Genomic DNA, 144,179 nt, shown 5'->3' on the forward strand with positions numbered 1-144,179 from the left:
AAACACGCACGCACGCCAGGTCTACGCAAAGAGCCAATGAAGAAGAGCCATGGAACATTTGCATGCTTTTGTCTTAACCAATGACTGTAAAGAGCGCTTGTGCTTAAATAGTTAGCTAGCACAACATGCTAGCAGACGAACTTTGTAGCACAATGGCGTGTGATGTTTTTGTCTCCTTGTGGGCCGGCCGCAAGCTATAAACTTTCATAAACTTGTTCACCGACTGACTGTGCTGACTTGATAGATTAATATTTCTGACACTACTCTACTATTTAAAATTTTCACTCGTTCAAAGCTGGTGCTAGCTAGCTAGTTGTTTTCGTCAAAAAAATTACTATTTAGCATCAATTTTAACAGACCGGGAAGGCAACAGGTATAGTATTCTATCTGCACGCGTTGCTGTCTCGGTAATGTCGAACTAGTGAAAACTTTAAATAGTAGAGTAGAATAAACTGGTTTGAATAAGCCTAAATACAAAACTTCCTACCTAGAAACCAGTATAGCAACCATGACAGTTTCCTGCTAGCACGCGTAGATATCTCAGGAATTTAAGGTCAGCATAGCGACGGACGCGTCCTTGCTTAGGAACGGCATTGTGGCATCAGGTAGGACAGTATTTGGCCCTAGGACACTATTTGGCCTGACAGTTCCATTTGAGGGCACTAACGAGCGAGTGCATAATGAATGGAGGTCTATGGAGCTATACCCCTCAAAATACACTTCTCAGGATACAAATTTTTGTCTAGTAATTTGAATTATGAAATCAAAAGGGGAGGCAAAAAAGAATACACAATACTGGGTGTTAGATTTTTTTTTAAGTCGCCTTTCTGTTCTAAAAAGCCTTTGAACATGTCAATGACATCATACACATCGTACGACCAGAGATACTGCTTTACGGCAAGCTCTGGTCACTTCCTTTTTTCTCTCGAGGCATCGACAACACAGCTGACAGGTTACGCTCTCCCTGTCAATACACAGGCTAGAAGGAGTTTTGGCTTGCTAATGTTTTTACTAATGTTGCTAATGCTCTGACATTATGATTCCACTTTGGATGCCATTAAGCAGAATCTCTGGTCGTAGTCAGTCCTTCACTAACCAATCAGCATTCATTAGCAGAATGCTAGCGTTTTATGGGCAACAACGACTCACGCTGTAAGAAATCGAAAGGACATAAGTACTCGTTCATTCAACTTTCAACCTAGAATCCATGTTGAACATACAAAAACGACAATAAAATCTGAGATTTCTCAACAACAATCAGGCGTAAGAGAGAAATTTAGCCGTTTAGCTCCATAGACTCCCATTCATTTTGCACTCGCTCGCAATCACCCTCAGTGGAACTCTGGTGGAACTGCAACCAAATTCGGTACAATGACAGGTTCTCTGTAAACAGGCTCTGGCTAAAGGCCAAATTATACTACCCCGTTTTCACGGAGACGGACACAGGGAACGCCCTCTCCGATGTGGAACGCCCTATCCGAGCCCTCTCCGAGCCCCTCGAAGAGCTCTACGTGCACCTCCTGATTTTCCTGACTATCCGTCCACTGGTCCGTAATGTTAAGGATACCCCTTGGCTGTGATTGGTCAGTAATAATACAGCAATGGTATTACCGCCATTGCTGTAAGTTTTTACAATTCATATTTCAGGTAAACAGTACATGTAAATCAGCATCTGAATTCAAATGTGACGAGAAATGGGCAGTTTAGTTGCTGAAAATGTGCTTATTTTATTGATGAAACGGCTAATTTGTAAATTTGCTCCGACTTTTCGATAACCTAGCTAGCATCGCAGTGCAGCGCCACCTATTCTTCTGGCGGTGAATTGTTTTCAGCACCCACAGAGTTTGGAGTACTATAAATTCAACAAATCTGTCCAACTCCGTCCGTCTGTCTGTCCGTAACGGAGTTGGACTAGTAGAAATCGGCCTTAAGCAGGGCCACTTCAAGATGCACACACACACTGTTTAGCCTGTGTTCTGCACCTCTCTTTCACCAAGTCTCTGGAGGAGGGGATCCATAACTGAATTGCTCCTCCCAAGGTTTCTAAATGTTTTCCCTTCGAGTGAGTTTTTCTGGGAGTTTTTCCTTGTCTTCTTTGAGGGCTTAGGTTGGTTGAGGGGCAGTTCTATGGGCGTATGTGAAGTCCTTTGTGACATTGCTTGTAAAAAGGGCTATACAAATCAATTTTGATTTGATCTCCACTGTCTTAAGAGCATTGAGCTCGAAGTAGTTCTGGCTGCACCAGGGGTCTCATGTATAAAGGATTGCCTGGGGATGTTTTTTGAATTGTCAATGTCATAGAAGTATGACAACAACTGTAGTGGAAACTTCTTTTTGTATTGTTTAGTGAGTTTCTGCACTTTTCAGTTAGAATTCGCCATGTTACAGAGCCAGACAAAACTTTGCGCACATTCTCACGTCAAGTAAATCTTTATACATCACAAAGTGTGTGTGAAAACCAGCATTCGCAAGCTTTTTGTGCGTACGCAACGTTTATACATGAGGCCCCAGGTCACCAGATTGTCAGCTTCCCACCTATAATCAGACTCATCCCCTCCAGAGATTAGCCCAATGAGGGTGGTGTCGTCAGCGAACTTCAGGAGTTTGACGGACTGATGACTGGAGGTGCAGCTGTTGGTGTCGAAGGAAGAGCAGAGGGGAAAGAGCGCAGCCCTGAGGAGATCCGGTGCTGATGGACCAGGAGTCAGAGACGTGTGTTCCCAGCTTAGCGCACTGCTTCCTGTCAGACAAGAAGTCTGTGATCCACCTGCAGGTGGAGTCAGGCACATTCAGCTGGGAAAGCTTGTCCTGAAGCAGAGGGGAGATGATGGTATTGAAGGCAGAGCTGAAGTCCACTGTTAAGCTCCAACTTTGATGATGTAGCTCTCACGTAGAAGGAGACATAACTGCCCGTGACAGCGCGCGCACTGGTGTAAAAGCTGACGTGTGCAGAGATCTACTAAGATCAAACTACTAAGAACAATACCAGACCACGACACCAAGCAACAGTTTAACCCTTTTTTGGACGTTTTACTATACACATAACCCAACAGGGAACAGTAGGAGAATGGCTGGGTGAACGGGGTCCAATCAAAGAAACAAAAACAGAAAGCCCCTATGCTTCCCTACACACTTTAAATCCTAACAAGCTGACCGTTGACTACAGAAAAACTGTGACCCCGCTCGTGTCTAACCTACTTTCTATCAGAATCAGAAGGGATTTTATTCATAATGAATGTTTGCACAAACAAGGAATTTACTTTGGCAGGAAGGTGCATACATTAAACATATAGGAATTTTGAAACTTAAATATGTGGTCTAACTATACAAAAAGGAGCAAAGTCTAGCTATAACTAAAGGGATTTACAAAAAAAAATATATATATAAGTAGCCATTATTACAATCTAACCTAAAAATACAGATGGTGCAAAGAGAAGGGCAATTTTATTTACGGGCAAAAATGTACACCCCAGGGTATTTTACCTGTCCCTTCTCCTACCCCCTTAAACACACCACACATACAGGTGTATATATACACCGAGGGCTTGATTGGGAGCAACTGACACAAATCCAGAAACCAGGCCACGCACATCCTCATTAGCACAAACTCCACCCCTGTTAAAGACTCAAGAGCCAGACACGACAGAAACCACTCACAAACACCCCAATCTCTGGGCCTCATGTACTAACGCTTTTGCACCCACTTCAGGCATATTTTTTTCGCAATTTGCGTGTGAAAGCATGGCAAGATATGTACAATCATGCCGCACTGAGGTAAAAGTGCAGACTGCCTGTCGCAGGAACTGAAAATTGCGCTTTTCCGTGTCATGTATAAGCATTCATGGGAGGGTCAAGGGGAAAGTGGGAGTTTCCCATAAACCCGCGTAAACCAGGATGCACATATGCCTTCTGGTGAAATGGAAGCCGTTACCCGAGCAAGACGAAGACATACGGATTTAAGGATCACACTTTTTGAGTTGATTGAACACGAAATCATTCCACATTACAGATTAAGCAGCTATGCAGCAATGGCTTTATGGGCACAGGGATGATGTGGAGGACTTGAGACAGGCTGGCACATGGCATGTCTCCAGGGAGGTGTTGAAGATGTTGGTGAACACCGGAGACAGCTGGTCAGCACAGTGCTTGAGATGGAGAGACAGTCTGGCCCAGCTGCTTTGAGGGGGTTCTGGCTCTTGAACAGTCTGTTAACTCTCTCCATTCAGGAAAGAGAAGTTATCTCTGGGGAGTGGGGGGGGGGCTCTTGGGTGGGTAAGAGTTGTTCACGACAGTCCAATTGTCTTTCAAATTGACAGTAGAACCTATCGAACACCACAAGAAGGGAAAAACTTAAGGTGACGTTTAACTCATAGGGGTTAGGACCATTTTTAAAACCAGTTAATAAATAGACCCATCTGCAACCGACGCAAGCAAGCACACCCTTCAATTTCCCCAGAAATTGTTCCCTCTGTAGTTGTCAATAAATTGTATTAATATTAATAGGTTGTTCAAATGTGCCAAGAAACAGCGTGAACAGGGAAGCCTAGCCTATTGAAACATAATCAGTATGAAGAACCTTGTAATTCCCTTAATTTTCAAACTAATCATGTATATAATTTTAAGACTTTGAGCCTGGCTTATTTTACTTCTTGGAGTGTACAAAGGTTTCAGTCAGATTCTTCACATAAACGAACACAGGTAGGTCTGTCTACACAAATGCTTCACTCCTGATTACCTGTATAACATTTTACTGCACCCTAAGTTCTGTCCATCTACCTGAAGTAGAACAATAATTTGTGAGATGTGACGCTTCCCTCCAACTGTTCCGTTGTAGTTGGCCCCCAAAATTATAAATTATGTTTACATTCTGCAGAAACAACGTATGCACTCTTAACCTACTTAGTTTGAGAAAAATGCATCAGTTCTTAAGGCAAGCTGAAACATGTCAAGATGTCTTGAGTAAAAATTCCGGAGAGCGGAAATTTAGAAGAGGGAAAGTTCTTTTAGACAAATTCTATGAGAGAATGAAAGGATATAGGAGGATCAAATACAGCTTATTCGCCTGCTGTTACATGTTTTCGGTAAGACATTTAAACTGTATTTGTTCAATTGCTTATGAAAAATCAAAGTGTAGGCTTAGCAATTAATATTTTCCTGTCACACTTGTTAAATATAATTTATCTTTCTTTATAAACCCCAATACCAACTTAACCTTTTTTTTCTTGAGCATCAAAATACTTCAAATGCTACATGTATTCATAGAGGCCTTGAATTTGTATTACAACCATAGATGTCAGAAAAAGTTTGAATCAAACAAATCTCTCAAAACTTCAACATAAAAACATTTTACATCATTCTTCTAGGTAACCAGTACAGTTCTGATTGCTGTTGGAATCTATTCCAAGATTGCCAAAGAGAAAGGTTAGATAAATGATGAAAGGTGTATATTCTCACATAATTTTCATAGATAACACAATAGAAATGTAATGTAGTAGCGTTTGTGATATGGCTTCCTCATTGATCTTGATATGTGTGCTGTATGTTCATTGACACAGATGTTGTGGATACGTTGACAATTGACCCAGCTCTCTTGCTGATCATTGTTGGGTCTCTAATGTTAATGATCACCTTCTTTGGGTGCTTTGGGGCGCTACGTAATGGGACCTGGTTACTGAGAATGGTAAGTCTCCTTGCTGAATATGACTTATTTTTATTGCATATGTAGAATAGTATTTGAAGTACTTCTGCAGTGCACGTGATGCAGGTGATTAAAATGTTGGTTGGTTGATATGGTGTTAACTTAATTTGAGTTTGTGTGTATTCACAAAACATTGGTGCGTTTGGCAACGCAGGCAGTTTTTGCGTCATGATTCTTGCTCTGCATTTCACCACAGAAAAATGTACGCTGATAGTCAGGATATGAGTTAAAAGAAAGTTTAATAACCAGACCTAACATTGTGCTGGCCAACAAAGCCAGTGAAATAAGATGCACACCAACCTCCACACCCCCTGGACCCTCAACGCTCCAGGAAATAGTTATTACTTCACCTTATCCCCTGTCGCTTGCATTGTTTAATCTCTCTTTTACGATTTTCCAGAAAATGGATTGAAAATTATTTACAAAAATCAGTCTATTCCTTCCGATATTGACTATTTCCTAAAAGGAGTGAGATAAGATCAGTAATAGAACATAAGCCCTAAGCTTGTGAATATATTTGTTACCACAATAATGTATATAACTGGAACCACCAGGAGATAATGACATTTACATGTCAGTATTCTTAACTCGTGTGTTTTTTGTGTTGTTTACCAGAAAATTACACGAATAGCCCCTTTTTTATCCTGAGACTCCCAGGCCATGACTCTTTCTGTGAAGAACACTTTCATTTAGTTCACACCATGTACTTCCCCTACACATGTATATTACAAACATAGTCTTCAGTTACTCAGACATAATAAATAATGTAATAAAAGCCCATACCCTGTCTTCCTCTTCCCTGTGCAAGATGTTTCAACATAGCACCAGGAACCTGTTTGTGTCCATACCTGTCTAAATCTCACTTTAGTCTGGCTTTTGTCACTCTTAATTCTTGTAGTGTGCGAAACTACAAAATACACAAATGCTTGTAATTCAGTATCCTGACCAGTGGCTTCAGGGTGTGGCACAATACTCCACCGACCAGGATAGGAAGGCTCCAGAGGGTGTGAAAGGAGCACAGAGGATCATGGAGTACAGTTACCGGAAATCAGTTACCTCATAACCACACTCTGAAGCTACAAAGAGGGACGATTTTTAAGACTTTAAGACAAACCAACCCTAAAACACACATATTCTCAATACTACAGCATTGTCAACCCAGAGGGCTTGTTGGGAGTCAAGGACATGTAGAGTCATAGGTTTTGTTGAGGAGCAATCGAGGGTTTGAAAAGTCTGAAAGCAAACCCCTTGCAGGGAGGTTAAACATAACTTTTCATCTTAAGCAAATACTCAAAATACTAAATCTGATCAAAAGACACTCCCCCTTGAGCAGCAGGGTAGGTATCCAATAACAATGTTTTAGACATTCAGGGCCTCATTTACTAACATTGCGACCGCAGCTTAATCTGCGCCTTTGCCCAACTGCAAATGGCGGACGGTGTATTTCCGCATTTTGAGTGGTATTTATCAAACCAGATCGTCGTCGGGCAATCAGCGCCCATTAGTGTTAATTAGCATGCCGTTAATAGACGGGGAAAATCACCTGCATGTTACTGCCACCGTGGGTGATTCGAGGAAAAGAAAAAAAAGTTCAGCGAACAGGAGCTAGAAATATACACCCACTTTCCCTTATACCCTCCCAGCAGCGGTAATCTGCGTTTTTACTCAAGTGCGCTGCCTTTGTAAATACGGTGTTATGTCTTTACCCGCTATTTCTCGCCTGAAATGGGCGCAATCCTGTTAATAAATGAGGCCCTCAGACTCACACTGACTGATGTTTCCTGTCTTTTAAACCTGCCAATACAGTGGCAAAACAATGAAATGTTTTAACTCTGCTGGGAAAGATCATTAGTTTTTTTTATATGATACCTGATTCTAAAAGACCAAATGTATGTGATGATTGTCTTCCTCCCCTGGGGGACCTTACCAATTGCATGCATACATGGAGTAAGGAATCGGCCCATGATTGATTTGAATCACATCACCTCCTCGATATACCATCTCACCCAAGAGAGATATCAACATTTTGGCATATGAGTGGGTTGTTCTAACTAAATTATCTCAGGACCCAATATGATTGAGGTTCCGGTTAACATAAAACAGAGACTTTCTTAATTAGACTTAGGAGAGAGGGGAGGGTTTGAGTGGAATGTAACTACTGGAAAGTGTAGGGGAGCCAGTACACTAGATAGGAATGTGGTGACGTGACGGGTCAGTGTTGAGGGGAGGGGCTGAGGGGAGGATACTGTGTTTGATTGTGGGTGAGGTGTGTTGGTTCTTGTGGAGGAGGGGTTGGGAGAAGAGAGGTGATTTTGGAGATTTTGGACATTGATTACTGCACACTAGTCACTTATACACTGTCACTTTCAGCTACTGGTTGCACTATCAGTAACTTTGCACTACTGTACCTCACTGTACCTCGCCACCAGGCTCCTGTATGGTCATTGACATAGTCACTGATCTGCAAATTTGCACTATTGTACTGTACTCCACTTAGTTTAGAATAGGTAATAGGGTTGAAACAGGTTTTTTGTGCATTCAGGGTTAGTAAAGTGTACTATTTATTGTTATCTGTAATTTAGGAAGTTTTAGTATAAGGGTTAATATAGTCGATATTTATTGCTATCTGTATATTTAGGAAGTTTCACTTATTTTAGCTCAGCATTGATGTAAATTGTGTTCTGTGTACTTATATGTTATGTTATGCCAGGTGCTTGCGTTGTCTTGTCTTAAGAATTTCAGTGCCCAGTCTAACCTTGTGTTGTTCTGTGTACCTCACAATTACAGTTTTTTACAATCGCTATGACAGTTTTTTCAATACCTTTAACAAGTTTTCTAAACTCTTAACGCACCAACACACCTACCACACACAATTGGCAAAACTGTTAATTTCATGCTCAAAATCACACATTGTAAACTAAACTAAACTTTCACAGTAACATTTAGTCAATCATAGCACAATGTCATAAAAAACACTAACATCAGATGGAATTACAGAAACTGCATTCATTTATGCAGGTATGTGTCAGGTCTCACAGTATATGGATTATAGATTGTGTTTGAAATGCAGTTTCTTTTGAAGCCTCTACATTTTTGTTTTGTTGGGTTTAGAAAATGCATGCATTTTGTTTCTTTTGCTGTAGAAATTCAGAACAAAAAATGAATGACCGATGTCAGAATAGCTTTATAGAATGTATGGTTACTGTATTGAAAAAAAAGAAGACAGAAACATGATTGCTGCAGTAAAGGCTTCATTTGCAACAGGACATTACTGCAAGAAATATTCAATTTAGCTGCCAATTACAGTATTACCCTAGCTCTGGCCCTTCTCTGAGCGCCACCACACATTCTAACTCCTCTCCCTTGTCCCACTCCTCTCCCTTGTCCTGGTACTTGTCTTCCTCTCCTTCGTGTAGGTATTACTGTATTCTTACTTTCTTCATGTTGCTTTATATTGTTTTTTTTCCACACAAGATCAGCACAAAGAGCTCCACTTTGCAGTATATATACCATATAGTCATGCGATTGAAAGAACCTCAACACCATAGTGTTTCCCTAGTTGGGAATCAACTGTAATTTATAGTATTTGCATAACTTCAAACAACTTTTTCTCAGTAGCAATGGAATAAAATACAGGGGATATATTTGTGTTTCAATTCACAATATGAACAGCTGTTCACTTTGACTTTAGACAATAAATTAGGTTTTGAACATGATGTTATCTGTTCTGACATACAGTGTTAAAGCTTTGGTAAATTGGTCCGTAAAAATCGATTGTTTTGGTCTTGGTGGAGCTTGTGTGTAAAAGAAGTTCAAGCATTTAAGATTTGTGTTTACTCTATGCATTTTGTGTCAAAGCAACAAGAAATGTGTTAATTGTATAGCCAACACAGGCGGATGTTCTGCTAACTGTGTCAAGAGTTTAGAAAACTTGTTAAAGGTATTGAAAAAACTGTCATAGCGATTGAAAAAAACTGTAAAAGACTTGAACTTGACTTGAACTTGATTTGTTTATCATGAAGATGATTAAAAAATGAATAAAGCTAGGTTTATAGTGTGGGCCATTCTACCAGAAACCATTTTTCCCAAAAATCTTGGGGAAAAATGTGTTTTATTCTTGGATCTGAACATGGATTCATATGGAGGACACATAGAACTGTTAAAATTGCCTATTGTGCCATCTCAGCATGGTTTTAGACTCAAATTATATCAGGGTATATGCAGGAATCCTGAAGTTCATTTCAATACCTTTTTAAGAATTTTTGAAGACCTTCTCAAAATATTTTAAGACCTCATCGCTAACCCTAACCATCAAGTTCTAATCTGCAAAAAACCTTAAACTTAATAAACAGTTGTAGTTTGCAAATAAATCTATAGAGCACAACCATACAACAGAACTCAGATAAGCTCGGAAGAAACAAAGCTCAAAATAATAAATTAAAGAATAAAAGGCAAGGTTTATAGAAATATTTGAATGTTTGAGTTCAGTGAGTGGTGATTCACCGCAGTATTGAGACACCAGATAACCTCCGCCCGCATTGTTGATGTGCCACCCATAGCCACCCTGATGTCGGCAGACGATGGGACAGAGGTCGCTGTCGTAGCTGTTGACAAGTTCAGCAGTTTTGTTGGGTGGTGGTGTCGCTGGTGGAGCACAGAAACTGGCAATGGACAGCTGCGGCTGCTATTTGCGGCCAATGGCGGCCTTGACAGCGTTGATGCCCATCGAAGCTACGCTAATCTTCTTTTTACAATATGTACAGTAAGCCTGTTTTCAGGGACAGGCTTCAGCCATTGTATAAACTCATACTTCTCCGACCAGGAGTCCGCAAATGTACATTTCCCCATTTCGGAGTTTGTTTCGCGACATGTGGAGGGCGACACATCAACTAACCGTGCATTTTGCAAAATACGTGACTTGCTGACCGAGCACGTCGTTGTTTATAATCGTCATGGGGAGGAAAATAAATATATTCATGCATTCTTTTTGGAGTCAAACTCTTTTGACAAAGCGTGAACAAAATGTTATACCTTGTAAAATCGGGATTAAGACTTTTTAAATACCTTTTAAGGGCCTTAATTTTCCCTAAATGGATTCATCAACTTGTAATACTTTTTAACCCTTGTGTTCTCCTCGGGTCATTCTGACCCATCAGTCATTGTGACCCACCTTTGTTTGCGACAACTTTACCGCATACAAAAACAAAGTGAAGCATTTTCTTTTAACCGTTGGGCTGTCTCAGACCCCCCACATTGCGAAGGTTAAAAGAAAATTATTTTTATTTGCTTTTGTATTGGGTAAAATTGGGTAAACACAACGATGGTTCGTTATGAACCTTTTGGTCATGTGACCCGAAGGCAGCACAAGGGTTAAGACCCCGCGGATACCCTGTATATACATTTTTACGCATTTTCACTGCTAAAATGCCATTCCTGGTAACACAGATTGGTATATGGCAATGGGGCATCCTAGTGAGTTTATTTGTCAGAAATAACTTTTTCTTGTTTGTCATGTGTCCCTAATTATATTTAACATGATTTTCTACACCTTAATATAAATAAATTAAATGTTAGAGATAATTATAGTGAAGGATTATGACATCATACCTATCCGGCAGTCACATCATTGCAAAAAAACACTACATACTTGGGATATTTTTAAAACACATTCTTGAATCTTCAACCTGATTAACACACCTGAGGAGAGCACATATTTTGAAGAAAAAAAAGTCAAATAGCCATTTTTATTCATGATACCTTGTGTGACAGGGTGACCAGTGGCGTGACAGGACTGATGGTGTTGTGACAGGGCATGACTTTTTTGTTGTTGCTACATTTAAATGTGTGTTTTCACTTTTAAGCAAGTTTGAACGAATATTACTGACTAAATGTTATTCTGATTTTATTCCAAGTAGTTTTTGGCTAAACAACCAATGACTTAATTAGAAAACAAGTGATATTGTGACGGGCATCTGATTAGGATGCCTCCTGGACGCCTCCCTGGTGAGGTGTTCCGGGCACGTCCCACTGGGAAGAGGCCCCGGGGAAGACCCAGGACACGCTGGAGGGACTATGTCACTCGGCTGGCCTGGGAACGCCTCGGGGTCCCCCAGGAAGAGGTGGTGGAAGTGGCCGGGGAGAGGGAAGCCTGGGCCTCCCTGCTTAGGTCGTTGCCCCCGCGACCCGATCCCCGGACAAGCGGTAGATGACGACGACGACGTGATATTGTCCCAACACATCTTTAATTCACAAACATGTTATCAATATTACAGGGGAATAATAATTGTATCTTCTTTTAAGTTCATTAGTATGTTCAACATATTGCAAACAAATCAATATTTTATGGTCCATTAAAAAATCCATGTCTTTATTTGTGTCCACTTAACATTAAGGTGACCACATGAAAAAGCAAACAACAATAATCATGAAACGACAATGAAGGCAAAGAATCCTGCTTGAAGTACATATGAACACATAGCCACAAGTTTTTTTTCAGTCATCCCTGAGCTGGACAAGCTTTGCCCAAATGTCTTTTTGGACCCCAAGGTGGCAGCTGCTGACGGGCTGAGGAAGGGGGATAAAAGCAATCACATTTTCAAATGTATACCATATCAGATCATCTACGATGGGCCAGAAGCATTTGACTTGAGCCTCCAGCTCATCAGTGGCTTTTATTATGCCTGTGTTATGTTGTAGCATGTGCACTCAAGGTCTTGTTAACACTGCACATGCAGCTCACGTCTCGATAAACCATCTGTCCAGGAGAGGTAGTGATTACCTGATGTATCTTCATTGTTCCTGGCACTGGGGACAGATTGTCTGGCATTTCTTTCGCAGCCTCGTCAATGCATTCTTCGCTGACATAGAACAGCTTCAGAGTACTGTCTCTCTCCACCAAGGCCTCAAACAGATCAGTTGCGGAGTATATATCACGACCAAGGCTAACCAGACGATCAGCTGTTCTCTTTAAAGCACCACCAACTCCATCTGGCGCTCCCTTGCCATGACTTGCCTCAAGAAAGTTCCATGACCCTGCATGGAACCCCATCTTGTGAAGGAGAGTGGTTAGGGGGTAGAAATTACCTTTCTGGCGATACTGCAAACAGCGTCCATCGCTAAGAAAAGGTTTTTCTTGAGTTCTCGGCAATATCTAAATTGTTGTCTAATGTTGAATGTATGGCATTTGAACTTAACAAGCATGTCTTTAAAGAGATAGATCAGGTCATCTAGCTTGATGTCAATCTTCTTTTTGACTGTCTTCTTGTAGGTTGTCTCAGTGTCGTCCTTTGTTTGTCCCTTCGTGTCCTCCATGACCCATTGCATGTATTCCACTAGCATGCTGGCTTCAAACTCTCCGACTATTGGGAAGTCCTTGTCTTTACAGTTGTCACAGTTATTGTACATGCATTCTTTGTTGAGTGGGTCACAACAGATCTCCGCCATCAACTTCTCCAGCTCAGGGGTCTTACACAACTTCATGCTGAAAAGCTTTTGAACTACAAAGCCGAAGTTCTCATGTAATTTACACAAGCATGTGTCCCTATCAGAGATTGTTGGGTGCACTACACAGCACGGTCTCAGTCTGCAAAACAGAGAATAGGAAATAGATTTCCTCGGATTATCTGCCAAGAATTTCCTGTCCAGGTTCCTCAGGGTGTCCATTAGGAATGTCTTTTGCATCTTGACCTTGTTCCGTGTTACAGTCTGCCTTTTCCCTGTGGTGACACGGCTCACATCGTCTCTATTGTAAAAATCTTTCACACTATTTTTGAATTCCTCTCCCAAGCGAACACATTTTGGTGAAGGAGTATGGATTTCCCCCTATGGATTTCCATCATCTTTGGGTGAAGCCTTACAGTGCGTTCACACTGCAGCGGGGCGGGCAGAGCGGGGCGTTGGCTTCCAATTCATTTTCAATGAAACCAGGCATTGACTCCCGCGTAGGGCATTGTGGGAAGGCGAGCAGGACGTCGACGCTCGCGTAGGGTTTTGTGGGAAGGCGAGCGGGGCGGCAAAAGTTGGATTTTCTCAACTTCATGTAAATGAGGAGCGTGAAAAGTTAGCGTTGGCCAATCGGGTTGGTTTCTTGTAACGTAGCAACTGTTGGTCATGGTAAACATTTCTAGGTTTGACAATTTCAAGATGGAAGAGCAACTCATTGTATGTGTCTTCATACCCAGTATTGTATGATACGTCTATGTTCGATAACAGAGACGTAAACAAAAAAAATTATGCCTGGCGCAGGGTTGCTGAGGGCGTCCCTGGTGTGTGTTTTGTACTTTAATTCAGTTTCGTCACATTACGTAACTTTCTTCTGTGCTAGCTGCATAATCTAGCTAGCTCACCCGGCACACGATTGACGTTTAACGTTGAAATACTGGCTGGCAGCCCCTCGCTATCCATACAGTGAATGTGTAGCGAGTCATAATCTAGCGATTGATTTGCAGAGATTTTGAGTAATATAATGAAAGGTTACACATGTCAACGCTTATGTCTGATGCATCTTTTTTTTCCAGACGGCACAAGACCCGTTACATAGCATTTAATCTTTCACTCGACATACAAAAAATGTGGAAAAAGATAACCTATTGTGTGCTAAGATAAGATCATGTCAGATCTAGAAAGCTTGTTGTTTTTTTGCTTAATGTGTGTAAAAGTTGTATTTTGTCTGCACATTTGCCATGATATGTGTATAGAATGTATAGAATACATTTAGCGGAAATACAATCACATGACAATATGCTGCCAAGCTCTATGCTTGTGCTCTCACACTATAGTAATGATTTTGAAAACTGTAATGAGAGTGTTGGCATATCCTTTCTTAAAACATAGATGGTATTACTGTGCAGACAAGTTGTTTATAAATTAGCACTGTGATCATAGTCAGCTAACATTGAAGGCCCTGGTTCTGTGTTTGGCCCTGCCTGTGGAGCTGGCCCTGCCTTTGGATCTGTGGCCTTCCTCTTTTACTTTTTTGCTTCTGCTCTTTCCATAACTTGCGCCTGTGTCTTTGTGCTCTCTCGCTCAATTCATTAATGTTCTTCCTGTTAACCTTCCTCTCTTCCCATTTCTCCCTCTCTCTCTGAAGGTGCTGTTACTTAGTAGTAAAACTTTGAAATCAGCTCTGGCTTGGATAGGGAGCCAGTGTAAAGAGATAAGAGTAGAGGTTATATGATCAAACTTTCTTGTTTTTGTCAATAGTCTAGCAGCAGCATTTTGTACCCGCTGTACATTTTTCAAGTAGCTAATTGGGAGGCCAGAGAACAACACACTACAGTAGTCCAATCGGGACGTAACAAAAGCATGTATTAGTTTTTCAGCATCATCCTTTGAGAGGATTTTTTGTATTTTGGCAATATTACGTAGATGGAAAAATGCAGTTCTGGTGATTTGTTTAATATGGTACTCAAACGAAAGGTCTGGGTCCAATGTGACTCCTACATGTTTTACCAACTGGCTTTGAGATACTTTGACGCCATCTAAGTTTAAGGTCAGATTGGATAAATTATTTATGTATTTTTTAGGGCCGAAAATTTGAACCTCGGTTTTATCCGAATTAAGAAGAAGGAAATTTGCTGTCATCCAAGTTCTCAACACGGAAACACATTTTTCCATAGCATGTGGAAATTCTCCAGGCTTTATGGACATGTATAGCTGAGTATAATCTGCATAACAGTGAAAATTTACCCCAGAGCTTCTAATTATGTTTCCTAAAGGCAACATATAGAGTGAAAATAACAGAGGGCCTAGAACTGAACCCTGTGGTACTCCGTATTTTACAGTAGTGCTCCTGGATGAGCAACCATCATAGTGGACATATTGTGATCTATCAGATAGATACGATCTAAACCACTGAAGTGAAGTACCAGAGATCCCAACAAAGTTCTCCATACCCTCCAGGAGAATCTCATGATCCACAGTGTCAAATGCTGCACTTGATCTAGAAGAACCAGAACAGAGATAGAGCCCGCGTCAGAGGCTAATAATAGATCATTGACTACCTTGGCTAATGCAGTTTCAGTGCTGTGGTGAAGACGAAATCCAGATTGGAGAGGTTCATAAAGCTGATTTGAGGAGAGGTGCTCAGTGAGTTGTTGTGCCATAGCTTTTTTTTTTTTTTTTTTGAGAAATGGCAAATTTAAAATTGGCCTGTAGTTGCTAAGACAACCTGGATCCAGGTTTGTTTTTTTAAGAAGGGGCTTAATAATAGCTTGTTTGAAATCGTCAGGGACTTGTCCAGTTACAATAGATTCATTAATAATACTAAGCATGGGTGGTCCAATAATAGGGAAAAGTTCCCTACAAAGTTTAGCAGGGAGGGGATCAAGAAGGCAGCTGATGGGTTTCGAGGAATCTACCAGCTCGATGAACGCTTCCCTAGAAATAGGGTTAGAAATTGGTGGCGCTAGATGGTTGGAATGGGAGACATGAAACTTGGTGAAATTGATGAGGGGACTGGTCCCAAAGAGTGTGCCAAATTTCACAACTTCTGACCATGTGGTTCTAGTGGCTGCCATAGACTCCCATGACAGATGTGTAATATGATAACTCGAGAGGGTACAATTTCTGGGGAAATTGTAGGGTTTGCTTGCTTGCTTCAGATGCAGGTGGGTCCGTTTTCCCTTGTAGTGATATTTTCAAGCGTTTAGCCTACTCATTGCATAATTCATTAAGAACACCCTTTAAAACAAGGAACCCCCTTTGAAACAAGCTACTGTAACAACGTTGTCACTGGCAGTATTTCAGATGGAATTGCAATTCAAATAGTACCCTCTGCTAACTGAAAATAAGCCCCCTAAAACGTAAATAAGTTTGATATTAATTTAGTGGGACATGGCTCATTCAAAAGCAGTTTGCTAGAAGCAAGCTAGCTGCCGTTGCTATCCACACTGATTGTTTGAAAGCGCAGGAAATTAGAAAGTTTCTTTTGTCTTTTGCCCCAAGAGGCCGTGGTTTGCGCTGATTTTAGAACAGGTAAGGGGAGATTTTAGGCACGACGCGAAGCAGAGTTTTTGCCAGTTTTGTTTCGCCATGAAGGGGCTTATTTCCCCGCCAATGACCGGCGTTCTATACATTATACCGCTTATTACACGGCTACTTGCCAACAAAAATAACTTAACACTGTGTCTTTTTACAATGTGTTTGTTACCATTCGTATTGTTGATCAGCAGAGAAATAGTTTGCCAAAGACGTTGAACTTCATTGCCTGAGCATTATTTAGGCTTCAAATCAGCTGACATCGCTAAGCAACAGAGTACGCTGGGGTTGAAAAGTTACCGGACTACTTGCGGAGTGCAACGAAAGACGTAAATCCGAGGCAAAAAGGCCACTTCCTTTGACAGCGGTCAAATATGCATAGCAACGGTCAATGTGAGATAACAATGGTTTGTGCTCGCCGAGGACAAGCACACGCCAATAATAAGAATACGTAGAAACCCTTAAGGTGGCTTTGCCGCTTGGCCACCAATAACAGTCAATGACACTAAGAGTATATATAGTAGAGTAACAATTACAGAAGTGAATTAAAATATCTATAACATATGTAACTTAATGTTGGAGAGGGCTACATAAAAAACTGAGCATTAGCTTACAATTCACAATGTAATTGCTATTATAAGAGTAATTGTCAATGTGAAATGCTTTATAAACAGTCAAAATGTAAAATCATGCAATGCAGGCCTTAAACAAGGAATACAAGGAATGACAGGCCCTGTCAGCCATTTAAGCTGCCATTTTTCTGTCTGCTAATATGCTATCATCAAAACAGTTTTGCTTGTTCACAGGAATTGTAATAACCTTCTGAAAAGTGTTTTTACTATTTATCAATACCATTCTTTCTCAGAGAAATTACTATGACAGGGCCTGACCCTTAAGCTTGTCCCCTTTAAATTGAGCAACAGAAAAAAAATTAATTAGTCAAAGAATTCAATGAAAGGACTTACCCTTGATCAATGACACCTTCACCATAATCAGATGTTTCATATAGCTGTGACAGGGCATGACGAAAACTTGGACAGTTATAAAATACTATTTATTGTAAAAAATTATGCATACTTTTATGTTTTTAATGTACTTATCTGAATGAGAACATATTTACGTTTTTATTCAGCTATTTGTTTTCTAAAAAACTACCTTTTATTTTGACTGAACTAAGAGAGACGGTGCTTAATTTTGACGTAGGACAAATCATTTTCCAGGATATGAAAGCTAAAATTATTTTTTTTAAAGAAAAATACATCTGAGAACGTAATAACTGGTATATTCAAATACAGAAGAACTCAAAAAAAGTGGTCATCTAATCAGTTTTGGACATTATTGGATTGTTCTCATGCTATGTGTTGAAACAATCCTGGACAGGAGATACACGTTTCTGGTAGAATGGCCCGTGTGGTTAGAAAAACACAGAAAATGTGTCTGAAACTTGACACACTGAAGAAGGCAGTTGCATAAAAAGGAAGAAATTGGTCAATCCTGTATAAAAATGGTCTTAACCTATGTGACTTAAACTTCGCCTGAATTTTTCCCTTCTAGTGATATTTTTAAGCATTTACTCAAATTGCATTCTCATTAATTAACCTACTTAAAAAACAAACTGATTCTAACAACGTTTTCACTGGCAGTATCTCAGCTGGAATCCCTATCAAAATTACCATCTGCAAACTGAAAATATGCCTCCAAAAACGAAAATGAACTTGAAATTCCTTTTTGAATTTCATTAAAAACTTGCTGATATAACTGGAAGCGATACTTGACAGTAATAACATCCCTGGTCATAGGCAGAAATCCCGGGGGGGACACAACCCCCCCATCCTGGGAAAAATATGATTTGTTCCCCCCCAATAAATCACTGTAAACATAACTATATAATTTCAATAATATTAATAATATGCAATGAAAGTGCTTTGCTGACTATGCACACAATGGCGCTTTTTAATGTACTGTTTTACAGCAGTAATTTTGGTGTCCCCCTCAGATATTGCTCTTGAGAAAATGTAATATAATTCTCCCCCCCAAAGTTGATAGCAGATTTTTGCCACTGTCCCTGGTCTGAAGACTCGGCCCTCATGATACCGGCTAAAACACAGAACATGTGTCTGAAACTTTACACACTGAAAAATGCAGGGAGAAAAATGGCCTCCCTGAAGAAAACTGACTCCTTCTCTCAAAGTTTTCTCTAGTGACCACTGCTCAGACTGTTGATTGAAGAGGAGCGAGTGCCCCTGTATTTGCTCCAGGTAGAGGTGAAAAATGTGAAAAGATTAGACTCCTTCAGGAATTCTTCAAGGCAAAGGAAGCTTGAAAGTGTTGTGTTTTGGCAGAGGGATTGTCTTAAGGGGTTTGAGAGTCTGCCACAAATATTTTGTCCTATGTTTAGCCGATGGGAAGATCTATCTAGGTTTGTAAATGTGTATAATTTTGCAAGGTTACTTGTTTTGGTTGGGCACTTGTGGCTTGGTGAACTGTGTTGTGTTGCATTGTAGTAAGACAAACTATGAAGCTTCAGTCCTCAGCAGTAATTTAAATGTTTTACGAGTACCCAACAACTGTTAAAGGCAGGATAGGCAAGTTTTGCGAACCTTGCAATTGTAGGCCAAGTTCAAAAGGATTCAAACCAAAATATCCCACCCCCTCTTTTCAAACCCACACCTCCAAAACACATTAGGTGCGTTCGACATGGAATGTGGCTGCATGAAACAACTGGCGAGAGTAGCCGCTTGCAGTCGGGGAGGAGTTGAAAACGGCTCTGAAGTTGGACATTCCAGCTTCTCGTGGTTTGCTGCGTTGACGTCAGTCATGGCCGATCAAGCGCTGTTTGCTTACTTTACTTTATTTATAATTACACTTAGTCTTTTTATTAGTGAAGAGGCGGACTAAAACCCTTTCTTCAACACATTTTTAATTTAATTAAATAGTTTGGTCCGGATTTGAGCATTGGCAAAATTGAAGGTGTCAGAATAATAACAAAACATGCGTCAAAGTTGTCGTGTGTGAGTCTGGCCAATCATAAAATAGCTGTGTGAACCCGTGCAATTGCTCTTGAGAAAATGCGCTCGGCTACACAGCCAGCAGTTCTCGAATCAATGTCACGGTACTTTGATGGCTACGTCACAGTGACCTAGCCTCTAGTGATGGGTCGTTCGCGAACGATCCGGCTCTAAGAGCCGCCTCTTGACGGTAAACGTTGGGAGCTGGCTCGCATATCTGAAGAGCCGACTCTATTTTTAATAGATTAATACAGCCTATAAAAACTAAATGATTATGAAAGAATGAGTTTTAATTGTATTTAAAATAATTGACTAATTCAAAGAACAACAAAAAAATACTTGTAGGCTTAAAGGCGCACACGATCATCCTCACATTCTGTTCCTGTCAATCCTGCATGAGGGAGGGCCAAACCAACTTACACACAGTCAGAGAGTAGTCAAAACTTAGAAAAGAGCCATGACAAATCAATGCATTTTTAAAGATATGTGGTTACGGTTGAGTATGATTTCATTTCATAATTTAAATTGTTTTCACATCCATCATAGTCAAATTCATAGTTAAAACATGTATTTTTTTAAGAGCCGTTCGGTAGCCAAAAGAGCCGGCTGAGCTGAGCCATACGAGCCGGCGCACGAAAAAGAGCCGGAATGCCCATCACTACTAGCCTCGGCGCCATCTCAAGTCGGACAAAAAGTCTAACCAGAATTCACTGTTTCAAGTCAGCAGCCTACAGCCGGCTGCAGCGCCGCATGAAGTCAGTCCATGTCGAACGCACCTATTAATACGCTGTCTGCCTACTGCCAGGAGTAATTAACGCCGCCCTCAATTAAACCCTGCACCCCAAAAAATCTGAAAACTCACTCACGAGCGTTCCAAGGCCTTCAAAATAAAGGCACTGTACTCTTTTGTAGCGGGGTTTGCTCGTGTTAAGATAGAAACACAAAATCTATAATAAAGTCTATACCACCTTAATATTGGTTTTAGGACATTAAGGGATCCTATGTTTAATATATAATAATCAGTCTTATCTTTATGAATGAATTTGTTCTAAGTGTAGAGCCAATCGTAACATTTGTGAGCTTGCACAAGTCGCTAAAATATCTTTACAATGAATAAATTTAAGTAAGGTAATTATGGATCGTATGAACAAGTTAGATCATGAATTTGATATGAAAGATTGGTTTTAATGAACAGAATAAAATGGCCTAGCTCAAAGAAAGACAGAAATTGTATAGTCAATGATTACATCTTTACAAATCATAAACAGAGCTCACACCAATGCCATGTCGGGGAGGAAAGAGCGTTAGCCATAGTTACGTTTGATCAGGGTTGATCAATAAGGTTGAGGGCGGTTCGCGTTCAAGGCCCATTTGAAAAATCTGAAGTCAAAGCGCAGCTGCGCTGCAGGGTCATGTGACTGAGTCTGCAGGATCTCAGTCAGGTCGCAATTAGAATAGCATTTTAGCCATCCATCTGAATTGTCCAGAAAGTGTTACAATTACTATAATGTTGAATCTCTGGAGCTGGGCGACGTCCTTTGGAACGCCAATCCTGATGGCGCTCACGCCATGGTTGGTTTTGCTGGAGTCAGAGATTGATTTTGTAATCTCTGAGTTTTATACAGTTCAGAGTTAGAGGGAGGACCTGTCTGAGGTCAGACTTTGCCTGGGGGGAGCTGGGTTCTCAACTCCTCCCTCCTTCCTTCACACTTACCGAAGGTGTAAACTGGTCTCTGGCTGGTTCATAAGATTGTTCAAATATTGTTATGGACATCTTGGTACAGTTGATATAGTTGAATGATTGTTTTATTATGATAGCTTTGTGTAGATACCAAGGATGTTTTATTATGATAGCTTTGTGTAGATACCAAGGATGATTTAGTTATCTTTCAGGAAGAAGCAGTAGTTCAAGATTTCAGATCAAGATTTCATTAGTTCAAGTCTTTTTTGTGAGGTACACAGAACAACACAAGGTCAGACTGGGCACTGAAATTCTTAAGACAAGGCAACGCAAGCACCTGGCATAACACAACATATAAGTACACAGAACATAATTTACAACTATGCTAGGCTTAAATAAGTGAGGCTAAATATACAGATAGCAATAAATAAATCGACTATACTAACCCTAATACTAAAACTTCCTAAATATACAAGTAACAATAAATAATACACTATACTAACCCTAAATGCACATAAAAACCTATTACAACTCAATATCCTATTCTAACCTAGGTGGAGTACAATACAATAGTGCTAAAATTGCAGTTCAGTGACTAAGATTCAGATTCACTGTATTAGCCATTTGCAGTGTAACCTGCATTGGAAAAAAATGTGCAAGTAGTTCAAAGTGCAAAGTCAACACATCAGAGGACACAACATAAAAACAGACAAACAAAGCCACATGAAGCCTCAATATTAAAAATGTTCAATATAAAAATGCTGTACAATGAATCCATACATAGATACATTTAAAGTGCCTAGTTTAAGATGCTTTGTTCAAAGCAATCACAGCTTGTGGAAATAAACTATGTAAATGGCGATCAGTAGAACATTTGGCAGAACGATACCTTCTCCCTGAGGAAAACATCTCAAAGAAAGCCCCTGCTGGATGGCCTGAGGCATCATTAGCCAGTTGTAAAGCTCGATTCAATAGTCTAGCTTTATATGTGAACTCCAGGAGCGGAAAAGTGCAGCCAATAATTCTGCTGGCTGAGCGAACCACTCCATTCAAAGCCTTCTTCTGTCTTTGAGTGAGATTACCAAACCACACCGTAATACAACTGGTTATGACACTCTCAATTCCACAATAGTAAAAATGCAATAAAGTCTTGGTATTTTTAGTAAACTCTCGAAGCCTACGTAAAAAGAAAAGGCACTGTCTCGCTTTCTTAGCAATATTAGTCGTAGTAGAGCTCCAATTCAAATCATGAGTCACACCCAAAAATTTACATTTCTCAATAATCTGTACATCAGAATCATGAATAGTAATAGGCAACTGAATCCTATTATGACAAAAATCAATAACAAGTTCACACATTTTGAAGTGTTCAAAAGCAAGTTGTTTTCATTACTCCATTGAACAACATTCTCCACCTCCTCGCGATAATGAGATTCATCATTTGAGCTGATCGGCCCAATGATAGTTGTATCATCGGCGTATTTGATTATGACATCATTATCATGAGATGCTGTGAGGTCATGAGTATAAAATGTAAACAGCAGGGGGCTCAGAATACACCCCTGCGGTGAACCAGTGCTAACATACAGCTCATCTGAGATACAACCATTGATTTTGACCGTTTGTGGTCGACAAGTCAAAAAAATGTATATCAATTTACAGATGGCATCATCAAGTCCAAGACATTTCAATTTATGAATGAGCTTTGTTGGGACCATTGAGTTAAAAGCTGAACTGTAGTCTATAAATAGCATTCTAGCATATGATTTATGTGCATCTAGATGCTTATAGACAGAGTTTAAAGCTGGATTGGAATCACGATATGGTTTGGTTGCTAGTGGTCTAGCCTATTACTAATGCCTGTCTAGATTATTTATTGAAAAAACTGGAGAAGGTGCTCTTGCGTTAGCAAGCTAAACTAGTTTACAGGCTGTACAGTAGCTTAGGTAGTCCAGGTGTTTTCGTTATCTAACTAGCTGTTCTTGCATTCCTTGCAAATTAGCATTAATAAAGTTCTGTCTCCCTGTCCTTGGGAGACAGGTCTTGTACCCCCCACAGAGGGAGTGCCTTTGATGGGTGATTGGTCAGAAGACCATAGGGTGGGGATGTGATAGTCCAATTAAATGTCCAGGGCGTTCACGGTGGCACAAGTTGGGCAGTCCAAGGATCTGGTGATGTTGGAGAGGGAGGGGGGCGAAGAAGACCCACAGGTCTACTCAGGGAGGGGGGCAGACAAGACCCACAGGTCTGAGGTAATCCAAGGGAGGGGGGGGCTCCAGGGAAGGGAGTAGATCGCCCCAAGATTATTTCTTCACACTAGCAATCTTAAAAGGTACATTTAAGCGTAGTTGTGATGCCTGATGATTAATAGGGAAAAGTTTGCCCTTGTGCAAATTCAATTTGTATCCGGAGAATTGGCTAAATGTATTAAGCAAGGACATAGAAGCAGGTAATGGCACACGTGGATTAGAAACAAAGCAAGAGGTCATCTGCAAATAAAGATACCCTGTGCACAGATCCCCCCCGCACAACACCTGTGATTTGTTTGGAATAGCTAAGTGCTATTGCTAGTGGTTCAATAACAAGGGCAAAGAGTAGAGGACAGATAGGGCAGCCCTGTCGGGTACCACGGTGCAGAGAGAATGAAGTGGAGTACTGACTATTGGTTAGGACTAATGCAGAGGGTGCGCTGTACAGCAGTCTTATCCAGGAGATGAAAACTGGGCCAAAACCAAACTTCTCTAAAACAGTAAAGAGGTCATTCCATTCTACCTTATCAAATGCTTTTTCTGCATCCATAGAGATAATGCTTTCTGGAACAGATTCTGAAGGGGAGTATAACATATTGAAAAGACGACGAATATTAAAGAATGATTTTCGGTTTTTAATAAACCCAGTCTGGTCAGGGGATATCACAGAGGCAAGGACATCCTCAAGCCTTCTTGCCAACACATTTGCTAAAATCTTCACATCACTGTTTAACAGCGAGATGGGTCTGTATGAAGCACAGTCCATTGGGTCCTTCCCACCTTAAGCTAACAGTGAAATGCAGGCCTGAGCCTTTGTTGGGGGTAGAACCCCCTTCTCAAGGGATTCTGTGAGAACAAGGGTTAGATGACTCGAGAGCGGAATAGAAAATTTCTTATAGAGCTCTACAGGAAAACCATCTGGATTTTTGAGACTGAATAGAGAATATAGCTATTACCTCTTGCTGTGTAATGGTCTGATATATGCTTCTGCGTTTTTCGAAAAATTGAGACATGGGAACGCCCTCGTCTCCGTGGAACGCCCTCTACGGGCTCTCCGTCAGCCCTCGGAGAGCTTGACGTGCACTTCCTGAATTTTCTAACTATCCGTCGTAATTTCGGAGAGCTACGGAGAGCTACCGAGACCCCCTTGGCTGTGATTGGTCAGTATTAAGAACTGCTTGCATCAGGGGCGGGGGCGGGGTTGCCGTGATAAACAGGACAAACAGAATCCTTTGACCGCCATTGCTGTAAGTTTTTACAATTCATATTTCAGCTAAACAGTACATGTAAATCAGCATCTGAATTAAAATGTTACGAGAAGTGGGCAGTGTAGTTGCTGAAAATGTGCATATTTTATTTGACAAATTTGTAAATTTGCTCCGACTTCTCGGTAACCTAGGTAAATAAACATTCGACGACATCTTTCAAAAAAACGTTGCGCCACCTACTCTTCTGGCGCCCAAATGTGCCCCCAATAACGTAAATACTGTAAGATTGACAGTTATTTAGGGGGAAATGGCTAATTCAAAAGAAGTTTGCTGGAAGCGATCATTGTTAGTATATATTTCAAATATATTCCACAATATATTGAACACATATCTGTACATATATTTCATGTATATCTTTCCATATAATTAGGATTCCCTGTCAGGAATAGTTAAGGTGACTTTCCCCTGAAGTACCCTGCAAAGTTTCACCTTACTATGTGAAAATATGACTGAATTAGAGCTGTTTGAGCTTGGACCAAATGTGACTATGATTGCCATAAGAGACATGTCTTATTTTATATTGAGTAACTGAACCCTGCAAAGTTTAGATCTTGCAATGGCTCAATTGGATGAGAGGTTGTGCTGGTAAATGAAGGGTTCCAGGTTCAATTCCAGACAAAGCCATTTTTTTTTTTTTTGACAAAACAGTTTCTTGTTTTCTGGGTAATCCCGGTGTAACTATCTATTATGTCAATTTTACAATATTTTGCCATTTTGAAGGAGGAATTCGCCATTGCTGCTTGCTACATTTTTTACATACAATTAAAATATATTCTACCATATATTAAACATACATGTGACACTATATCATTACATATATTACCAATACATTATCCCATATAAATTGGAATACATTATGGTGGTATTTATAGATATAAAATTGCATATATTTTGGGATAAACACATATACTATATATTCATGTTGAATATGTTGCAATGTATTGAACAATATAAATATTAAATCCCATATATGGACATATATTGCCTAATATATCACATTATATTTTCTGATATACTGCGATATATTTTCCTTCCGTAAGGGAGGACCCTGTTTCTCTTCACTGGATGGTTTAAACCCTTTAAATTCCAACTCACAAACCTAAGGTTGCAGCTCATCAGAATTACTATCAAGGACATAAGAGCAGGGGTGAGTGTATTGTACCCACCAGTCGCCTAGTGCTTTGCAACCATTTATCGCATAAATAAAGTAGCTAGAAATCATGTGTAATATTTTTTAAGTAAGGTCAGTTAAGTTAAGGTCAGTAAAAAAATTCCCTCCCCTCTCCAAAAAAGTATCCCACCCCCCCATAGCACCCATAGTCTCTCCCTGTAACCCTCCCAGAATCCAAATAAACACCCCTAAAGCTGCTGATGTAAACAGCAGCAAGCTATCAAAGACATTCTTTTGTACACCTAAACTCATTCTGATTGTTATCACCTTTCAAACCTTACGTATATCCCTGAATTCTCCTTAATGAAGACAAAATATGCCAGGAAAAACACGCAATGTGCAAAGCTAACTTAACTCAGTAATTTTAATAGAAGGCAATTTGCTTTAAAACTAAAACAAGGGTGGAACAATTCCCTGTGAAAGCCTTTACCTTAGTAAAAGTAAAACACTGCATTTTTATATGCACAACCGACCATAGAATGCAGAGCTACCCAGGGCTATGAATCCTGGGTAGGTTATCAAACTTTCTGGGTCACTAACTATCATAGTAAAAGAAACATTAAACAATCTAAATATTATTGGTTTATTATTGGTACACATTTTCCAACATCATAGAAACACCCACAGCAACAAAAAGTTAGGCATTGAGGTGCCAGAATTATTCTCAGTTTTAACACAATTAAAATTGTAATTCAGGTTCTAGTATCATTGCCAAAGAGAAGAGTAAACGTCATCAGCAATATGAACATATTAATATTGGTCCAATACCATTTGAATAGGGACTATACACCCCTTTTATGCAAACAAAAAATGTACAGCAAATGCAGTAGCTGTTTCTACAAAGCTATGTTAACCCATGGCTAAATACTTGGCTAATATTAGCAATGGCTAGTTTGTGCTAAAGATTGGCTAATGGCTACATTTGCACACAAACTGCTCAAAGGAAAATGAAGTCATTAAGCACTTGGAACTGAAATCACATTGAATTGAGCTAAATCTGCATATTACTTATGTGTCACAAGCATTAAGGAGGTCTTCAAAGTAATCCTTCCACTGATCCAGGACGTCCCCCATCGAGGTAAGTAGCGCACTAGGCTGCTGGCTCTGGATGTTGTAGGGCTGTCTTGGTTGACACGACTCTGCAACACTGCGTGGACATCGGGGACAGTGCCTCTGGACTGGCAGACCGGAGACAGGAGGGTATGCTTCAACTTTAGGGGAATCACACTCCTCAGCCTCCCAGGGAAAGTCTCCTCAGGGGTTCTGGAGAGGAGGGTCCGTCGGATTCAACCGTGTCCCTCGGGGGCTCATGTGGGGTGTGCTCCAGGAGTACGGGGTACCGGATTCCCTGATCGGGGCTGTCCGGGCCCTGACCTTCAGCTCTCACTGGAGCTGTTCGCAACCGAATGCGAAGCGGCTGGGATGGGAATCAGCACCTCCAAATCTGAGGCCATGGTTATTGACCGGAAAAGGGTGGAGAGCAATCTCCGGGTCGGGAAGGAGATCTTGACCCAAGCGGAGGAGTTCAAGTATCTCGGGGTCTTGTTCACGAGTGAGGGAAGAATGGAGCGCAAGATCGACAGGCGCATCGGTGCGACGTCCGCAGTGATGCGGGCTCTGCATCGGTCCGTCGTGGTGAAGAAGGAGCTGAGTCAAAAGGCGAAGCTCTCTATTTACCAGTCGATCTACGTTTCTACCCTCACCTATGGTCATGAACTGTGGGTAGTGACCGTAAGAACGAGATTGCAAATACAAGCGGCCGAAATGAGTTTTCTCCTGCAGGGTGTCCGGGCTCTCCCTTAGAGACAGGGTGAGAAGCCTTGTCATCCGGGAGGGGCTCAGAGTAGAACCGCTGCTCCTCCGCACCGAGAGGGGCCAGTTGAGGTGGTTTGGGCATCTGATAAGGATGCCTCCTAGACGCCTCCCTATTGAGGCGTTCTGGGCACGTCCCACTGGGAAGAGGCCCCGGGGAAGACCCAGGATATGCTGGAGGGACTATGTCTCTCGGCTGGCCTGGGAACACCTTTCCCCCAGGAAGAGCTGGAGGAAGTGGCCGGGGAGAGAGAAGTCTGGGCCTCCCGACTTAGGTTGCTGCCCCTGCGACTTGACCTCCGGAAAAGCGGCAGATGATGGATGGATGGTCACAAGCATTGTAGATACCCCTCCAGGGCTCCAGACTAACTTTTTCCTTTGGTTGCACTGGTGCGCCTAACTTTTGTATTTAGGTGCACCAGCACAAAATGTAGGTGCACCCACATTTTTCCTTGCGTCGCCACAATTTCAAGGTCATCTTTTTATCACGCTCCATATACATTCATATATATTATGTATATTACCTTAAACAAGAATAAGGTGTAGGTAAATATTGGTTTTATTTGAAGCACAAATATTAAAATACAAATATTTTAAGTGCTTCACTGAGCTGCCAAACTAAAACATTGCAAGAAAAATAAAACATTTCAAAATAGAAAGTGCTACTGTTTAAAAGTGCTTCTCTGAACTGAGACCCAACATTTCATGGCTCAAAGTCTTATAGCGGGTCCCCACTGTGCTGTCGCATGCCCTTCAGGCGGCCAACACCTGTAATTTGGCTTTCTTGCCCTTTGGCCTTGGCTAAACCACCTCGCCACTCTCCTTAGCATTAAAATCCTATCTCCATGGGTTAGCTCCATGGCCCAGCTCCGTAACTCAGGGATGGGCAATTAATTTTGACAAGGTGCCACGTGAGAAACCTGAAATGTGTTGGAGGGCCGCATCAACAATAACTTGAACTTAATTCTGCTCACTATTCATTTTCCCCCATTGTAAAAAGCATTAAAGTATATATTTTGATTATCTGCTACTGGTTATCCGAAGAATAAGGATATTCTGTAAATATTTATATAAATATTTTACATGTTGGTCAACTGGGAAAAAACTATTGAAGTAACAGTAAAAACTAAAATAATCATTACATAATTGTTTCATTTTATTTGTAACTAGTTAATCTTAACAAACACTGAAAAGTTGTTTTTCATTATGTAAACAATATGCAATTGATCAACTTTATACAAAAAGCAAGAAGTTTTTTTTAGTTCATTTTGTTCTGTGAGAGGAATCCAGTGGGCTTGAACAAGTGCGTCGAAATCTGGCTTAATGTCTGAGGTGGATATGCGAAGGACAGCTGACAGGTGATGATCCGGGTCTGCAATTTAACTAGCAAACTATCCACTACTACCCACTGAAGTTGTCAAGTTCTTATTATGTCCGCGTTAGTTTTTTGCTTTTGTCCCTTAGTGCCAATTCAAATTGTAATCCTTCAACACAGCGACCTGTTCTCCAAAACTAAGAACACAGCTTTGACTTTGACCTCAGTAAAGAGATACTTAGAAGTCCATGTCTTGTTAAAAACTCTACATTCTGTATCAACCTTTAGTTTTTCATTTTAGAGGGCTAACCAACAGCTAATTCTCCTGTCGGTGAGGTTGCGCAAGCGCACATTTTTAAATTGCCTGATCACTAGTCTTTCATGACTACATATTTACTACCGCTCAACACATTTATTTATTTTAAATTTTTGATTTACCTCACGCGGGCCAGATTGGGACAGCCTGTGGGCCGTACAATGCCCAGGTCTGCCATAACTGATTCTCTGGTGCTCAGCTCGTAATTTCAATCACACAACACGGGGCAGTGTAAGCCTACAAGAATATCTGGACCACAGTCAATCAGAGGCAAAGACCCGCCCCATCTCTGTCTCTGATTAGTTTCGATCACAATATGATCCAACAATGAGTGCGAGTTCCGTCAAAGAAGAAACAAACGCTTAGTTCCTGGAGAGGCAGCGGAGGCGAGGTTAGGTGCACCGGTGCGACTTTTTTTAAAAACATTTTTAGTCGCACCCGTACAAATTTTGGTCGCATATGCGACCAAATTGGTCGCCCTCTAGAGCCCTGCCTTCCTTAAAAGATAGCTAGCAATACTCACTTAAGCAATAGGAGGGAGGCTGACGAAACACTGCCTAGCCTCGTCCACCGATTTTAACCATTGCCTCTCACCATCAGGCAACACAATGCGGAGACGTGATGGATATTAGAGTGATGGTTTAAGTCCTCGGTTGTAAAGATCAGACATGACCTGTCAATATTCCGCTCGTTGGTTTACCACATCAGCCGGATAGTCCTCATATATACGGATCTGCTAGCCACAACATTCAAGTGTCCCTCGCTTGCGTGCCTCTCGGATAATTAGCTCCTGAACATGATACTTGTGAAGGCGCATGATCACCGAACGTGTCTTCCTCCCTTCTTGGGCTTGGGTGTCAGACTGCGATGAGCCCTGTCGTGTTGGCAGCATCTGCTGCCCGAAGACTTCGCAGAGAAACGATGGAAAAAAATCCGAAAAAACGTGTAAAATGGGATGTAAAACAACAGAAATATTAACTCATAGGTAGGTTTTAGTCTAAAAGTGTGAACGGTTTCGTGGGAGGCTACCGTCCTTGTGACTACTCCATAAACCCGCCAACCGGAAGTCTGATTCCTAACATTATGGTTATGAAGCAATACAAACTTTTCAGTTGTCAAAATTTCCATTTAGTTATTATTGAGCATTTGTGAGTTTAAAGTGATTGGATGGGTTGGACCCAACTAAAAAACACAAAAAGCAATCAAGTTTTACACGTGACTATCTGCGCAATGTTCCAATGAAAACATGAATGCAACCTTACTCCTCCGCCTCTGGAAATGAAAATGAAAAGGTGCACCAATGGCCCAGGCAAAAATCATGTTCATGAGCAGATTAAAAAACATATGTGTGTTCAGTCAGCCATTTTATCAGATTATAGTTTAGTGTTGAACCATGTTCTGAGTTTTGCCAGCATGTTGAACAATGAGCCACTCAACAAATGGCTATTTCAATACATATATTTCTTTTCAGAAATGAACAGTTTTACAATTAGGAAAGCTTTTCATTCCAGTAAAAATGTACAGTAGAAAGCCTTTGATTCATAAGAATTATGAACATTTAAGAGTCAAAAGAAAATGTAAAAACAATTCTTACATTCAGCATGTACACTTGTGTTTCCAGTTTCTAGGAATCCTGGTGGCAATCCTATTGCTTCAGATAGTTGCTGCTGTGCTTGGACTTGTTTTCTCTGATATGGTAAATGATGACATGGTGGAACAGTTACGATATTATTTGTCATCTATTTCAGATGAGAAAACTTTTGCAGAGGATGATGGTATATTCAAGGTTCTTCTTGTGTTGCCTTTCATTTTTCAGGTCTTGGAGAGGACAGAGAAGCTGATGAGAAAAGCCATTGTACGTTATCGAGAAGATTTGGACTTGGAAAATGTCATTGACTTTGTTCAAAAAAAGGTGAATATTCCATTTAAGTTAAAAATAGTACGTGGTCTGGTAAGGAGTTAGAACCTATTATCTGCCACCAACAATACTTAGAACAGGTACTAAGAACAGTACTGGTGCAAAATTAGATACCCTAAATGTTCATTCAATAGTTTATTTTTTTACTGATTGGTTAAGGCCCCGTCACACCATAACGTTCTGGTTAACGTTCTATGACGTTAGAGGAAACGTTGGTAATCGTCCATGGTCGCTGGTATAGCACCAGAAAAGCGTTGTGTGGACGCTGGTAATCGTCTGTGATCGTTTTCAGTGTTTAATTTTAAATGCTGGATAAGGCTGAACGTTTGTGGGGTGTGTCTTACTTGGTCACTGTAACACGCTCCTCATGCGTCAGTCCTAGTCATGCGTTATAGTCACACGCCAGATGTGTCCACCTCGCCCTACAACGCTCGAAATTGAACTATTAGAAATTTCAGAGAACGTTAACCAGAACGTTATGGTGTGACAGAGCCTTTAGGAAGATAGCACATCTCAATAATTACTTATCCAGTATTTTTATGGCTGAATGAATTTAGAATAGTAATTGAATCTACACCCAACACTATTATTTATTTTTTATTGGAACTAGACGTACTGTGGCAACCACTGAGCGCAGCCAGGGGACAACAGCACTTTCCCAAAGGAACCATATAAACCATTCAGTTGGAGCATTCTATTCACCTTCACCCTGATGGCCTCTCTCCTGGCTTTGGGAATTCAGTAGGGCTTTCACCATACCTTTACTCCAGGCTGAGACTTGGTGTCATGTGTGGCAACTGTGGTTTTGACTGGCAGGTCTGAGAATACGTTGAGGTGCTGCACACTCACGTAGGTCTCGTCTCTCGCTGGGGCCTAGTTGGTCTCCCATGGGCGCTGTCAGGCCAAATAGTGTCCTAGGGCCAAATAGTGTCCTACCTGACATCACAAGGCCGTTCCGAAGCAAGGGCGCGTCCGTCGCTATGCCAACCTTAAATTCCTAAGATATCTATGCGTGCTAGCAGGAAACTGTCATTGTTGCTATACTGGTTACTTGGTAGGAAGTTTTGTATTTATGATTATTTTAACCAGTTTCTTCTACTCTACCATTGAAAGTTTTGGTAACACTTTACAATAAGGGTGCATGAATTATCATTAATTAATGCATTAACTAATGCATGAATCATCATCAGTTAATACATAACTCAGAAAGTACTTAATGATGCACTGATCATGAACACATCATTTGGTAATAGGGAGTCACATATGATTTACTATTAATTAAATCTGGAATCATGTATCAATTCCTATTGACATTAACACATTAACTGATAGGTGAGTTAACTACTTTAGTTAATCGTGCAAACTATGACTGTTAATTAACTGTGTGAACCAAGTTAACAGGGTAATTCATGTGTTAATTTCTACAATGGTGGTATCCATGGATTGAGACGGTAATTAATCATTTGTTAATAGTAATGTGCCTCCTCAAGTAAAGTCACAACATGAGTTACATTCACTAATCATTAACTAATTATTCACTCGACAAATACTGACTGTCTTTTCAGAGAGACAACTTTTAAATAACCTCTTATGAGTTGGAATCCTGCATTACAGTCAAAATAACTTTTTGACGAATGACTACTATGCCGTTTGCAAAACGTTTTATTTCATTCAAACAACACATGCAAGGCCACCTTTCTAAGAAGAAGTCCACTCGAAGTATCAATCAGATCTTCCAAATGCCTGGCTGCAACAGATCCTTGATTCTGGACCGATTCATGACGGTGAACTCCTATGTCAACTTTCCACCAGTGACAATTTCTTTAAGACTGAAAAGGAAGGTAAATGTGTTAGAACACGTTCATCTCGAAGACGAATTAGTTCAGCTGCGTATAGTAGCAGGTCGACTAACTAATTTCCTTCTCATACATTCCCGTAGCGTCACAGTGCATTTTCCTGTTGAAGCCCAGCTTCAATGGACATCATGAAGCTTCTCTGAAGAGATGTTTCAGTGTTTCAAAACTATACGCTCATTGGATAAATGCTGCGATTATGTCCCGCCATGGACGCTCAGCGTCTCTGGAGGTGAATAGAGGAGTGGGCTGGCCTGGACGCTGGGCTTCTGCGTGATGATTGGAGGGTGTGTCGAAAGACTGCATCTCCTTTCACCTCTCAGCTATTTTGTACTATAAAAAGTCGCCGAACCTACAAAGGGTTAAATTCAGTCCCATCGCGTTTTTTTAAACTGTGGTAGAGACAAACTGCTGCAACCTATTTCTGTTTTTTTGCTTGGCAAAATTGCTAGCCTCATTCATTTTAGTATATACTGTTTTTGATCATTTCGATAATCACCTCAGCGTCTCTAAATAGATAGGTTAGAGCCTGTCAGCTGGCAGACTAGCTAGCTAGTCTAGGTCTAACTATAATGGGTAAAAAAGCATTGTTAAGTTTGTATGAGTAAGGTCAGTCAGCTCCACGTAGTTTGCCTTTACCATTCAAATGCTTAATTATTCTCTGTTAGCTTTCACCCTTTTCAAGTTGATGTATAATGCTGAGCTTAGGGGATAGTGGAAAGTTAACAACGGAAGATAAAAGTTCACCATCATGAATCGGTCCAGAATCCAGGATCTATTGCAGCCAGGCATTTTCTATGGGAGATCTGGTCGATATTTCGAGTGGACATCTTCTTAGAAGGGTGGCCTTGCATGTGTTGTTCGAGTGAAATAAAATGTTTTGCAAACGGCATGGTAGTCATCAATTCGTCAAAAAGTTATTTTGACTGTAATGCAGGATTCCAATTCATAATACAGTTTATTTAAAAGTTGTCTCTCTGAAAAAACAGTAAGTATTTGTCGAGTGAATAATTAGTTAATGATTAGTGAATGTAACTCATGTTGTGACTTTACTTGAGGAGGCACATTACTATTAACAAATGATTAATTACCGTCTCAATCCATGGATACCGCCATTGTAGAAATTAAATCAAATCACATTTATTTGTATAGCCCTTTTTACACGCAAGCATGTCACAGAGGGCTTCACATACGCCCATAGAACTGCCCCTCAACCAACCTAAACCCTCAAATTAACACCTGAATTACCCTGTTAACTCAGGGTTTTGGTTCACACAGTTAACTAACAGTCATAGTTTGCACGATTAACTAAAGTAGTTAACTCACCTATCAGTAAATGTGTTAATGTCAATAGGAATTGATACATGATTCCAGATTTAATTAATAGTAAATCATATGTGACTCCCTATTACCAAATGATGTGTTCATGATCAGTGCATCATTAAGTACTTTGAGTTATGTATTAACTGATGATGATTCATGCATTAGTTAATGCATTAATGAATGATAATTCATGCACCCTTATTGTAAAGTGTTACCAAAGTTTTCACTAGTTCGATAGCTGGTGCTAGCTAGCTAGTTGTTTTCGGCAAAAAAATTGCTTATTTAGCATCAATTTTAACAGACCGGAAAGGCAACACGTATAGTATTCTACCTGCGCGCGTTGCTGTCCGGAAATGTCGAACGAGTGAAAACTTTAAATAGTAAAGTAGAATAAACTGGTTTAAATAAGCCTAAATACAAAACTTCCTACCTCGTAACCAGTTTAGTAACCATGACAGTTTCCTGCTAGCAAGTGTAGATATCTTAGGAATTTAAGGTTGGCATAGCGACGGACGCGTCCTTGCTTCGAAACTGCATTGTGACGTCAGGTAGGACACTATTTGGCCCTAGGACACTATTTGGCCTGACAGCACCTCGGGTAAAGGGGTCCGGGCTATCAGGGATGTCAGGGCAAGGGTGGACGGTGCCTGCAGATCAGGGAGTCTTAGCCATTTCTTAGCGTTCCACGGCCCGCCGGCAGGCCGTAGGATTGTTAAGTACTAAACTACACAACACACAAAACTTCTCTTTTCATATTGGTACACTTGCCATATATCTTTGGAAAGCTAAAGTTCTTGTGATTCTATTGATTCACAAGAACCATATCAAGCTCAAGTTTCAACAGCAGGTAAAATCAACATCTTTGTCAAACCAGCAACATATAAACAAACCGAAGCAAAACAGAGAAGAGTCATCTTTCAGGCCTCACAGCTGTCCACTTATTACATTTACATTTTTACATTTACTTATACATAACATCCCAACAAAAATGGTCTGGTTACATTGTCAAACGTCCAAACGATACAATCTTGTTGCATCATTCTAAAGTCAAGTCATTCATGTAAACTTCATGAAGTTGACTTCATGACTTCGTCATAACTTTGATAAGCTTTGGTCAGAGCTCCACCTCAGGTACATCACTGCTCCATAGGTATGCTCGCTCCCATCCGAGAATGTAATTGCCCACGGCTCACCGATATAGCATGAAGGAGTTAGAATTTAACTTCGCTGAGCTGGACATATTGTTCAAAAATCTCAATTACATTTTCCCTGAGCCCCTCTGAGAGCGCTGTGTCCAATGTGTCTTTAGCTGGGCAACTTTTGCTTTTGGCTTCTTGGAACGCTCGCGCACCAGGATAGCTCCCTTCTACTTTGCAGGCGTCACCAGGCCACTTGGGTCATACAATCCAGCCACCTGACTGAGCAACTCACTTTTTGTCAGGGGATTGGGAGTCATGACATGAAGCCTGTCTTCCCCGACAATGTAGCCAAGGCCAAGTGCCTTATTGTCGTCATCACCCATCTGATTTGGGAGGACCAAGGTTCCCTCTTTGGCTCTAGCTCTGTCATCTGGCTTGTCATAAGACTCCTGCCTCCCACTTTGCCCAGAAAACACCCACAGCTTGAGCTGAAATCCTCCACCCTTCAGGATGCTCTCCACATTTGCTGTGATGGCTCTCAGGCGGCCAGGGTCATTCTGCGATGTCAGGACATCATCGACATAGGTGTCCTACTGGATTACCCGGCGGTCCTCCTCAAGGTGCATGAACTGAGGGAGGTTGGAGGTCTCTCGCATTGCAAGCTGTGCGATGCATTCAGCTGGCTTATCTCCAATGTTCACCGTGGTGATAGCAGGGTGTTCCTCATCCCCAGAGTCTCGCCACAGGAATCTGCAAACATCGCAAGCAATCTTCCGCATCCTCAATCCCAATATTGCGCAGGTGATGTAGAGCATAATCTTCGGGCTTCAACGTTCAGTTTTATATGACACAACTTTATTTGTATAATTTACAGACTTAAACGTCAAAAATGCAGCATGGAAGAGTGTAGCAATGCAATGATGCCAGGTTGGTTAAAATTGTGAAATGTTTGTTGTAGGTCAACTGAATCAAGTATTCAGCCATGTAATAATTTCAATCAGGAGAGACATGGAATGAGTAAAGTGAATTTATTTTACAAAGATGCTGGATTTGTAAACAGGTGTTGCGCTTACACACCCGTGGGGAATTCCATGATCAATGGGCTTCAGTCCTGCAGCCAAAGAAGAGATAACACTGCGACGGTTGGACAGGAACGACACGTCCATTGTATTGGCTTTTAGAGAGCCACGCTCCAGGACCAGCCAGCGTCATGAGCTTGATGGCATGGTACACAGTGACATAATGGAGAGAAAAAGGCTTGGAGGTGACAAGCCTGTTAATGCTCGGAACCGGCCCTGAGTGCGGGGTGCCTGATCCACATCCAGGATCAGGCACTTCCTGCTGGAATATTGTTAATATCGTTAATACTGTAGGGCAATCACTTTTATTTCATTGGGCCTAATGTGGTAAAAACAAAGACACTGTTAAATGACTGAGACACTTATTTGGTATTAAGGTAAGTATTAAAATTGACTTTTGTACAACTGCAAAAAAAACATTAACTTCGATTCTTTCTCTATTGAGGGTTTAGGGTTGCTTTGTCAGGTCTTGTCGTTCAGATTCCACTCCTCACTAACAAGACAGTGCATACAGGTTTAGGCACAGATATTTGCTCAACTGGTCAGAGACCAACTTTTACTCACATTTGCTGGGGTCTGCGCCCTGAGCCCTGTCCGGATAGTTACTCCAATCAGCTCATGAGTTGCAGCTGTGTCGCTTGTTGTCTCCCTCGAGTGCTGGAAACGGGAATACCTGTTCCCGTTCACCTGACCCAGGCCTGCCAGTGCTACCACCCAAGGTGCTGACTGGAGCTCTTCCCAAGTTGCTGAATGGAGTGCTGTCCAGGGTGCTGCGCTCCCGGGTTGCCACAGTACACTATGCAGTTTTAGCTAATACACAAATTAATGTGTATGTTAATGTCAAAAGTGCTACTTGCGGCTGTTGTGATTACAGTTGCAATGCTGTGGAGTACATTCATACAAGGACTGGTCATACAACATATACTTTGAATGCCTGGATGGCAATCCTAGTCAAGAGGCCTGTGGAGTGCCCTTCTCCTGCTGTCTGCAACTGCGCAATGAGGTCAGAAACACAAACAAGTTATAACCATAATAAAAAATAAAGAGAACAATGCATATTCCTAAATTATCAAGACAATTTTTAAATGTATTTACAGTACTTTTTGATTAAAGTTATGTTTAATTGTTCAGTTTATGATTGTGAAACGTCAAGAGGTCCATAAAAGAATGTGGTGAAACATGACACTGTTTGTTCTCTACACTGATGAGCCAAAACATTTATGACCATCTGCCTCATGTTGGTAATTTGGTGGAAGTTATTCTGAGGATCAATTGTTAAACTGGTTACATGTCCTTCAAACTCATATTTATTAAACAGAACATCCCTTACACCAATATAACCATCTTTTTCTTTCCCATCTGCAATACTAAAAAGAAAGATGAGGGAAAATTGTGCCTCATTTTCACTCATTTAATCCGATCTACCTCATAATCTGTTTCCATTAAGTTTAAACGTAGGTTTACATCTACGAATGTGTGGACTCAAATACGAACATTTTTCATTTCCGGCGCATTTTAAACAATACCCTCAGTGTTTAGCTAGGAACAGCAGTAGTGACTGACTTTAGTGACAGGTGGGGGGAGTTGTAGGGTTTATTAGTTGTAGGCTATTTATCTTGCTTCCAACTTTTGTTTTCACAACCCAGTCATTTGGAGCTAGCCTGACGTTGTCATTCTCATAATTCTTGTCAGAATATGAGTCTGAACTCTCCGTTGGGCTGTGACTATGGGGTGTGTTTCAACCGAACTCGTAAAACAAATGCCTCCTCGCTCAATTGGATAGACCTACAACCAATCAGAGCAACGTAATATGTTGTTCGTTGAAAACGAATTCAATCGGGCTAGTAATCAGAAGGTTGCCAGTTTGATTCCCGGCTGTGCCAAATGACGTTGTGTCCTTGAGCAAGGCACTTCACCCTACTTGCCTCGAGGAAAATGACCCTGTACTTACTGTAAGTCACTCTGGATAAGAGCGTCTGCTAAATGACTAAATTGTAAATGTAAATTTAAAAATGTAGGGGTAAAACGGTAGGTTTTGAAAAAGCCACCAAACTGACGTCAGTTCGGTGTCTCCACGATTTTTGGCTCTGGTTTGTACCTTGGTCACTCCCCAAAATTTGCTGCACGCTGTTCTGTGTACACAGAATTACAAAGAAGAACGATTTCCTAGCACATTGAAAATGGACTACGGTGGTAAATGCAGTATTCCAGGCTGTACAGGGAATGCTGACACTTCTCATAATCTTCCCAAGGAACCAGACACTTGATGAGCATGGCTGATGTTTTTCTATGAGAAGATCCCTGTGAAGTTTGACACTCATTTATTAATTTGCTCGAAATATTTCACCAAAGACATGGTGCACATGCAAAACATACGGAAGATCTGAGGCCTGTTCCATAAAGCGTGTATACCGAATAAGCCTGACTGACTTCTGTCAGTTAGTCGGGCTCATTTCTAGTTCATTCGGTTCCATAAAGCTAGATCAACGTAGGTCAAACTCGGTTACTATGGCAACTTAGGCTGCGAAACTAGTCTGGTCAGGGTCAGACTGTCAGGCTTAGCGTGACTTGATGTTTAACCAGACCTTTCTGTAACACTGACCCAACGGGAAAACGATGATTTACCACGAATATTCTCATTTTCATGTTCAACATTGATAGAAAATCAACTTAAATAGCCTACATAGGCTACAACATTTAGCCTATTGCATTAAACGATGATTAACAATGATTTGATAGCCTACACGCCACGTTACGTAGCCTAGTTTGTGATTTCAAATGTTTAGGCATCAGGCTTAGGCCTATCTCAATCTAAATTATCAGAGTATAATTATCATATCCATATAGTTGTTAACAGTAGTTTTCAATTGTAAAACAAACCTAAATCCACAGGCTACATCCTCCATTTTCCCGACACAACCATGTTAAAAAGTTAGACTACTGGGTTATGTATTGATTAATAGTAGGCTATTTATTTAAAACAATGTCAAAAAAGTACATTTACATGTGTTTACGAGGGTGTCGGTTTTTTTTATCAACAAAGCAACTAAAGGCCAAAAAAAGGACCTTGACCTACGTAGTCTATTGTTCACGTCAATCATGGCACGTCGTTTCATTTTGATGAAGTGGCGGATGAGGGAGCTGTCATAGTACAAGGCTTTAAAGGAACGTTCTTTCTGGAAGAAGTCACATGGCCGTGTGCATTGCTTTTGCCGTGCTGGATTGTATGATCCATGTTTTACCTCTGGAGCGCAATTAGCTTGACTACTTAAATCTGACTTGAATTAGTAGGACTACGTGAGCTGAAATTGGCCTTTATGGAACCGCTTTAGCCCCACTTGACTTGTTAAGCTAATTCAAGTCTGGTTTGTGACTTGAAGTCCAAATTATTTGAGCGGCCTTTATGGAACAGGCCCCAGGAGATACCTGTCTGAGCATTCCACCCAGCTGCTAGTCCAAGCATTTGTCCTCTCAAAGTTGGACTACTGCAACTCGCTGCTCGCTGCTTCGTTGTAACTATCTTAAAATGATTGTACTCGCTGTGAAATATATTATTGTTGCTTGCTTTTTGCACAAGTACAATCTTGCACTTTTGAGGTTCTTGCTGTTTAATTATAACTTGTCTAACTACATGCTCTTATCGTTCTTCTCTTTGGGTCTTATTTGGTTTCACAATGTATGCTTCATGTTTGGCTACCCACAATGTTTGGGGATATCTCGTTGTTATTATCAGAGACTCTCTCTTGGAAGTCACTTTGGATAAAAGCGTCTGCTAAATACATAAATGTAAATTGGGGTGTGGCCTGTAGCGCCACCTTCTGTCTAAAGTGGCCTTAAAGTGGATGTTTGGTATGGTAGTTACAAATGTGCTGCAGGTTCACCATGCCAAGTTTCACAACTTTTTAAATTACTGGTCAAGGGGCTGCCATTGACTCCCATGGAACTACCACAAGGTCCTCTGCTTCAAGCCAAGGAGCGGGGGCTTGGTCATCCCACACTTTCCTGAAATGTTGTGTGTGCGTCTCACCAAGCTTGCGCAAGGGAGGGGTGTCAAGGGAAAGGCTGAGTGTGTGAGGCTGGGGAGCAAGGGGAGACTTTTCATTGGAAATATCCCTAGCAATTAGCCAAGCATGCATATTTGAAATATTCACATAAATATATTTTTATCTTACAGTCAACCTTTTCTCAGATTTGTGTACTAAACATTCTCAAGAGTCTTCATATGAACTTGTGATTGAATCAGATTATAATTTTTTGAGCGGTGGATGTGTAAACATTATTTTAGCATGAGCCATAAATTTGATTTGCTTTATAACAAAAACATTTGGAGATATGAAGTTGCCTTTGCACATGGTAACATGATGTAGTGTCTTCCCTGTGACTACCAAGTTTGGTGTTGATATCTCAAAGATTTGCTGAGAAATTACTTTACTTCATGTTTGGCGGCTTTTCTGCTGAATTTGAGTGGCTGTACCGGTTGTGAGGATCAACATAGATTTTCGAAAACTTTTGTGAGGCTTGTTCTGAAGATCGTCTCTGGTAATTTTGAAGAAGATTTGACTAAAATTGTAGGAGGAGTAGGCTTTCAAAAGCTTTTGTTCAAACCGGAAATTGTGGAAAATCTATAAAACCGGAAATTGACGCCATAGGGTGTGTTGAAATCGTCTTAATCCAGGGAATCCAATAGAACCTAATTTTTGAAAATCAGTCATATGGTTCAAAAGTTGCGTGTGTAAACACAAGTGCAACTTTGACCCATTGGTAGCGCTAGAATGGTCTAATGGGAGACATGGAACTTGGTGTGAATGAAGAAGGGACTGTCCTTAATGAGTATGACAAATTTCACAAAAGGTTACCATATTTCCTCCTTACGGAGGTATCCTAAATATAGCTGCAAGCAGCGATGGCAAAACATTATAAACATGTACACTAAAACAGAGGTGTTCAATCCTGTTCCTCGAGAGCCCCTGTGCTGCATGTTTTAGATGTTTCCCTGCTCCAGCACACCTGAGTGGGTTGTTATTAAGCTCTGTGGAAGCGGGGTAATGACCATTAATTTGTTGCTGTAAAGAATAATTTAAAGTTTTTTAACCCTTGTGCTGCCTTCGGGTCACATGACCCAAAGGTACGAACCATTGTTGCATTTACCCTATTTTACCCAATACAAAAACAAATTGAATAATTTTCTTTAACCTTCGCAATGTGGGGGGTCTGAAACAGCCCAATGGTTAAAATAAAATGCTTAACTTTGTTTTTGTATGCGCAATACGATGGTGTGTCACAATGACTGATGGGTCAGAATGAACCGAAAAGAACACAAGGGTTAAAAAGGTTCTTTGGAGGGCCATAACTTGGGAATTTCGAATCATGCCGAGCATCAGTGGGCATGTGTCCTGGCTTAGGTTACTGGAATGAATTTGTGCAACAGGCAAGGGATCCACCTGAATCAATTTACTTCATAAGACATAACCATTAGTTATCTCTACCATGCATAGACTACAAGTAGCTAGCTACTGTGGTGAACCTGGCTTGTTTTGCAGTGGTTTACACAGTCTCGCTAAACAGATGATCAGAGTGCTGTGATGGGCTCAAATGAACACGCATTTCTATGTTTTACAACCGGAGGATTGATCGGAAAACTAGAAACCGTTTTGTCAGAATAAAAAATAAAAAACTATGCCTTTGTCTGATTTTGAACCTACAACCCTTTGCTTACCAGCACAACATCTCAAGCAATAGAGCCATTCCCAGACAAGGATCATGCAAAGTTGGGGTGGAAATGCCATCACTTTGAAAATGTGACTTTTGGGCGCGGCTTGTGGCTTCCCCAATGGTCCGATGTGGCCCATATTTGGTGTGGGGGTACCCACTTGGATGCAGTATCAATCCGCCAAATTAGAAAATTTATGACCAGGGACTTTGAGATATACCCTTTTCCCCGAGTTTGCATATATTTGGCATCTCCAGTGATTTCTACATCTTCTATTTTACAACATGTAAAACAATTACCCATGGTTATTTTTAAGTGCCCAGGACTTTTTCTCTATTTTAACGTGCGCAAAGATTTATTTATTCCTGTTGTCTTCTCACAGACTATGGTCTTTTTTTATCTCTATTTACTTCACTGATATTTCACAGGTCTTAGTAAAACGAATGTTATTCTTACCTTAAGTACAACGAAACTGTGACACTAGTCACTCTAGGATCTCGTCACCTTTCAGTCCCCCAGGGGAATTGGCCTCAAGGTGACAGCAATTCAGCTGGAGGTCTTCTAGTCAGGTATCCCAGACTCCCCCCTGCACGGTTTCAGTCCCTGTTCTGGATGACGGAAAGGCTGTTGAGTTCTGGCTCGAAGGACCAAGTTGTTAGTGTAAATCTTTAAAAAAAGAGTTGTCGGGTTCAAAGAAAGTCCAATAGTTTTATTCTTGCCAGCAAGGAAACAACTCAGTTCAGAGTTGTCTAAAATCTAATCTTCATGCATAATTATTTATACAACATTGGTGAGAATTCTCCTCCCCTGCATAGCAGCTGTTTAGCTGATGATAGTATTCTTCCTACGGGTGCTATTTAGCTCAAGGAACTAACATTCTTTATCACGGGTTGCGGATTAAACTGGGAGAAAAACCTGGAGTGTTTCATATCTATCTTGCACGCCAGAGCAGTTTTCATAACACATTTTTAGGTAGGAAATATGTCCACACAGTGTTCTTTTCATGCAGTATAAAGGTTACATCTTTAATTCATCTTTAACATCCTCAGGAACTCTAAGTTACACGCAAAGATTGTTATTTCAGTGTTACCATAAAAAAATCTACTGGTCTTGGTCATGACAGTAAAGGTTTAGGTGGTCTTCACTGATACTGACAAGTAAGTCTCGAAAACCAGACAAAAGGATAGTCATTTTCAAATGGTAACGTTTTCAAATAATGATTTTCAATATATTAATAAAAACATTCAGTGCCGGCCTATACCCATTTTAAATAATTCATTTGAAAAAAAATATGTTTGACTTTATTTAGTTTGTAAGGTTGAAAAGGTCCTTTCCATAAACAACAACCTACACATTCTACCAGATCTTGATAATCATTCACATACTATTGTGAAGCACACGATACTCAAAAGTAATACTGAGATTGGGTGTACAGTCTATCCTAATATCAATGTGACTGTGTCATTTACTTTTGCATGTGTTCACTACCAGACCATTTTCAACACCATGTGTGGCTACAAGGTCCAGGATTTGGAGGAGACCACTGCACAGGGGAGAGTGTACACCACAGGCTGTCTTGACAGGATTGTATGGTGGGGGAAAAGAAACCTTTTCCTTGTGGGTGGGCTGACTGGGGGGCTGCTCCTTCTTGAGGTAAGACAAAGTATTAACTTTTTACATTTTTTTTTTTTTTTATCACATATTCTTTGATAATGGTTACCCTTTATTTTATGGTCTGTGTAAAATAAAACCAAACATTTAGCAGGTTTTACTTATGTAGTAGGTTTCCAGTGCAGTAGTAACTCATAGATGAATGATTCATTCATTTATATGCTTCAATTCTCCTATTTGTTGTGACTGACTTACAAACTTTAAATTCTCAATTGTTTGAGGCTCCATGCAACAATACTTTTCCACATACAGATGGGCTACTATTCTTGTAGCTGCCCTGGTGCAGCATAACAGGGCAGCTTGTTATGCTGACCTTAATTCAAAATTCATTATGTTACTTTGTTAAACATTAGTAAAACATTTACCTCCATAGTTTTTGCAAAAAGACCATGGCAAGCATGATAGTTTTATGCCACATTCTTCTCCATAGTGGATTGTATATAACAAAAGGTCTCAACAGCAAAAGTCAAACAACTGCTTCATTAGCGCCTTACTCTAAAGTCTCCAACTGACCTTTTCAAGAATTTCCTACTAGGTCAAACTAATCCCCATTGTATCAAGAATCTTAGATAGAAGGACTATAATTCATCATTTGAACTGCAAAAGATTTTTCCATTGCACCCTGCACTATTTTCCTTACACAGGGAATTAAACAACAACCCCAAAATGCTAATCCCATGAAGATAACCATTAACCCACACAATACAGAAACCAATATAGCCATTCATTTACTAAATATTACCCAAATCCCTTCTAACCAGGACCAATTATTTAGCCAAAGGACAGATGGTTGATAATGCTCTAGCCATAGTCCCATCACTTGCCGTATTATTGGGAATATATGTGCAACATACATCACCAAAAAGTACAAAAACTTCCGCTACTTCTGCTAACAACATCTAACGCAATTCCATTTTGCCATTTCATCCCCAAAGTCCTCGCTAATTGCTATGATAACCCATAAACGGCATCAACCGTATAATAATAAATATAATTAATCCAATCAGTATTCTTGTTAATCGCACACCACCAACAGTGACGTGCGGTGAGCAGGGCCGCCCATCAGGGGGGAAAGGGGGGAAAAGTTTCTGGGGCCCAGCCGTGGTGGGGCCCAGCCGCGGTGCCAGCAATAATCATGTTCGCCCTAAATATTTTAAGAAATTATAACCAATTTTATTTTTAAATGATATACTCACCATTACTTAAGATAAAGATAAACATTTGTGACGCCCACCTGTGGCCCTTCAGGCTTCACCCGGCCAGTGCACGGGCAGAGGCGGAGCCTGAGCCTAAGTGCTTTATTGTCTGCACCTGTATCCAGGGTGGGGCTATAAAAGGGTTCTTTCTTTCTCTCACTCGCTCTCTGTCATTAGGCATTATGGTTTGATATTCTCCCTCACACTCACACTTTGACATCCTAACATATTGATGCATTCATTCACCCACTCATGCACAACATCAAACATTATCTTTTTCATACCCCTGTTTTGTTGCTTGTCGTTGTTGGTGTAAATAAATACTTATCATTTGACTTGAGGCTACCTTGTGTCTTGTCCCTCATTATGCAATGGTAACCCTTCACGAGTCTGCCGTTACACATTGTATAGTTGCTTTAGTAAAATGTAACCTGTTTTCATAATGAATATATTCTGCACTTTACCATAACCACTTAATTGTGGTTAACTGTAAACTCAATCATAAAAATGACTTGCGCTCTACAATGAGCCAGGAGAGGCTCAATCACAATATTTGCCATTGAGTGTGAAATGGCAAAACAAATTGACTTCAAATACATTATAAAAGACTTTGCATCCAGAAAGACAAGGAAGATGACTGTATAATAGTCAAAGATGAAGGCAGGTAAATTGCATTTTATACTAGAAAATTTGGTGAGTGCAGTAGATCTCAGTGTGTCAAATTGTTTTGTGTGTGTGTGTGTCTGGTCCAGCGCCACACAAGTTGTTAAGGCCTCTCAGTTATATTTATTAAACTTCATGTTTAAGTTTTATGTATAAAGATGTATTTGTTTTGCTATAATGTAGCTCCCATCACTGAGTAAGTCTCTCTCAGTTTACATATGTTTTATGTAGGAGAGAGAGCACACGTGCATGCGTTAATATAAGTAAAAACCTATTAGGGGGGGCCCATTCACTGTACCTTTTCAGGGGCCCAGCCATTTCTATGGGCGGCACTAGCGGTGATGTTCGTGGCTGGGGAGGCACTGACTCTTTCAAACTCTTTGTCAGATTTACAAATATATGAATTCAACAGAGCAGCATCCATTCACCATTCAACTGGTTGCCTGCACATTGACTAATGTTTATGTTTCATATACCATAGCAGCATTCTTTACACACATATATTTGGTCAAAGAAAAGCATTACATTTATAGAGGCTCAGAAAGAGCGCTCCGCCATCAATTTGCCATCACAATTCCACAATTCATACTCATTCAATAGAAATTAAAGTATATACAGTCCATAACAAAAAGACAAATGTTGTTTTATTCTTTAAAATAACTAAATGTTTTCTCATTTGGTTTTATATAATTTTGTTACCTTCTTTCCCGTCATTTCAAGCAAATCTTTTAGCTCTGGGCATCGATATTCCAGTTTTGATTGAAAATCCAGTTTTAAGAAATGTTAAGCTTATGCAACATATGCAAGATTATAAAAATGCAAGATAATATATATATAATCTTATAATCAGTCAGGGCAAAAAAATACAAATAAACGATAGGGTGCACTTTTTCAATTTGACTTTTTAGCTAGCAACAACCATACAATGGCATTTGTCTGTAATACATGAAAAACAACAATAGCAGAACAAGCCCGTGTTGCTAGCTAAAAAGTCAAATTGAAAAAGTGCACCCTATCGTTTATTTGTATTTTTTTGCCCTGACTGATTATAAGATTATATATATATTATCTAAAAACCAAGGAGTGAGAGAAGGGGCTTGGTCCGGACACCCTTTTCAAAAAACCTTGGATGTGTGTGCGTCTCCCTAAGCTCACATGTGTGTGTCAGGAGCCAAGATGTGTCTGTGAGAATTTGGAGCGCACACTGTGGAGCGAGGGAGAGAGTTCATTGGGAAAAGCCCTAGCAATTAGCCAAGCATGCATATTTCAAATATTCATAACACATTTACTTTTCATCTTACATGCAACCTTTTCTCAGATTTGTGTACTAAACATTGTCAAGAGTCTTCATATGAACTTGTGATTGAATCAGAGTATCAGTTTTTGACCAGTGAATGTGTGAAGCATTATTTTAGCGTTAGCAATAAATTAGATTTCCTTTATTTCAATCTTTTTTTAAAATATTAAGTTGCCTTTGCACATGATAACATATGGTAGTGTCTTCCTTGTGACATACCAAGTTTGGTGTTGATATCTCAAAGATTTGCTGAGATATGACCCAACTTCCTGTTTGGTTGCTTTACTGCCGATTTTGATTGTCTGTACCGGTGTAAACGGTTTTAAAAATCGAAAATCGTTTGATAATTGAATGTGAATGTTGCTCTGACAATGATCTGTGCCAATTCTGGGGGGAGGAGTAGCGAAAAAACGTGTTTCCTTCTATATTGTACAGAAAAATCCAATATGGCGGCCGTTATAGGTTCTTGAGGCTTTTTTGTTCCTCATGAGTTGCAAAGCATACAGTACCAGTCAAAAGTTTGGACACATTTTCCCAAATTTCGGAATTTTGGAACAAATAAAAATTGACATATTGGGGCGTGTTTGGTATGATAGTTAATAATGCTCTGCAGTTTCAACATGTTTTTACACTTCTGGTCTAGGGGCTGCCATTGACTCCCATTGCAGTAGAATAATAATACCACCAAATATAGCTGAAAACAACAATGAGGTGGCCAAGCAGGTCAGATGACCCAGAAAAAAACTTGTGCTGTCCTCAGAAGAGGTTTACGAGTACACGCAGCAAGATTTGCTGAGATACGAAACAACTTTCTGTTTGGCAGCCGATTTCGATCGGCAGTACCAGACAAATGGTTTCGAAAACCTAAAATCATTTTGAAGGTTGTGTGAGGATTGCTTTGATTATATACAGCTAGATTACAGGTAGCTAGCAACTGCGGTGTACCTGGCTTCCTTTGCAGTGACTTACAGACTCGCTAAACAGATAATCAGAGACATGACAGGTTCGTCGGTTTTGGTTGGATTCGAACCTCATACGTTGCCCTTGCCAGGACACAAACTTATCCTAGTGACATATTATCAGTGCTGGAAATCACTGTGTTCAGTGACTGTGTAAAAATCTAAGCAGTTTTTCCTGTGGCAATCGGTTGTCAGATATGGCCCAAGTTTAAACATCTGTCATTCAGTTCTAAATTTGGTGAATATTGGATACGTTTCATTCATTAGAAATGGTGGCCGCATCAATTTGGCTGGTATCACAAGTTAACGTGTCAGACACAGGATCTCCTAAGATATCACGAGGAAAGATATCAGATATCAAAGGAATCACAGTCAAATAAGACAAATCAATCAAGTTATTGGTCAAAACAAAATTAGGCCTATTATAGCGCCCCTAGAGGTCAAATGACACTACCTGTTTCGGACCTCTTAATAACAGGGTCCTGAGTCCATACACCAAGTGTGGAGTCAATAGGTGCGTTCGACATGGACTGACTTCATGCAGCGCTGCAGGCGGCTGACCTGAAACAGTGAATTCTGGTTAGTCTTGAGACGGTGCTGAGGATAGGTCACTGTGACGTCGCCATCAAAGTACCGTGAGATCGATTTGAGAACTGCCGGCTGTGTAGCCGAGCGGATTTTCTCAAGAGCAACTGCAAGGGTTCTGGTGACGACACAGCTATTTCATGATTGGCCAGACTCACACACAACAACTTTAACGCAAGTTTTGTAATTATTCTGACACCTTCGGTTTCGCCAATGCTCAAATCCGGACCAAACTGTTTAATTGAATTTAAAAAGTATTTTTTTGTTTTACTCCGCCTCTTCACTAACAGAAAGATTATGTTTAATTATAAATAAACTAAAGTAAGCAAACAGCGCTTAATCGTCCGTGACTGACGTCAATGCAGCAAACCATGAGAAGCTGAAATGTCCAACTTCACAGAGTCGTTTTCAACTCCTCCCCGACTGCAAGCGGCTACTCTTGCCGGTTGTTTCATGCAGCCGCAGTCCATATCGAATGCACCTATTGCATCAAAGATTGGCTAAGATAGGACCTCACTTCCCTTTTGCCGGCTCAGTTGCTAAATTTGATTGGCTGTTACTGACAAACTGTTGCGAAAATCAAAAATACATAACTTTTGTGAGGCTTGGTCAGAAGATCATCTCTGGCAATTTTGAGGAAGATTTGACAAAAATTGTAGGAGGAGTAGCGAAAAAACTTTCAGGTGTGGGTAATACCAATTTGGTTGGTATGAAAAGTTATCAATGGTCAGGCTTGGGATCTCACAAGCAGGGCATTACAGTAGCACCCGCCCACCCGCCAAATGCGGGTACAATTCGGCTGTGGCGGGTAAAGCAGTCACTCTTAATAGTGACTTTGGCAGGTGGAATTATACATATCTCTCGCTTTATGATTTTTTTATTGTATTCTTCTCAAAACACTTCTAATAATAAACTCATTGCAGGGTTCTCAAGCCTCACACATTGAAAGTGAGACACATGCATTTTAACCAGCACGTATCGTTTCCCCCTTTGTTAAACAGTCTCAGCCATCGTACCTTCGTTAATAAGCAACATAGACGCCCGAACACACGCGAAAGCTTGTCTCATGGGGCTTTTAATAAAACTTGAGAAACCTGCTCAGTGCAAGGCAAGGATATGGTGGTAACATAACAGGTGTTGGAAAACCTGAAGGGCAGACAAAAAGGAGAGAAACTGGTGATGAAAGTGAAACCGAAAATAAAGAGACTAAAATAATTGTGTTGTTTATAAATCATCCCCTCCCATGGCTTCTCCTACCACTGCTACGCTGACGACACGCAGCTGTACCTGTCGTTCCCCCCGACCGATCCGGGGATTTCAGCTAGGATTGAGGCCTGCCTCGCAGACATCTCCGCCTGGATGACCGAGCACCACTTCCAGCTGAACCTCGCCAAAACAGAACTTCTCATCATCCTGGCCAAACCCTCCATCTCCCATGACCTCTCAATCACCCTGGGATCTGCGAGGGTGACCCCCTCATCCTCTGTCAGGAACATTGGGGTTACCATGGCTCTCCCTCACGGCCCACATTGCTGCCGTCTCCCGGTTGTGTAGATTCACCCTCTACAACATCCGGAAGATCAGGAGATACCTGTCTGAGCACTCCACCCAGCTGCTTGTCCAAGCACTTGTCCTCTCCAAGTTGGACTAGAACGCAGCAGCCCGCCTCGTTTTTAGTTATGGAGAGCCATCGCACTAGCTCGATTCTGAGAAATGTAGCTAGAATCCACACCTCAAACAAGTTAATCTAGACGCAAAACTCAATCACAAAAATAAGGATATTTTCCGGGAACCAAGACTCTGCCGAAACCATGGATATCCTTTGTGTCTGTGCGGTGAAGGATTCAAATTTATGTGTCTATTCCATTATGTAATGATGGTATACAGAGCTCTGGGGCTGGTCACGCTTCCCTACCCGCAACAGAGTTTGGGCTGGTTCACAAAGTCCAACTGGCTATCTGTCCCTGCCCCAGCATATATATTTTACAGTGCAATTGAAACAGAAATATCAAAAAAGGGTTGAGCTTGTTCTCTCGTGTATCAGGGAGTTTGTTCTTCCCCATCCATCCCACCTGCTCGGGTGCTGTCTCAGCCCGGATTCAAGGTTGCTTCTGAAATGGAGAGATAACAACACAAAATACAGCCTGTTTCCCACACCCTGCTTGAGACACAATGTTTTAAGCCTGAGCACACTTCTAAGTTCATAAGACATACATTTAATAAGCATAATACATAATTTTAATACATGCATCCTTTATAAAGTCTTATGAGCACTGTTCCCGTTGCTATATAGTGCACAGTGCCCGTGATGCATTTGGTGATTAAGTTGACACAAATATTAATAACTGGGATTATAGATAGTGCCATGCCCGTGATATAGCTAATGATTATAGTTCTAGAATTGTACTGTAATGTATTATAAATTCTTTAGCGGTCAGAAGTACAACTCTTTTGGCAGTTTCCAAAACAGTACCCAATTCTGCTTTCATGGTGCATGTTTGTTTGGTTGCCACGGTGACGGCACAGCTGTGATCGCTAACGAGCTGGGCAGAGAGAATAACAAATTTAGCTGGAATCCACACCTCAAACAAGTTAACCTAGACGCAAAACTATACGTCCAATCCCAAAAATTTGGATATTTGCCGAGACCCAAGACTCTGCCGAAACCAGAGATGTCCTTTATATGTCTGTGCAGAAATGCGACTCTACCAGCAGTTCTAAATCGTCTTCCTTTCTGCCTTCTCTGACGAATTTTACCCACCTCTCCACTGAAGTTAGTGAGAGAATTTGAAAGGCTGCTCTCGCTTCAAGGCTCAAAGCTGAACATCTGTAAATGTGCGATCCTTAGTAGTAACATTGGCTGAAAGAGGACAAGTTTTCCTACATTTTAAGGTATAACTTGTTTCTGTAAGTTAAACTATATGAACGTCAGAGGAATTTGTTTGACAATTTAGTTGAATATCAACTGCTCAATCATAAAAATCAAGAAGGAGCTAATTTTTTTGTGTATTTAAAACTGTCACAATTCAAAATTGACTGAATATATTTGAAAAAAGCTGCATAATTTGGAAATAGCTGAATGTCTTGTGAACATTTTAAAGGTTGAATGGTGTCTTTAGCTGAAAGTATGCTGAAGTAGTTAAAGGACAAAAAATGGCAGAAGAACAAAGAATATGGAATAATAATAAGAACAAAGAGAAACAGGAAAACAATAGTGAATGCTTACCAGCATTCTCACAATAATAATAATAATAATAATAATATATATGTGAGTTAACAAAGGTTGTGCCCTTGCCGAAGGCAAAGCACACCCAATTAGCGTTGCCTGTTAGTGGAACGGCTTGTGGCTTAAATCTAAATTTACGTTTACCTAAGCAAGACTTTTTAGTGTAAGCACAGCTTTCGTTAGCAACGTTGATGAAAACCCCCAGGTCAAACTAAGAAAAATGAATCCTGTGTACAATGCAATGCCCAAAATTAGCATAATTGGAATTTAGTCCGTGGATGTAGGCTAAAACTAATGTATGACAAAAATGAAACATTTAAGGGTACTTGACTCAAGACCAAATCTGCCGATTCACTACTTGATTAGGAGGGGAGATGGGATCATACTTTGTACAAACACAGCCTACATAGGGCTGCACCGGGATGCTAATAAAATCCCATCACGCATGACGTGCCCACAACTCAACTGGAAGCTTATGTAAACATTAACACATTTAGTAGTGTAGAGTATTTAGTGAGACTAAATGTGTTGTTTATTATATTGAGTGGCTTCTTCAACACTTTAACTTTTGTAATATACAAGAAAATGAAAACTCATATAATTTGTTTTGAAAAGGTAAATTTTACTAGTTGAAGTTGAAATGATTTTGTTTTGATGGCTTGCATAGTGAAGAAGGTTTAAAAAATATATTAAAAGAAGTATGTGCAATTAACAGTGTGAGTATGTTGTGAAATAATTTAGTTGAGAAAAAGGGTTGAAAGTATTTAATGACCTCAACAAAAGTATGTCGGCAGCGTTATGTTGGAACGGTGTTTTTAGCTTAAACAATGTGAGAGTATGTAAACATTGTGAAAGTTTTAAGGTGTTGCTTTAAAAACGAAATTGTCCCCAAAAAAATGTTATCTTTCTTTGTAATGCATTGCAATATTTTCTTACAAATGATAAAGGAGAAAAAACTGTGATGAAAGGAGTATCGTATTTACTTTCATACATTTTAAAGTATTAAAGGGGTCATTGACTGGTTGTATAGGGTATTTCACACTGTTCCTTAAGGTTTCTGAATAGGGTACCGTATTTTCTGGACTATAAGTCGCACTTTTGGGCAAAAAATGGCCTGGGTGCTGTTCTGTGCACCCTAATGCAACCCTGTGAAATAGCCCTAAAATGAAACAAGGTTGGAACAGTTCTCTAGTTAGAAAAATGAGCAGATATAGTGATGAAAAGAGTATATTGCAGAACAGTTATCAATATCATAGCAGACAAAAGTATGCCAGCAATAACTGCAATAACAATAAACTGTTTGTTAAAAAACAAATCTTTTTTCGAGTCATTTGTTCATTTCAACATATAGCCAATTCCCTGGCAAACACGTATATCAAATTCTCATGTAGGTTAGTGCATGTAAACCAGCAGATACTATTTTAAAATAAATTCCTGCATTTAAATAATGTATCATGACAGTTTGTATGATTTGAAATGGTCATTTATTGTCACACTAACATTTACCAATTATCACGGCAAACTATTACGTTGCACTGAACTGTAAATAAAGTACAAAAAAGTAACAAAACTGTAATTATTACTTGTGAACGAATATCAGTCACGTCTTACTAAACCTAGTCACACGAAAGTGAACGAGGTAAACAAATCAATTTCTGTTTCCTCTTCTGAGCCTATGCAGGTCACGTGAAAAATTATCCAAAGATCCGTATCCGAAGACCCAGTCAAAAGGAACAAATCATTTCTGTTTTATTTAGCTACCAGTACTGAGCCTATGCAGGTCACGTGAAAAAGGATTCAAAGACTCGTACCTATGGCGTGAAATTAGTGCCAGGAGGGCGAGCTCTGTAAAAACTATTTGTAACTTGTAAAAAAGATTTGTGTCTCTGTAGAAAATGATTTGTGTACTTGCAAAAAAAAAAGATTTTTTGTCTCTCTATTTGTGTATAGCCATTCAAATATAGCCATTTCTGTGTCTAGTATCATTGGACATTTTTGTCTGTCTATCACACTAAAAACGTCTGCGAATAAGAACAAAACTAGAATGCTGATGATTTCAATGGCGAGTCATTTGGTAATGTTTAATAGTTCAAAATATCCATGGGCATGTATCTTTAATGCCACATTTAAATATTATTCAGTTAACACACTCTTAATGGTATAAACTAATGGCTAAGGGTCGTAGTAAGTTGAATAGTTTTTTTATGTAAATATGTATACAGATATTTAATTAGACAACCAGACCATGTTGTGTCAGTCCCTGAAGATGCTTGGAAACTATGACAATTATGCCATGTTCAGCTTGTCACTGGAGTCCTGCATATCAACCTGTGACACAGGTGTTGGTCTCGTCTAAGGCCAGGAATACACCAGGCTTGTTCAATTTGCATTATATATTGTCCAGACAAATGTACCATTTCATTGAACGTTTTGTTATTGTACTGTAAGGTTTTATTCACAAATTCAGCAGGCAGAATTGTGTGTCCAACGAACAATTTTAAATTTTTTGACCTAACAACTGGGTCAACCTTTAAATACTGTTCACGGTATTTACATTATATTGTCCTCCACAAGCATTCACTACATGTTACCTTTCTGAAAATCCTCCGTTGCTATGAGGAATTAAATGCGACTCTACAGCTACTGAGCAGGTACACATTTGAACAGCAGGTGGCGTAGTTCTGCCAATTTAGTGGAATTTAATCTGAACCCAGATAACTATGTTACACTGGCAGTATATAATACATTTCGAATGAAAACCACTATATTTTGCGCCAGTTCCCTGCCATTTAGCTGCACATTGTCCAACTAATGGTAGGTTTAATGGCTGGTTGTCTAATTAAATATCCGTATACATATTTATATTAAAAACTATTAAATTTACTACTACCGAGGTCATGTGTGATAGACAGACGAAAATGTCCAATGATACTAGACACAGAAATGGCTATATTTGATGGGCTTTGATGGTTTTTGGAGCAGTGTTCCCGCCTTCTTCTGCGGCGACACAAAACTTTTTTTTACAAGTACACCAATCTTTTTTGCAAGTTACAAATCTTTTTTGCAAGTACACAAATCTTGCATTCTTCTACGGAGACACAAAACTAACAAGTACACAAATCATTTTCTACAGAGACACATCTTTTTTGCAAGTTACAAATTGTTTTTACAGAGCTCGCTCTCCTGGCACTAATTTCACGCCATACGTACCCGGCAGATCAGGGACGGCCCAAGGCATAAGCAAACTAAGCGGCTGCTTAGGGCCCCCGTAGCTGCCAAAGGGCCCCCAAGAGCACATGAAATTACAGTTTAATGTACCGTGTTTCTTCGATTAAACGCTGCCCTCGATTAAACGCCACACCAAAAATGAACATTGTGTAATAAACGCTGCCCCAGAAATACGGTAGGAGCAGCATGTCATTAAATAAACATTTTTTTGTGTGGCACTCGGGGTGTATTGCTTGCTATGCGTTTCAAATATCTAAACATACCTACCTCACTTAGAAAATGACTCTAGCTAGAAGGGAATAGACATTAGAAAGGAAGCTTACGAAAAAAAATGCCAGAAAACGAATAGCAGTCTAGCCTATTGCTAACGCCTGTCTAGATTATCTATTGAAAGAACTGGAGAAGCAGGTGCTCTTGCGTTAGCAAGCTAAACTAGTTTACATTGCTAAAGTAGGTAGTCTAGGTATTTTCGCTATCTAGCTGTTCTTGCATTCCTTGCAAATCACAATAACACAACGCAGATGAGATAGAGCTAGCTAGTCTAACATTGACATTTGATTGTTGCTTAATAGGTGATTTTAATAGGTGAAGACCATACTGTTAAAACTATCTCTACAAACATTTAATGTAGCAAACTAACACGTTTGCTTGCTAGCGCAGACAGCCTAGAATACCACAATTTCTTTAATTAAACGCCGCCTTCAAATAAATGCCACCATCGAATAAACAGGGCACCAAAAATGAACAATGTGTAATAAATCAAAGTTTAATCGAATAAATACGGTAAATAAGTTCAAATAATAATAATTGGCGATGCCGAGGGGCCCCCAAATCAATTCTGCTGAAGGCCCCATAAAGGCTTGGGCCGGCCCTGCGGCAGATGAACAAATTGTTCACCTCATGCCACGGCGGTTGCCACTCTGGTCTCGCCGGACCGAGAACGGCCCCGACGACGGAAGCCAAAAGGAAACGCCAACGCCACAGAGGAAGAAGAAGAAGCGGCGGCGGCGACCGAGAAGACAGCAGCTAAAAGCAAAGGCCAAGCGGGCCACGGAAGAAGCAGGGACCAAGAGGCCCAGCGGGCCACGGAAGAAGCAGGGACCAAGAGGCCCAGCGGGCCACGGAAGAAGCAGGGACCAAGAGGCCCAGCGGGCCACGGAAGAAGCAGGGACCAAGAGGCCCAGCGGGCCACGGAAGAAGCAGGGACCAAGAGGCCCAGCGGGCCACGGAAGAAGCAGGGACCAAGAGGCCCAGCGGGCCACGGAAGAAGCAGGGACCAAGAGGCCAAGGGATCGGGATTAATCAGGGACCAAATGCAGAGGAAAAAGGAAGACAAAAAGACTTGCACGCACGCACGCACCCAACGCTAACCTTAGCCTGCTTTTTTTCCTCACAAATCCATCAGGCTCTGCCCTCCCTCAGGCAAAGCCGACCAAAAATACCACGTCCCGCTCGTCGGCGCTCCCCTCCACGGATGTCTTTAGTAAAAGGCGAAAGGCTTGTGCGTGCTGAAGGGGAGCCAGAGTGACCATTTTTGAAACCGCCCAAACGGCCTGCTCCCGACCCCTCCGTTGGCCCTGGCTCGCTCGTCCGCGGCGACATCCTTCCTTTCCGGGAAAAGGCGTGGAAACGCCACCGGCCCGCAAAGGGGCTTTCACTCACTCTCTCTCTTTCACTCTCTCTCACTCTCTCTCTCTTTCACTCTCTCTCTTTCTCTCTCTCTCTCTCACTCACTCACTCACTCACTCACTGTCTCCCCCATTTCAAGTCACTCACCTCACCTCAGGTTTTTTATTTTTATTTATTTTTTATCTAAAAGGGCGGGAAAACGCCGCCGGCCGCCGGGGCTCCGCCGCCGCGTGCCAAACCCCTTTTTTCACCTCATCGCCACTAAAACCCAAGCCCCAACCCCAAAAACCCAAGCCCCGACCCCAATCGCTCACTCCCTCGTTTTTTCCCTTTGACACGCTTAGAAAGAGTGCACCCATGTCTTCGGATCAATGTTTCGTTCTTCGACCAACCGAGTCCTCGGATCAATGTTTCGTTCCTCTGCCGGGTACGAGTCTTTGGATCCAAATGAGTTTGACACCTCTGGTTTAGGAGGTTGTTCTTGCGGCAAAAAGTGCCTTGTGTGCACAAAGGGAACTCATGGGAACAAAGTGCTAGCCTACGTCACAATGTCAGCACATGTTAGCAACAACGCATAGATATGACGTGCATAGATGTGCTATTAAGACTGTTGCACAGCAAGTATCCTATCGTGCCGTGGTTTACCAGCAGCATTGTACATTTAAGCAATTCAAAACTTGCATGTACAGTAAGTAACGATCGCCTCAAGCAAACTTCTTTTGAAGTTTCCCCTAAATAAATATCAAGCGTATTTACGTGTTTGGGGGCATATTTTCAGTTAGCAGGTGGTACTGTTTGAATCGCGATTCCATCTGAAAAATACTGCCGGTAACAACGTTGTTAGAATAGCTTGTTTCAAATGGGATTCAGCTTGTTTCATGATAAACTGACCCATCTGCAACCGACGCAAGCAAGCACACCCGACAATTTCCCCAGAAATGGTACCCTCTCTAGTTATAATAAATTGTTTGATTTGGGGAGTCCTAAAATATATATATTTTTAATCACTACTGTGATGGCTTAACATAGTCTTGCTGTACCAAGAACATCCCCATGCCTCTCTCTCCAGACATTTGTAAACCAACACCAAATCACAACCATAGCTTTGATCTGGCTGAGGCTAGAAAAATCTAACTGGAAACCACAGGAAGTGGGTCCTTGTGCCAGAAGTGGGAAAAAGGGAGGTTGACTGCCTCAGAATTCGGCAAAATAATGAAGAGAAAAGTTTCAGATGCGTTCATACAGTCCACATACTATTCTAAACCCGTCACTGCTGTGGCAACAAGCTATGGCTTTGCCATTGAGCCAAAGGCTAAGCAGCTGTACCAGGAGTCATTTCCAGAAAGGCATGTACACATACCTGTGGCCTCCTGCTACAACCAGATCTTCTACACCTTGGCGCGAGACCTGACGCCATAGTATGTGACATGACAGTAGCTAGAATCTGAATTAGCTTTATTCGCAATGTAAGTTCACACAAACAAGACATTAACTGTGGCAGAAAGGTGCATACGATAAACAATCTTAATGAATCTTAAATATGAAAGTTTAAAGTCTAAATAATTTTTAAACAATACTGTACAATGTAAGATATAAAGTATAAGATCAAATAAGATGCAACTGTGAAATGCAATATGACTGTAGGCCATTGTGAAGTCAAACTGAAGTGGAGACAATTGGTAGTCGAACTGAAGTGGAGAAAATTGGTAGTCAAACAATTAGTGAGACAATTAGTAAAGTGGGCGAAGACAAAATGCGCCCCGGGCTCTAAAAAGGAGACGTCGGGAGCAAACATTAGTTGACGAACTGCATGAGTTGAGAGGAAGAGAGAGACTAGTCTGCTGGTCACCAGCAAGTGATGCCCTACAAATGCCCGAATGACAGCCGGTAAGGAAACTAAACTCTGAAACCTCCTCGCTGATGTAGCCACATAGTTGGCAGACGATCAACTGACGTCACTGAACCCTGTGTTGCCGGGGAAATTCATCCGCTTACCGCTGTTTAAGGAATGATTGTTCGGTACATTTTAAGAGTACTAAGATGAGCGAGCCTGTAATGCTTTTGATGCCCTTGACCTATGGTGTTAGTGTAATTAACTGTTTTAAATATTATATTGGGTTTAAAAACAGGAAAAATCTTATAAAAATGTGTATTTAAATATGTGTATTTGTGTTAAAAGGTTTTTCACCTGAACTGAACTGAAAACCAAATTAAAAACAAAAAGGAAAGTGATGTCCAGTCCTTTATTTCGGGGTAGAGGCATCGGATCCCTTTCAAGTGGGGTGGCACGAAACATCAGGAGGAACTTGACAGCCATAGCCATCAAAGACTTGTATGTGTTAAAGATGAAGAAATTTGCCTCAAAGAGGCACATCAGCTGTTATCAAATTTAAGGGCACCTACTACTTAGCGGACTCGACTTCTGTGACTTTATGCTTTTTACAAAGATGTTCAGTTCATCAATGACATGATTATAAAGATGCACACATTCCATGCTCACTTTACTCCCAAAATATAAACCAGACCAAAACTCCATTTGTACTGCCATCCCACCAATGTAATTGTGCCATATAGAAAACAAATTATTTATATGTGACTGTAGTGTTTAGACGGTGCCCAGGAGCATTTGTGAAAAGATAAACACAAACACAATTTGTATGTTGACTTTGATGTTGAATTTAGCAGGCATTCCAGTCTGGATAATATGGGTCATACATCTTTTCTCATTAGCTTATGACCTCAGGAGGATGACATGGATAGGGGGGATTGATCAGATAGTAACAAATTACATTATTATTATTTATTTATTCATGCATGGAATAATGTTATGGTGCCTGTTTACAACAAATGTAAGGATATATAACATATTCCTGTGTGATGTTATAAAATATCTACAAAATCGGCTAAAAATACTTTATTTATATGAACAATTTTCAGACTAAACAAGTTTTCACCAATTGTTCAGTCATCAGTCATGTAGTCAAAACAATTACTGCACGTTAGAAACAGGGTTACTGATTGATGTTCCTAGAAAATAAGTAGCAGGCTAAACTTCCAGCACCGCTTTACTTCAATAGTGGTGTTTTGCCATACATAAAGACAGATTTTTTGTTATCCTTTTGGAGTTATTAATAAGAGAAAACAATTACATAAAATGAATCGGTCTGACAATGTTTACGGTTCCTTACCTTGTTTTCTGTTTTTATTTCAGATTTGCATGCTTTCATTGGCTGCTGCACAGGTGTATATAATAAAGCATGTGCAAATGAAGAAGACAAGAATTTGCAGTCTGGACCCTTCATTCTCAAGATAGAGACAAAGTACGTTTTTTGCAATTCTTTTTAAGACATTCTGTTAAAATTCAGGGGTGCCAATCATTTTGACCAGGAGTGCATTTAATTGTTTCTTGTTGCAAACCATATCAAATGTTAAAGTCCCTGTAAAGTGACAAAAAAATGTGTCCCTAACCACCCAGCCAAATTTGAATGCTTAAAACAATTCTGAAGTAACGAAAATAAGTTATCAAAATCTTATCAATTTTAGTTATCTGATCTCAAATGCTGGGGGTATTTCCGCTGAGGTTGCTGAAACCATGCCCTCTTGCGTTAAAGTCAAACTGACTTTCCTCTCAACTGATAAATAACGCTTCAACAAAAGGGTTAGACTCTACAACAAAAACTCTACAACAAAAATGGATGCTCCTAGCAGGATTGGCTTTACACAGCCATATAAGAGGCCTTCCACACCTATAGTTTGTTTGCTTTGGTCCGAATCAGTGGATGAGTTGGTACTTTGTGGCATTTTTCATTTGGTCCGGTTAGTATTCACACGGTCCTGTGTTAAGCGAACCAACGTTTGTAAAAAAAATTAAAAAATAACTGACAAGCAGTCGTACAGCTCGTTTATCTATTAGGCAGAAAATGTTTGAGCGAAAATCACTGTCATTCACATTGTCACAAACAACAATGGAGCAACAGCAGCTCATTGCGATACTATCTTTAATTATGATTTGGTGTTGCACAACCATGTTTTTTGGGTTGCTCATTGGTCTTGTACCCAGGATTATATCCAGGTCATCAAACCATGGGAATATATTTTTTTTAATTGGAGAGATGCCGCTTGCAGTCGGGGAAGGAGTCGAAAATGGAACCGTCAAGTCGGACGTTCTTTGCTTCTGGTAGTTTGCTGCTTTTACGTCAGTTATATGGGTTTAAATAAAATGTCCTACTTATATAATGTATTTAAATGATTTAGTATACTTGGAAACACGTTGTACCTTTTTTTAATTAGGCCAATTCATGTGTTTTTGTATTAGGGTAATCTGAGATGTATTGTTTAAAAATATATATTTTTTACATTCTGTAAAGCGGTGGCGGCTGCTGGTGTTTCAAATAGGGGAAGCTCATTTTCAGCCTACATCATATACATTTTCCATTTATTTTGCTAGGTCACTGGCTACAACCCCCCTACAACACTAGCCTAGCCTACTGTATGATTGAATGAATGAACGAACAATATAACAAACCAATATTAAACATTAAGGAAATGTGGGAATTGGGTTCAACTGAAAGGAATGTGGTGTGTAATTGTAAGAAATGTTTGATGGAAATTGGCTAGCAATTTGGCCAAGCAAATACCAACAAAAAGGTTGCTGCAGTTTGTCTTTCGACTACGCTTGCAAAATCTGCAATGGGACTGAGCTTCAATAGCTTCAGCGACTTTTTATAGTACAAAATCGCTGTCAATCAAAAGGAAATGCAGTCTTTCGACAGACCCTGCAATCATCACTCAGAAGCCCAGCGTCCAGACCAGCCCACTCCTCCATTCACTCCCAAATCTTTGTAATATGCAGATTTTCTGTGTACATAGAAGCTTGTGTCTCTGTAAAGTCAAGGTCATACAGTGAGGCCTCCCTCTGAGCAGAATATAGCACACAGCACAAACAGTTTGGAGACAGTAAGGCAAATCATGTACAAACTGGGACTTGTGTGATTAACGACCACTTCAGCTGCTGAACGTCCTAGTGTATCAGTGTACTGACCACTAAAGACCCGTTAAGGAAGCGATTCTGTGCATTCTGTTTGAATGTCCAGATACTGTATTTAAGCTCTCTGAAAATAGATGTTTCTCACTCATGCTAGTCACTCTGTTGTGGATTGGTGGCATGATCCGACGTCGAGCTAATAAAACCGAGTCAACTCTTTTTTATAATTGTTGTGACTCTTTCCGGCCTGCCTGCTGAGAGATCTCATCCTTATATTATGATTGCATGCTCAACCCTGATCTTGCCCATGCAACTTAATCTTGCACATGCACTCACATGTTCATTGCTCTTTTCATGTCTTTTATATGCTATGTCAAAGTTAGGTAGATTTCCAAACCCCACCTTTGACCAAAGAACACATCCGTGAGATGGTTTCATCAAGAATCAGAATCAGAAAGGGATTTATTCGCCATGAAAGTTTGCACAGACAAGGAATTTGCTTTGGCAGGAAGGTGCATACAATAAACACATAGGAATCTTACATTTAATGTGTATGTGGTCTAATTATACTAAGGATGCATAAACTAGCAATACTAAGTGGAATAAAATAAAAATAATTAAATAAAATATACAATAAAATTTAAATATAAGTTGCCATAAAATAGAAAATAGAAATATTACAGGAATTGTAATGTATTGCAAAATGCAAATTGTTTTAAGACACAAAGTGATTAAAGTCAGTGTGAACTCTTGGCTTTGTTGAGGAGGCCAACAGCAGAAGGGAAGAAACTGTTTTTGTGTCGTGAGGTTTTGGTCCTGATGGACTGCAGCCTTCTACTGGAGGGGAGTGACTGAAACAGGGAGTGTCCAGGGTGGGAGGAGTCAGCCACAATCTTCTTCGCTCGCCTCAGGGTCCTCGAGGTGTGCAGGTCCTCGAGGGAAGGCAGATTGCATCCAATCACCTTCTCCGCAGTGCGGATGATACGCTGCAGCCTGCTCTTGTCCTTGGCAGGGGCAGCAGAGTACCAGATGGTGATGGAGGAGGTGAGGATGGACTCAATGATGGATGTGTAGAAGTGCACCATCATTGTCTTTGGCAGATGTACATCCTGTGGCAGATGTACATCCTCTGTTGTGCTTTCTTGGTGAGGGAGCTAATGTATAGTTCCCACTTGAAGTCCTGGGAGAGGATAGTGCCCAGGAAGCAGAAGGACTCCACAGTGTTGACTGGGGAGTCACACAGGGTGATGGGGGTGAGTGGGGCTGTGTTCTTCCTGAAGTCCACAACCATCTCCACCGTCTTGAGAGCATTGAGCTCTAGGTTGTTCTGGCTGCACCAGGTTACCAGGTTGTCCGCTTCCCACCTATAATCAGACTCGTCTCCATCAGAGATGAGACCAAAGAGGGTGGTGTCGTCCGCAAACTTCAGGAGTTTGACGGACGGATGACTGTAGGTGCAGCTATTGGTGTACAGGGAGAAGAGCAGAGGAGAAAGGACGAAGCCCTGGGGAGATCCGGTGCTGATGGACCGGGAGTCAGAGACCTGTGTTCCCAGCTTAATGCACTGCTTCCTGTCAGACAGGAAGTCTGTGATCCACCTGCAGGTGGAATCAGGCACGTTCAGCTGGGAGAGCTTGTCCTGAAGCAGGGCAGGGATGATGGTATTAAAGGTAGGGATGTAACGATATCAAAATCTCACGGTACGATACAATTTCGATATTGACCTCACGGTACAATATTTATTGCGATATTGTGGAAAAGCTCACGGTATTGTTAAATAGCTCACGATAGTGTTTGTGATGATAATAGCAAAAAAAATACTGACATTTAAAAAAAGTGTGAAGCGCGTGTCCTTGCTATTCTCCGACATGCACTCTAACAATCACTGCTGAAAGACGGCCTATTTTTGTCCTATTTTCCGTAAAGCAATACAGTTAGGCTACTTAAAGTATGTTCTATTAATGGCAGAAATATGCCAATTAATAATTGACATAACAACTTATTGTAAATGGTCAGTAGCCTAGCCTATCGATCAAGGTACTCGAAAGCATGTACACTGTCGGCTTCATTTGATCTTGATAGGCTAAGCATTCTTTAGCAAATAATAACAGTATACCCACTGTTAACTAAAACTACTTCAGCATAATAATCCACCTAAAATACAAACGTGAGCAAGGGCAGCAATCGCTATCGAATCAACAGGCATGCAATTCTGCTAGCAGGGGAAGAATACAAACAACGAAAATCACCAGTTTAAATTAGCAATAACTGTAGACTAATACAATAACAGGCTTTAATGAACTGAAAACACAAGTTATACGACTTACAGTTCTCAAAGACGCACACACGCAATCTCAACTGCGCTGTGAAGCGCGTGTCCTTGCTATTCTCCGACATGCACTCTAACAATCACTGCTGATAGACGGCCTAAAATCTTGTACAGCCCTATTTCTGATACCGTGGCGGCAGAAATGTAGCCGTGGCGGGCCGCCACGACAAAATCAACATAGGGGAAACACTGATGGTTGTTGTGACGACGCAGCGCAAAGGATCATGGTCTATGTAGTTAACAATGATTTGTTCCGCGGGACTGTGTTTATTCCTCTTGCTTTTTGACGGACACCTGTCCTTTTAATATTGTAACCCAACCACGACGATATCGAGACACGTTTACCACCGCGATAGCGCAATATCGTCAATATCGTTACATCCCTAATTAAAGGCAGAGCTGAAGTCCACAAACAGGATCCTGGCGTAGGATGCTGGGGAGTCCAGATGCTGTAGGGTGAAGTGGAGGGCCATATTAACTGCATCATCCACAGACCTGTTGGCTCTGTAGGCAAACTGCAGGAGGTAGAGAGTCTGTGATGGATTTAAGGTGTGCCAGCACCAGGCGCTCAAAATACTTAATTACCACAGAGGCTGGGTCATTAAGTCCTGTTGGCCTTGGCTTTTTGGGCACCAGGATGATGGTGGAGGAATTAAGACATGCTGGCAACTGGCATGTTTCCAGGGAGGTGTTAAAGATGTAGGTAAACACCGGAGGCAGCTGGTCAGCGTAGTTCTTGAGGGTGGCTGGAGAGACCGAGTCCGGCCCAGCTGCTTTGTGGGGGTTCTGTCTCTTGAACAGTTTGTTCACTTCTCTCTCCTGAATGAAGAGGGCCGTCACTGTAGAAGGGGGGAGGCCTCACGGGTGGAAAGGGGTTGTTCAGAACTGTCCAATTGCCTTTCAAATCTACAGTAGAACTCATTCAGGTCGTTGACCAGGCAGGAGTTGTTAGTGGAGTGAGGGGCTCTGGGCTTGAAGTTGGTGATCTGTCTGAGCCCACTCCAGACAGCAGCAGAGTCGTTACATTTACATTACATTTAGTCATTTAGCAAACGCTCTTATCCAGAGTGACTTAAAGTGAGTACAGGGACATTCCCCCGAGGCAAGTAGGGTGAAGTGCCTTGCCCAAGGACACATCATCATTTGACACGGCCGGGAATCGAACTGGCAACCTTCAGATTACTAGGCCGACTCCCTAACTGCTCAGCCACCTGACTCCCTGCCTCCACCTGCTCGTTAGCAGAGAATTTATGTTATAGTCTCTCCGAGTACAGTTGTTTAGCCTCTCACAACGCCTTGCTAAACCTGTTCTTCGACTCCTTGAATCTGTCCCTGTCCCCACTCCTAAACGCGGCCTCTTTGTCCAGCCTCAGCCTTCTGAGTTTAGCTATAAACCAGGGTTTGTCGTTGTTGTAGCTCACCCTGGTGCGTGTTGGTATACAGCAGTCCTTACAGAAGCTGATGTATGATGTCACAGGAATCAGGTGGACCATGGCGTGGTCTGAGTGACCCAGTGCTGCTCGGGGAACTGCATGGTAGGCTTTACTGATAATAGAGTAGCAGTGATCCAAAGTGTTCTCTTCTCTGGTAGGGCATTTGATGAATTGTCTGTATTTGGGGAGTTCTTGAGTGAGATTGCCTTTGTTAAAGTCGCCTAGCACAATAACCAAGGAATCTGGATTTTCATGCTCCACACACAATATCTGGTTGGCGAGCACACGTTGAGCCTCTCTTGTTAGAGAACCCTGGAAATCTTGGCAGAACACTGAATTAGCAGACAAAACAGCGCACCTAGCTACCGCGGCTGCCTTCGTCGGTGCCATCTTGATCTCAAGAGGCATGACCAGCAATACATTTTCTTTGTCACAGCCCTTCCAGTCAGCCAGCTAACTTTGTCATACCAGGAGAGCTGAAAAGACCTGTAACTTTGCCCTATCTTACGCACTAAATCAATATTAGGTGTTGATCAGGCCTGCAGTTTAATTCTAAGTTTCTCCCCGTAAGGAAAACTTTCAAATGGCTTCGCCAAAATCAGGTCGACAATAATAGCATTGTCTGCCATCGTGTGAAGCTGGGTAGTTCACCCCGACGACACTACTAATAATTTTATGAAATAGCAATAGCTAGCAAGAAAGCAAATACAAAGAAATAGTTGCAGCTGTTTGTCTTTCAACTACAGTTGCAAAATCCGCCATGGGACTGAGCTTGATTACTTTCGACGACTGTTTATAGTACAAAATCGCTGTCAATCAAAAGGAGATGCAGTCTTTCGACAGATCCTCCAATCATCACACAGAAGACCTGCATCCAGGCCAGCCCACTCATTCATTCACCCCCAGAGAAGCTGAGCGTCCGTGAGCGGGACATAATCGCAGCATTTATCCAATGACGGTATAGTTTCAAAGCACTGTAAAAACTGTTCAAAGCAGCCCCATTGAAGTCCATGGAAGCTGGGCTTCAACAGGGAAATGCACTGTGACGCTACGGGAATGTATGAGAAGGAAATCAGTCAGTCGACCTGTAGTATGTAGCTGTTGTGACTCTTTCCATATGTATCTGATTTTGAACGAACCCGTCTTCGATATGAACATGTTCTAACGCATTTAAAATGTTAACACAATCGTAAATATTTGACCATAAATATTTTGACATTTTAGGGGAAGCTGAGCTTCCCTTGCAGTCTTAAAGGAATCCCACTGCTGTAAAGGGTCTACAGATGAAAAATAGCCATATTGGGTAATTCTGGCACATTTACAGTCATATTCATTAATGTGCACGGCCCTTGTAAATAAATACAATTCTAATTCATCATAGCTGATTAAGCCCCGTTTGCTTAGTTTATCGCTGATGAACTGCATGGTCACAAGTGTAATTGTTTTCGCATTAGAACTTGCACAAATGTTAAACTCTCTCCAATCTGCAGATTGATAATACAACTCAACTAAATTTAGTCTTTCCCTTAATGAACACTAAAACACTTTCTTCAACGACAGTATTAGGTGGTGGGCCGAGCCCGTGTATTTGCTTTAGATTTTTAAATGACCTGTCCCCGTCAATGGAAGAGCTGGTTTTTGGATATTGTCAACGTTGTTTTCTTCATTTGTTGGCACTTCCAGTTCTTGCAAAAAATGTTGTAGCTTAGTTCAAAATTAGCAACTTTACCAGGCAATCGTCTCATCTACCTAAACTCTCCAACCAACCAGAACCCGTGTATCATCTTGTTAGCTAATCGAATTGTTAATAACGGGATCAGCTGATAGTAAAAAGAACTTAGGTGACCATGCGTCAAGAAGCTAGCCTAGTAAGCCTTCAAGTATCAACACCACAATGGTAGGTTGGTTGAGCTTTAATTAGGGTTCCTCCTGTTGGAGGGAACCTATTGTATTTGTTAGTTTTATTAGGGTTCCTCCGGTAGGAGGGAACCTATTGTTTTTGTTAGTATTCTTATTATAATTTTTCTTCTCCATAAGCCCTATTATCTCAAAAAGTCCCTGGTACATTGATACTACATCCAAGTGGGTACCCCCACACTAATTATGGGCCACATCAGACCATAGCGATACAACATGCCACAACTACGGCCCAAACACAGTGTTATTAGTCAAAATGCCAAGGAAATCTGTGGTGTGGCAGCATTTCATTAAAGTACATTTAGAAAGTACCGGTTGACTCGAAAAACAATGAATGCAAACTCTGCCAACAACTGTTTATTTTTCATAGTTCTACGTCGAATATGATGTAGCTTACCACCTGAAAAAGGTAAGTTGGCCTATCCCTACTTTGCTCATGCTAACGCGCTGGGTTGAAAAATGAATATACCTATTATAGGAACCACATCCAAATCGGACAACATTATCTTCTCCGGCCAAGACAATATAATCTTTCCCTGTTGCACCGTTCCCCACTCAGCTTCTACGTAAATTGGAGTCAGGTGGCTGAGTGGGTAGAGCATCGGGCTAGTAATCTGAAGGTTGCCAGTTCAATTCCTGGCCGGTGCACATGACGTTGTGTCCTTGGGCAAGGCACTTCACCCTACTTGCCTCGGGGAGAATGTCCCTGTACTTACTGTAATTCGCTTTGGATAAGAGCGTCTGAGTTTGCATGCTGCAAGTTTTCAGGCAGTGATAAGCGCGCTCTGATGATTTCCATGTTAAACAAACAATATTTTTAATTTGTAGTACATTGTTAGAGATACTAAATACCATTTGGTTACAACAGGACTGGTGATACGTGTCTTATTATTAGTAGGCTATTAGCGGCTGAATCTGCAATGTCCAGCAGCCATTGAGTCAGATTGGGAAAATGTTTGTACGTTTTTTTTTGTTTTTTTTTTTAATAAAGGTTCAAATTTCGATTAGTTGATTTTCAGACGTTTCAGTCGAGTTTTGGTCGACCAAAGAAAATCTTAGTCGGGGACAGCCCTAATTTATACAATCTCAACAGTTGGTGTGTAGCAGAGAGGATAGAGAGACTGACTTGTAACCTTATGCTCATGAGTTCAAATCCCCATTCAGCCTGTTGTTATAGATGTAAATTATCTTCTGTGTACTTATATGTATGCCAGGTGCTTGCGTTGTCTTGTCTTAAGAATTTCAGTGCCCAGTCTGACCTTGTGTTGTTCTGTGTACCTGACAAATAAAAGATTTGAACTTGTTGTTGGCCAAACATGAAGTAGTTTTGCTCTCTTGTTGTCCAACTCTTGACCTTCTACAATGTACATTTTTATAATATTTTGCCATTTTGCGGAGGAACCGGCATCGCTGCTTGCAGCTATATTTATTATTATTCCTTTTCTCCTTGCGCCACGATAACTCAACATGGTATTGGTAACTAATTTTCTAATTTGGCACAGTGATATTACATCCGAGTGGGTACCCCCACACCAACTATTGGCCACATCAGACCATAGGGGGCGCCACAGGAAACGCCCAAATCATGAGGTGCTTTGCATTGACTTTATGGTTAAAAATGGGCGTGTTCAGGGCGGGGTACAATGCTGATTCACGTACGCACACTTGTGGGTAATCTGTGATTTATAAAGGGAACATTGCGTACAGGTGTGCGTACGCACGGTTTTATAAATCTGAATTTTTGTGTGCGTATGCCATTTTAGGCTTTTGGGCGTACGTACACTTTTAGTAAGAATCCTAATCACAGTTTTATATATGAGATCCCATATCTGGCAATGGCTCAATTGGCTGAGATGTTGTACTGATAAACAGAAGATTGTAGGTTCAAAACCAGTCAGAGGCTAAAACATTTTTGATAGGACGGTTTCTAGTGTTCCGGTCAATCCTCCGGTTGTAAAACATAGCAATGAGTGTTTATTTGAGCCCATAACAACACTCCGATCATCTGTTAAGCGAGACTGTGTAAACCACTGCAAAACAAGCCAGGTTCACCACAGTAGCTAGCTACTTGTAGTCTCTGCATGGTAAGGATAACGCTAATGGTTATCTCAAATGAAGTAAATTGGTTGTTCAGGTGGATCCCTTGTCTGTTGCACAAATGTATTTCAGTAAATTAAGCCGGACACATCCCCACTGATGCTAGGCATGATTTGAAATTCCCCTCCATGACAAATTATGGCACTCCAAACAGCCTTTTTTTAAACTATAAGTAAGCTATTCTTTACAGCAGCAACCCAGTCATCCCGTTGTCCCATTTTCATAGGAAATGTACAAGTAGTTTCAACTTTGGCTGAATCTAACAACGCTTACCACAGGAGAAACTTACTTTTTAATACAGTTACTGAACATGACACTATTCAACACTGAGAATAGTTCAATGGGCTGGGATGGTGACCTGCAAAGTATAAGGTCGTAGGTTGGAATCCAACCAGTGTTTGAGCCTGTCTTAAATTTGAATATCTGTTTAGATAAACAGGATCACATCGTTCTGAAGTACCATGCGCAATTTCACCTTGATATGTCAAAAGATCATTGAATTACAGCTGTTTAAACTTTGGCCGAATCGAACAATCCGTGCAGGAGAAACGGCTTCCTTTTTTTGTACATTACAGTTTTTCTCGATTGCTAACACACAAAAATTGTATGTGTAAGCCATCCTCACAAAACCATTTTGCCAAATCCCAGCAGAAAGACCATGTACCCCAATCTTTTAACACAATTTACCCTTTTTGACACATTTCTCAGGTTCATTCACACTTCTTTGCAAAAGTCTAAACACACCTCTCACTTTAAGACACAATTATCACCATTATGTCATTCAGAAAACACTGCCGTTTGATAAGTAAACCCAAACCAGCACAATTCAAACACCCATAACAACCTATTATCCATGTGTTAGCACTAACAAGCAAATATACTCAACAAGCAATCAAGGGTTTGTAATGAATACAAAGGTAACTCATCTGTACTTTTAAAACATGGATGCAAATATCAGAGGAAGAGGCAGAATTGTCAGAATGAGAGGAGGTGGACAGGGAGATGAAGAGGAATAATAATCTCAAATGAGATCCATGTCACACTATAACAGAAATCCCTATGACAGAACAACCTTCTCCAAGCCATGGAAGAAGCTTGTGGGACATTGCTATGGAGTCTTGTCAGGGATGGCTCAGGCATTCAAGGGCATTTTCCCTGCTGTTTGGCTTGAGAAAACATTGCCTGTGATTTTGAGGAAAATCTCTGGCCCGACCCTTGTCAGAGATAGGATGCTGACCCAGAAAGAACAGTACTGTTGCATACTCAAGCTCTGTAACCCATGTAAAAATTATTTGTTTCTTTCCTGTTTTCTTAGCCTTTGTTCCCCAAATTACAATTTACAGCAATACATTTGTGCAGCACTACTATTTGCATCCTGTGACCACTACAGTAACAAGAGCTCAAAATGCAATTGCTGTATAATGTAAATATAAAATAAACAGCCTGTAAGAAGGACAATTGCAGTAATTGTGAGTTTTATGATTTACATCATGTCAAACTCATGAGGTGAAACATATCTAAAATTCAAGTACATGTTATAGTCAATGGGTCTTGAAAACCTACTTATAATAGTGGTTTCAATCCCTCCCAGCACCATGTAAAGGGTATTCAGAAGGTTGAATTTTTTTTAGGGCTTTGTGTGTATTTTGAATGCAAAGTTAGGTTTATACGACAGATTATATGGTTTTGACTACAGTGTTTGATTTTGGGTCAAAGGTCAAGGGTTTGGCCAAAACAGTGTAGGTATGAAGATGTGTGTTAAGAGTTTGGGGAAAACAAAGTACACATTCAAGAAATGTGTCTTAGCAATTGAGAAAAACTGTAACTGACCACGTATTCTCATCCTTGAAGGTAGCTCCAATGGATTAAAACGGCCGTGCGAGGGATTTCAGTTGTTGTGTTCGTTCAGTTAGATGTTTGTAATGTTATTGTTGGTTAGTTAGTATAATCTTGTTGGTCACCCTGATTGTGCATATTGTGTAGTTTAATGGGACCAGAGAGTCGGCTGCTGTACACTGCCGTGCAAAGGCAAAAGACCGTAACTTAAATTTTGTCGAAAATATATTTTTTTCATTTTCGGAACAGTTAAGGTCTGCTTTATCATGTGGCCAAATATCTTAAATTAACTTGTCAGTTTTTCAGAGAAAATTGGTTTTTGTCTTAACCGTAACTTCCAAAAGCCTGCTTTGGCTTTAGAAAGCCAATGCAGAATGCCGTAACATCAGTTAAGGTTCTTTGCCTTTGTTTTGCGTCACTCAAAAACGTTCAAATGGAGTTACGATTTCACTATAACTAATACGTAACCTAGCAACAACAAACACATCTAGCATTAGCCTAGCCTACTCGCTGGCATTCAACACAAAACATCACAAACATGAGTCGTTTGTAAGTATCCTACCCTGGCAGTTAAATCAAAAACACTCTTGTCTTGTGACAGGTATCCACGTGTATGTTACATTGGCTTATAATATACAGAGTTTATATCGTGATAAGCAACTAAGTGAGCAAAGAAACGGAAGTTACTGTATTTTGCCTTGGCATGACCACTTACTATAGACTATAGCAGAGGTCTTCAACCCTGGTCCTCAGGGACCCCTGTCCTACACGTTTTAGATGTTTCCCTGCTCCAACACACCTGATTCAAATGAATGGGTCGTTATCCAGCTCTGCAGAAGCCTGTTAACGACCATTCATTTGAATCAGGTGTGTTGGAGCAGGGAAACATCTAAAACGTGGGACCAGGGTTGAAGACCTCTGGACTATAGTATACTACTGTAACTTCAAAATAGGGGTCAAAAGTGCAGTTTAAGATAAACATTTTTAAACATTTCTAATTTAGATAATGTGTAATCACTAAAACATCAAACTGTTTGATTTCCAGTGTCCAACCCAAAATACTTTTGGCAGGACAACTACTTTGAAAGTGCAAAAACTTTGAAGTTGTTTTTCTCAGTTCTACACTTCGGCGAGTTACGGTCTTTTGCCTTTGTAGGGCAGTACTGTCACAGGCTATTCTCGCAAGGAGCTGAATAGGAGCTCTGCCCTAGCCCAGTTTCCCACATAATTATTGTTAATTGTGCATTGACTGAGAGTCTGGAAAGAGATCAACTCAAGAAGAGTTTCAATATCCTATAAAAAGTTAATACTCAGCCCTTACTAATCATAAAATCTCAGCAGTTGGTGTGTAGCAGAGAGGCTAGAGAGACCAAATTGTAACCTTATGCTCATGAGTTCAAATCCCCGTTCAGCCTATTGTTGTTGGCCAAACATGAAGTAGTTTTGTTCTCTTGTTGTTCAAGTCTCAATCGTTTACGGTGTACATGTTTATAATATTTTGCCATTTTGCGGAGGAATCCACGTCGCTACTTGCGGCTATATTACAGTTTTTCACAATTGCTAAAACACTAAACCCCTTTTGAATGAAATGTTCAGTGAACTAGACCAATTTGTCAAATCAGACACTCTTGGCAAAACTCTAAACAAATTCTCATTCACTAAACACATTTTGCACTGTGATGCACTTGTGCTGCAAAATGGTAAACACAAGTGGCAAACAGTAAACACAACTACAACACAGTTGTCATCTGTAAAACACAATGACTCAAAATTGTTCACACTTGTTTCTAATGCTGGTTTGGGACAATGTCAGTTTTCACCGTGGTGTCCAAATACAAGAATAGTTAAACATCAACCAGCATTTTTTACTGTAAATGGTTGCCTTCCATCATACAGCCCTTTTCTCAACCCAAATGAAGAGTTTTTCTCTGTGTGGCGGTGGAAGTTGTATGACTAAAACCCATATACCAGGGTAAATCTCCTACAGTCAATGGAATTGGCCTGTGGTGACATGGGTGTGGAGTGTTTTCAAGGCTGGATCCAGCACACCAGAGGGTTTTTCTTTGTTCTTTGTTGACAGAACTAAGTTGTGATGGTTACTGTAATATTTTCAAATCAAACCAAATGTACAGTATTTGTATAGCCCTTAATGTCACAGAGGGCTTCACATACGCCGATAGAACTGCCCCTCAGCCAACCTCAACTCTCAAGGAAAACTCTCAAAACAACTCAATAGAGGAGAAAAAAATGCAAGAAACCTTGGGAGGAGCAATTCAGTGTGGGATCCCCTCCTCCAGAGATGGTTGGCAAAAGAGAGGTGCAAAACACAGGCTAAACATAGTCATACGTCAGGAAAGTGTCAATGAGTGTTGAAACACCAAAATTCAGTGTTTCAAAAATCCAAAATGCATTTTCTTTATTGCTTCGTAAATGCATTTACTGTTTATACATAAACAAATGTGTCTTTTGTCTTGATTTTGAACACAGGTTACATGGTTTAGGAGCGAGTGTTTGATTTAGCCAGAAGAGTCAGAGATTTAGGAAATTGAGTTTGAATATTTGGCTTTGTGTTTACAGTTTTGAGAAATGTATTGACTGTTTCAAGAAATGTGTTTTAGCAATCGTGAAAAACTGTAAATAATTGCTTTTCATGTCACTGTCCGTTTTTAATTTACCTAGTTTTCTTCATTCTTTTAATCAGTGGCGGTGATTAAAACTGTTGGGCACTCACTGACACTGGAGATTTAGCATGCTGTGCTCAGGATAGACAAAAAAAACACAAAGAAATATGAGAACAGTAATGAGACGTTTTTTATACAAAGAATACCATAACATGTAGCATGTTTAAAGTGTTTGTGTAGTCATGGGTTTTTCCTCTTGTTGTGTTTTGTGGAGACATAATTGACACTGGCTGGCCCTGAATGGTGACGTAGCCCTTGCAAGTGATCCCCCAAAAACCCTGTAAAAAGTAATACACAACATCTGAGTTGGACTGTGTTTTTAAACATCTGATGCTGTATTGTGTTCCGAGGGAGGGTGTAAGGTGTCTTGTGTCTACGTCTTGTTGAGTGTACTGTAGATTGAGCTGGCTGGTGAAGGGATCCTGAGCTGACTGGAGATAGTAGACTGAGCTGACGAGATGGTAGACTGAGCTGGCTGGTGAAGGGATCCTGAGCTGACTGGAGATAGTAGACTGAGCTGTGTCAACATAATCAAACGAGCAGATAGGTCTCAGTCTGCTCAAAAAGTTATTTCCTGATCTTTAACCTTCGTCATTGTCTTTCTTGCTCTGTCCTTAAAAATCTAACGATTTTTTTTTCTATTCACTCTATAGCCTTCATTGTACAAACTCTACAAAGGCATTGTCTCCTCTCTCTTCAGTCTCAACAAAGTCTCTGACAACAGCATATGAAGCTAGTTTTCATGATGTTATGTGACTTACTGCTTCTCCCTCCAAGGTCTGGTCAAATGGGTTGATCATACTTGGTATTGTTGACATTAAGTTTTGAATATCCTTTTCATGATTAACGCAGTTCACCGTGTTGGAGTGATGTGGTGCACCTATGCACTGCATCTTTGTTTAGGGAGAATCCATTCAGTCCAACTTTATTTTTTGAGTCTCTGTTGGCTGTTTGCTCCAAGACGTGATCCCAGGCAGTGTTTGCAAAACCGTGCTCCTGTTGTCTCTGAGCAACAAAATTCCCTATAGGTATATGCAAAATGTGTGTCCTCCAGATTGTTCATCTCCAGCCAGTAAGAAGAGAGGTATCTTGCATAGTTTACCTTATCGTATGAAAAAGAAAACATGGTAGCAGACACTCCGACGACCAGAGGGGCATGGTATTCCATATCGGATTATTTAAAATACATAATGAGCAACATTACTTGGTAATGTATTATATATACAATACATTAATGTATTATATATGTATATACAATAATATATACAATAATGGAATGTACACTGGTACATTTAGTTTAATCTACTTAACTACTTTCTCTGTCCTGCTACAGGTCTTCTTTGCCCGTCCAGTCTGTGCTTTTAATAAGCATGCAATGTATGTCAACTCATCTTCAAATAAAATGTGGTGCACTTAAATTGTAACAACAAAATGTATTTTGCAGTAGGTTATTTGTATACACTGACCCCACTGTACATCTTACCATACAAAATACAGAATTTCATACACACCTTCTGTTTGGAAAACCTTCTCCAGATCTGCATAATCACTCCTCCCTTACAAAAAATAAGTATACTTCAAGTTTATTTTGTTAGTATACTTAGTATAAAAAGTATACTATTATCATGTTACTTAGTTTAAGTATACTAGCAGTGTACTTATTAATATACTTTTTTTGTACTAAGTAAACTAAATTGTCCCACTTTTTAGGTCATTTAGTACACTTTAAAGTACACTTAAAGTGTATTTCAAAGTTTACTTTTGAATACTCTAAGTAACCTGTGTAGTGCACTTTCAGTTCATCAAAAGTGCACTTTCATTTATTGTAAGTACTTCAAGAAGTAAACTTCTAAATTAAAATTTTACTATTACTTACTAATGTATTAAAATGTTTAGGGGCCCCTCAAACGCCTCCGATTTTAAGTTGATTGGCGAGAACGGGGCCCTTGCAACATTTCACTGCAGATTCATAGCTGAAAGAAGCTATTCACTGCATAAGCGTTTACTTTGCAAGAATCCAGCTGTTCTTATGAAATGTAACAGTCATTTAACTCATGGTTACAATGGTAAACCAGCACAACAATGACAATTACCACGCAACAAAACACTACATTTAAAAGCTAACACATACATGCCTTGAATACACTGCTATCAATACAATTAATTGTGCACATGCGTGTATTATGCTAATGAGGTTCGCTTTCCAACTTGCCAAGTGTGCAGAGATATTGATACATATTGATAAATGTTTCTGACTGTTAACTGGCTCTGATGACCAATAGCAGCACAATAATATAACAACTATGCTTGTTTAAGTGGAATGTTGCAATGTTTCTTTAGAGAAGGGTTAGGGTTAGAAGAGAAGACCTGAATTACCCATTTGTTTTCCTTTTTTCCATACATTACAGAAAAATCTAACTGGGTCCGAAAAAATTAATGCTGCAAAATTGCTCAGAGAAATAATGCCGCGGATATGGGCATATTTTGTGAATAAACAAATAGATGAATAAGCTTACTCAAGAACTGTACATTATACGTGTCGCCCACGCAAACAAACCACAATTAATTTCTATAACAAAACAACACACAACAAAATGTTGTCTAAAGAACTAAATAATTTAGTAACAGCGAAATGTAGGCTAAATTGATTACGAAGTGAAAAGTAAACTCCACAAACAAGCGAGTACAGCAACAGTGTGCGCGCATTCATGAGCAGTGGAGTTACATTTAGGCAGGGAGTGTATTTTCAGCACAACACCGGCTACCCAGGAATCAATCTCATCCTTCTTGGTCTTCAACCGAATGGAAATATTTTATCTCCCTTTTATGCAAGTTAGTAAGCTAGAGTAGCATGTTATCAATATGTACCTAGCATGACTTAGCCAAATAAGTCTATCAATACATTTTATAAAAAAAAATATATTTTTAACTGTTTATTAGTTTTAATAACTTTTAATAATCGTATACACTCTCTAGTTACTAGAGTGTTAGGGAAGGGGCTATTCTCAGTTCCTCCATTGCATCATTGAGGCATGATTTCAGCCCCACCAAAAAAATAATGAACACTAAAATGTTGATTCAGCACTACATAGTTCACAGACTTTGTAATGTGTTTAAGCAATACATTTCAATTTTTGGGGGTGTTAAAAAAAAATAATCGAAATTAACTTAACTGGGACTATATTTTTCTATAATTATCTTTATAGAAAAGGTATAACATAACATTCATGACATCTAATTATTTATTACACATCTTACAACTTTTGTATTAATATTTAACGTGCAATAGTTACAGTCTGCATATACAAGCGACAGCTGGCAAATAAATAATAAATATTAAGTAGGTCTATTCAGGGCCGTACGCAGGGTCCCAAAAATACTGAGGTCACGAGTCAGAACTAGGCGGGTTCGGGGGCATGCTCACCCGGAATGTTTTTAAATCTGGCCATTTTCTTAAACATAGTCTTAAGGAGCCAAAACATCATCATTATGACTTTTGAATAGGTTTATTTGTTTGTTATCAGAGAACATCACCCAATTATCATGCATTAAACATCTGACTTTTAAAACGTATACAGTTCTGGTATAGTCTCTTCCTTTTACAGTACCTGCTCTCCCTCTATCTCTCTCTTCACTGCTCCTCTTCTTGCTGCTTGGCCCAAAGATGAGCTTGGTTTGACACAACCTTTTCCTCCCTATCCTGTTTTCCCTTTAGTGAAGAATATAAACACAGTCAAATCCTAAACTGATAGAAATGAAAACAGTATGCCATTTCAACATCATGTATTCAGATGTGTCAGAAATCTTAAAAAACCTTGAGGGCGGCAGGGATGGATTAACCAACGGGGCTACCGGGCCCAGGCCCAGGGGCCCATGAGCTCAGGGGGCCCCTAACCCGGAGCCTCTGTGTATCGTCGCTGTTATTAACTTGATATGTATTGATATGATGATATGACACGATGCGGCATAGCCGGTATATGCTAGGCTTAAGTCATTAATGTCTTAAACAGGGCCCCAAAGTCCTACTGATTCCACAAAAAATTAGCCTAAACATTCACTTTGAAGATGTCACAAGAAAGAAACCATCATGACACCTTTCAAGTGAGTGTTTATCCCCTCAGTTTATCTATAGGACTTTAGAGGGACTGAGTACTCCATGCAATAGAGTACTGTAGAAATCCAAAAAGCAAGTGCAAAACAATAGCATTAGAGCTGTGTCTAAGCACCCCCAACACACACTATTTATTGAAGATATAATATTGTTAAGCCTATGATGGTAACTTTTCAAGAAAAAGAGAGGGTTGTGTGGGCTACAAATGTACACTGTAGGGTTACAACTATCAAATATTTTTGGAATATAAACATTGTTTATTTTGTTGATTACTCAAGTACTTTTGCGTTTTTAAACAAAAATATCACTATTTTTATTTGTTTTCCGGGGAGGGGGGGGGTCCAGGCCCAGGGGCCCATGGTTTCTTAATCTGTCCATGGAGGGCGATGTGGAGCTTTTGACATTTTGAGGTAAAAATGGGGCATTCTGAGGCTTTTTGAAGGACCATTATGGTGACTCGTGAAGTAAGGGCAAGTTACCATAAAAAATATTTATTATTATTATTTTGAAAATTAACCGGATGTTTTATTTTGTATCTGCCATGTTGCTGCGTTGTGCTCCGGCATCCGGAGGAAATATATAACAGGTTCAACATTCTACATTGAGAAATCAACACTGAATCAACGTTTCATTTTCAATCAATCATATCAATGACATATCAATCGCAAAATGAATGTTGATTCAACATTCATTTTGTGGAAATTGATTGACGACCGGTACTGATGGAGTTAACCAAACTTTGATTCGAAGTTTCCTTGTCTGAGTAGTATGCTGGGCTGCAATAAAAATATTTCCACATGAAAATGAATTTTCTTCTCACAGTCATCTGCCACTTCTATCAACCTACATGTTTAGTTTGATGCGCGCTCCTCTTCCAGTGACTGTAACTAACTGACTCACTAACGGTACCGGTATGTCTATTAAGGTAACAACATCAGCGTCCGACTTGTGTGTGGTGGTTACCATAGCGACAGTGCGTTTTGTTGATGACGCGCAGCACGTATGTCCAAACTCTCGAGCTACTGTTGGCTCTTCAAGTAAAAAATCACATTACGGTTTATGAGAGACTAAAATCATTGTCCTGCAGTCAGTTTCACGTGTACTTTATTTTGAGTTTATATACCACAATTTAAGCAAAAAAAAAACATTGTGTCCTACCATTGAGGACACAACCTCCGTGTCCTCAATGGTAGTTACGGCCATGGGTCTATTAATCTATGGAGTTATTGTGGATGAGCTAGTTTTGCTATGAAATATGTTATCTGAATTCCAAAACATTGGGCCTCATTCTCGAACGCAGTTAAGAAAAATTTGAGAAGGAATTTCTTCTGAATTGGATTTAGGAAGACATTTTATAACTTGCGTTCCTGTTGCTTTCCTAATTGTGTCGATTCTGACTGCACACATCACTGCTGTTGCGTGCCCTTATAAGGAACTGTTGGAGCGGGTATGTATGCAAATTCAGGAGCACGAGGATGCACTTTCAACTTGAGAAAACTCTTCCGGGGAGCACAGCTCAGAAAACATCTGCTGCGTAGGAACACATTTTCAAGCGTTCATGACTTTGGCGGATGGCTTTTTCTTACGTTGTTTTTCCGAAGCCCGTAAGAAACATTTTCGAAATTTCGGAAAATATTTGAGAATGAGGACCAATGTGAGTGTGATTGAATGATTTATCACTTAAGTCACCTTGTAACAAGTCAATCCTAGTTAATTGCAGAATTCCACAATTCATAAAGCAAGCAATCTACTGTCAATGGGGGGGTGGGATCTTTATAAAACAGACCAATGCACAGCTTTCACATGTAACCCCATCATTCATTCGCTTGCCCTACTTTTACAATGCTACCACAACTCATTGACAATGCATATTTGTACTGGGTACAGTGTCAGGGTGTCGAGAGTTGTCCTGTCGCCCTGACTGCTAACCTGTGCAAGAGGAACTTTAGAGTTTTATGGGTGATAGTGCACAACATTTGGGAGTTACTAAACACCCCCATTTCAGTGTCAGTCCACCCGTCATGTTTTAATGGATATTGTGTCTTCAGAGGGTATTCTAATCCCTTCACTTGTATCTTTTTATTGTGATGTAGATTGTAAAGAATTGTAAATAAAATTCCCCCTAACTTCAATTTAAGCCTTTCTGGCTTATTGCAGGCTCTAATAAAAAATAACCATCACTAATGCCAGTTAAACGCTCCCGCAGTCCTTCTTCTTAATGGGGCAGGCCCCCTTTTCAACAACAAGGGTTACCAGGGTTGAGCCTGGAAGTGAGAGAAAAATCCCGGCAAACCCGCCTCATGAGACAGGAAAGAAGAATAGTAAACAAACATTCATGCATGGAAGGAGCAACCAACCCTGACGTAAACATGGTTAGAAATAAAAGTTAACATGTAAGTTTAAACACTAAGCTCACTTATGGTTCATATAGCCAAAATTGTGTTTAGTTTGTCCTTTAATGATCAATTCCAAATATGCTTTCATCAAATTTGATCCAAAACATAACTTTTTTGCAGATAATGCAGCAAAGTGCTGTCCCATTCTTATTTATAGCATTGTGAGCCCTTGCAGCCTTCACGTCACTTACCATGTGATGTCAAGTAAGTCAATGAGGGTCCAGGGCTTAGGGTGTAGGGGGGACATTGGGATTTGGACAATCACTGTCTCCTATTAGCTACCCATCAGAACTTCGCTTGGGAAGACATGAAGTAAGGAATTTTGAAATTGATGAGAATTGTGCTAAGCGGGGACAAGCGTTGGTCAACCATCCATACATTTTGTTAAGGCACAGGCAAGGGTAGGATTCCCAGGGCAGAGCAGGTAATCCAAAAATGTGGTAAGGCAGGCAAATGGTCACGGAAGGACTAGACTCTACAATATAAAGTGCTCGGACTAAACTATGAAAAGTTCAAGACTCCATAAAGCAGCCGAGGAAACACAGGGACTAACTAAATAACTAATCCATTACCAAGACACAGGTCTAGACAATATAACCAATGAACTATCTGACCAATAAACAACCAGCTAACACTGGCTAAATTAGGATGAAAGCTGCAAGTCCCAGAACCAAATGAGAACATAACCATAGTTGTACACATGCCATGCTTTACCTTTGGTGTTACAATCTGGAAATTCACATTACAACCAACACCTCATAGCAGCTGGCATGTGGTTGAGGTTTTAGATTTAAGCATTTCCATGAAGTCGAATTGGGCTGGATTGTAACCAAGGACTTTTGAGATGACAATGTCTCTGTTTTCCAGATTCTTCTCCCGAGAAGTAACTCTGTACTGGGCCTTGATGTTCCGGAGTGGATTGTATTCTGGACGGATCTTATAAGGACAGTGGAAACCTGCTTTGATAATGTAGCCGAGCTGGGATATTGCTACAAAGCCACTTCTATGCGACAGCAATTTGATGATGGGAGCATAAACGTACTGGACATATAAAAGATTTCCTATAAAAAAAAGGTTGAAAAGATTTAACACCCTGTTTGGATTATAATCTGATAATAAATTATTGTCATTAATTAAATAAATGTCAAATAGGATAGGACATCAGAAATGTAAATATAATTTGTCTGAGACAATATGAATTCACAGCAGTGTTGTAAACAGTAAGTTACAAACCGTAAAGATTTGTGGTATACAGAAAATACACTGTTCTATAAAAATATAAACCATACATTTTACGTGTCACACCATGTTAGAATGTTCTGAGGACAGATGAAGGTCTTCATGATTTCAGGGTGTCTAATATATTTTCATGTAATCAAGACTTTCTAGGCATAAAGCTAAATACATTTCTACAGGCACTGTACATTACTGTCATTTATAACTGATGGCAGTGGATTGAAGTACCCACCAATTGACAGTCTACATGTGAAACATATTGTAATTGTATCATTTGAAATATAATGCTATATAATAATATATATATATATGCATTTAGATACGTACCAGACGCCACATCCCAAATATTGATGGTTCGATCTTGTGTTCCTGTAAAGATGTACTGATCACACTTAGAGAAAGTAGCACAGAGAACCCCTTCAAAGAAGAACCCCTGTACATAAGGGAAAAAAAAGGAAATAATTTGTTAACAGAATAAGGCTATGAAGTTTGTTAACGGTTGATTGAAATTGTCAGGAGTTTTAAGATTAGTTTAAGAAGGGATGTAGGAAGAGGCTGACAGTATATATTAACCTTTAGTGCATTACAGATTTCCGTCTAAAGGCCTCGGTATACTTCAACGCTAAGTACGTGTATGTATATGCTGAAGGGCTGCCGCACATAACCAACGCTTGTTTGGTGTGTACTTGGTGCATGTCTCCCTGACCCTTAAATGTACACATACACAAGGTGCAATACCAACAGAAATCATGGGGCAGTTTACAAAAGATCCTCTGATGTGCTAAAAGATCAAAAATAGGAAAGAGCGAAGATGTAGAAGTATACACCTGCGGTCAATTGTTTCCATCAAATATGTGAGCTGGCTAGCAATTAGACATACATTAGCAATACCTCCACCTATGTAGCCATGGGTATTGCTGTTGTGGCCTACAAAACCTGACGTAGTTAGTTGTCAACGTATTTAGTCACAAAATGTTGTGTCGCTGACCTGCCTCCTAGTGGACTTTTAAACATCAATGCTGACATGAAGAACGCAGTCGAGTATGTGAACAATGCTGCATGTGTAGCTTTCGCGTAAGTACATACACGTACAAAACTTAAGTATACTGAGGAATTTAGAAATTGTGGTATGTTGGAGTGGATACACTAGCTACTCAAGCCTATTGCCTATTTGACTGTACTGTGCTTAACTGTTAGTCCTAAAGTCACACTTGTCCTCATTGTATAGTATGTACATTATGATTGAATATAAATGTGTAACATACATCAACGTTTTGTTATCATCAACACACTGGTTGATGGTAAGGACTACGTTACAATAATACAAATCCCCGCATCAGGGGAAATCATGCGTCACTCTTAACTGAATAGTTAGTCAGCCATGCCGTCATAGCAGTCATGGCTTTCAGATATACTAGTTCAGATGAAAAGATTGAAGAGTCTGTCCCAAAAATATTTGGGGTAACTCATTTGAATCGGCTGCCATGGTGCCCAATTCTGAGACTTAGACTGCTGTCATCAACATTGCATGGCTGGGTGTCAAGCTGCCCCCACCTCTCATATGCTAAAATATGGAGTTGCTGGACGGACTCTCTACTTGATGGCTCTCACACCACATTGTGTAACTTACTGTAGCATTGCTAGTCATTTGTTGATAAGTAAGGGTCAAAAAGTGGTCTGATTGGTTGTTCTTATGTATAAAGGAAATTGTGCAGCATTACTCTGTGGATTCTTGATCTCCTAAGTTCTTCTCCCCAGCTCTGGCTACTTATTTTCCTTGCTCAATTCTTGCTTTCTATCTCTTGTTTACAACAATCATGATAGAATAAGTAAGACATAACCTTCATTTTGTAACATGTTTGCCTTGTAGTTGATTTATTTCATTTGCAATGTTATTAAAGGTCACATGATATGCTGTTTTTGGATGCTTTTATATAGGCCTTAGTGGTCCCTTAATACTGTGTCTGAAGTCTCTTTCCCGAAATTCAGCCTTGGTGAATAATTACAGCCACTACGAGCAGTCCCACACTGAGCTTTCCTCAAGACGCGCTGTTTCTGTGTCTGTAGCTTTAAATGCTAATGAGGAGGAGCGAGGCAGCACCAAATGCTAATGTTTACAATGGATGTATCGCAATGGCTCGTAGCCCCGTTGCTGTAAGATGCAGTATAGTGTATTATTTATTGTTATCTGTATATTTAGGAAGTTTTAGTATTAGGGTTAGTATAGTGGATTATTTATTGCTATCTGTATATTTAGGAAGTTTCACTTATTTAAGCTCAGCATAAATGTTAATTATGTTCTGTGTACATTTTGTTGTGCCAGGTGCTTGCATTGTCTTGTCTTAATAATTTCAGTGCCCAGTCTGGTCTTATGTTGTTCTGTGTACCGGACAAATAAAAGACTTGAGATGTCTCGAATTTTCCCAATTCTCATCTGATCACCCTCTCATGACTCATAGTCATTTCAATGAGGGGAAAGGCGGATATTGCGCCGCCATAACAACCGCAGAATGGCCATCCAAATAACGTATATATCCAAAGCTAATGGTAGCAAGCTCAGTAGATTAGATTTAGTCATTTAGCAGACGCTCTTGTCCAGAGCGACTTACAGTAAGTGCAGGGACATTCTCCCCAAGGCAAGTAGGGTGAAGTGCCTTGCCCAAGGACACAACATCATTTTCACCGGCCGGGAATCGAACTGGCAACCTTCAGATTACTAGCCCGATGTTCTACTCGCTCAGCCACCTGACTCCTAGTAACCCTATACAGTAAAAGCAAGAAAATTATGTAGCGTTAGTTAACTTGTTTGTCTGAGGTTTGTAGCTGGACCAAGGACAGTTCTGATCCAGAATTTTATTTCAGCAAGGCCAGCTTTGTATTAGCTGAAGTTGAGGAAACAGTCGTGGCTGAAATGTTTGGCGCAGACATACAAAACTTTGGGAAGTTGTGTCGGCACATTTCCAGAGAAAATAAAATTAAGACACTGGGTCTTCAGAGGCTCGGATGAAGGAACTGTAAAAATACTTTTGTTTTGATTTGTACATCCAAACTGTGCAAATGTAATGGTTCGTTCGTTTGCAAGCCAAGTCTCTCGAGGATAAAAACACTTGCACGGTCATAGCTTGGTTTCTCATGGCGGGCCAGATTATATGGGCGGGCAAAGCAGAGAGAGGGGAGGTAACCTTCCTCCTTGTGACGTCACAAGGAGGATATTTTCAAACCGAGCGTTTCAGCTTTAATTTTCTCAAAGGCGGAGAAGAATACCCAGGGCTTGGTTTACATCTATTGAAATTTCTAGCCACTGGGGGACCAAAGACAAGCTAGGGGAACTCATTTTAATGTTAAATAATCTCCTAAAGTGAAGTTTTCATGTCATGTGACCTTTAAATGTTAAATTTAATTTGTCCTTACTACACAAGGGTCTAAAGGCCACAATCCTGAAATTGCATTCCAGTTTACACTTTACTGTGAACCACCTCGGACCACCCCAACCAAAGGAACTGACAAATGGAACTGTTTTACCTGCATGAAGACACTCCCCTTTATTCAGAGTATAAATACCAACAGTAAATAATCTCTCGCTGAGTCCATTGATACAGCAAATCCAGAAAACGGATAGGCATTCAAAAAGGATCTTGCCAAACTCCTGAGATTCAACATTAGTGATTGCAACACTTGCACAACTACTCTTAGTGGTCCCTTAATACTGTGTCTGAAGTCTCTTTCCCGAAATTCAGCCTGGGTGAATAATTACAGCCACTACGAGCAGTCCCACAATGAGCTTTCCTCAAGACGCGCTGTTTCTGTGTCTGTAGCTTTAAATGCTAATGAGGAGGAGTCCATTGATACAGTAAATCCCAAAAACGGATAGGCATTCAAAAAGGATCTAGCCAAACTCCTGAGATTCAACATTAGTGATTGCAACACTTACACAACTACTGTTCATTCACCAATCAGAGGCTTTAACCCGCCCCCTGACTTGGTGACGGCGAACAGGCGAGCGAAAAGGGTAGAGCTAAATCAAACACGAGAGGTTTCTGGCACAATTGGTAAAACTACAACAAAAAGGCCACGAGTAAAGATGCGCTGTGTTGTATTTTAGGTTGTTTTTGAGCTGTAATGAATCTATTGTAGAATTGTCAAATGTTTGGCATTATTCAGAATTAAGTGACGGGGTAGCATTTTGAGTCATTTCAGCCAACTTGGGCCAGTGTGCTTCTTTCTTTTTATATTTCTGTGATTACACTGTGCTTACTGAACATTTTGATGTATAAAACATCACAGTTTTGCTAAATTTACAATGTGTATGTTTAATTTTGTTTGGTGCCAATTCATAAAGTATAAGCATATTTTCTACAAATTTACCATATTTCATGGTCTACAGTCACACTTGAGTATAGTAATGCACCAATACCTGTCTCAAATGTTTAGGTACATGTATAAATGACAGTTTGAGAACTATTTTGTGTTGCTAAAATGAATACAAATAAAGTTACAAGCAAAACCAGCAAAACCAGCAGCATAAGAATTTCGTTTTTTTAAATGTACAATCATATACATGTATGGATCGTAACAAAAAACTGCAGGATATTTTGCGGATAACTTTTAACATAGTCAATAAGGGTGTTGTCTATGCAAAAATGCATTTAAAAAGTAGTGCCCAGGTGTGGGAACGAAAATCACTTTCTAGCCACTTTTTCCGAGCTCACCTTATGGCCTACTGCTCCCACAGTATTGGAAGTAAATATATAAAAAAATGAATCATGTTTCTGATTGTGTTAATGTAACAAATAAAACAGTTGCAACAGGTATAAACAGGCTTAGATTAAGCAATTGCATGCAAGCCAAGCACAAACATTGTCTGAAACCCAAACCAACGAACCTAGTATAAAACAGTATAACGGCTGCATAGAAGGCTACGCAAATCAAAGCTAGCCTCGTTGTTAATAGAGCAGGAACTTCAAGCTAGTGCTAGCCTGTTAGCCTGGCTAACGAGACAAATAAAACGCATTGTGCTGGTTGACGCCGCCAAATACACACACACAAAAAAAGGGCACTTACGCTCAGTGAATGCAAAGAATAGCGAATACAAAGTTCAGTCCCTTACGTGTTATTTATCCACCTGCAAACCAGGGGCGCAGATGGAATTTTTGAACTGGGGGGGACCAAGCTGTCAGCAAATGATTCCAACTCCACTTGTTATTTTGTGTAATATATATGTACATATATGCAATGTTTATTGCAGCTTCAGTATATATAGGCCTACTGAAGTGCAATACTGAGGTAACAAAAGTGAGAACGATACTGAAATCCTCCGACCCTGTAGGGGGGTCCGGGGCCATGCTCCCCCAGAAGAAAATTTCTTAAAATGTAAAGTTAAACACATCAATCAAGTGCACTTTGAGAGCAAAATTAAGAGGCTAGATCAATGTAGAATCTGTGCTCTTCTAAACAATATAATCTTATTTTAACCAGCCCCTGATTGGCTGTGAGGTTTAGGCATTAGGTGAGGAGTTTGCATGCATGCAACATATTATTGATATATAGTATAGAAATAGTCCATATTTCATTTCAATTTCGCAAAACAAAGAAGACATTCTCAATTTAAAAATGAAATATGATGTAACTCATTTGAACCAGACCAGCAATATTTACCTTCATAAATTATTCTTCACGTCCTCTGCCTCGGTAGAGCTAGTCGCCTGGCTAGAACTAGCTGTTGCTAGTGCCATATTTTCTGATTCTAAATCTGAATCTAGTACGTCCCGTAGTAGCCTATAATTTAATTTAACGTCTTTAATGGTAAGAGACCGCGGTGCACAGGGATGGGTAATGAGCGTTGTTTAAGATCAAAATTACAATGCAACATACGGCAGACACCTTAGATATGAGAGACCCCCTCAGATTTTTGACTTTTTTGCTTTCATGGGAGCCAGTCCTCACTCTATGGGAGCTCGGCTCCCTCTGGCTACCACGTAATTCGAGCACTGAATGAAAAGGAGCGAGCCAAACATCACAATTTTAAGCAGCCAAAAGAATGGGCCTACTAACGTCATCTCCTTGACAAAAAGCACAAGTGCCGGCTCCAAACATACTTTAAAATAAGCATAATACACTTTTTCTTTTCAAGTGTTGTAGTACTTTTGTGTGGCCAACGTTACACACGCTAACATCGCCTTATCAGCTGTGCAGTTATAACTGATGCTTGTCGCCTTACGTAGGGAGAGTGGTGGGGACGGATCGGGGTCGCTAGGAATCTGGGGGGGACATGTCCCCCCCGTCCCCAGTGCCATCTGCGCGCATGCTGCAAACCATGGACAAATTTGGTAGCATCTGCGACAGTAGGCAGCCATGCTCTTTCTCCATTAGGCAGGGTCACGCGTAGCTTGGCAGGATAAAGAAGAGCAGGCTTGTAGCCCCGCTGGTAGAGCTCAGATATGCAGGTTTTGAACTTGGCGCGCTGTTTCAACAGGTCCGGGCTGTAGTCATCATAAAGGCGAATCTTGTGGCCATTGTAGAGCAGGTTGCCTCCTTTACGTGCCTCGCGAATAACCAGGTCCTTGATTTGGAAACGGTGGAACCGTATGATGACGGTTCCACACCCTTTACTTTTTCAATAAAACTTTTTTTTAAATGATAGAAAATTGCTAATCTGAAAATAGCATGAAATCCTTGCAAATCTCAATAACCTTTCCAGACTTGTTGAGAAAAATCTCAAATACACACCCGATTATTCTAATAATGTCTGGCCTACTTCCACACTCTTTACACTTTCAATAAAGTTTTGAAAAGAATGATAGAAAATCACTAATCTCTGAAAATACCATGAAATCCTTGCTAATCTCAAAATCTTTTCCAGACTTGGGTCAAAAAATCTCGAATATACACCAAATTATTCTAATAGTGTCTGGCCTACTTCCACACCCTTTACCTTTTCAATAATGTTTTTAGAAAATGATAGAAAATCGCTAATCTCTGTAAATAGCATGAAATCTTCACTAATCTCAATAATTTTTCCAGACTTTTGTCATGAAATCTCAAATACACACCAGATTATTTTAATAGTGTCTGGCCTACTTCCACACACTTTATTTTTTCAATAATGTTTTTTTTTAAATGATAGAAAATTGCTAATCTCTGAAAATAGCATGAAATCTTCACTAATCTCAATAATTTTTCCCGACTTGTGTCAAAGAATCTCAAATATACACCAGATTATTCTAATAGTGTCTGTTCTACTTCCACACCCTTTACTTTTTCAATAAAACCTTTTAAAAAATGATAGAAAATCGCTAATCTCGCTAACAATTTGAAACAAGTCTGGAAATATTATTGAGATTAGCAAGGATTTCATGCTATTTTCAGAGATTAGCGATTTTCTATCATTTAAAAAAAACATTATTGAAAAAGTAAAGGGTGTGGAAGTAGGACAGACACTATTAGAATAAGATGGTGTGTATTTTAGATTTTTTGACCCAAGTCTGGAAAGGTTATTGAGATTAGCAAGGATTTCATGCTATTTTCAGAGATTAGCGATTTTCTATCATTTTTTAAAAGGTTTAATTGAAAAAGTAAGGGGCGTGGAAGTAGGACAGACACTATTAGAATAATCTGGTGTATATTTGAGATTTTTTGTCACAAGTCTGAAAAAGTTATTGAGATTAGTGAAGATTTCATGCTATTTTCAGAGATTAGTGATTTTCTATCATAAAAAAAAAACATCATTGAAAAAGTAAAGGGTGTGGAAGTAGGCCAGACACTATTAGAATAATCTGGTGTGTATTTGAGATTTTTTGACACAAGTCTGGAAAAGTTATTGAAATTATCAATGATTTTATGCTATTTTCAGAGATTGGCAATTTTCTATCATTTTTTAAAAAGTTTTATTGAAAAAGTAAAGGGTGTGGAAGTAGGCCAGACATTATTAGAATAGTCTGTTGTGTATTTGAGATTTTTCTCAACAAGTCTGGAAAAGTTATTGAGATTTGCAGGGATTTCATGCTATTTTCAGAGATTAGCGATTTTCTATCATTTAAAAAAAAGTTTTATTGAAAAGGTAAAGGGTGTGGAAGTAGGTCAGTCATTGTTGGAATGCTCTGCTGTTTGTTTGAGGTTTTATAGTCTATAATATTATAAATGTCATCATTTTTCAAAATTGTATGGGTAATTTTCACCCGGACCCTAACTCGATGCTGCAAAGTAGCGTCTTCCAAATGTGAGACGAATGTCGAATATGAAACTAACTTCACCTCGGTTGTTCTCAGGTAGGCCGATTATCCTTATGTTCTGTCGTCTGCTACGACCCTCAAGGTCAGCCACTTTGGTTCTAAGAGTCTCGTTGTTACGATGCATAGCAGAGCACACTGTCTCCAGTTGTTGGATGCGGTGATCAGTGTCGGTGGCATTGTCTTCCAAAGAGGATATTCGTTGCCCATGGTAAGTGACCTTTGTGTGCAGGGTTTCCAGTGTTGAGGTCAACGAATTGAAATATGTTTTGAAGTCATCAGCAAGCGCAAGCCTGTGTTCCTCCAGTAGGGCGCTAATCTCTGCCACGCTGATGCTAGCGCTAGCAGACGCAGAAGACGGTTCAGGATGGCTTTTATCTACTTTGCCCTTAGGTTTGGACATTATGAGGTGTCTGTATGGTTAACACTTTTTCTAAAACGTTTTGCAAAAGAATATAAAAAAAGGCTAGCATAAACAGGTAGATGAAAAGTGTAATTGATCAATTAAAGTTGTGAAGAGCATTGTATGGTACCATACACATTGTTCTTTTTGGTTTGAAATGTTTTGGTTGAACGAAACCAAAATTTCTGTTATGGAAATAATTAGAAAATGGGTCAAAGCAACCCAACGACAACAGAAGGGGTTAAGGGGAGACACCCCAGTGAATAGGAATAACATATCAACATGACACTACATAAAATTACCCGTACCGGAATAATGCAACGCTAAATGTTCTGGCTCTTCTGAGCGCACCTCTCACTATCCGCGCACCAAGCTCCACAGGATCTTCTATGAGTATGAACGGTGACGACATCATCCTCAAGAATGAGTTAGCAGGCGGGGCTTTAATACCGGTTGATCTATGATCTCCAACATAACCTGCTCCCGACCTGGTTAGGCATTCAGCATGTGTTACCATGGCGATCTACCCAGGTAACAAGTGATCCACCGTCGTAGTACAGAAAACCCTGGGTTGAACCTGAAGTTACTTCGCTAATGCCAAATCTTGATTCGTAGTACAGGCCCCTGGTATAGTTGGTATTGTTTTTCTTGACTGGTCTTTGTTTTCATGTATATGTCTTTACTGTTTACTGTAGTTAGTGGCCTACTAACTAGGTGGATAGGTAAGATTCCTCGGGGTCTACATATTACATCCACGTAGTTAGTTAGCAGTGAGCACAACCCACTGTCTTTTTAGGTGCGTAGCACCAGTCCAAGGGGTGGGAGGGTTTGTTTATGTTATTTTCTTTGGTGCCACTGTAGTCCTCTTTGATGCCGGTGTTGCTGTTAGTAAATTAATACATTATTTCCTTATATTGAGTACCTGGTTTGTGTGACTGCACCCTCACTGGCTTTACCTGTAGCCCTATGTCCCTTACGGAAATAAAATATATTTACCAATATATGATTTGAAATACATTTAATATATTGTAATTAGTGCTGTCAAACGATTAAAATATTTAATCGCGATTAATCGCATTAATGTCATAGTTAACTCGCGATTAATCACAATTAATCGCACATTTTTATCTATTCTAAATGTCCCTGATTTCTTTTTGTCCCAATCTTTTTTCGTGCTTTCGTGCTTTTTAATGCTCTTATCAACATAGAAAAGTGGTTCGGATTGCTTTGTGCAAATATTTTTTTTATTGAAAACAACATTGCAATCGCCTGGCTTTGACGAGGGGGCAGAGAATTCGCATCAGCTGTGTGCTTGGCCATCAAGTGGTATTTCAGACTGGACGTGCTGCGATGATAGCTCAGTTTACAACGACAAAACACACAGATCACTGGTCTTGTCAATAGAACCATTTGGCAACTTTTTAAAAGCAAACTTTCCATTCAGAATCTTATTGGCATCCATTTCGGCATCTCGCGCTCGTCATCCACTCAAAACGTAACGTTAACCTACTACCAGAGAATGTCTAATATCCGTAAACAGGCTCTGCTACTACTCTTTAGCCAGCTCGCAAGCCAAACGAGTGTTTGGCGTGCCTGTTGTTTTGTTTCCGGTCTAGCTAGATCCGGTGTGGTGTTGTAGTTTTTCTAACGTCGGTAGTTGTTGCAACAGCATGTGAAAAAAACTACAAAGTTTGCTAGGCCAAAAAGAGCGTTAATCGCGCGATAAAATAATTGACGCCGTTAATTTGGGTTTGCGTTAACGCCGTTAATAACGCGTTAAACTGACAGCACTAATTGTAATATATTATTTTCCATTACATCGACCAATATTTTATATATGGAAATACATGGAATAATATATTGATGATAACTATATTACTAATATATTATAAACTATAATATATATTCAAGTAATATATTGCAATATGTTGCAGAATACAGTAATGATTGCCGTTTTCCATATATTGCAATATATGGAACATTAATATATAATATGTGGTTATATATCCCAAAATATATTGAATTATGTATTAATAAATAACCACTATAATGTATGCTGCTTTATATGGGAAAATGTATGGGTAATATATGTAAAGATATAGTGTCACATGTATGCTTCATATATGGTAGAATATATTCTAAATATAGGTAAAATTATATGGAAATATATATTGTACAATGCATGTGTACATATATGAGAACATGGCCATACAATGTACAGACATATATGGTGATATTTACATTGTCATTTAGCAGACGATCTTATCCAGAGTGACTTACAGTAAGTTACAGTAAGTACAGGGACATACCCCGATGCAAGTAGGGTGAATTGCCTTGCCCAAGGACTCAGCTTCATTTTTGCGCTTCCGGGAATCAAACCGGCTACCTTCTGATTAATAGCCTGATTCCCTAACCGCTCAGCCATCTAGAAGGTATTCTAATAAGGTTGTCAACAGCATTATTTCAAATGGAATTGATATTCAAACAGTACCACCTGCTAACTGAAAATGTGCCCCCAAAAACGTAAATACCGTAAGATTGACATTTATTTAGGGGGAAATGGCTAATTCAAAAGAAGTTTTCTGGAAGCGATTGTCAAATATTTTTCCATGTAATTTTACCTATATTTAAAATATATTCCACAATATATTTAACACATATCTGTACATTTATTTTATGTATATCTTTCCATATAATTAGGATTCTACTGTCAGGAATAGGCTTTAAGGTGACTTCCCCCTAAAGTATCCTACAAAGTTTCACCTTAATATGTGAAATTATGACTGAATTAGAGCTGTTTGAGTTTGGACAAAATGTGACTATGATTGCCATAGGAGAAACGTCTTATTTTATTATTAAGTAACTGAACACTGCAAAATCTAGATTTTGGAATGGTTCAATTGGATGAGAGGTTGTGCTGGTAAATGAAGGGTTCCAGGTTCAATTCCAGACATAGGATTGTTGTTAGGAGAGGTGTTACGTTTCTGCTAGGGAATGACTTTGCTGTTGGCAAAGTAATACCAGTTTTAGAGGTCCTAGAACGACCTGAGATTTTGCAGCCTGATGTGTTGGCACAGGACTTCCCTGAAGTGGTTCCCGTGTGTGCAGTCACCCGTGCTCAAGCACATAGTTTGGATGAAGCAGTTGATTTGTCAGACACCCTGTTCGCGACTGCATTGACTGGCCAGCCTGCGTCACCACCAGTGTTTTCTCAGTCTACTGCTAAGCCGTGTGTCCAGTTTAAGGTTCACGATACTCCCACCTCAGAGTCAATCAGGTTACCTATGTTGTGATAGCCTTATTGCTGCTCAGAAGGAAGATGTTACTCTAGCCAAGTGTTTTGCTGCTGCTCTTGCTCCAGAGAGAGCTAAAAACACAGCAGCAACGTATTTTGTGGAGCATGGTCTCCTGATGCGGCGGTGGAAATCGCATGTTGATTCTGATAATGAGTGGAGTGATGTTTTTCAGCTTGTTGTGAACGGACTGCCTGGAACGCATTGGTCAGAGGCAAAATGTAAATACACTTTTCAACTCATATTACGTCTCTATTATATAAAAATGCTGAGAATTGAAAAGGAAACATTTATCGACCCAAATTACAGCAAGAGACAGGGCCAGGGAGTTTTCAACCGATCTTTATGAGGATGGATCAATACTTTTTAGCAAAGTCTGTCAACATTCAATTGACCATATTTGCCGTCAAACTGTTGTGGAACTTATTCGGTCGCTCCGACATAAGAACAGGAAGGCCAGCGGAATTCCGCCGATTTCCGCCGATTTTCATTCTGAATAACCGCAGAAAATGTGAAAAGAATCTGCGTATTCTGTTTGGGCCTGCGTATGACAGAGTGTTAAAACATCTCTTCTGGACAGGTTTGAAACAAGATCTGTCTAGGTTTTGCCGTGTCATGTATGTCAAATCACAGGGAAACCTAACCAGATTATCAAGCCTGCCCCTCTTCGCCCGATCCTGGCTATAGAACCATTCGAACACGTATTGGTCGATTGTGTTGGTCCTCTGCCAAAGTCGAAATCCGGCAACCAGTTCCTCTTAACAATAATGTGTCTTGCTACCGGCACCCTGAAGTGATCCCTCTTAGGAGTATAACAGCCCAGTCAGTAGTAAGGGCCCTGATCAAGTTATTTTCTACTTTCAGCCTCCCTAAGATCGTATAAACCAATCAAGGTACCAATTTCCTCTCTGGTATATTCAAACAGGTATTAACTTCACTGTCTATAACACACCGGACCTCCAGTGCTTATCACCCGGAGTCGCAGAGGGCACTTGAAAGATGGCATCAGACGTTTAAGTCAGTGTTGTGCAAATACGTCATGGGGAGCGGTAGGGAATGGGATGAAGGCGTTCCCCTGGCTCTGTTTGCAGTAAGGGACTTGGTGTAAGAGTCCCTGGGTTTTAGTCCAGCAGAGCTGGTATTTGGTCACACCGTGAGATGTCCTTTTGGGAGTTTTGAAGGACCGAGAGTTCGCCCACCCAGCAAAACGTATTGACCTACGTGAGTCGTTTTCGGGAACGACTGCACGGGTATTGCAGTATCGCTAAGGAGAATCTTTCTATTGCACAACAGGGTATGAAGCGGCAGTTTGATAGGAAAGCACGTCCATGTTCTCTGCAGTCGGGTGGCCTGGTTTTAGTGTTACTGCCAATCCCTTGGAATTCTATGAGTGCCTGTTTTTCAGGACCGTACACCGTCGAAAGGAGGTTGAGCGACACTGACTATGTAATCCAAACCCCTGATATGAGACGGAAAACCAGAGTTTCTCATATCAACATGCTGAAGACTTACCACCCAAGAGACAACGTCCAGACTGAGGCCACGTTTACACATAGCCGGCTATTTACAGAAACAAATATTTCTGCCCCTGCGTTTTCAAAAATAATGTCGTACACACAAGTACGAGCGCCATCATAACTATGCCAAACCTGTAGGCGGCAGTGTAATGTGAAGGATAAAGCCATGCAAACCAATCAGAATTTTCAAAATCAACAACAACTACGAATAACACGATCAACTTCCTATACCTTTCAGGCGCGAGGTTCATTTGTTTGAATGATTCACAAATGCGATGCACAAATATATTTCGTGATTCAGAAATGTAACGCAATTCACAAATAAATGACCCCATTACACTAGTTGTGTTCGACTTCATGCAGCACCGGCGGTGCCGACAGCCGGCTGCGTTGAAGCTGAGAAAGCCATTGGCTGCTTCAAGTCAGCCAGGCTGCAGGCGGCTGCAGGCAACGCCGGCAATGCATGAAGTCGAAGGCACCTATTACTATAAACTATAAGCTTTTTTAGTCCCATACTGTGATGTTTGAGAACCTGAAACTCCGTTTAAGCTAGTGCACACGCAAACACAAAAACAGAGTTTTCAGAAATCTCCACTTTTTTTTTGAAGTGATCGTTTTCTGTGATAAAACCTCAGTTTTCGTGTAAATGAAAGGCCAAACCGCATGAAAATATATCCGTTTTTCATCCGTGTAAACGGGGCCTGAGACCTGCAGTGAGCCTCCTATAGCCACTGCTGTAGCGTCGGTAACTGAGCTCTACTTCTCAAAGTGTGTGATGAGGATGACCTGAGTATGCAAAATGCCCAGAAACAGACCCCTTGGTTGTCCAACTTAGAGATGTTGTTGAGACTTCCATCCTTAATGCCTTATCTAAGTATGGAGCAGGAAGCTGACCTACTCTGCCTCATTTCTGAGTTCTGTGGAAGAAATTGGGATTTCCTGTGTGCTTACATTATTAACTAATCAATAGAACTAGTCATTGGATACTAGTTAGTATGTTCTCATGTAAGTTGGCTATTAATGAGACTAGATTGTGTCTGTGTCAGGGTTAATAGATCAGGTCAGGAGAAAGTACTGGCTAAACGTTCCTTGTCATGACTACAAGGAGAGCTCCAACTATGAACTCTCTAGTCGGAGAGTTGTGTTGGGAGCAGTGAATCTCTTTCTCTGAGACTGTTCTAACGTCATTACTGCCTGACTGTCACAATCTATGTTTACATTCTCGTGCCCTATAAAAGATGGTCTTCCAGCTTTCACAGCAGAGGAGCCTGGTGTTTTGTTGACATTTATTGTCAGAGGTCTGGTTTTCTCTCCCAATCTGCAGATGAACTTAGTGTCTCCGTTTATGAAGAGACGGAACAAACACTTTCTTCATCAGTTCCCCTGTCTGTTTGGAGATGTGCCTACCCGCACTACGGTGCTAGAGCACGACATAGATGTGGGTGAGTCTAGGCCCATTAATCAGCACCCATACAGAGTAAACTCAGTTAAAAGGTCTCTGATGAAATAATAAGTTGATTATTTACTGGACCATGACTAAGCACAGCCCAGCTCCAGTCCATGGAGTTCTCCGTGCTTGTTAGTTTCCGAAGCCTGACGCTACTGTCAGATTTTGCACAGATTATTGGAAGGTAAACCTGTGCCTGACTCGTTTCCTATGCCCCATGTAGATGATTATGTTGATACAATAGGATCAGCTTGCTATGTCACAAAGTTGGATCTATTGAAAGGTTATTGGCAAGTTCCCCTTTCACATCGAGCTTCTATTATCAGTGCTTTTGTGACTCCTGTCTGTTTCCTACAATATTCAGGGATGGCTTTCGGAATGAGAAATTCTCCGGCCACTTTCCAGAGGTTGGTGAACATTGTGTTATGTGGTGTGCCTAATTGTACTGCGTATTTGGATGATGTGGTGGTGCACTCAACAGAGTGGGCTGCTCATGTGGACTCGCTAAGAACAGCGACTGACTGACGCGTCCCTGACCCTAAACTTGGCGAAATGTGAGTTTAGGAAGGCGATGGCGACGGCAACTTTTTGGGTAAACAGGTGGGAGGAGGAAAGGTGCGTCCCTTGGAGGCCAAGGTTGCAGCCATAACATCTTTCCCAGTGCCGACCACTCGGCGGGAGTTGCACAGATTTCTCGGAATGACTGGTTACTACCGAGGGTTCTGTAGGAACTTCTCTGCTGTTGTAGCCCCACTGACTGACTTGATCAGTCCCCTGGTGCAGTTTGTGTGGTTGGCTAGGTGTCACGCCGCCTTTGAAAGCTGTAAAGCCCTCCTGTTTAATGCCCCTGTACTCGGTGCTCCTGATTTTGGTCAACCGTTTTCCCTTGAGGTCGATGCAAGCTGCATTGATGCCGGTGTGAAAAGTGATGCGCCTGCGCTGATCCGCCACAAAAAGGGCACAGAGAATGTATTTGGAGACGCTCTTTCTTGCGTGTGAAACTTGCTGGTATGTGGTTACTGGGGGTGTCTATTATTATCGCTTGTTGTACGGTATGTTTGAGGTATCGTCAGCCATGGGCTGACTCTTTATGAGGGGGAGTGTTACGTGCATGCACGTTATGTATGCCCTGCATGTCTTGTGTTCTGTTTTGTGTTGTTTTGTGTTTTGTCTCCTCCTACTGTCTCATTCTCCTACATCACAGATGTGCACACCTGGGTCCAATCAGTCATCAATTCATTGCCACATCTGTTCCAGATCTCCCATCAGCCGTTCCCCTCTAAAAGTCTTTTGTTTCTGTGTTTTTTTGGTTGAGAGATGGTTGGTTTTTGTGTTGAGCTGTAACAGAGCTTGTTTTTCTTGACTGGTCATGTTTTCATGTCTTTACGGTTTACTTTAGTTAGAGGCCTACTTGTCTTTTGACTGTTTAGTTGCGTGCACCAGAACAAACGAGGATAGGTAAGATACCCGGGGTCTACACGTAGTTGTACCTTTTGTTACTACCCCAGGTTAGCAGTGAGCACCACCCACTGTCTTTTTAGGTGCTTAGCACCGGTCTAAGGGGCGGGCGGGTTTGTTTAAGTTCTTTTCTTTGGTGCCACTGATAGTCCTCTTTGATCCCGGTGTTGCTGTTAGTAAATAAATACATTATTTCCTTATATTGAGTACCTGGTTTGTGTGACGTACGTATGTTACGTACTTCCACTCCAAGCCATCGGGAGGCGTAACATAAAGTGGGGGCTTGTCCGGGATACCCACGACAGACTCTGAACCACATATGTCTGACCATGCAGCACTTTTCCTGCTGTCCCTCAATCTGGGTCTAGAGCTTTCCCCTTTCTGAGCACATTATACATGGCCATACACCCTACTTGCCTTGGTCACCCCTGTTAATAGCAGACTAGAGAGAGCATCTGCTGCTAAATAACACTGGCATGGTGCACCATACTTTTTCATATGCAGAGGTATGACTAATTCAACACTTGCGCAGTACAGTATATCTATATGCGGTCTCTGACACAGTGTTCAAATACAATACAAAAGGGACAAGCTGACTACTATTAAATTATTCCAAGATGCTCCCATGTGATTGTAATGCCATTAGATTAGATAGCGGGGGAGACTGCTGGACAGACCTGGTAAACCCAAATGTGTAGTGAGGGTGGCCTTGGAACATTTGGAGCGGCCCCTGTTCGTGAGGTCTTCAACTCCCACCTCCGGAAGAATTTCTTTGAGGTTGGGCGAGGTTGGGAACATGGAATCCGAGTGGGCCATGTTCAAGGCCTGCTGGCAGGAGCTGTGGTCAGACAATAATCCAGGCCTGTCATGGCGGCAACCTAAGTAACCGCTAGTGGACATCAGTGGTGAAGGAATCTGTCAAGCTGAAGACGTGGTTATCAAGTGGCCAGAAGGATTGCGGTGAATATGGTTGCCGAAGCATAAACCTGGGTGTGGGAGGAGATCAGGGAGGCGATGGAGAAGGACTTTCGGTTGGCCTCAATGAAGTTCTGGCAAATCATTTGGAGACTCAGGAAGGGAAAGCAGGGCTTAGCTGGGGCTGTGCTCAGCCGGAGGGGAGAATTGCTGACTTGGACGGTGGATATCATTGGGAAGTGGAAAAGAGCTCCTTAACCCGACCATCACACCCTCGGTGGAGGAGGCAGGCAGAGTCAGAAGATTTGGGGGAACCCTCACCCATTTCCCTGACAGAGATCTCCGTGGTAGTTACAAAGCTCAGCGGCGGCAAAGCGCCAGGTGGGAATTAAATTCACCGTGAGATGCTTGAGGTTGTGAACATTGTTGGGCTGTCTTGATTGACAACTCTCTTCAGTGTTGCATGAGAGTTGCGAACAATGCCTGTGGAATGGCAGACCGGGTGGGGGTTGAAGAGGGAGCTGAGCCGGTATTTGACTTGGATGCCTCCTGGGCACCTTCCTTTGGAGGTTTTCCAGGCACGTCTAACTGCAAGGAGCCACTGGAGTAGACCCAAAACTCAATGGAGGGACTATATATCTCATCTGGCCAGGGAATGCCTCGTGATCAGGGCCAATCAGGATCTAGGCATGGGCAGGGGTGGGCTGAGCCATCTGTCTGAGACATCTGTCTTGCCCACCCAGAACTCTTGGCATTTTTGGCAATTTGGCAAATACTTTTTTAAAGATTTGTGCATGGGTTAAAAGCAATCTGAGGCAGGCTGTGTGTTGAGAAGTTTGAGGGAGGGCTGTAAACTTACCCCAACCAAAAAAAGAATTACCCCAAAAGATTAAGTATTTTGTATATGTTTTTACTGGCTGAAAGCAACTGCATTTCACACCAAGCCCCCATCCCCCATCCCTCGCCCCTCGGCTTGAAGCAACGGCCCCAGTGGATGAAGATGGTATTGCATTTACGGTTAGGTTTCCGACTCTTTCGGACGTTTTTATTCTATTCTATTAACTCCAGTCAACATTTACAAAACTATCTCCCCCAATAATTTTTGTTTGATTCTCGAACCTGGCTGATACTGCTAGCTTTTTCATAGAAGATTTTTTCCAGATTTTTGCTAAGTTTGAAACCAATCCGAAATGGGTAAACTAACACCCCATTTATTTGCTTATGTCAATAAAAGTTGCCTGCAAATGTGCTCGCGGATACTAACAGGGCACGAGCACAAAAGTTCCCATTGGCCGATAGCCGATTTACATGGAGCTGAATGAGCCATAGACTTATATTGAATGACCTCAGGGAGAAATGGCTTGAGTTGCCTGCCCTGTTCCAGCAAGTTTGGCAAATGGTGGTCACACATACATTACAGTTTTTCACAGTTGCTAAAACACATTTCTTGAAACAGTCAACCATTTTCTCAAAACTGTAAACACAAAACCAAATATTCAAACTCAATTTCTAAAACCTCTGACTCTTCTGGCAAAATCAAACACTCGCCCCTAAACCATGTAACCTGTGCTCAAAATCAAACAATGCTGTCAGATCATAAACACAGCAAATCAATATATAAACACCATGGAGCAATCATTACCCAAAACACATAAAAATGGAGAACACAACATCCAGGCCATGTAGTTCCATGTAAAGACAAAGTTGTTTATGTATACACAGTAAATGCATTTACGTAGCAATAAAGAAAATTGTTTTGGGATTTTGAAACACTGGATTTTGGTGTTTCAACACCCATTGACACTTTCCTGATGTATGACTATGTTTAGCTTGTGGTCTGCACCTCTGTTTTGCCAACCGTCTCTGGAGGAGGGGATCCCTAACTGAATTGCTCCTCCCAAGGTTTCTTCAATTTTTTCTCCTCTAGTTAGTTTTTCTGGGAGTTTTTCCCTGTCTTCCTTGAGGGTTGAGGTCAGCTGGGTTGCAGTTCTATCAGCATATGTGAAGCCCTCTTTGACATTGCTTGTACTGTAAAAAGGGCTATACAAATACTGTGCATTTGATTTGGTTTGAAAATATTATAGTAACCATCACAACTTACAGTAGTACTGTCAACAAAAAACAAAGAATAACGGTGTGCTGGAACCAGCCTTGAAAGCACTCCACACGTATGTCACTAAATGCCAATTCCATTGCCTATAGGGTGATTTACCCTGGTATATGGGTTTCGGTCATAGACCTTTCACCGCCACACAGAGAAAAACTCTTTAATTGGGTTGAGAAAAGGGCTGTATGGTGGAAGGTAAACATTTACGTAAAGTAAAAAATGCTATTCTTGTATATAGGCACCACGGTGAAAGCTGACATTGTCCCAAACCACCAATAGAAACAAGTGTGAAAAATGTTGAGTCATTGTGTTTTACAGATGACAACTGTGTTGTAGTTGTGTTTACTGTTTGCCCCCTTTGTTTACCATTTTGCAGCACAAGTGCATCACAGTGCAAAATGTGTTTAGTGAATGAGAATGTGTTTAGAGTTTTGCCAAAAGAGTGTCTGATTTGACAAATTGGTTTAGTTCACTGACCATTTGATTCAGAGAATGGGGTTTAGTGTTTTAGCAATCGTGAAAAACTGTAAATGTGGTTAATAGAGTTTATTCCCATTATTTTAAAACAGATTTTTCTGTCATGAACGTTTTTACGTAATATGCTCCTTTCAAAGGCAAATGTTCAATGAAATATATTTTAGACACACTTCTCAAGCTTTTAATTATTACATTATTAATACGTCTTGTTAGATTACGTTATATCCATAAATAGACCTTTGGTTTTCTAGGTTGAACATAAAAAACACAGGTCACTTTTCCACACTGATGTGAAATTGAAGGCAGTGTGAATTTTGTAGCATTTCGTTTTAATATAAAGTTGACAGTAAGCTATGGTAAGTCTGCATTATGGAAGATTTCAGTTACCAAAAAAACTATTAAGCTTTCTTTGCCCGGTGAGAACAACGACGGAGCTGTTCATGTTACTGTTTATTTAATCCGATACAATGCGTTAGAAATCATACTCATATCACGAAGAAAAAGGCAACATACAGTCAGGTCCATAAATATTTGGACATTGACACAATTGTCATCATTTTGACTCTGTATACCATCACAATGGATTGGAAATGAAACAAATCAAGAATCAAGATGTGCTTTAAATGCAGACTTTCAGCTTTAATTTCAGGGTATTTACATCCAAATCAGATGAACGGTGTAGGAATTACAACACATTTGATATGTGGCCCCCCCTTTTTTTAAGGGACCAAAAGTAATTGGACAATTGGCTGCTCAGCTGTTCCATGGCGAGGTGCATGTTATTCCCTCATAAAGGGAGTTCGTTATTTCATTGACAAGGAGCAGATAAAAGGTCTAGAGTTCATTTCAAGTATGGTATTTGTGTTTGGAATCTGTTGCTGTCAACTCTCAATTTGAAGTCCAAAGAGCTGTCACCATCAGTGAAGCAAGCCATCGTCAGGCTGAAAAATCAAAACAAACCTATCAGAGAGATAGCAAAAACATTAGGTGTGGCCAAGTCAACTGTTTGGTACATTCTTAAAAAGAAAGAACGCACTGGTGAGCTCAGCAACACCGAAAGACCCAAAAGACCACGGAAAACAACTGTGGTGGATGACATAAGAATTCTTTACCTGGTGAAGAAAAACCCCTTCACAACAGTTGGCCAGATCAAGAACACTCTCCAGGAGGTAGGCGTATCTGTGTAAAAGTCAGCAATTAAGAGAAGACTTCACCAGAGTAAATACAGAGGGTTCACCACAAGATGTAAACCATTGGTGAGTCTCAAAAACAGGAAGACCAGATTAGAGTTTGCCGAAAAACATGTAAAAGAGCCTGTACAGTTCTGGAACAACATCCTATGGACAGATGAGACCAAGATCAACTTGTACCAGAATGATGGGAAGAGAAGAGTATGGAGAAGGGAAGGAACTGCTCATGATCCAAAGCATACCACCTCATCAGTGAAGCATGGCGGAGGTAGTGTTATGGCGTGGGCATGTATGGCTGCCAATGGAACTGGTTCCCTTGTATTTATCGATGATGTGACTGCTGACAAAAGCAGTAGGATGAATTCTGAAGTGTTTCTGGCAATACTATCTGCTCAGATTCAGCCAAATGCTTCAGAACTCATAGGACGGCGCTTCACAGTGCAGATGGACAATGACCCGAAGCATACTGCGAAAGCAACCAAAGAGTTTTTTAAGGCAAAGAAGTGGAATGTTCTGCAATGGCCAAGTCAGTCACCTGACCTAAATCCAATTGAGCATGCATTTCACTTGCTAAAGACAAAACTAAAGGGAAAATGCCCCAAGAACAAGCAGGAACTGAAGACAGTTGCAGTAGAGGCCTGGCAGAGCATCACCAGGGACGAAACCCAGCGTCTGGTGATGTCTATGGGTTCCAGACTTCAAGCTGTCATTGACTGCAAAGGATTTGCAACCAAGTATTAAAAGTGACAATTAGATTTATGATTGTTAGTTTGTCCAATAATTTTTGGTCCCTTAAAAAGGGGGAGGGGGCACATTAAAATGTGTTGTAATTCCTACACCGTTCACCTGATTTGGATGTAAATACTCTGAAATTAAAGCTGAAAGTCTGCACTTAAAGCACATCTTGATTGTTTCATTTCAAATCCATTGTGGTGGTATACAGAGCCAAAATGATTAAAATTGTGTCAATGTCCAAAAATTTATGGACCTGACTATATGTGATGAGTTCCATCTAGAATAGCCCTATATTTAGCCCTATAGCATATAAAAAAAAAAAAGAAGTGAAAGGAATATTATACAGTGACAGAATACATTTCCGTAAAGTTTGCATCATGTGTCTGATTCTTATCGGACTTGTACCCCATTCTACCCATAGATTCTGCAACTGCAATGCCTTAGCTCACACGCTCGTAACCATATAAATCAATGCTCGCGACAAAGTATGACATGTACAGCTAGTTGCAAGCGTGTACGAGGTCTCGGAGCTTGGGAAAAAAAGAGCCACTGTTTAAAGCCAGAACGGAAGACACGGAAGTGGAAAGATGGCCGTGTCCAGTCTCGCGCTCTCGCTTGCCTCACTGTGCCACTGAGCACTTTTCATAGAAATGAATGGGGACGCCATCTTGGAAGACAAAAGTAGCTTACTCTAGTTATATTAACTCTATGCTTCACACTCACAACTTGCCTTCAGTATTGGAAAGATTCTGACAGACACGACACGAGCAATTACATTAATCTATCTGTATCTATAAGTACGATTACGATCACAGTGGACATTCAAATCTGTGTTGGCACTGCCGCTGATCCAGAGAGAGCAGTTGTCATGTGAAATAGTTTATTTCACATGGCAATTATTCAACCACACAGTTCATAATTTTCAATCTATACCAGCTACAACTGCAGCAATTAGTATTTTGTCAGAAACTCTAGTAAATGACATTGCTATTCAATAATTGGAGACTCATGATCTGTATTTATTTTTTGCATAATTGCCCATCCAGGATATCTGCCAGCCCACCCTTCCATAGCTGGCAAGAACCAGGCCTGCTCGGGATCCCCCAGGAGGAGCTGAATACCCTGCTTAACCTGCTGCCTCTGCAACCCAGCCCCAGATAAGCGGAAGATGATGGATGGATAATCCACACTGGATTAAATCATTTGGTGTGCAATGCCTGTCTGCAACTGTGCATGGCTCACTACAGTATGCTTTCTGGTTTTCACAATACACAACATTAAATGCACAGCTGTCTTTAACATTTTAGCAATTACTATTCAAAACACATATAATGTGAGTCCAAATGGATGCTTGAAGTGAAGTAAAATGAAGGTTTATCAGATAAGGCTGAACCTTATTATAAATTAACAATATAACATAGTTTAATATAAAATAAATATGATTAATTTCAGTTAGCCATTTTAACCATTGCACTCTAACCTTGTATTCCATTGTGTGATCCAACACCACAGGGTTCAACCCCCATAGCCTCTGCACCGCATCCTCTGACCCCACCAGAGCATGTGTCCCCCAGTTGCTGGCTGTGATACAGGTCACCCTGCCATGGTGACCGTCAAGGGACATGGCGGTGGCACTCTTGAAGTCATAGATTGTCACCTCCCCACTGTCTGTGCCGTAGAGAAGCCTACAAAGTATTTCGCCTATTAGAGGATGATCCCTCATGTGAATCATTAAGTTACAGCAGAATGTTGTCCTTATGCACACAGCAGAGTACAAGCTCAATGCCCACTGTGAAGTTTGGGGATTTAATGTTGTCCCACCATTAACCACAATAATGGGATTTTCTTGCTTTGGTTTCGATGTCAATAAGATTAACTTTTCTACATGCCAGCAGTTTATCCGTATATCAGTTTAGTTCCCACCTTTCACTGTTGAGATACTGTCATCCCTGGGCTACTTACCTTTTGTCTGGCAAAAGTGTCATGGCGGACACAGAGAAGGAGAGAAGGAAGAGAGATAGGGGGAATCTTTCAAAGGGTCCCTCCACACTAGGGAAGCTGTCCCTGTCTGTGATCTCAAACAAACACACAGAGTCATCATAAGCTACAGCAAGGTGTTCCTCTTGAGAGCTGACAGCCAAGCAGCACACTCTGGGGACGGTCTCAAGAGGAGGAATGCACAGAGTTTCATGTGGGAAAGCTAATGGATAGATGAGGATGGTGCCTGTGTTGAGGCCACAGAAGAGCAGGCGTTTGTCCTGGGCCAGTTCCAGGCAGCATACTTCAGCAGAGGTAGCCATGGTGTCAGTAAGGGAACCTTGGTTGACAAGGGGAAGAATCATTGGTGTGATTCAAATGCCAAACTTGACTTGTTTCATACATAACGTTAATGCAAGTTGTATTTATTGGATCATCAGATCTGTCCATAACATTTATGTAGGTTTTATGTAAGTAAAATGAATAAACATGAGTACGATGTATGATATCACCGTTTTTGTTCCTAGGTAGTAAGTGTTATTTCTTAATTGCTTATGCCTCAAAAGTGTAGAAAATTACTATTATTCCCCACAAACTTTAGTGATCAGGACAGTAATATTTTTTTAATGTACATATTTTCAACGAGAACAGGCAAATGTGTCTTTTTGTTTACATAGTCAGAAAACAACAACATATTATTCCAAATTAATTTAAAATGTATGATTATACTGTAAATTACTTTTACAAATCAGTTCCTAAATGTAGTCTTCCATCATGTTGTTGTTATACTGTCAAAACTTCAATGTCCAGTATATCCTGGTCGAAGTGCTCACCTTACCCCTCCGAGTACACTTCCATGTTGTCCTTGAATTTATCAAGAACAGCATCAAGGAAATGGACTTTGAAGAACATTGTACAGCCCATTGTGCTATAGTTCCCAGTCTCAACTGGCTCCACAGTTTTCAGCCTTGTGATTGCCCAGGAAGCCAGGTGACAAAACTGTTCCAAGCCGCTTTCTCATTACTAGTGAGTGTCGTGGTTTCTTGATGGGCAGGGTGGTATGCGTCCAGGCGGTAGTCAGGTGGTAGGCCCAAGAGGAGAATATAGGCCTAAGTTGTATGAGCTACACTGTGAGAACAGGCTCAGACCGGAATGAGTGTTGAGGGCTGATGGGACTCCTGCTTGACAGGTCTAAGATTAGAATGTGTGTGTGTATCTCAAATAGTGAGGTTGTTATGGGTAAGAGTTATATAAAAAAGGCTTGCGAGACAGTCAACAAGGCTTTGGGACAGTGGACTAGTGGGGTTCCAGAGGTGAAGCAGGGATCGTTCAGAAGTGAGAACATAAAAGCTAAGAATACCCCCTATTCCCGGAATGATGTCCTGAAAAGTGACAGGTCAGGCTGACCCAGCCAGAGAAGGAGAACTTGTAGATGGAGGGCTTGTTAAAGGTGACGTACATTAAGACTGAGATTTAAGGGTGAACTAGAGTTTGAGGAGAAAGTAGAACATTGAGAGTTGGGGTAAGCGGGGGTTGAGGAGCGATTAGAACATTGAAAGGAGTTCATCAACACTTTAGGAGCCAGGGGATGCGCATGCATGATTGGGGTTGTTATGGACAGGTTTGCTTTGGTCAAACTGTGGGAAGAACCTTCTAGAAACTTCTAGAAGGTTGTGAAATAGTATCAGGCAGGGCAGGGGACTGCTCCTCATATCTGTCTGTATGATGGGATGTCTAGAGAAATGTGATTGCTTTTTGTATCTTTCATGTACGACTGGTATTGTGCTGAATGAATCATCAAGCCACCTTGACTTTGAAAGATATTCCGTCTCTGACTCTATCTTTTGAGTTTTTTCCTTCTATAGAGCAAACTTCAATCCATAACATGAGCTTCTTGGGGAATTCATTGCACTCCAGGATCTTCTTTATCTGTGGTCTGATGAAGACACCAGGTCTGATGAAGACACCAGAAGTCTTGAAGGTACTTGAAGTCTTGCCCACTCCTTATCTAGGCCTATTGACAAATTGTTTCATGAGGCCCAATTGTATGTGCAGTGGTAGCATCAGCACCTTCCGGGGGTCAACTAGTGGCTTCCACTTGACGTTGTTCCTCCCCACAGAGACCTCGGTCTGCTGTGGCCAGTCCTGCCTGTGGTAGTGCGCCTTGGTGTCCCCTGCTGTCCCATAGGCTATAAATAGTAGGGTGACTTTCTGAGCTTTCACGAGGCCGAACTATGTGGAGCTAATTTATACTCTGGTGAAGTACTACGGCACAATGGGCTGTAGGAGCTCAAGCATGCTTGTGGGATGTCCCTCAAGCATCCTTGATGCTCATCTTGATAATTTCAGGTAGTATACTCGGAGGAGCAAGGCGAGCACTTCTACCAGGATATACTGGATGTTGAACACCGCTTCCAAGGGCAGTATAAGGACAACATGTTGGAAGACTACATTTGGGGGCTGATTCGTGATTTATAGTATAATCGTAAATCTCAAAAAACAACTCACTTCAAAATATTTTTTAGAAAGGTTTGTGCAGAATAACAGCCATTTTCTATACGTTTGAGGCATAAGCAATTAGGAAATAACATTTACTACCCAAGAACCCCAAAAATATAACTAAAATGTGTTACACGGTATAAAAATAATACATGTAATTGATTAACCATTTGAATAAATGCAATTTAATTTCTCTTCAAAAAAGAGCCTTGTTGTCAACTGGAGCATCAACTGAAGCACCGTTGGTTACTTCACAAAGTTTTACCCTCCCCCCTTTATTTTACATATACCGTATTTCTTCGATTAAATGCCGTGACGTTTTTTACACAACGATCATTTTTGGTGCGGCGTTTATTTGAGGGCGGCGTTAATTCGAGGGCAACGTTTAATTAGTTAGAGAGATTTAGTGAATTGTAGCTGCAGTGTGGCCATGGACAAAAAAGAATAGACAAGGAGGTCAAACACAAAGCCTAGTGTAAAATTGAAGCCGCCCGTGTCTACATTGTGTAGAAATCTGAAGCAGCATGCCGAAACATTCTTACACTTTAGCTGTCAAACAGAAAGCTGTGCAGAAAGCACTCACCAGCAGCTCCAGATCTGTAGCACACGAACTTGGGGTTGATGATAGGCAAATTCGCGAGTGGTGAAGTCAGCTACCTTGCTATATTGTACATGCAATTGTCGCAATTGCATTATAATAAGGTATATTTTGTTTTTTCATAATTTAGAATTATATAATTGCATTCGGTATTATTAAGTGACTATTTGGTAAGAGTACAGTGCCTTTATTTTGAAAGCCTTTTGAAACGCTCGTGAGTGAGAGTTGACAAGCAAACAGCAAGCACAGATTATTATTTTTTTGCAATCAAATGTTACACAGGGTGGCAGAGCACCATCACATGGGGCTCTTTCAAATTACAAACAATATGCTGAGACATGAGAACGTGTCCCAGGACCAAAAAACACAGAGGAAAGAGGGGAAGAAGGGAGGGAGACATAATAAAAACCACAACAGTAAGAATGATGTCTGCATCTTACAAATAAGACATTCAGAAACAGACATACACAAACAAAATACATTGACAAAAAGACAGACATAAGAGATAAGGGATCACAATTGAACACATGCACAAATAGACATAAGAAGGTTATCGCACAAGTCTACAGCATGGATTTCAAGGATTCAAGTGTTGAGCCATGTGTCCAAATTTTTTTCTGACGCTCAATTTATGCAAGCTTTAGAGAGTTCCATATATGACATCCAAAAACGAAAGGGTCCATGTGCAAATAGACAAGTCATGAGGTGGTTTCCAACCGGTTGCAATCATTCTCTTGGCAGCTGTAAGTCCAGCGACTACAGCGCGTTTTTGAGGTTTAGAGAGCTGAAGGGCTGACAAATCATTCAGAATCAAAACAGTGATAGTAACAGGTACAGTAATAATAATCAAGGCAGACATTTTGGATGCAACAATGTTCCAGAACTGACAAACAGGAGGGCAATCCCAGATCATGTTAAGATATGTACCTTGTACGTTTAGTGGACAGAAAGTGCATAAAGCGCTGTTAATTACTTTTATGTGATGCATTTTCACAGGGGTGAAATATGTCCTATGAATGAAATTGTAGTGAATTTGCTGATGGTCTGGATTGCGTGATACTTCCGGAATGTTAGACCATACATCATGCCAGTCAAGATCTGTGTTAAGGACTGGGCAATCGCGTTCCCAGACCCTCTCAATAGGAAGGCCAGAGCGGACGGATATCACCAAAAACTGATAAGGCCTGGATACCATACCACAAGTTTTTTGGCTGCATAGTAAATCATTTCCGGATAGGATGGATGGGCAGAGATCTCTGCCAGGGGACACCGTATGCCTTGAGTGCTGATCTTAGCTGAAGGTAAAAGAAAAATGAGGAACGTGGTAGACTGAATGCGTTTTGTAAGTCGGAAAAAGGTAACAAGCCAGCCTCGCTAAAAATGTCCTTTAGATAATGAACCTGATAAACTGATTTAACCACATGTAACAGTCAGTCTAATCCAGAGTAACTTCTGATTCATACAAATTTGAAAGGATTTATTTATTTCAGTGGGGTCAGTTCTAATATTGCCATCTGAACATTTAATAGCAGGTATATCTGCAAAATGGTCACTGGTCCTAATTAGTAAATGACTAGGTCTAGCGCCCTGGAAAAAAAAAAGGCTGTCTCGTTCTATGTATTAGGAATTCAGATTTCTGTTTCACAATGTTGTTTATTTCTTTCTTGACTAGCGATCCCTCCAAAGCTATTTGATTAGTAAAATAAGATCGCAACAATGAGTCTAATCTGATATATTCAGCTTCAAGATTTTGTAGGTGAAGTGACCTAGCTTTGCACACATTAGAGCAGAATAATATGGTATTGCTCCTGATAAAACCTTTTATTGCGTCCCACAATATCCTGGGGTCCACTACAGATCCAACATTAATTTTTGCAAATATTTGGAATTCGGCAATAAACTGAGTGATATAGGATTCATTTTTCAATAAAGAAGTAATGATACGCCATCTTGCAGCACGTTGAGACAGTCAGCCTAGGGTGGTGACGAAAAGACCCCTTTATGGTCAGACAATGCCATTGGAAGTAACACCGCTTTATCAATTGAATGAAATAGTTGAGGGGATGCAAAAAGAAAATCTATTCTGGAAAAAGATTTATGTCTACCTGAGAAAAAGGAGTAATCCTTACAGGTGGGATTAACTGCACGCCAAATATCTATAAACCCCAAGCTGATGGCCCATGATGTTAGAGCCTTTGTGGGCTGAGCCTGCTCCCAATGGCCTTTGCGTTCGTTTGACTACATTGGCTACTCCTTTTGTTTTTGAACTTGCTGAGGAGGATGCAATTGTATGATAGAATCTATTGGCCAAACGGCGGGTATCAGCCTGTGGCAAATGCGTCTCCTGCAATAAAGCAATGTCAACGTTTCTCTTTTTTAGTAAACCCAGAGTGCTGGCTCGTTTGAGGGGCATTCAATCCACCACAATTCCAAACTAAAAATGAAAGATCACCCATTATCAAAAAAGCTGCATTCTAAATGAAAGCATATGTGGGAAGGCAAATTACTACTACATTTCACTCTGTTAAATCCAAGCACTGGTACATCTAAAGTTAAGTCCCTCAATACATAAAACATGTAAGACACAGAACGTGAACAGACAAGAAAGTGATACAAAAGGGAAAGCGAGAGAAGGGGGGGAAACATAGCAAAAAGGCTAAAACTCAAAGTAGGTCTGTGATCAAGATTGGATATGGGGCAGCAAAAAGGGAACTAGCCCATAACTACCTTGTTGCAACAGCAACTGGTTCCACACCAAGATAACTTTCAAATAAACGCATTTCTCGTCAAAATACAGAAAACTAGAAGAACAACATTGCAAGCACAATGGAAAGGAATCTCCAGCCTAGTGGCCTAGTTAACCTATGAGTATGCTATAACAAACAAAATCAATATGGCATTCAGAGACACAGTCATCATGTCAAATAGTAGTGGTAACACTAAGGCACATTAAGAGACTGGGGCAAACCAAGGGTCAATGTTCTTCAGGCAGTTGTTTTAATCCCGATCTTCTTCCACGGCATGGCCCGTGACAGAGGCCAGTGCGTCGGGCATCTACGTTGCACCTGGAAGGTTGAGAAGCAGCTCGGTTCACGTAGTCTTCAGCATCCTCAGCGGAGGTGAATGCCCTATACTGGGTGCCTTCCTTGATCTTCTGAGTCTCCGGATAAAGCAGGAAAAAATCCAGAACCTTGACTCGTGCTGCGTCCATGGTTTGATAAAAAGCATGGCGTTGTTTGAACATGTAGTTGCTGTAGTCCGGGGAGAAGCAAATTTTCCGACCACCGGAGATTTACGCGCAGCCTGTAAAATCGCCTGCCTGGATGTGTAGCGAAGCACGTTGAAAATCAACGTTCGATTAGTAGTGGCATTCTTCTTTGGGCCATCACTGTAAATTCGGTGCGCTATCATAATCTCGATTTGAACATCTGCCAATTTCGGGAACCACTCAGGCAAGGAACTAGCCTGGCTGCCAGCCCAACTTCTCCCTGCCCACAAAAAAATTTGGTCGGGAAGTTGGGTCGGGGGGGTCTCGTATTGGGAACAACTACAATTGCCAGGGCGGGCTTTATACGATGATGGACAGATGATCAACAGTCACGTAATCAACAACGTCACGAAAGAGCCCTTGGGTTGAATTCGTTTTCAACAAATAACATATTACGTTGCTCTGATTGGTTGTAGGTCAATCCAATTGAGCGTAGAGGCATTTGTTTTACGAGTTCGGTTGAAACACGCCCCGTAGTCACAGCCCCACGGAGAGTTTTCAGACTCATATTCTGACTAGAATGAGTATGACAACGTCAAGCTAGCAAGGAAGGCGAGAGATATTGAATAGCATTGGAGCCTTCTAACCCCTCTTTCAGCCCAACGATGCGAATATCGCATCGTCGGTTTCTGTCCTCCATCTGCTAGCTTCACCTCCAGCTCTTGAAAACCGCGGCCATAGCTATCAAGAAGACTTAAGTTGCTTTCCAAGGGTTAAACTTTTAACGGAGCATTAAAATGTACGTGCTCGGGAGGGAGTCACGTGATTGGCTGGACAGAGATGGCGGCTTAAAGTTTAGCTCCTGGCCCAACCTTGCCAAATAATTGATTTATACGCTAACTGCTATCCATACACAACTAGCATCTCCAACTGCAAGCCTTGGCTCTATCACATGATTCACATCTGATGTTGATAATCTAAAAACTACCGTGGGCCGTCTTTCCACGGTAGTTTTTAGATTATCAACATCAGATCTGATAGGGCCCAGCCTTGCAGTTAGAGATGCTAGTTGTGAATGGATAGCAGTTAGCTTCTCGTCGTTGTCGATCCCCACCTGTTGAATCTGAGAAAGACGCGGTTCGAAGTAGCCTTTCTGTTTCTCTAATAATGCCTCTGCAAGGGCATCAGTATTGTTGCGTTGCGTTCTGTTTTTGTTCGCCATTGTGGTTTAAGTGCGTTTATCGAGTACAAAGTGGTAGAAAGTCAAAGTTGGAACCATATAAAACAATTATTTGGCAAGGTTGGGCCTGGAGCTGAACTTTAAGACGCCATCTCTGTCCAGCCGATCACATGACTCCCTACCGAGCACGGACATTTTAATGCTCAATTAAAAGTTTAACCCTTGTGTTATCTTCGGGTCATTTTGACCCATCAGTCATTGTGACCCACCGTCGTATTGCAACAACTTTACCGCATACAAAAACAAAGTGAAGCATTTTCTTTTAATCGTCGGGCTGTCTCAGACCCAGTACCAGTCCGAGCACATTTGGCGCCCTAGGCAAGATTCATCATATGATGTGGCGCGGTTGGCGCCCTTTGCCGCCCCCCCTCTTCATGGCGCCCTTCATGCCGGCTGCCTATGTTGCCTATAGGAAGAACCGGCCCTACTCAGACCCCCCACATCACGAAGGTTAAAAGAAAATGCTTTTTATTTGTTTTTGTATTGGGTAAAGTTGTCGCAACACAACGATGGTTCGTTGGGAACCTTCGGGTCATGTGACCCGAAGGCATAACAAGGGTTAAGGTTGTTATAGCAGATGTTTGCGATCTAAGGAAACCTCTATTCCCTTGTGTACAGCATGCAGCCAACAAGGGATGTTGTTTTGTGTCTGTATTTTCTTCTTTGGTGAACCTTATTTACATGCTGCGCATGTCATTGTATGTTCATATTAACCTAATGTGGTCTTTATTTCCTCGTTAAACTGTGGGTTTAGTTTTCACGTTGGATTTGGAGAAGAACCTTCAAATACACCTGTAGCAAGAAAGCCACTTGTGTCTGCCAGTGCTTTGAGGGAATTATAATACACTTGTGATTTACTTGTGTGATAAATACGGTGTTTCAATTTAGCCAATTAAATAACCGTTTTATGATTTTTGGTGCAGCATTTAATCGAGGGCGGCATTTATTACACAATGTTCATTTTTGGTGCGGTGTTTATTCGAGGGCGGCGTTAAATCGAAGAAATACGGTAAGTCAAGTTTTGTAATTGGCTTTATATTTCTTGCATATTTCTTGCATGTACTGACTTCCTCAAGTCTGGCTCATCAGCTTCACCCATCTCTTGGCATTTTATTAGCTGGCCCTCCTCCAAGCTAATACTACAAACACTTTGCATTTCAACATGTCTATGAGAAATCAGCTATAGACCAGAGTCTGCACTTATTTCTCTGGGGTAGTATGGAATACGTTGTTGACTACATGATAGCAAGTCAGTAAGTCTGGGGTAATATACTTAAATTTAGAAATGTGTCAGATGTTTGAAAAAGGATGAATACTACTGCAATGGATTGTAGTTCAAATGAAAAAATGTCCCTATCCTACTTGACAATGACACAATTTTATCAAATATTATCTTTACAATCTTACCTGTGTGGCAGTTCCATGCCAAAACCTCTTTCTGTCCTTTACTTTTGACGTAAAACACTGTGTCACCATCTTTAGTGAGGGTGAGGTGAAGGCATCCTGCAGGAATGCAAGCTCTGGGTTTGTGTTTCCTGTTGTACTCTAGCTGCCATAGCCTGAGATAGTCAGTACCATTTGAGGCTGAGATAGCTGTGCCCTCAAACAATACAAGTGTATTGATCGGACCTTCCATGCCATGCAAGGAGTCCAGAAGGATGCCGGTTGTTATAGACCAAACCTATCCAATACAGAGACAGAAGACATGTGTTTAACCCATCCTGTCCGTTATATTAAATATACAGTGAGGGAAAAAATAATTTGATCCCCTGCTGATTTTGCACATTTGAACAGAGAGACAGAATAACACCAAATAAATACTGAAAAACACATGTCAAAATTGTTATCAATTGATTTGCATTTTATTGAGTGAAATAAGTCATTCAACCCCCATTGCACATTACGTTTATTGGCAAAATATACAATTTGTCAGCTGTTTGCAATAAAAAAATTACACAAGAATTGTTTAAGTAGTTTTATGAAACTAATATTACAAGGGTTTTATCCAAATTCAACACAAAATGCTACTTTTAATGACCTTAATGAATTTACTGCAGACTCAAAATTATTCAACCCCTTCATGACAAGCATCTCCAGTACTTAAGTAGAGCACCCTTTTGCTGTTATGACTTGCTGAATACATGATACATAGCCAGACACCAGCTTCTGACCGCGTTGCCTCTTGCCAGTTGCCTCCGCAAGAATCTGATGGCAGCTGCTGATAGCTTCTTCTTTCTGCCATGTCCAGGTAGTGAAGCCACTGTTCCTTCAACTTTGAACTTGTGAACTATGCTTCCAACTGTATCTCTAGGGACATTCAGTGCTTTTGCTATCTTTTTGTATCCTTTTCCTTGTTTGTGCAAGGCAATGATCTATTCTCTGAACTTTTTTGGACAACTCTTTTGACTTAGCCGTATTTCTAACATGCCATCAAACGTCACTCTCAACAAAACCCTTGCCAGTCCAGGTATTTATGTGTTCTATCTCAAGCACACCTGAACTAATGAAGCCCCTGATTAGTTGCACCAGGTGTGCTTGATACAGGGAGTTGAATCATTTCAAAGGGTGCTCTACTAAGTATTGAAGATGCTTGTCATGAAGGGGTTGAATAATTTTTAGACTGCAGTAGTGATTAAAAGTAGAATTCCGTGTTGAATTTGGATGAAAACCATGGTAATATTAGTTATATTGAACTATTTCAACTGTTCTTGTCTACTTTGCTTATTGCAAACAGCTGAAAAATTGTACAATTTGCCAATAATCCTAATACGCAATGGGGGTTGAATAATTTTTATTGCAACTGTATATTATTATTATTATTTTTCCACCCCTAAGGATTCCTCAATATTTGAACTCCATAGACAACGTCGGTGTCAAAAGGTTCGTCTTGTTAACAAATGCGTTGTTTGTATTGGGATTTACGTTCCGTTTGACGGTTTAGGCTTGAATTAAGTTTTTGTGGCAAAAAGTGCCTTGTGTGCACAAAGGGAACTCAGTGCTAGCCTAACGTCACAACGTTAGCAATGACGCATAGATACGACGTGCATAGATGTGCTAGTAAGACTGTTGCACAGCAAGTATCGTATCGTGCCGTAATAGCACCATCATACATTTAAGCTGGTGCTGTCAAACAATTAAAGTATTTAATTGCGACTAATCGCATTAATGTCATAGTTAACTCGCAATTAATCATATTTTTATCTACTAAATGTCCCTTGATTTCTTTTGTCCCATAATTTTTTCTCATTTTAATGCTCTTATCAACATGGAAAAGTGGATCGGCTTGCTTAGTGATAAGTTTTTTTTAAACATTGCAATAGACCAATTATTTGTTTGTAAACATTTGGGATGCGTGCGCAATGTGGTTGCAGAAAACAGATAGCATTTAAAACAATAGCAAGGATAGCATTTAAAACGGCAAAAGGACCACACGGATCATACAAATATTTAGATTTTAAAAGGCCAAAAAGGTCAAGGAGGACAGCCTGTAGGAGAGAAAGCGATTCCCCATTGATCTGTCACATCAGAATTTTGATTTGGGTCTCGAAAGTCTTGAAATTTGAGTGAGAATGTCGCCCGTTAGACCGCATAGTTGGGTGGCAGCCATGTCTTCTCGTCATGTCACAAAGTTCATAATTTTACATCTAAAAAGTCGAGCAGGGCAGCTTTCAAGAGATATGGGAATTCTGCTTTTGGCCAGCTGGTCCGATAATTTTTGTGATTCGTTTAAAACTGGCAATCTGAGTGAGACTGGGTCCTCGTTACACTGTTTTGACGTTAGCATCAGTCAGTCCCGGGTCGCTCACTGGCAGTGTGCACAATGTTGTATTTCACTCTATTCTACACCAGAAACATCAGGGAGGACTGCCGATACGAGCCCGCTGAAGATAGCCAGAATCTCGGATTTCTTTAACCAAGCCTATTTCATTCATCATTTGCCTGAGAAAGCGACCTCCGTTCGCCAGCCTTGTTTTGCCCGTTCACTCCATTCTACACTTAAAACGTCAGGGAGGTTTGCCTTGTGTAGATACGAGCCTGCTGAAGATAGCTAGCATTTTGGATTTCTTTCACTGAGCCTGTTTCATTCATCATTTGCCTGAGAAAACGACCTCCGTTAGCCAGGCTAGTTTTGCCCGATCACTTGGTCAGGCTATTTAAAGGTATCGGGGTCAAGTGACTTTTGTGCATAGACATGTGAAACATAAATGTATCTGTCCAAAGAACAAGTGCCTCAAAAAGTTAATGTCAAGCCCTGTAATCCAGTGGCCAGAGATATATGACGACCTGATCGACACTCCAAGTGTAATAGACCCGGGAGAAACTCCTCTTTTGCAACCGACATGCACAGTTGAGCCTGCTTGACAGTCGTGTGACGTAGGGCGATAATTGGTCTATAGCCTGGCTTTGACGAGGGGGCTGATAATTCTGTGTGCTTGGCCATCAAGTGGTATTTCAGACTGGACGTGCTGCGATGATAGCTCGGTTCACAACGACAAAATACACAGATCACTTTGGTCTTGTAAATGGAAACATTTGGCAACTTTTTTAAAGTAAACTTTCCATTCAGAATCTCATTGGCATCCATTTCGCCATCTCGCGCTCGCCATCCACTCAAAACGTAACGTTAGCCTACTACTCTTTAGCTGGTTCGCAAGCCAAAACAAGTGTGTGCGGTGTGCCTGTTGTTTTGTTTCTAGTGTAGCCAGATCCGGTGTAGTGTTGTAGTTTTTCTAATGTCACTAGTTGCAACAGCATGTGAAAAAAACAACAATGTTTGCTAGGCCAAAAAGAATGTTAATCTTGTGATAATTTTTTTTAAAAGTTAAAATGGGTTTGCGTTAACGCCGTTAATAACGCGTTTAACTGACAGCACTAATTTAAGCAAATCAAGACTTGCATGTACAGAAAGTAATGTCACATTAAATAATGTATTTAAACTCAAGCTTGTGTGGTGCGTTGCTGTTTTAAATGCCACAGCGTAAACTTTATGTCAAAAGGAAAGTTTATTTCTGGCGCATTCAAACAATCACCCCAGTGAAGTTTGGCTAGCAACAGCAGCTAGGCTAGCTTGCTCGTAGCACAATTTACTGGGGTCAGCTTCTCCACGCAGGGCTCTAGACTGAGACCAAATGGTTGCATTTGGCATTGTTACTTACAATGATAGCTTCCAGCAAACTTCTTTTAAATTAGCCATTTCCCCCTAAATAAATGTCAAGCTTGTTTACGTTTTCAGTTAGCAGATGGTACTATTTGATTCCATCTGAAATACTGCGGGTGACAATGTTGTTAGAATACCTTGTTTCAAAGGTGGTTCAGCTTGTTTCAAAGGGGTTTCTTAATGAATGAATGCAATATGAGTAGGCTTGAAAATATCATTAGTAGGGAAAAAATTAAGGTGACGTTTAAGTCATAGAACAGTGGTTCCCAAACTTTTTGCAGCACGCACCCCTTTTTAGTGTTTGACACCTGTCAAGCACCCCCCAACACCCAACACAAATCTGGTTAAACAAAAAAAAAAAAATTGCAGCTAAATACAAATATTCACTGTAATAAAACATGGAATAAAAATACATGTTGACTTGATTTGACTGTAGATTACAAAATATAAAAATAAAAATACTATTACCTTTTTTGGTGAGATGGATGGGCCTGCATGTTTGCACACAATCTAGGAATCTAGTCGTTGTCAATGTTTTGTTTTCAACAATGTCAGTGCAGAAAAGCCTGCCTAGCATAAGTATGTGGTTGCAAAGGGCATCAAAACAAGTGTTTGCTTTGACAATCCTGGATACTCCACCATTTCTGAAGCCCAGAAATCCACCAGTGACTTATTTTTTTTAAGTATGTTGTGTCTCACCTCAGATGATAACTCCGATAACTTTTCTTGCTCTTGAAATGAGAGATGTGGGATTGGAGGAGTGACATCTAAAGGATTCCGAATCCATGTCTGAGATTGGTCCATAGGGGGGATGTAAGTCCACAGATTTTGGCTGAGTTGGTTGAGATGTTCAGTTATGAGGCCTTTGACGCAATCACTTAGCACAGATTCCCGGGATTGCAAACATTCAGGTAGAAGAGGAAAGCACTCAGTTGAGTTTGTATTTATCCAGTTGGCCCAGAAAACAAGCTTTTTAATAAGTGCCTCAACTTTGCCCTGGGTGTTGAAAATGGTGGTACTAAGACCCTGCAGACTTAAAATAAGTTCATTAAGAGTAGAAAATGTCTGCCAGACATGCCAGCTTCTGAAGCCATATGTTGTCTTGCAAGCATGAAGACAAGTGAAACGGGTTGTGAACAAAAAAATCCTGAACTTCACATCTGACCTCAAAAATCCTCGCTAAGACCTTTCCACATAGACGTGTTTCATGCTCGCTGCCCATTTCGTTGCATTCAGTGCGAAAAATCCGTGAATTTAACGGACGAGCCTTGACGAAATTGACGATTGTCACGATGTCATGAAGTACAGACAAAAGTTCACCTGGCATGTTTTTCGTTGCTAGGGCCTCCTGGTGGATGCTGGTGTGCACCCAGGAAACTGATGGAGCAACTTCTCGGATGAGAGCTACTGCTCCTTTGTGTTTCCCCGTCATTGATTTCGTACAGTGGCCCTGAAGTGCAAAACACAACGGCAAATAGCAAAACACAACGGCAAATAGCAAAACACAAAGGCAAATAGCAAAACACAACGGCGAATAGGAAAAAAAAACAACGACATTAACTTCTGACGGAAAAGGTAGGGCCTATCTAACAGAAGACGGACCCTCCTGATTGGACAGACGGACTGTGTCTTTTAACAGGAAGGAGAACGCCTATTTTGAAAACACATGAATAGCTCAAAGATACTTTCGCTATTTTTAAGAATGATTTTAATGCAAGGCATAGGCTACATACGACGTGATAGTTGATATGTTGTCAACTAATCACAACATCAGGATGAGTATAAGCACTTGAAGTCACGTTTGTCAAATTAGTTCTAGTTATCGGTGTTCGTTGGCATACAAAGTTAGTCTTCTCTTACTGGCGTAGTTAGTGATTAGAGCTAGCAACAATGAATTGCAGATCAAGGGTTCCTATCGTCCAGCTAGCTCTCAACGCTCGGTAGAAATTTCAGGTCCACGCACTAAAAACAATGACCTTCTCACTGGACATTTCGTATAATAAAATGTTTTAATGAATGCAATTGTTTGCCTTGTGTATTCTGTTCTATTTACCAAACTCATTTATTGTCTTAAATTGAGCAGTTGCTGGTGTGATTGCTATCTAGATTATATTCAACTTGCATCAAGTTGGCTATTACAAATATAAATGCTCACGTTCAAGTCTTGCACAGTCTGCACAGAACAACAAAGGGTCCGACTGGGCACAGAAATTCTTCGGACAAGAAGCAAAGCAACCTGGCATAACATATAAGTACACAAAACATAACACATGTTAACGTGGTAATTTGTAAGTGGGCTGATGAATAAAAAAATGTTTTTAGCATGTCCCATTTATTTCAACAGTCAAAAGTTAAAAGTTAAGTATAACAATAGCCTAGTCCTCAATCATTAGGCTAAGGTATAGCATAGCCATTTCTAGCTCTGCTTCACAATATGGCTGCATATTGTTCATGTAATACATGAATGTAATACATGATGCAACACACCAGTAACCAATTGATATTATGTGTTAGTATACCGAAAATGTTAGTAAATCTAGATGGTGCTGCTGTCTGTCCCGTCGAACACCATTTAAACAGGTGCTGTTCGTGTTTTTCACCACTCCTTCCTGTTAAAAGACAGACAGTCCTTCTGTCCAATCAGGAGGGTCCATCTTCTGCTAGATAGGCCCTACCCTTTCCGTCAGAAGTTAATGTCGTTGTGTTTTCCTATTTGCCGTTGCGTTTTCCTATTCGCCGTTGTGTTTTCCTATTTGCCGTTGTGTTTTTCTATTTGCCGTTGTGTTTTGCTATTTGCCGTTGTGTTTGCACTTCAGGGCCACCGTAATTTAGCCCCCTTCTGTACAAACTCCAACAAGGGCGCCCAGTCAATTTTGTGCACTCTGAAAAAGCTATCCATCAACTTAAAAATATCTTCCTTTGTTGAACGTGTGACAAGGGGACGGCAAAACAAAAAATCTTCATGAACTGTGTTCTGAAATAAATAACGGACATACATCAGAAGATTAGCTAGGTTCGCTATGTCAGTAGATTCGTCGACTTGCAGTGAGAAGAATTCATTGTTTTTTATTCTGCTTATTAGCTGGCTGAGGATGTCAGTAGATATCATATCAATGCAACGAGCCACAGTATAGTCAGAAAGAGGGATTTTTTCCAACGTCTTTGCTGCTTTCTCCCCGAGCATACAGTTCACCATGTCTTTGGCAATGGGTGAGCACAGATTTTTCTCCTTTTGTGTGGGGCATACCTTTTTTAGCTATCCGGTAGCTCGCCACATATGACGCTTTCTGTGCATTTTTTGAAGTCCCTAAGCCTGAATGGGAATGGACACATTTTTTCTTGCAGGCATGTCTTGTAATTGACCATGTCTTGTTTGTAAGTGCCGGACCATATATGAGGGCTTGAGACTACTATTAGCTACAACTTCACCACAGACTACACATTGCGGGTCTGGACTTTCTCCGTCACCACTCGTTTGAAACCCAAAACCAATATATGTCACTGTATTTGCGTTTCTTACTCTCCGATGTAGGCCTATTTCTCTTGACCAGCACATCTGGTAACACTAGGTTTCTCTGTTCAGCACATCTGTTAAGTTTCTCTGTTCCCGCCTCTTCACCCCGTTCATGATCCTCTGAGTCTGTTTGGTCCGGTTTCTCCATATATTCAGCACCATGGTTGCTGCACATCTCCACAGAAAATGCAGAGGACGTAGATGGCTCACTGCTACTGTCCCTTGATTTCTTCAAAATGCCCGTTTTCAACCAGGTGTCCATTTTGATGAACGTAGTAAGCAAATAATATGAATGAATGAATTATCACTTAGCCGTTTTAGCGCCTAATACGAACAGGGCGGGGCTATTGTGACACAGACGTGCTTATAAAATGAAATTAAATTATGAGTAATTTACAGCTTGTAATATGAAATTGTATTTCTCAAAAAAACTTTGGCATGTGAAGTTTACCTCTGTTAAATACAATTTTTTTTTTTAGATAATTGTCTTTCCCCCGACATTACAAACATTTGGCAGCCCCTTTGTCACTCGTCACCCAGACACTCGTTTGGGACAGTCGTTGATTTGCATGAATGCTAAAATAACAATCACACCTTAATGACACACCTCTGAGGCCTGTTCCATAAAGCGAGTTTACCGAATAAGCCAGATTTATGTCAGTTAGTCTGACTCATTTCTAGTTCATTCGGTTCCATAAAGCTAGCTCAACATAGTTCGAACTTGGTTACTATGGCAACTTAGGCTGCAAAACTAGTCTGGTCAGGGTTAGACTAACTGGCAGCCTTAGCGTGACTTGGTGATAACCAGACGTTCCTGTAACACTGACCCAACGGGAAAACGATAATTTACCACGTATATTCTCATTTTCTTATTCTCATCCATTCAATCTGTTCAACGTGAATAGAAAATCAACTTAAATAGCCTACAACATTTAGCCTATTGCATTAAACAATGATGAACAATGCTTTGATAGGCTACACACCATAGCCGTCAATGTATGGATGTTAGTTTGTGATTTCAAATGTTTAGGCATAGGCCTATATCTCAATCTAAATTAGCAGAGTAAAATTATCATAGCAATATAATTGTTAACAGTAGCCTACAATTGCAAAACGAACCTAAATCCGTCCTCAATTTCCCAGACACAAAGACCATGTAAAAAAGTTAGGCTACTGGATGTATTGATTAATAGTAGGCTTTTTATTTTAAACAATGTCAAAAAAGCCTATTTAGATGAGTTTAGAGGGTTTCTTTTAATCAAGGAAGTAAAGGTCTAAAAAGGTCCTCGACTTACGTAGCCTGTCGTTCACGACGTCAATCATGGCGTGTCATTTTATTTTGATTGAAGCGGTGGATGAGGGAGTTGTCATAGTACACGATTTAAAGGGAACGTTCTTTCTGGAAGAAGTCACGTGGCCGTGTGCATTGCTTTTGCCGTGGTGGATTATATGATCCATGTTTTACCTCTCGGGCTGCTTAAGAATAGGGTGCACGCGCAATTAGCTTGACTACTTAAATCTGACTTGAATTAGTCGGACTGCGTGAGCTGAAATTGGCCTTTATGGAACCGCTTTAGCCCCGCTTGACTAATTCAGCTTATTCAAGTCTGGTTTAAGACTTTAAGTCTAGCTTTTTTGAGCGGCCTTTATGCAATAGGCCCCAGGAGAGGTGATCTCAACAGTTGAAGAGGAAGGTGGACAGAGGAAGACTGACATTATCATTAAAAATTGTGTTCTAGTAAATATTGTTCTAAACAGCTTTTAATGTAATGTTTGATATGATTTTGTTTCTTATTTCATGTATTACATTCTAGTAATAATTTTATTGTAACATGTACATTTACAGGGTTTATAGAGTTTGTGCTTGCAGCAGACCAACATGTGTTTAACATATTCCCTTGTCTTGCAAGAGCACCACTTGGTCTACTTGATTAATGATCCAATTTGAATTTGTATGCATCAGACAACTTTTCTGTCATATGGTCGGTCCCCATGGCCGCCGGAACTAGGGGTGCACCCCCTGCTGACAGCACGACAATTTAAAATGATATGAATTGAAATCAAGTTTTTGTTTTTCAACAGGTTTTTAATTTCGTTAACATCGTATTTATATGATGTCAAATGTGGTTTGTTATTTTGAAAAATAACTACATTTCAAAAGTTGATCTGGCGTGAATGACGTGACGTGGCTAGCTAAAATTCAAATATTCAAATGAAAAAAGAAAACTCAGCTGACTGTGGCAAGTCAGAAAAGAATATCTGATTTCTTCACAAATCCATCAGAATAAAAAAAAAGCTAATCTAAAAATGAATCGGAGTCTGATAGGAGAAGAACTGTTGGTGATGGTCTAACTCCCAGCACCTCATCTAGCCGTTTACTTGGATCAGAAAATGAGCGGGATGTTGTTGATAAAGCTAGAGCTAACTCTAACAGCAGGACTATCGCAACTGCTGAGCCTGGGCACTCTGCTGAGCCTGAGCCCTCTGCTTATCGCAGTATCACCGCAACAAAATCAGGAGGGGTTGGAATTTTAACAAGGTATACCTTTAAGTACTTAAGGGAAGTATACTTTATGAACTGAAAGTGCACTAAACAGGCTACCTTAGAGTAATCCAAAGTATACTTTGAAGTACTTTAGGAAGTATACTTTATGAACTGAAAGTGCACTACACGGGCTACTTAACATTATTCAAAAGTAAACCTTGAATACACTAAGTGTACTTTAAAGTGTAGTAAGTGACCTAAAAAGTGGGCCAATTCAGTTTCCTTCGTACAAAAATAATATATAAATAAGTAAAAAAATAGTATATAAATAAGTACACTGCTAGTATACTTTACGTAAAATGATAATAGTATACTTTTTATACAAAGTTTACTTACAAAATTAACTTGAAGTATACTTTTGTAAGGGGAGTGTTAGTGAAAGTTAGTCAGCTAACGTGTTGATTATTTTTAACTGCTAACTCTTTCCCCGCCAATGGAGCAGATGCGATTCAACACGTGTGTTCTTCTATTTGAAATAATAAATATCTGTTTACACCATTTGGTTGGTTATATATATCCGCAAAGCTCACGGTCGAAGGCTTTTATTAGCCCTGGCTGGCCTGTTTACAACCCTTGCTCGCACTGGCTCAATCAGCCCAGCATCAGCACAGTCAGACCAATAATAAGTCCGGCCATGATCATACGGTAAGATTCAAGATTTTGTGCTGCCGCTGTTAAATATTTTATATGTTTTTTACATATAGCTAGCCAATATGGTGTTAACACATAGCTATGCCGTCACACATAGCTATGCCGGCTAACACTGATTATAAACATAGACTTTTGAAGTTTGAACTTTTTAATTTAAGGCCTCTGAGTCACTTACAGTGGATCTACACGCTCCGAAGGAATTTACCGGAGCCTCTGAGTGATCGATTTACATACTAGGTCGGTGGTTAAATTCATATTATAGTAGAGATAAACGATTGATTAGTGAACACACATACTTTAGGGTCGATGCTCTGATCAAGCAGACGATTTTTACCTACGCCAGAGTTTCATGTCATTAACTGTTTAGCGCTCAAGGTTACAGATAACGCACTTGTGCACATTTCTAAAATTGGAGTCAGATATTAACGAGTCAATTATCTCCCTGAACATCTAACCAGAATTGAATTGTGTTTCCCATTTTTATATAAAATATACAGAAAAATCTGTAGTAAAAATTACAGTTAATAAACGGACCCCATCTGCAACTGACGCTAGCAAGCACACCCTACAATTTTCCCAGAAATTTTACCCTCTCTAGTTTGTATTGAAATTTGCTATTTCAAAGCTGCGTACACTACTTTTAATCAAATTAATTAGTCAGAAAGATGAAAAGCGAGATGTAAGAAAACATAAATCCAATACTAACACGTATGATCTGGTCTTCTGAGCCAGTGAGGACCACTCTGCTTTTCCTGGACCCTTGAGCACATAGTACTGTGTCCTCATGTTGCAAATCAAATAACTTCTCTATGGAGTCCATCTCTATGTTGAACACGTTCAATGTTTTATCACAACCTACAGACAGAGATGATTAGTAGAATACAATAAAAATCCCCATCCTTATTTTCTGATAGCATGTGTGAAGGAATGACATCTATACTGCTAATCAATGCCGCTCCAACAATCACAATCTCAAGTATATAAAATTTGTAATGCTTAATACTAAAACATATATCCAAATGTGATCAATTGTGTTAATTAAGAACAGATGAACTTTTGCAACAGGATGCTTCTAGGTCTGTGGAGAGTAACCCAGCTCATGTTGAATGTAACTTTTGGTGTGAGAAGGAATGCTGAAGGTCAGTACACTAACTGGGGAGGCTAAATAGTGGTGCCCAGAGATGGGTGTGAGCACAATGGGCCACTTGTGTGTCAACATCAGGAAATAAGGAGACGCACTGGATGTGGAGGATGCCCCCTTCCTTTGGACATCATCTGCCCCCCTTTCCCTGTCATCATCAGACCTTGGGATGGTCTGTTTCCCACCTTGGAGACTCCCTTTGTCCCCCTTCTCCTGCACATCAGCAGATCCTTGGACTGCCCACCCTGGGTGACCACGGGTGCCCTTGACACTTGATAGGATGACCACATTCCCTCCTCATTGTCTTCTGACCAATCATCTAACAAACACCTCTCTCTCATGAGAGGTACGAGACCTGTCCCCGGGACAGGTAGACAGAATTTGGACTGGGCAGACCTTTCTTTGACTTCTGTCAAGACTATTCTCACAAAGGCATTTGTCTACTCTACTCTATAAAGCTAGACTGGTAACATTCACTGATATCGCCAATCTAGATTGAGACACCATATTGTATTGTATTCATTGTTTGATTGCATCAATAAACTACAAAGAACTTGGTCTGGCATTTAACCTTGTATCCTTCTCCTCCTGATTTGAACCTCAACACATGGAAACTCTTAATTTATACTGCATGTGTTGATAATACTACAGTACAGGTGTGATACCTGTAGACATCATACCTGCAAATAGTGTCCTTTCTTCCTCAGCAAGGGAGAGAAAGGAGACATTGACGCTAACCTCTGTGACAGACTGTCTCCCAGTGCTGGAAACCTATAAAAATGGTATCAGAACATTAAATACAATATATAATACAGTGTATTTTATGATTTTTTAATACTACATTTAAAAGCCTATCATTTGGTATACATCATAACAAAGGGCTAAACAAAATCCTGGGTCTTTCTATTGGTGGTGCAATTGAAATATTTTAATTGACTACATATTTCAGGTGTCTTTACCTGATAGAGAAAGCCGTCTTTAGATACTATAAGAAGTCGGTCACATTGTGGCATTGTAAGGGTACAGTTCAGGTTTATACTTGGTGCAGAATATCCTAAATTAGTTTCCACCATTTTCGTTCCAGTATATGGGCAAATAAATGTGACAAGTCCTTCGTCTGATAGGGACACAACTGTTCCATTCAAAACACCAAGAATGACTGACTTTGGATCTATAACATTAAAGGCAGGCTCTCCTGAATCTAGATGCCATGCTTTCATCTGAAATAAATATAGTGAAACGACAATTGTTAGTTTCAACAGTTTAAATAAATCCCTTGCACATTTAAAATTTCTGAGAATAACTTCTTCTTCATAAGGACATTCTACATTGTATTAATAAAGGTAGACAAACACAACAAAACTAGTTGTTTTCTCTCTGACAGGACATACAGCACAGATACTCTAGTCTAGATCAATACAAGGTATTCATTTATATCTGTCATACTTGGTCTCTTGTTTGTACAAAAACAAGTTCCTTCTCTTCGGACAGAAGTATGTGTGGAATTGTAGGCACAGGCTTATTGGGTGCAGCTTCTTTGACACAAAAAATCTGCCTGCCACTCAACACGCTCCACCTCCTCAGTGTCCCATCAGAAGCCAGCGATACACACTGAGCACCTTTTTTAATCAATTTGACAGACAAAATTGCAGCTGTGGAGTACAGACACACAAACAAAAAACAACAATCCACACCACAATATTTCACAGGAAATGTGTTTATTCATACTAGAGGACACCAATTAAATCTGGTAAGCCATGGACAAGGACACTTTAACATTCTAAAATGTCTAATTATAAGTCATGCAGTATGACTACCTATACTGAACATGTTTTAAACAAATATAGTTTGAATGTGTATTTGTCACCTGTGCGGCTGACTAGAGTTTGTATGACTTCAAGCTCATTCAGGTCCCAGATGATCATCTTTCCATCCTCTGAGCCTGCCACCAATACACCAGTCTCAAGACAAATATCAAGAGCGGTGACCCCTTTTGTTGAAAGAGAGACCTTTACTGACATTTACTTTGATGATTAATTCATTCATAAATGTTATGTCATATCTATTCTCTTAACAATATCTCAATTTGATAATGCCAAAGAGTCAATATGATAATCATATTACAGTGCATAATGGTTTTCTACATCAAAGCGAAAAAAAAACATGAACATCCAAAATTAGCAAATAGTACATATTCAAAGTAATAATGAAAATTCTTACAACCTCTTTGGAAACCAGCAAGTGTTGCCTTTAGTGGCCCTCCTGGAGACTGGAAAAAACTGCACTGTGGAGCCAGGGTGGGGTCTGGACATGTTGTTAGCCAGGCTTGACACTGGGAGCAGAGCCGTCCAATTAGCGATGGATGCAACTCACTTAATGAGTGGAGCCTGGCATTCAGCTCAATATAAAAAAGGGAAGGGTCTTTCGAGATTGAAACAGTTGGAGAAAGATGGTTGGGAAAACAACATTAACCACAAGTAACAGTTTGTGGCTCTGATCTATACTGTTTATTAATTTGTCAATTTTAGAGACCCAAAAAGAAGAGTTCATTTTTTTGCAATCAAATGTAATTTTTACTCCAAATACTGAATAATGGTAAAAAAAAAGATTTGGAGCATAATAATGGTAAATCATGCCTACTGTAACTGCTATCCTGTTGACGTTAGCTGTCCAAAGCACCGGATCTAGCTACCAGCAAGTTAGCTAAATACTTTGTCAGCTTGTTTTCCCTGTATTTGCACTGTTGCTGAGCTAATTCCATGTTAGGACTGAGATTATTAACACGAGAAGTGCCTGGCTGGTTTTTCCTACTTACAGCGCAGATTTCAGAAGAGAACATTGTTATTGAGAGGTAATGATCACTCGATTTTCATTTATGCATTTAGCAGAGGCCTTTATCCAAAGTGACTTCCAAGAGAGAGTTTTACAAAAGTGCATAGGTCACTGATCATAACAACGAGATAGACCCAAGCCCCCCATTGCGGGTAGCCAAACATGAAACATACACTGTGAAAACCAAATAAGTCCCAAAGGGAAGATCGCTACCCTTACAAAAAAGAAGTATATTAAAGTATACTATAAGTATACTAAAATATGGATAGTACACTTTTAGTTCACTTTTGATATACTTTTAAGAAGTATGCTTAGAAAATAGTTCACTTTTAATATACTTTTAAGAAGTATACTTAGAACATAGTTTACTTTTAATATACTTTTAAGTATGCTTTGAAAATAGTTCACTTTTGAATACTGCAAAGTAGCCTGAGTAGTGCACTTTCAGTTCATCAAGTATACTTCCTCAAGTACTTCAAAGTATACTTTGGAATACTCTAAAGTAGCCTGTGTAGTGCACTTTCAGTTCATCAAGTATACTTCCTCAAGTACTTCAAAGTATACTTTGGAATACTCTAAAGTAACCTGTGTAGTGCACTTTGAGTTCATGAAGTATACTTCCTAAAGAACCTCAAAGTATACTGTGCAATACTTTCAAGTGCACTTTCATTTAACGTAAGTACGTCAACAAGTAAACTTCTAAATGTAATTTTACTAATATTTACTAATGTATTAAAATGCTTATGGGCCCCTCCAACACCTCAGATCTTGAGTCACTTGGCGAGAACGGGGCCCTCATAATAGTTTACTGCAGATTCGTAGATCTTCACTACAAACTCAATAACGTACTTTTAAGAAGTATGCTTAGAAACAGAAAAATTGTATACATTTTTTCTGGAGTAGGATGTATGTTTTCTATTATTATACAGCAAAAACAGTCAAAATAATTTTAAAGTACATTACAGGTTACATTTTTTAGATCCATCTCATTCTAATTATTCATGTCTATGAAAATCTAATGCATTGCACATTGAATCTTTTTTTGTTACTGAAGCTGTAACCTTATTTACTGCTAAAACATTCTGAAACCCTAAACTCTTATACTAATAATTATCAATTGGAGTATTAATGGAAAAAAACGAAAAAGCTACTTGAGAATTTGAAGGTTATACTGTCAAACTGACTGAAGAACGAAATAACGATGTGAAATATTGAAGATAGTGTGGCTCATTGGCTAGTCAATTCCCATGATGCAAGGCGGTAAAGTGTTAACATTTGCTGATAAGTTCGCCGTTTGTTCGAAATACAAATGTAACTTCATGAATTTCGTTTTTTAAATGTGTCTGCTAAGAATGTAGAGTTTTGTTGCGTGGTAATTGTCATTGTTGTGCTGGTTTACCATTGTAACCATGAGTTAAATGACTGTTACATTTGATAAGAAGAGCTGGATTCTAAGAACGTTATTGAGTATGTAGTGAAGAGCTACAAATCTGCAGTAAATTGTTACGAGGGCCCCGTTCTTGCCAAGTGACTGAAGCTCTGAGGCGTTTGAGGGGCCCATAAACATTTTAACATTAGTAAATAATAGTAAAATTACATTTAGAAGCTTACTTGTTGACGCACATACATTAAATGAAAGTGCACTTGAAAGTCTTGCAAAGTATACTTTGAGATTCTTTAGGAAGTATACTTCATAGTATTCCAAAGTATACTTTGAAGAACTTTAGGAAGTATACTTGATGAACTGAAAGTGCACTACACAGGCTACTTTAGAGTATTCCAATGTATACTTTGAAGTACTTGAGGAAGTATACTTGATGAACTGAAAGTGCTCTACACAGGCTACTTTGCAGTATTCAAAAGTAAACCTTGAAATACACTACAAGTGTATTTTAAAGTGTACTAAATGACCTAAAAAGTGGGCCAATTCAGTTTACTTAGTACAAAAAAAGTATATAAATAAATACACTGCTAGTATACTTTAAGTAACATGATAATAGTATACTTTTTATACTAAGTATACTTACAAAATAAACTTGAAGTATACTTCTTTTTTGTAAGGGTAGATGGTGCTTCTTGCACGGGGCTCAGGCTACTAGCTCAACAGCCATCGCAAGTCTGCTACAAGCTCGTCAGCGCCAGTAGGCAGTAGCAGTCGGTGCGGCGTCTACTCTTTATTATGTCTATGGGGAGAACTGCCACTCTCGGGAAACTTCCGGCAGAGAATGTCTAATATAGAGAGAACTGCCACTCTCAGGAAACTTCTGGATTCTGAACTGGTTGAAGTTCCATGTGAGGGCGCTAAAGTGCAGAATGAATAGAGGTCTATGGAGCGGTACCCCTCAAAATCCACTTGTCTCAGGATATAATTTTTTGTCTAGTAATTTGAATTCTGAATTCGAAAGGGGAGGCAAACAAATACACACACTGTTGGCTGTTAGATTGTTTTAAAGTCACCTTTCTGTTCTAAAAAGCTTTTGAAAATGTCATTGACGTCATACACATCGTATAACCAGAGCTACTGCTTTACGGCAAGCTCTGGTCACATACTTTTTTCTCTCAGCGACAGCACAGCTGACAGGTTAGGCTCTCCCTGTCAATACACATGCTAGAAATAGTTTTGGCTTGCTAATGTTGTTGCTAATGTTGCTAATGCTCTGACATTCTGATTCCGCTTCGGATGCCATCAAGCGGGAGCTCTGGTCGTGTCAGTCCTTCACTAACCAATCAGCATTCATTAGCAGAATGCTAGCGTATTATGGGCAATAACGACTCACCCTGTAAGAAATCAAAAGGACATAAGTACTCGTTCATTCAACTTTCGATCTATAATCCATGTTGAACATGCAAAAACTACAATCAAATCGGAGATTTCTCAACGACAATCAGGCGAAAGAGACAAATTTAGCCGTTTAGCTCCATAGACTCCCATTCAACATGCACTTGCTCGATCACCCCTAGTGGAACTCTGGTGGAACTGCAGTCAAATTCGGTACAATGGGGCTTAATAGGGAGTGGCAAGGCTCTCCTTAGACAGGCTCTGATGGGACCTTGCACATCACCTGGATGACCAGATATTCGGCCCCTTACAGTGTTTTGCATGTGATACACTGCGGCTGCAACAGGGCCTGTGAGACAGGCAGATGTTCATGTTTTTCTGCAGGACTGTCTTGCACAGACTTATGTTGTTCGTTTAAATGTAGGCTATGCTTAGCGCCATCTCAGAAGGGACTAACCTTCCAGTCAGTTAGATGAAGGGGAATACTAACCAATGTGTCCATCCAGAAAGTCCAAGGTCGGCTTCATCAGGATGAGTGTGTCTCGAATCAGCTCGGTTTCTGTACAGTTCATGAGGTTACTGCAGAGGGACAGGTCTTGAATGACACTGGTCACTCCACAGGCCAGAGTTTTACAGTACAGCCACTCAGTACTGCCTATAGATAAAAATAAAAATAAATATTATGTTCTATCAATACAAGAGTCCTTTCAGGAAATCAACTACAGATATGTATTATTTTTGATCCAGTAAGAGATGTAATTATCTTCAACTTTGTGAAACAATGTATGTGTACAAATATCTGTGCTAAAATACCCCTAAAAATTACTAGTGAATGAATAGTTAATATTAGCTGAGAATCATTGTACCACTGTCATCCACACTGCAAACACTAAAATGAGTTGTTTTCTGATTGTTTCTGAGTGTGTAAAATGTGTGTGTGTGATCTGTGGGCTAATAATATGCGTTGGGTGTAGTGCTGTGTAGTTCCAAGCTCAAATGTTCTGCTGGTCTGTTAGTATGCTATGGACCACGCCATGAAGTGTCTGTGTACCATCAGTAAATAAACCATGGTTTCCACAACCATGCCACCTCCAACCAACAGATGGCAGTACAGGATTACGTGTACATGTCTTGGCGGTTTAATATAGTGTTGCAGGATTGAGTCCAAGCCCCCACCCCCAGCTCCTCAGCTGACAAAAAAAAGGCTTAAAACCTGTAGTACTGCATTTCCATTTTGGTTCAAAATACTTGCTTTTTCATATAATTTGTACAATTTCTGAATAAGTTAGCAATTTGGCACTGCCAGTTCTTTCATCTCTATGGAGGACCAAACCTGCCATATTTAGAAATGAATGAATGAATAAATACATTTTCACATCAATGCATAAATACATAAACAAAATACACCACTCGCTGACGTAGATATGTCACAAAGTATATACGTTCCACTTCTAATCTTAGCTACCTATCCAGATCTTCTCCACCTGTCCTCTCTCTTTCTATAGGGCTCCAGAACTGCCAGTCTTCTGTGAACAAGGCAGACTTCATCCCGGCGTTTGCATCCCATGCTTCTCGTCACGCCCTTGCACTGACAGAGACATGGATCCGCCCAGAGAACACTGCAACTCCAGCTGCTCTCTTTGTCAACCACTCGTTCTCTCACTCAGCTCGCTCAGGTGGGCGAGGTGGTAGGACAAGTTTGCTTCTTTCCCCACATATTAAATACACATCCACCCCACTCTCTATTACTGCCAAATCATTTGAACACCATTATGTGAGGCTAACTGATCCTATCAAAGCATTTTTAGTGGTCCTTATCGTCCACCAGGGCCGCTAGCCGACTTTGTGGAGGAACTGGACATGCTCCTCAGCGTCCTTCCGGATGATGGAACACCGCTGATAGTCCTTGGGGACTTCAACATCCACCTCGAAGGAACGCAGGCCATCGACTTTAAGTCTCTTCTGACTTCCTTCGACCTGACGCTGCTGAACACACCGGTGACCCACAAGGCAGGAAAACAGCTCGACCTTATCCTGACACATAACTGTATCACTGACTTAACCTCTGTTACCCCATTACACCTTTCTGACCACTTCTTTATCCAATTCTCTCTCCAAGTCTCTCTCCCTCCTACTTCCCCTCCCCTCGTAACTTTCCGTCGCAACCTCCACTCCCTATCCCCCTTCCATTTCTCCTCCATTGTAACATCTTCCCTCCCTACCATTGACAAGTTCATGTCCCACTGGCACTGCCACCAACACCCTGTTATCCATACTAACTGCATCACTCAACTCTCTCTGTCCCCTGTCAACCAGGCCTGCACGATCTTCTCCCTCCTGCCCGTGGCTCACGGATGTTATCCGTGAAGAACGGTCCATCCTTCGGGCAGCTGAGAGGAGATGGCGCAAGTCCAAAGACGGTCTGGACCTTGATAAGTATCACTCCCTCCTCAAATCTTTCTCTGCCTGCATAACTGATGTTTAAACCCACTACTTCCTGAACAAAATTAACTCTGCCTCAAACCCTCACAAAAGTTTTCTCCACCTTCTCCACTCTTCTTGACCCACCTCCCCCTCCACCCTAACAGCTGACGACTTGTCCTCCTTCTTTGAGAAAAAGGTTGCTGACATTAGCAGTCAGTTTCCTAAACCCACCTTTCCTACTCACTCACCCTCTATGACTGACCCAACTAAATGTCTAAACTCTTTCTCTCCCTTGTCTGAGGCAGAGATCTCTGACCTCATTCTCTCTCATCGCCCCACCTCCTGTCCCCTTAATCCCCTCTCTTTCAAACCATCTCTCCCTCCATCATAACTTTTCTTCTCCATGTCCTTAACTCTTCTCTTACTTCCGGCACTTTCCCCTCTGCCTTCAAACAGGTCAGAGTTAGGCCTCCCCTAACCCATCCCAGGCATGAAAACGGGTCAGGGGTGAAAAAGGTGAGAAGGATATTACCCCTCTAAGGGTGTCCGGGTGCATGCTCCCCCATAAGAAAAATTTAAATATTCCATATTTTAAAGCATCAATCTGATGCATTTTGAGATACTTTTTTGCCAACCTGGGGAGAGCTGGAGAAAAGCCATGAGTCAAAAATGATTATGGCCTCCATACTAAGTATTATGCAAGCCATTTGATGCCAGCCTATCACTGGGTCTAACATTTACAGTATATGAGGCACAATGTGGTAAGGGCACCACAAATGGCTTAATGCATAACCCCCACAAGAGATGGTGGACATGCTGCAACTTAACTTGTCTACTGTTCCATCATGATTGACAGCCAATACAAGTACCAGCATACTTTGAAGTCAAAATGCGTATCCGCTACACAAATTGCATACAGGTTGGCAGGTCTTCTTATTGATAGAACGGCAGGGACAGACTGGGAGTAAAAATAGGCCTTGGACTTTGATCCAGACCGGCCCACCAGAACCGGTCCCGTATACGCCACCACAGCGGGCGCCCTGCTAATGCATGCAAATTCTGTGCCTGATGTGATGCTTTGGGACTTCAACGCTTGATGAAATCACGCGAAGTGCGCAAGCATATTATTTTGGCTGATTTGAGCGAAAAGTCGTTTTTTGAGCTTGATGTAAAACAAACAAACAGCCTTTTGTCCAATTGGTAAAACATTGTCTAGTGAATGTAATTACCTTTACGTTTCTTAACCTGGCTTTCCATCTTTATATTGTTTCTATAGCTAACTTTCAATCTGTCAGTGTCACTGTTGTGTATAAGCGGCACTAAGGGCTTTATAGAGGTTCATTTGGAATAGACCAACCGGCCTGGGGGAAAGGGGGGCCGGCAAACCGTGTTGCTCAATCTTCTTCCAACATTTTTATTAGTAGTAAAAAATTATGGGTCGGAGGGCCGGCGGCCCTCCCGGCGGCCCTCCCGGCGGCCCTCCGGCCCAAAAGTGCTTCGGCCCATAGGGAATTCTCCCGATTCTCCAGATGACCAGTCCGCTACTGATCAGAAAGAACAGGAAAATATGGCATTCTCTGAATATGATATCAACATTTTGTTTTCTGGGGTGGTTAGAAAACATCTCAGGGATTTTAGAAAGGTCTAACAATTGTTAGATGTTGATTTATTTATTGTCTTTGTAAAAAATGCTAAATATTTCCCAGATTACCTGAATTCGCCCAAAAGACAAATGGCGTACACACAAAAATTCATATTTATAAAACCGTGGGTACGCACATCTGTACGCTATGTTCCCTTTATAAATCACAGATTACCCACAAGTGTGCGTATGTGAATCAGCATTGTACCCCGCCCTGAACACAACCATTTTTAACCATAAATAGTCAATGCAAAGTACCTCATGAATGCTAATCTAGTATCTCATCATGACCTTGGCATGCGATTGTTCTTTACGGTGAATCATAGCGCATGACAACTTCTCAGACACTTAGCTTATTGGTGGAGCCCGAAAACTCGGTAAAAAAAAAATTGGGTGGCCGGTAGATCACCAATTCAAAAAAGCTGTGCAAGTGGCGTCAACTGTGCCAGTGATACCACGAGTCAAGATGCAATTTGAAAACAAAGGCGTTTTGTTATGAACAGTAATCTATTAAAGTCTGGACTGATATTGATGACATGGAGTGTAGCGATTGCGCGGGAGCTTAACGACTGTATATCCAGTTTTTGACATATGATATATGCACAGTGTTAAATAAATACATTTAGGTCAGATGGCTCAGATGGCTGAGCGGAGTCAGATGGCTGAGCGGTGAGGGAGTCGGGCTAGTAATCAGAAGGTTGCCAGATCGATTCCCCGCCGTGCCAAATGACGTTGTGTCCTTGGGCAAGGCACTTCACCCTACTTGCCTCGGGGGGAATGTCCCTGTACTTACTGTAAGTCGCTCTGGATAAGAGCGTCTGCTAAATGACTAAATGTAAATGTATATACACTGTATTCTGCAGTTATATAAAGGTAGGATATGTGATGTTATCTGCATTCCATGCAATCGGGCATTTCTCCCTCCTGCACTCTGGTAGTGGCCAATATGATGTTGAGACAGTGCTGAGTTTTGATTTAAAATTTGAAAAGTATTTTCCATAAATGGAAAGACGTGAAGGCATTGGTGGAGGCATCGATATCCTGGGGGACGAGGGCCTCTCAGGGAACAGTGAGGACGAGGAGGAGCCATCTGGGAGCGGAGTGGTGACATACACGTCCCCAGGAGAGGACCATCCCCCACAACTGAGAACTGTCCCCGCACGCCAACCAGCAGGGCCTGGTGTCCGCATGCGGGGAGGCCTAAGAAGGCGGCCCCCCATAATGACCTGCACCTGCAGCGAGACTCTGGTGCAACTTGAAAAGGAGAAACTGGTGGTGCTGCGGGGAATAGAGGGCCAACTCGAGAAGCAGACTGCCCTCCAGGAGGAAATGGTTACGATAAAACGGCAAAAGTTAGAGCAGCAAAAGAGACAGCTCACACTTGCCGAGGCACAATTCCACAGTCCCTCCATCTTGGTCCCAATAATTCTCCCCAAGGATGGAGGTAAAGGGCATTTCTATTTTTTTTTTCTGCGCATTGCATGTATCCTGTTCAATTTCACTAATCAATCTCCCTTCATTGCAGGTGAGGCAGACGCTCAGTGAGCCAGCGGTGCCACTGCTTTTTGTTTCTCAGTATTTTTTTAAATAAACTACTTTTCCTTTTCAACCATGTGTTGTGTGGATCATATCAAGGCCTTAATCATAATACATATTGAGGGGGTTACATCACCACAATTTTCAAATCTGGTCAAAATGTCCACCCCAATATATTGATATGAAAATATAAATGTGCTACGCTACGATAGGCAACCCCGCACGGTGTCCGAAATTATCATAATTTTAATTCGTCCCCCCCAATGATGACTCCATGGCTACAGTCTTGAGCCCTATACATGATAGTTGATATGGGTTGTGTAATGGTAGTGGTAGGTGGTTTATTGTTGGGAGTAGGGTGGTGCTGATAACAGTGCTTGGTGACTGGTGGTGACGGGGTAGGGGCTGATGGACATCAAAACAGATTGACAAGCTCCTCTCTGGTCTGGACACCAGCTTGGTGGAGTGCTGCTCGGGATTCGTGGGGGGCGAGGTCGGGGGCTTCATCTTCCAATGATTCTCCTTCTTCATCCTCAGGAGGCCGCTCATCTGCTCCAACGTGCACGGCAATGTTATGCAGCATGCTGTGACAACAATCACGCTGCAACACTTTGCAGGTGACAAGCGCAGCCCCCCCGACGAACGATGGATACATCTGAAACAACCCTTCCACCTGTCAAACACCCGTTCAATGTGGGTCCTGGTGTGTGTGGGCCTCATTGAACCTCTCCTCCTGTGGTGTTGCTGGATTGTTCACCGGTGTCACGAGGTAACTCCGGAGAGGGTAGCCACTGTCCCCGAGGAAGATGCTCCTGCCGAACTCTCCTCTGCCAGCCTTATGCCCCACAGCTGAGTTGGCCCACACGAAGCTGTCGTGTGTGCCTCCTGGCCACGATGTCCGTTGCCACACTCTGTGAAACCGATGCCTTGCTGAGGCCGGTGCCGTCCCCCACCACCTCCAGGAAGCTCCCCACTGCGTAAAAACGCAGCACGGCCAGGAGCTGCACCTCCGGGCTGAGGACAAAATTGCAGCGGGTTGCCCTCCGGATGTGTGGTGACACTATCGTGACAAGGCGTTGGATCTCCACACGGGGAAGCCGGTACTTGGACTGGACAGCCCGGTCCGACAGCACATTCAGTGGGGAGAAGTGCTGACGCACATAGGCATTTATATAAACTGTCTGGCTTCACGCACGGCGACGCTGTCGATTAGCAGTGAGAATATGCTGTATTGCAGCCATGGTGTCTCACTCACGTGGACTTCAGCAACGCCTTTATATATAGACTGGCAGGTGGAGCCTTTCTTGATGAGGTTCCAGCCGAGTTCAATTACACCTGTCAGTTTCCCTGATTTCTGTGAAATACCACAGGGTTGTTGATGTTTTTATATCTAATGTAAACCTCATGCAGATGCAGAATGTTTGTGAAAACGTAATGAGTGATAGTAATGATGATTCATGTTATTTATGTAGCTACAGGAACACATGGGCAATTATTTATTTTTGTATCATTATTTTTCCTCTTATGCTATTATTTTTCTTGCGTCAGTGTTCTACAGCTGTGGGCGCACATTTATCATCACGCATGGTTTTGGTATTCCTTTGTGTCAGATACAACTTTCCCTGATGCGACTGCAGTGAGCGTGTTGTGGACTCATATTTGCTCTTTCCTATGGTCCAAGGCGAGATGATGTGGACAAGAAGTATTTATTTAAGTCGTAGTTGATTATATGTTGATTATATTGTGCCGGGATTGGAAAATACATTCACTAGGCCTTCTCAGCTTCAGAGACAACCCAAATTCTTACATGGTACAGAGGGATATTGATACAAGATATGTACGTCATATAAATATTTCATTGGCAATTGGCCTAGAACCCTGATACCCAGATAGGGCCTATTCCTCAATACATGTTGACTCATTTCTTAATGGGCAACCTCCCCACTTTTCCCTCCCACAGCTGCTGTTCCATGTCACCCTGACCTGTGAAGGTATCAGTAGGGAACAGAGCATTCTCCTGCTCTCAATCAGACCCCAGGGCAGGCCCATAGAAGGATACGCCTTGTGGCTGTTGGCAAGTCCACCAGCCCAGCCTCAGCCTGCTCTGTGTTAGATACTAAAATGAGTTTACTGTCCTAAGTTAACCTGTTACCTTAATACAGGATTTTCTTAAGACTTCCACAAGCGTTTGGTCGCTAAGAAGGCTGTTAAGAGTGGGTCAGGCTGATCTTACATTTCCTTCTTAGTGAAAGATCTTCTTAAGCTAAGAACAACTCTGGGAAACACAACCTTCTTTCACAGTGCTCTTAAGAGCGCTCCTAAGAAGCTCTTACCGCTAAGAGCTTCTTAACGAATCTGGGAAACGCGGCCATTACGAGTAATCGTTCTTCCCAAATTTACACAACTTTTGCGTGGAAAGTGGCGTAAGCACATTTTCAGCCCTGTTTTGTGCGTACGCAAACTTTATAAATGAGATCCCAGGTGAGGTGATAATGTCATTACACACATGTTTCTAGATCAGTGATTCTCTACCATGTCCTCAGGGACCCGGGTCCCTGAGGACAGGGGTGCAACTACCCAGTGTCAGAGGGGTATGCAGCAACAATTTTGGCGCCCCCCCAACCCCCAAAAAAACTGTATACATGTGCCAGACATCATCATGTATAGGCTTTAAATAATAAAGGTTTATTTTAAAGTATATCAACCACTGTAGAACCTACCATAATTATAAATAATTAAATTAAATGTATATATAGCATAGGTATATTCAGGGCTCGACAAATTGTGGCAACCATATTGTGACAAGTGGTAACCTAAACATCACCCCTTGCAACCACATTATTGTAGCCCACTTTTTTCATTGTACTTTATTTTCATTACAAAAAAATCATCATTGATGGCATTCGAGCATATGCTTTGCGGATGTTTACATTTGCGTTCTGATTTGTTTACTATGTCCCCACTGTCAGACATAGGCTAATTGTTATATTTCCCACATGCAGGGTTTTGATACAGAAATGCATTTTTCATTCGCAATGGCAAGATTAGCTTAGCCTATAACAAAACATGTTAAATTATTTCGATTTGGCATTAGAACTAATCAGACTTCATCTGTAAGCAACCCCACTTTAGCTCACGTTAGCAAACACTAGCTAGTCTGAAAACAGTCTGTTAACATGAATATTTGCAAGTCTCCAAGTTTGGTAGAAAATCTGTGCATGATTGCACACAGTGCATGATTGATGTAAACCAGAGTTACTGCATTAGTTATGTTTTCCAGATTCTTGTCATTTATTGTACATGCTACCTTATATTTTCCAGTTTTCAGCTCAGCAACCTCGGCTTTGCATATTCTAAACTAGCCTTAAACCCACATTTGGCTGCTACATTCCCAGTGTTAGCAAACGCTAGCTAGTCTGTTAACATGAATATTTGCAAGCCTCCAAGCACAAGCGTCACACTTTAAATCCTACCTGTTGCCTTTAACCATCCACTTATTTACTACTACTGTTGCATCCCTTGACATGCCATCTCCCTTTCCCTCTTTCTTTTTCTATTTTAGCCCCTGACAGCTTTTTGCTTTGTCCATCATTTTCCATAAACGACAACTCAATACTCGTAACTGCTCGCTCAGCGCTCACGGCGCCCCCGCTCCCTAGATGTCAAAATTCTATTTTATGAGATAGGGCGCCTACCTTAGCGGTTCTAAAATGTTTTATAACATTGAGGAAATGCAGAAACGCACAACAGCAGCTATATATAGAAAATACCAAAAAAAGATTAAATATTTATCATTTATAAATTTTTACCATTGCTTTGGCGCCCCCATGGTTCGGCGCCCCTATGCGCTGCATATAGCGCATACCCACTTTTTGCGCCCCTGCCTGAGGACACCCTGCCTGAGGACAGGGTTGAGAACCACTGATCTAAAACATGCAGGACAGGGGGTCCCTGAGGACAGGGTTGAGAACCACTGATCTAGATTAATCAACTAGCTAAATTAGCTAATGTTATACAATGATTCTTCAGGAAAATCCACCAGTCACTGACTGTAGTGATAAGACACCCACTTACCCATGCCTCTTTATTTAGTACCAGTAAATAAACTGCAATACACAGGGCTGGACTGGGACAAAAATCAGCCCTGGCATTTTTGGCCCAGGCGGCCCACACCCACCGTGATCGGTCAGACATTCCCTGCAGTCAGTCCTCTTAAAATATGCGTGCACTCTTTGATGAGTTGCCTAGTGTTCTGCGTTCATGTGACAGTTTTGGATCCTTCAAGAGGGGTCTCAAGACTTATCTGTTGATCTTATACTTAAATAATTAATTCTTAGAGTTATTATTTGTATATTTATGGTATTTAAAAAAAAAATATTATTGATATTTGGTAGTGTATTGCCATTATTTTTATTATTACTATTTTGCTTAATATTGGCTTAGCAACTTTTAAAAACAGTTTACTGTTAATTTTAACTATTGTAAGATTCATATTTTGTCGCTTTGGACAAAAGTGTCTGCTAAATACAATAACCACAACCCTTCCCAAAAGCTACAATAAAGAGTAGTATATGCCCTGGAAAAGAGCATCAATACAAGAGAAGCAGTGTACTCACTCACTTTTTATTGATGATTTGGAGGCCATATGGTACACAATGTCCATTCTCAAGTGCAAGTAACAGTGGAAAGCTGCATGGCCCTCTGAACAACACTGGATTATTACCATACAGATACCTTTTTACCTATGCTTGGTGGCCGCAGTGGTTGAAATAGGGTAACCTAGTAATACTGTGTCCTCCAATTTAGCTAGATAGATCGTTTATTTGATTTCTTATATCACTACTAGCCTATAACAAATCAGTTGTGTGAGCGTGGTATATGCCCATAATCTTCCCCTTCAGTATTATCAGAGAATGTCTAATATGGGGAGAACTCCCACTCTCGGGAAATTTCCGGTTCCTGAACTGGTTGCAGTTCCATATGAGGGCGCTAACGGCCGAGTGCAGAATGAATGGAAGTCTATGGAGCTATACCCCTCAAAATCCACTTTTCTAAGGATAATCTTTTTTTTTTTTCTAGTAATTTCAGTTTTGATTTCGAAAGGGGAGGCAAAACAAATAAAATGTCAATGACGTAATACACATTGTACGGCCAGAGATACTGCTTCAAGGCAAGCTCTGGTCACTTCGATTTTTCTCTCTAGGCATCGACAACAGAGCTAACAGGGTAGGCTCTCCCTGTCAATACACATGCTACGATTTACCCTGTAAGAAATCGAAAGGAAATAAGTACTCGTTCATTCAACTTTTGACCTGTAATCCATGTTGAACATGCAAAAACTACAATAAAATCTGATATTTATCAACGACAATCAGGCAAAAGAGACAAATTTAGCCGTTTAGCTCCATAGACTCCCATTCATTTTGCACTCGACCGCGATCACTCCCAGTGGAACTCTGGTGGAACTGCAACAAAATTCGGTACAATGGGGCTTAATAGGGAGTGGGCAGGCTCTCCTTTAACAGGCTCTGATAGGAGTTTTGAAAAGAGACCGCGTCCGTGTCTCATTCTCCACACGATCATATACATTTATATCTAAAACGAACTTACAAAGAGCTCGGTTACACTACCAAAGTTGTAATGTTAGTAATGTTAGCGATGCTAGCGTTAACTTGCTAGCTAGCCAATAACATTTCACTGGGTCGTGCTGCGTTTTGATTTACTGAAATGATAATGAAATGTTATGTTCTACGAGCCAGCCCAGATAGCACACATACGTCGGGCCAACGTCGGCTTAAGGCCTTTATATGCTACTCCGTACTATACGATTACGGACACATGGGAAGGGCCTACGCATAGTTGGAACGCCCTGAAACGCCCTCTCCGTCGTCTGCGGGGCCGACGGAGACCTTTCCCGTGCACCGTTTAAATTCCTGTCGATCCGTCGTGCCGTGCTGTACGCGACGGATACCCCTTTGCCGTGATTGGTCCGCTACGACATCATTTCCAAACGACATCATTTCCGACTTCGACAGAAAGGCGTTTTCTCTAAGGTCGTCTTTTTGAAAGACGTCTGTGATGAGAACTTCTTGGAGAGAAATTTTATTGTGAGCTAGTTTATGCTCTACTCTAGCGAATTCAGAAACGTGAGTTTGTCTGTGCACTGAATGCTACAGTTTAGTGACCTACAGTAGTACATTGTAGTTTTGACTGTACATACAGTTTGAATGGATCTTTTGGTTTCCAATTATATCAGTCTTTTTGTTTATCATTTTTCACATTGGATTATACACTTGGTGGAGAAATGAATTCACAAAACCAGAGCCTTGTCTATATCGCAGGGGTGTCAAACCCATTTTCACGAGGGCCACATCTGCATGGTTGCCGTCAAAGGGCCAGTTGTAACTACGATGTAATGTCAGTAACGATGTAAAAACATGGTGTTTTTGTTGTAGCTTTTGTGAACATAGGGCATATTATGCTGCAATTTAAGTCCGCCTTTTAATTCTTGGACAATCTGCTGTTTTTCTTGGAGGATAAATTAGCACATTTTTCTCAGTGTTAGGTGACAAAATCCAAGCGTGCATAGCGCAAGAGCAAAACTTGTTTTGCCCTTCATCTGAACGTAGAATAGCTTTTTGAGCTTTATGTAAAATAAACATTGCCGTTTTCCAATA

The 144,179-nt window shown here is 40.7% G+C and overlaps 2 protein-coding genes and 1 non-coding gene across 3 annotated transcripts in view; 1 reads left to right on the plus strand and 2 right to left on the minus strand.

Moving 5' to 3' along the window:
• The first annotated feature begins 4,981 nt into the window (after nucleotides 1-4,981).
• Nucleotides 4,982-82,417, plus strand: LOC146220965 (tetraspanin-33). The gene is made up of 9 exons (XM_084693062.1): nucleotides 4,982-5,081; nucleotides 5,364-5,421; nucleotides 5,556-5,680; nucleotides 31,117-31,191; nucleotides 31,312-31,407; nucleotides 37,682-37,810; nucleotides 44,009-44,170; nucleotides 60,183-60,291; nucleotides 81,623-82,417. Exons 1-8 carry the CDS (start codon nucleotides 5,025-5,027, stop codon nucleotides 60,282-60,284), a joined length of 804 nt encoding a protein of 267 aa, XP_084549188.1. The 5' UTR covers nucleotides 4,982-5,024; the 3' UTR covers nucleotides 60,285-60,291; nucleotides 81,623-82,417.
• Nucleotides 56,752-56,870, minus strand: LOC146220966 (U5 spliceosomal RNA). Its single transcript, XR_014750824.1, has one exon. It is a non-coding gene; the product is annotated as a U5 spliceosomal RNA (small nuclear RNA).
• Nucleotides 82,418-99,272: 16,855 nt separating the features above from the next.
• The window catches only part of nwd1 (NACHT and WD repeat domain containing 1), a 53,957-nt gene continuing 9,050 nt past the window's right edge, over nucleotides 99,273-144,179 (minus strand). Inside the window, exons 7-18 of the mRNA XM_084692278.1 lie at nucleotides 132,391-132,555; nucleotides 128,513-128,710; nucleotides 128,157-128,279; nucleotides 127,736-127,941; nucleotides 127,249-127,509; nucleotides 126,970-127,060; nucleotides 126,388-126,534; nucleotides 125,855-126,003; nucleotides 114,688-114,961; nucleotides 105,721-106,075; nucleotides 105,239-105,443; nucleotides 99,273-99,383 (exon numbers count right to left, since the gene is read on the minus strand). Of these exons, the coding sequence (XP_084548404.1) occupies nucleotides 99,273-99,383; nucleotides 105,239-105,443; nucleotides 105,721-106,075; nucleotides 114,688-114,961; nucleotides 125,855-126,003; nucleotides 126,388-126,534; nucleotides 126,970-127,060; nucleotides 127,249-127,509; nucleotides 127,736-127,941; nucleotides 128,157-128,279; nucleotides 128,513-128,710; nucleotides 132,391-132,555 (2,285 nt within the window). The remainder of the gene's footprint in view (nucleotides 99,384-105,238; nucleotides 105,444-105,720; nucleotides 106,076-114,687; nucleotides 114,962-125,854; nucleotides 126,004-126,387; nucleotides 126,535-126,969; nucleotides 127,061-127,248; nucleotides 127,510-127,735; nucleotides 127,942-128,156; nucleotides 128,280-128,512; nucleotides 128,711-132,390; nucleotides 132,556-144,179) is intronic.

The sequence above is a fragment of the Hypomesus nipponensis genome, chromosome 26, assembly GCF_054491055.1.
Source record: "Hypomesus nipponensis isolate SF chromosome 26, ASM5449105v1, whole genome shotgun sequence".
NCBI lineage: Eukaryota > Metazoa > Chordata > Actinopteri > Osmeriformes > Osmeridae > Hypomesus > Hypomesus nipponensis.

Coding starts and splice junctions, on each gene's coding strand:
- LOC146220965 (XM_084693062.1), top strand. CDS start 5,025: ATGAAAGGATATAGGAGGATCAAATACAGCTTATTCGCCTGCTGTTAC. Junction 37,811..44,008: donor GTCTGCAACTGCGCAATGAG/GTCAGAAACACA, acceptor GTTCACTACCAG/ACCATTTTCAACACCATGTG. Junction 44,171..60,182: donor GGGGGCTGCTCCTTCTTGAG/GTAAGACAAAGT, acceptor TTTTTATTTCAG/ATTTGCATGCTTTCATTGGC.